Raw genomic sequence first — 113,172 nt, 5'->3', positions numbered from 1 at the left:
AGCTGTAAATAACTGATGGTCAGTAAACGCTGAAGCAAAACTTGAAAAAGAGGAAGCAGTTGCTAGATGTGGGAAAATACCACTGGTCATGTTACACCACTCTTAAAATTACAGAATTTTGAGCCAAAATTTCTCTTTAGTCTTTCATTCCAGAGGCCAGAGTGCAAGGAATTAAGGCAACAATACACAGCTGTGTGGAGTTAATGATATCTCAGAGCCTCAAATGTCTTTAATGTGCTGAAAGGGATTCTCAAAGTGTAAAGGGACACCAGAACATGACACTAGGCAGCAATTCAGCTTTAGGGAATCAAAGCACTGCCCTGAAACCTGAAGTGAAAAACCATCCCAACAGAGATGCTCAGACACCACTCACTGACCAAGGCTGGCTCTTGGGATGGACTTTTCCAAATCCACCAGGGTGAAGGTGATAAATCCCCACTACAGCCATGACAATTTACATTGGCTGCTCAAAAATAAGCATTCAAGTGGCAGGTTGTTCTTCCCACAGCACAGAGACTTCCCTGTGGTTGCTCAACATTTTGTAAGAGGCCTGAACTCTGCAGCACGAGGAGCTCTTATCCCTGGTAATTGGTGGAGATAAGACTGCTAAGCAGCTGAGCCTGTCCTATTTATAAAAGGGCTGCAGTTAAAACAGCAGCTCTGAGCTGGGCAAGTTCAGCAGCGACCTTGGGAGCTCAGCTTGGGTGTTGGGATGAGTGTCCCAGGCTGTGACAGCTCTCTCCTCCACAGTCAGCAGTGACAGGAGAAACAGAAGAGTTTTAGGTGCCTTTTAAACATCTCCTCCCTGACACCACGAGCAGAACCCTGTAGCTCAGAACTCTAAGCCAGGTTGTGCTTCCTTTTTCACAGGGAAGAAAACAAAGAAATGTAGGCAGGAACTTGAGAAATGAGCATAAAAACATCCTGCTTTTTTTTCTTCTAATGGGGCTCTCAGTTCCTAGAAATAACAAAAAAAGGTAATTTCACAAAAATGCTGTTGTTTAACAACCTGCACAGATGTGCCTGGTACAGAAGCTCTGTTCAGCCTCCACCTACACCCCAAACTTACCTCCAGCAGGAGGCATTTCCACTGAGCAGGAAGCAATTAGCAAACTGTCTCTATTAACATCTAGCAGGGTTGAAGAACATAGTTCTTACCTCTCAACCTTAATTTCAAACAGCCTCTGATGACTCAGAATTCCTGAGGGATCATGAGAAATAAAAAGGTACCACAAAGCCTAAATTCTGATGGAGATGGTGGCACGTGAAGGTGACAAGTAAATTATTTCTCAATAGTCACACACTGACACAAAGACAGGGAAATGCTTTTCATTATTCAGGCTGATTACCAACACCTCCAATCATTACATAAAAGTCATTGTCCCAATTTTGAGGCTGAATTACATTAATTGATTTGCATAAGGGTTAATAAATCTGAGATGAGCGATTGGGAATGTTGGCCTGATATTCAAACTCCATCCCCAGATCATCTCTGACAGTGCCAGGGTAGGACTGAGAGCTGCTGGCAGCCAGGAAAGGAAAGTTAGGAGAGAAGTGGAGAGATTGAGGAGAAGTCTAACATGAAGAGGAAGATCAAAATATGCAGCCAGGACTTACCTCCTGTCTCGAAGCAGGATGTGGAAGAAGGAGAGATTTGAGATTCAGCTTGGGGTGTTTGAGAGGTGCTCTGTGTCTCTCTGAGTGACTGATGGGAGTGTGCTTTTCTGCCTTTAAATAAGATAAAACCAATTCCTTTCCTCTTTATCAATCTTGTCAAGACTGTAATCTCTGTGACACAGGAAATGTGTCGTTGCACATGCCCCAGAAGCATTCAGAAGTGGATGGGTTTCCACTTGTAAATAAAAGTAATTTTAAAAACTGGTTTACTTATCACACCATTTCACTGTTCCCAGGAAAACTGGTGATCCTTTTGAGGAAAGACCTTGGTTCACAGCAAACCTTGATTCTTTTTAGGAAAGCAGCTTGATGAACAGGAAAATTTAAAAGCTTCTGGTTGCTTCAGTTTCCCAGACGCTTCTGCAAGCACAGTCCTGCAGCACTGGAATTTAAACCAAGTTACCAGCCAGATGTGCAGCCCACAGGAATTAATTCTGTTTTCTGTAGGACCCCTCTAAAGCCAAACACCCCTTAAACCTTTACTAGGCTAAACTTTCACACTGGCAAAGCCAATGCTGTCTGCAATTCTGAGTGGAGAGGCTGAAGGGAGCTGTGGGGAAAAGCTCTTGCTTTTCTATGAAATACCTTTGCTTTGGGCAGGTCTGGGAGCTGCAGTTGCTTCCTGCCCACAAGCCACCAGCATTTATGGCAGGAATACAGGAGAGGTGCCAGAATTCCTCACAGAGCTCCAGCTCTCAGTATTTCAATGGAAAGGACTTGTTTCCATCACCTGGACTATCATCAGGACACAGCCCAGCACCATCACAAACTGCTCAAAGATACTGAAACTGCCACTCCAGCTACCAGTTGGCCTTTGATAGTGGGGGGACTGCTTGTTCTGGGCCTTTCCTTGCCAGAAGCCACCCAAGTCAAGTGAGCAAGATAAACACCCTGCTGTAAGGAGGAAGTTGGGTCACCAGCTTTCATAACTGCCCAGGTTTGAAAATAGCCTGAGGGTGACAGCAAGAGTGAGATGGTTCCTCTGCACTGGATTCCTCTTTTTTATCATGTGTGAGCAGGCACTGGCAGCTGTGGGATGGGATGAAACAGCAACAGGCACAAGCTCAACAGGTGACAGGAAAAGCAAAATGGCCAAATCCTGTTTTGTTACTGGCAAATGAAAGAATTATCACTGCAGGCTCTGTACAGGTGTAAAATACCATGTTCTTGTTCCAAAGGGAATAAAGATAGTGGGGGGCTCATTCTTTTTTTCTAGGCTGCCACAGGAAAACCTTATCCCAAAGCAGCTGGCTCAGTAGGTACCAGAGTCCTTGGAGCACTGCAAACACATCCATCAGCAGGGAGGCTGATCCTTGTTAGCTCACCAGGAGTTAACTCCAATTTCTGCTCTCAGAGACACCAGGGAGCCAATTTGCAGCTTGGTCACTACCAAAATTTTCCTTGCAGCCCTAAGACTCTGCAGTTTTTAGTTCAAGAGCTTTGTTGTCCCCAGTCAGCAGAGTCAGTGACATCACCTCACTGTGTGGCTCTGCTCTATTGCAGTCGTTGGCTTATCAACCACTCCACCCTTGTATTAAACACTGGTTAAACCCCCCACAAAACAGCCCAGGGATTAAAAAGCTGCTCATCCTCTTGTAACTGAGGCTCTTTATTCCTTTGACCTTCAGGTTTGTGCTGCCCTTGGAGTTATTTGATAGCACAAGAGAGAATACTGACCAATGACTTGGTATTATCAGGACACTTTCTTTTTTTTTAATTTTAGTTTTCTTGTTGAGAAACCTGAAGTCTTGAGGGAAGATCTTTAAAAGTAAGTGCCTGAATCCAATTTGCTGATGAGGATCAGATGGAGCTTTTCACCAAGAGGAGAGTCAAACTAAGGCCAGTGCCAACACAACGTGGATTTGAGACAGAATTAATGCTTGGAAAAAGTCTCTGCAAAGGGAAAAATTAAATCTAATTCTGAAAACAGAAGCATCAAAACAGTTGATATAATCAGAATGACACAAATGCAGACGAAATCAGTCTGGAATCCAGAAGCTTCAGCACAAGGTAGGATTCATTCTGAATATGAGCCTTACATCACACTCTTGTGACTGTCAAAAACAGAAATGAAAAGAGGCTGGTCTCTGCCAACTTCTGGTTCATTTGCATCAGAATTCTCTATAGCCCAGCATTATTAACTTCTTCTTTTCATGTATTCAACTCCCTTGTATTTTGCAGATGCTCAGATCACAGATGCATTTGAAAACCTTCCCATTCACCCCCTTTGTTCTAATTCTCAGAAAGGTGATGCAGATATCCTTTGCCTCTGCACAAAAGGAAATATACTTCCCCAATATCCCATATTAAAAGAACATCCTGCACTGTAGTTAAATGATCCTTTTTCTTCATAGAAAAGAGCAGGGTAATTTTTCAGATGAAAGAATGACACACTCAGGAGCTCTGCACCTGCATTTACAATAGCCTGGGTAAAATTACTGGTCCTGCTGCCTCAGACAGAAGGCTGAGAGTAACTGTGGCCCCCAGTGAAGCTTCTCCTTTCCCCAAAACATTTTATTAGAAGTACCAGAAAGAAAAGCACCAGTCTGTTCTGGTAGGACTGGTTTGTTCTCATGGTTATTAACTAGCTACACTCAGACACTCATTTACCTCCCCTCTTCATTCACAGATGAATGTTCCTAATTCTGTGGCCAGGCAAGTATTTTTTAAAAATGAAAAAACCACCCAAGTATCATCCAAAATAACATCTATGCACATTGACCTCTTCCAGCAGACCTGCCTCCACCTCATTGCCCTTCCTTAACCACCTCTTCCTTAAAAGCTGTGCTTTTTCTGAACCCAGCAGATGCCTTCTAGTTACCTGCAATTTCCAATTTCCCCTTGTACTGCTGGAGAACAAACTTTCCATCACTCCCAGTGCTGGCAGTGCTCCCCACTCACCATCAGAGATTCCCAGGCATTGAGGCTGATCCTGAATCCTGCTTGCCCTTCCTGTTTTGTCCCTGAGCATCCACTGTTGGGAAAGAAAACACTCAGCAACCAGGTCACGTTACAAATCCATGACTGACCAACTCCAGGCACAGGAAAACAGGGCTGGGGATCCCTGAGGTCACACATTCCTCAGGCTGGGCTTTATCCTGTCATGTCCAGCTGCAGTCACCCTCAGGGCAGGGCAGGGATGCTCAAGCCATGGCACACACAGGGTCATGGGGACTCTGTCATTCCTCTATCCCCAGGGCAGGGACACCCTGAGCCTGGGACAGAAGGGGCAGCTGCTACTGAGAAACCAGCTGTGGATCTGCTGGTGGATCAAACCAGCACTAGGAAATAAAAGAAACAATGGGATGGATTCCACTGATTGATGAATGGAAAAAATTTGTAAATTTGCCTTTTCAAACAAACTGCAGGTTTGCTGATAAATAAAATTGGATATTGGAAGATGAAAGAAGCAATGGGGAAAAACTATGAATTCTATAAGAATTAAAAATGAAAAGGGAGGGTTGTGCATTAGAGAGGAATCTCAGATATGAGGTATTTGGGAAGTCTGTGCCTCTCAAGTACCTCAGCCAATGGGGACAGAGAAAGGGAAATTGGGATAAAAAGGGAGGTGAGTCCTCCAAAAATTCGAGAGACCCCAGGGGAATGTCCCATGGCCTCTCCCTTTATTCAAATAAAGCAAAAAAGGACTCTTCTGTCTCTTTTTTGGACATAAACCTCTGGTGTTTGTGGATTAATTTTCCTGACACTGCTCATCACACCCCTAAATCCTGCTGCAAACCCCACCCAGAGCTGGGCACTTCTTGGGGTGTCCTGTGCAGGGCCAGGGGTTGGACTCCATGGCCCCCTTCCCACTGAGCCTGTTCTGTTTCCCTGAAACCCTGGAAACCAGGGGAGAGCTGCAGTAAGAACAGCAGCAGTGCCCTCTGCTGCCTCTGCCATCAGGCAAAGCTCTTCCCTGAGAGTTTTAATTATCTCAGAAGGTTTTAATCAAGCTCAGAAGGTTTTAAACACCAAATATGAACTTTTCCCCTGAGCTCAGTAACGCTGCTCCCACCACCTCTGGGAGAGCACAGCCAGGTCAGCCCAGTTTTGTCCCTGCAGGTGATTTTTAGATCTGTTTGGAACACACCAAAAATTTGGTTTGTGACTCCTTTACACATTGGCTGTAAAGACTGATTAGTACAGAAGAAATATTTCCTCCTCATTGGACTTCATGTCTATAAATAATGCAGAAAATTCACATTTCACCCTGTGAAACCTAAGAGGGCCAGAAGGATGTGGCAGGAGGTGCATTGTAGGTTTTACAGAAATATTATCTGTAACTATTCCCTGACAAGAGCAGCTGTCCAATCCCCAAACCACTGAAACACAACGTGCTCTGGGGGGCATCTTTGCTGCTAGAAATAATTTATTGGGGAAATTATGGTGTTTGCTCACTATTCCTAATACTCCTATATTCTATATATTTATAGATTCATAATTTCTCCTATATTTTTCCAGACCATATTTTGGTGTATCATTTGCCCTTGGGTCAAGACTGGACATCAAGAAAAACCCCTGTGGATCACTGGGACCAGTTCCTCAACCAAACTGGGTGCCAGCACCAGGTGGCAGCAGAAGCCACATCCCAGTTCTTTCATGGACATGTTTTCCAGAAAAAAAGGAGAATTTTGTCCCATTCTCAGTACCACAGAGGATTTGGTGCAGTTTTCCCACTCCTCATGGGAAGATACCTCGTCAAAGGAGTCAAATACAGCAGTTATTGATCAGTTATTGATGAGCAGCATCTGTTCTGTGTGAATAAAAATGTCCCAGCATGGGGCAAAACCCAAAGCTAAAAAGCTTCTGATGAACTTCAGGGTCTTGTTCCCTACACCTCATATTTTTTTCCTTCTATAAGATGAGGAAATTCAAGCACATTGTGTTGAACGTCCCATTGAACCCAAAATTGCAACATAAGCAACCAAAAATCAAATTATTTTGATATAATTAAGCTGATTGTTAATTACATAGTTATGACTAGAGGCTGGAAGCCAGCACCCAAATGTCACAAAAGCCCAGGAAAAGCAGCATTTGGTGCTCACAGCACCTGACCACTCATGCAAGGAAAGTTCCTAAATAATTGCTGTGAGTTAGTGCTAAATGCACAGGCTCTGCTCAGGATTCCCCAGGCTGATTTGAGCCCAGGGTGGGATACAAATTAAATTCACCACCAGTTTCACCACTGACCCTAACCAGCTCTGGATTAGTGATGGGAGTTGCTGGCTTTGTGACACGGAAAAGGAGGAGAAGGGGATGAGATCCAAGGCACTTTCCCATGTCATGCAGTTCCCCAGTTATGTAATTTTTCAAAGAGCCCAGACAATTATTTTATGGTCTGGCCTCCCTCCACACAGCACGGGATTAAATCCACTCAACCACCCCCAAAAACCCAGCACTGAGGAGGAGGAACTGGCTTAGAAATCTCTGTGCTAAAACTGCAGAGGATGTCCCACAAAAACTCAGCCAGACACAGCCCCTGAGATGATCTAAATAGAATAAACTGTAAAATTCAGATTATTTGTGCTGTCCCTGGCTCACACCCAAATGTGTTACAGTTACAGGAATGTGATGAAATCCTTGTTTTGCCTTTTCAGATGGACAGACATGGAGATAATGCTTTATCAAAGGGGTTCAAATGGGCACACACAGATTTTACAATTATTGGATTTCTTTAAAAAAATAAGAAAACGGTTGAGGTGAAGAGGCTTCTTTGCAAACCACCTCACCCTGCAAAAGCAAATATTGCCAATGCTGCTGCTTCCCATTCAAAATATAAACAGTGAGGCACTAGAAATAGTATATAAATAAGTTCAGCTATTCAGAGCCAACAGGAGGACAGCAGAGCTTTGGAGTTCTTGGCAGAGGTAGCACTAACCTTAACTGCCTGCTTCCCATCCAGAATGCACCAGATTTTAAGTGATGGGGCTGGTTCAAGTGCTAAGACCTGACAGGATAATTTGGACTATTCACTATAAAGGTGAATACCATAAAACAGATCCAAGAGTTTGGATTTTTTGGTTTTTTTTTTTTAAAGTGGAGAAAGATAAATTAGCCCTGTTAATTCAAGCTCTACAACTCGATGAGGAACTTTCACTTTCCAATCAGAGCTGAGGTCAGAGGCTGCCTGGCTCCCATCTGGTATTTCTGGTTAAGTTACTCTTGGTGGATAGAACAGTGACAGGCTTCAAAGAACAGGAATGATCCTTTTGCTTATGAAAGTTTAACCTTCAGTTCTGATAAGCTGTTCCTTGAGGTCTATCTGTAATTGCTCCATTTCCTGCCACCAGGGCTGATGCTATCACTTGATTGAAATAAGCCTTGGGAGGAGGGAGGGAGACAGAACAGCTCCAAATGATCATTTTTTAAATCCCAACCTCACTTTTTAGAGCTGCCATTGACAGGCACCAGCCTGGCCAATGAATCTCATTCATTTTTCTCCATGCTGAATGTTCTTGGCTCTCTGGATTTCCTTAAGAGTTCATTCACTCAGAGCTCCTTCCTTGGGCAACTCTGTCACCTGGGCCAAGACTTGCCAAGATTTCAGAATGCAGTGGGTTAAACACACGTCTGATGCAGGAGGCAGATGAAATATAGAATTGTTCAATTAAGTGATGCAGTCATCCTTGGCAAAGCTCCCAGATCTCTCATTAGTGCAAACTGGTGTCCATCACTCCCAGAGCTGTCACTCCCTGAATACTTATTGTTCATTCAAGGCTCAGATCCCCACCAGGCAGAGAGCAGCAGCTATTTCAGCACATAACAGCTCCTGGGCTCTGGAAAAACCTGCAGGGGCCAGAGGGAAAGTGGAACTGGTGCTCTTAAGAGCTCAGTGTCTCACAACTCCTCTCCTCACCTGCTTTTTGTTGCTTTCAGAGGGGAAGGAATTGTTAAATTCTTGAACATAAGAAAACACCCATCAGCGTGAGGCTGAATTTTCAGGGATTCCAGGTGGGGGATGCCTTCAACTCCAGCTAATACCATCCACTGTCATTTTTATTTTATTGGCAGAAGGGGGGATGAACTTTGGCTTCCCAATGTGAAAGTGACAGACCTCAGATATTAACAGGGAATTCTGAGCACCCTCTGTGTGAAAGAGAATACAGAACAAAATAACTCACTTACAAATCTACAAATTTTAAATGTCAGATGTCTCCCATTCACTCTAAATCCTGCCTGCTTCTTTCCACTGGATTAAGCAGCAGCTTCAGGGAGCCAAGGATCAGACACGATTATTCCCATTGGACCTTCTTTCAGTTTTGCTTATAATACCCCAGAAAGTAAATCAATAAAGCAAAGATAAGGAACTCTGGTGAAAAATCAATGGAAGTTGAGATAAATATATGCAGTTACGTGTTTTCCAGGATGACTCACCCTGCCAAGCACCAGCCAGGGTAGGAAAGGAGCTGCTGCTGCTGCTGCCTACTGCTCCTCACTCAACAGCAACCCTGATTGTGCAAAAGAGAAAAAAACCCTAAATATTAGAATTCTATACATCTTAAAGTATGTTTGCTTTTATAAACGAGAGTTTGGAATGTATGTGATGGCACTCTCAGGTGCAACAGGAGTGTGTGTGAGAGGAAAATCCAAATTTCCACTGCAGAGGGACTTCCCTGTCACAGCACAGGGCACCAGGCTGGGATCAGCACGAGCACCCTGCCAATCAAAGTATCTTCATTAGCAACTCCAGATCCTCATTCCAGCCTCAAGGAGAGGAGGGAGGCTGAAAAGAGCAGGGATTCTCATTAGGGCTGTGACAGAGTGTGGCAAAAAATATGAGAAGGAGTTCAGGAATACTGGGGGAGAGGGGCTGGAGAGAAATGCAGGGAATCCTTTCTAAATAAGACTTGGATTTAAAGTTGTTCAAGAGCCCCTGCTCCAGTTTACTCTGGCTCATTTTTAACCTCTCCATCTTCACCAGCTGAGGTTTTTACATAAAACACTGGGAAAGAAAATCCCTCTAAAAGTAAACATTGGGAAAAGCTTGTTTTGTTTGTAAGGCCTTATGGAAAAATCTGAAGGCATTCAGTGGGCCCTGGAGACACAGGAAGGAGGGGTTCCATGCGCAGAACACGAACTGCAGCCAAACCCAGCACAGGCTGCTCTGTCACACACGTTCCTCCCTGCACTGACCACCCATTTCAAGGCTTTGTACCACCAGATGGAGCTGCACTGTTTGTGCCTTCAAACATTCCTGGGAACTCAGCATTTTCCCATCTTCAGTGCCTTTTTAACGTTTTTTTTCCCCCACCCTTTTAAACAGACTTTTCCCTCCCTCGTCTATTTGCCATTTAAAAATCTGTTACATCAAATAAACTTTTCATTTTGCACTTCCAGCTCCCCAGACGATTCCCTCTCAGGGTCAATCACATCTCGCTGCACTCAGCCAGCAAATGGCTTATGAATAATTAAAGCAGGAAGATTCTCTTTGTTCTATTTTATGACAAGATTGTCTTGGGTTAAGCCAGGAATTACTTGAATGAGTATTGAGCAGGGTCTGTATTCCTAAAGGGTGAGTTTGGAGCAGCCAGATCTCTAAACAATGAGAAGTTCACTCCATTTTTATTCACATTTCTATGGCTTCTGTTTTTCCCAGCTAAGTGAAATACTGGATAATTTTACCAATGCAGTTACTATCCCTTACTTAAAAATACTCATTGGAGACTCTTTGGTATTGATAAGAAAAAGCTGAGCAGTCTCAGAATGATTCAGCTTGGCTTTCCTTTACTGAACTTACTTTGAATAAACCCAGATTACCAAAAGAAAACAGAAACTCCTGATCTGGGACCTCAAAATTGATCAGTATTTGAGGCTTTCCTGCTTCCACTGAATTGATTTAACCCACAGAGTGAGGGCTACAGGAAGAAATTCTTCCCTTGTCTGCACCACGAGGTTACAGCTCCAACTGTGGCCAGGAATGTGCCAGTCATGTTCCATCTCCTGCCAGGAAATGGGAACTGAAGATTGTCCCAGCACATTTCCTGCAGAGAGGGTTTAACCCAGGCACTTTAGGCTGGATCAGCAGCCAGGCAGGTCGGGATCAAAGCTTCAGGGAGGGATGAGGAATTCCCACAGAGCAGCAGCTCAGGCTCAGAGGGGCACTGAGGACAGGACAGCACCCAGGAGTGGTCAGGAAAAGAACAGGAGACAGAGCAGGAATGTTGTAACCCAGGAAAAGAGCAGCAGACAGAGCAGGAATGCTTTAACCCAGGAAAAGAGCAGCAGACAGAGCAGGAATGTTTTAACTCACCAGTAAAATGGACCAAAGCAGTGATGATTAAATCAGCACATGAGGGATGTAGGTCAGGCTGCTGCCCTTTCTGGGAACTGCCAGGGATGTGCCAGGGCCATTCCCAGCAGGAAGGACAGGGAATGCACCAGGCCTTGTTCTCCAAGAGGGAAACTGAAAGCTGGGCTTTCATTTTTCCAAACTTCCTCACACAACCCTGAAATAGAACAAATTCAACTTTCCACGTACTTGAGAGCTCTTACACGTTGGACTGCAATGTAAAAAGACCAACTCATAATTGAGGAGCCTGATGGTTCAAGCAGAGGCACTCTCAGAAATTACATGAAGAGAAGAAAAAGAGAACAGCACCATGCAAAAATAGCCAGCTGCTGTTAGAACCTGTTCATCAGCCACTTCTTTTATTCTTTCCCCTCCAATGTGAATTCATGGTTACACCTACACTAAAAAGTGTTAATCACAAAACTACACAGGATCCTGCCTTGCTGCAGACCAAGGCACAGAGCTCAGCACGGGTGACAGGTTTTATTATTCTTTATTTACTCTGCCACTTCCCAGAAACCAGATTATTCTATTTTTATCTCCTACAGGGCATGATTCAATCAGTCATTTTAAGTGTGTTTCACAGCTGATTTAAAACACTCCAGGGGACTTCATGGTCAAAAGGTAGAATGCCCAACTCAATTTTTTTTCTGCTGGTAGTAGAACCTCAGACCTTTTATTTAATTCATGAAGAAATTAAAGGCCTTGAGGGGGCACAGGAAATGCTAAAGGTCTTAACTCAAGGTCCTGGGATTGAGAAATCTGTTCTCTCTTCCTTCACCCCTTCCCTGGAATTCCATGACAGGATTCCAACCCCATTCTCACAGATTTGTGTTCTCAGGTCGTGGAATCTGAACCAGAAATATGAAATTAGCAGCAGAAATTCACCAGCAGCTGGGGGAAGCTCCTCTTTGGAACCACATCCTACAACTATCTCCAACTCAGAATCTTTTCAAAGCCCACAAGAGGAGCTTGAGATTATAAATAATTTTGATTTGGGTATATCCTAAAATAAAAGAAAGTTTTGGCCCAGACTCAAGAGCTGCTCCCTTTGCACACCCATTTTTCTCCAGTAGCAGCTCTCTAAATAACCAAACACACAATGAAAGATATTTAGATCAAATAAAATTTCATATTTAACATGAAAATAAGAGTAGTAAGAGACAACTGCAACTGTTTGCATTTCAAAAATATCCCAAAGGGCTGCACATCAGCCTCCTGACACAAGCCACTGTCTTGGCAGGTGTTTTATTGCCAGCACAGGCACGACACGGAAATTTCACACATGGATTGAAATTAATGAAGGTAAGACAGATCATTGATTTTATTACAGACCAGAGAGAGTCACATATGAAACATCTTTGGAATAAAAATATTCCATGTAAGTGGAAACCCCACAGCTACAGCATTTGGAATTGGAAACCACCAAATCTGAATTCCCAAATTTAAGCATTTCCAGCCATGAGCTACTTACCAGTCTTGTGCAGCCCAAAAGCCCAGTGCACAGTCAGGTAATGGTGCTGGTTAGGTACTGTCACCAGCAGATTTTTCAAACTCTCAGCTTTTAAAAACCTCTCCATTGAGGCTGAGAATTTCCATGTTTGGTATGAGATCAAGCCATGGATTTGGAATTTCTCTTGGTTGATGTGAAATGAGGGAAAATCCACTTTTGCTTAGATCAGAACAAGAGATGGGACTTGACCCACTAAAACCACAAAACCCTCAAAGTCAACCAATACCAAACTGTTGAACCAACTGCTTTTGAACACCTCACTTCAGCAATCTGCTTCTCTGGGTATAAAATAATTCTTTTAAAAAAACCTTTTAGATAAAATTCTGCCTCATGGAGACTTTGTTCTTACCGAGAATGAAAATGACTTCTTAGCCTGTCAATCTAACAGTGCCAACAGGGCTGCTGTGGCCAGATCCTCACGTGGCAGGAACACAAAGATGTTCCACTCAATTCTTTTCCTATTAAAGGACACAAAAGTTTTAAAAGAAGTTACTCAGCATTTTGCTTTGATTTCCTACTTCAGGTGCTCAAAGGATTTTTGTGATGTGCACCTCTTGAACCATACTGGCTCTCTGAATTTGGAGTTAAGTGCATACTACTCTGCCCAATAACTGAATTTAAAAATCACCAAACCATTTCTCTGGGGACAGCATTTCCTCCTCCTGTGTGCTTATTTCACAACTCAGAAGATGTTCTGCATGTTGAACAATAAGCTGCAAAACAGATCAGTCCAAACTCATGTCAAACTGCTTTATTACATCTTAAATAACATTACATTTTAATATAGTATCTATCTTGCATCCAGCTTTCTTGAAGTACACTGACTTTAAAATTAAATACAAAAGGTGAAGAGGGATACAGGGCGTGGAGAAAGCTCTACAGAGTAGTTTCATGAAAGAGAGTAAGAGGGAACTCATCTTTTATGCCAAATCCAGGCCTAACGCACAATTACAGCACATTTTTGTACAGAATGTTGCAGAAAAAACAAAATGGAGAAAAGCTACTACTGCTGCTAGGAAGGAGCATTTCTGGATACAGTGAGAAGATAGGAAAGAACAATCTGCTGTCCAAACACTGCTGCTTTTAACATTTTATTTGAAAAGAAAGCCAGGAAAACCTGCTCATTACAAAAATGACTCTGATCAGATGCAAAGGACTCATCCTGCAAGAGGAACTGGCTGTGAGGAACTGATTTATAAAGAAGATGGTCTAGGTTCCCTCCTCCCACACCCCAGAATCTTTGACAGCGATTGTTTGAACAGGCTGTTTCTTTTTTCTTTTTTAAAAAAAAAGTGACTTATCACGCTACTCCAAAACGTGCATAGCTTTGTACTGGAGTTCTTCATAGATTTATGCACAGAGTAGCAACAATAAATGAATACAGCGACAATGGTTACAGTTTTTAAACAGGTTATTTCTTCAAAGAAAAAACATCTAAGGACTTAGTCCAATATGCACTTTTTAGCATTTCTACAGCATGCGATTCTAAGAGTAAACCCACCCAATATGGCAAACAATCAAAAAAGGTTTTTTTTTCTGTTTAACTTAGAAAGTTCAAGATCATTATTTTCAAAACATTGATTTGTACATCATTTCATACACAAAGAATTGACTCAATACCCAAGTGTAGGATAGGTCTCTTTTGAAAACAGAGATTCCTGGTTGTTGAGACTTATAGGATAGTGTTAGGATATATAAACTGCCCTTCCAAGTGGACAAACCAAAACAGATTAAAAAAATCAGTGTGGTGAAAAAGGGGGGGCAGGAGGGACCAAGGATTGCATTTGTAATCCATAAAAGGTGAAAGGATTCTTTAAACAAGCATTCATTACCTTTTACAGCATGTGCTTGGTTACCTTACTGCTTAACATTATCCTATATATGCCAAGTTTTGTGCAACAATTATCTGTGATACTAGAAAATAAAAATAAAAAAAATTAGGGACTAAATTTACAGCGTTAACAACCCCCAGGTGCTCTGGGCTAGGACTCCCTTGTTTTGCTCAATTAAATACATAAGGAAATGTATTTAAAAAGGAAACTTGAAAAAAATCCTGCTACAAACATGACTTTAAAATTTGCAAGTGTGTGAGATAAAGTCCTTAACTTCAACTTGGAAACTACAGTGAAAGCTAACTGTTTCACAATTATGCTCAAGTTTATTTTCTGGTCATGCTTTTTATGATAGTGTTTCATTTGTTTTTAAATTCTCAAGACAAAAAAAATGGTCCCAAAAGGAATGCACAATTTCATTTTGCTTACAACACAGAAATTCTTCTTGGAAAGGTAATTGTGCTCTTCATTTCAGCAACAGGAGACGGAGAAGATCTTGCCCTTTGAAGTTGGGGAGGATGGGGGTCCAAGTTAGTATGGTTGGATTGGATATGCTATCGTTTTTTAATTTTCAACCGTTGGAAACTTCTTCCAGTCGTGGAGTCCGCTGCTCTTCTGGCACACAGAAACATCTGGTGAGAGGGGCACTCTGAGAAACTGCAAACAAGTGGCAACTCTGCTGTCCCCACCACTGACTCATCCAGCCATTATCCCCCCTTCCCCAAGGACAATTATTTAGTTACTCAAAAACCCACACAGGGAAGTACAGCAGTCAAAAACTGGCCACCAGAAAAATGTCAGTGCATAATTAAAATAATGATCATTCAAACCCCCCAAGGTGCTCAGGTCTGCTCCTCACTGATTTCCTAACTTGAATGATCAGCACCCAGTAAACAAAAGGCAAAAAGCATCCTGGAGCCCAAAGCAGCCTGAGTGAGCTGGGTACTCACCTAGCTCAGTTCCAGATCTTGAGGAAGCTGTCCCATGACCCTGTTGCCACTGCCATGCCATCATCAGTCACACCTAAGCAGCTGACACGGTTATCATGACCAGCAAGGACACCTGAGGATGAGGAATGGAACAAAGCAATTGCATTGTTTTGGTGATCCCCAGGCTGTTCAAGTTACACCACAGCACCTCTGGATTAGCCAAGCTCTAGAGTCAAAAATCCTCACAAACACACAGCTGGAATTTTTAAATGCCTTTGGTTCTACAAGCACAGACTCAGGACAGAGCTGATTCTCAAGGGGGCAATTCAGTAAATGCATTACTCCAGCATTTTCCTTCCTATTATACTGGTCTCCCATGACAGCCCAGAAGATTCTGACAATGTCACTACAAACATGCACAGCTTTTGTTCCTCACCAGGTGATCAAGATTAATTAAATTTTACAAAATTTTTACATTCGTAAAAAATTTTCTTTTAAAACCGGAAGTGAAACTGAATTATGTTACAAACTCTAAAGCATTTTTCATCCAATTTTCTCTTACTACATTCACAAGACAGACTCCTCCATACAATCTATTTGTCAATATGGAGATCTAATACAATTCAATTATAGCACCATTAAAAGAAAGAATTGAGACACTAAGCAGAAAAATTAAGGGAGACAACATTTTCCTCCATCCCCTTTAATTTAACAGCTTCAAGGAGGTAAAAAGAAAATCTAATTATGTTTAAGCTTTCCAGTCCACAGCACTGAGCCAAGATATTCTTGATGGACTTGAAATTAATCTTTCTACATGAATTAGAGTGCTCAGGGCTCTCCTCAATCTCCCACCAGCAAGAGGAAGTGCTGCAATTTGGTAAAACAAAATCAGCACCAAGAAGTCTTAAATACTTGTACTGAACACACAACCACAAAGGTGTTTAACACAAAGTGCCAATATCAGGAGATACAGAAGTGTTTAATATCAGAAGTGCCAAATCTGCCTGGCAATCTGAAGCCTTGGAACATTTCAATATGCAGAATATTTTTCTCATCTCCTATTCTGATGAGAGTAATGAAACATTTGTGGCCTAATTTGTACCTTTTTGCCAACAAAAGTTTTCATTTTAAAGAACTGAGGTTAAATTCTCTTGATCTTTGGACCATGAATTTCATGTTTGTTTCCTCAAAAGATAAACTCCACAGTCTCTGTTGTTTTGCTCGTTGTCTGTACAACTACTGCTACTAATACCAGGAAAAAAATTCTTGTGTATAAATAGCAACATTAATGTTGAATTGCTTTGAATAGTTAATGCATAAACAAAGCCATAAAGTCTAAAAAAGAATATCCCTCCACCCCAACCCTTGTTTTTAATGGCAATCTTCCTGTTCTCAAGCATCCATCCTTGAGCAGGATTCCAATGGATTTGTGCATCACTGGGCAGCCTGAAGAAGTCTTCAGAGTTCTGAAGTTGAGACAGTGAGTGCTGACAGATCTGTGCATGAGACTCAGTTCACACATTCAGTATCACAGGTTGCAAAAGGCCACCAAGGCCATCGAGTTCAACCTGTGGCTGGTCCCCACCGAGTCTGCAATATCCCAACCCATTTCTTTACCTGCTCTATCAGCTTTCAGCGTGTCCCACACGTTGCAGTTGAAGTCATCATACCCAGCTAGGAGCAGGCGGCCACTCTTGGAAAATGCTACAGAGGTGATGCCACAGATGATGTTGTCATGGGAATAAACCATGAGCTCCTGGTCAGCCCGCAGGTCAAAGAGCCGGCACGTGGCGTCGTCCGAGCCCGTGGCAAAGGCGTTGCCATTGGGGAAGAACTGCAGGGGGGAGGAAAAGAAAACACAAATCATTTCAGATTTGATCCCTCTGCATCACAGCAAACAGGAGGCTGCACCTCTCCACACTGGGATATGGGCAAACCCAGTGAGGAAATTCATGAATGAACACCCTGTTTGCTTTCACCACAGGTAATTTCAGGTAATTATCTCAGCTCTACAAATTTATTTTAAAAAACCCTGAAAATACTTCATCATGCTGAAGAGCAGAGAAACAGAAAATGCTGAAGGGAGCAGCTACATACACAGATGGCGTTGATGTCTGACTCGTGGCCAGTGAAGGTTTGCCGGCACATTCCTTCTCTAACATCCCACAGTTTGGCAGAGGCATCGCAGGCACCAGAAACAAAACACCGGGCATCAGGGGCAAGGGACAAACTCATCACATCTCCAGTGTGCCCAGTAAATGTGGTTGTCTGCTGACCAGTTTCTATGTCCCAGAGAGCACTGGAAAGAATAATTAAAGAGGCAAAAATCAACGTGTTTGTGTTCCTTTGTAAAGTCTTTTTATCACTGCTGAAGTAAAACATTGTATTAACATTGATCTGACAATAAAAATCAACATTTTTGGTTGAACTATTTGTCTGTTGCAGATTAATTGTGCATATAAGATCTTAAAGCTATCCTTAATTTTAAAACATTGGGGGGGGGGTTTAAATTGAAAACCACTGGAAAAAAACTGGTGACTAGCACTGAGGGCTGTTCATCCCAAAGTTCTCTGCCATGGCTGATATCCAGTACTACCACAGCTTCATTTGAAGCAGCAGTGGTAAGGCTACAGCAAAAGCTGAGCCAGCATTTCTCATTTTTATAAGCTCACAGAGGATGAGTAACTTTGTGAATTATGTCTGATCTTAAAGTTGCAAGTCAGCCAAATCACTACTACAGTGATAATGAAAAATATGAAAGGATGAACCAACACTACCACCTCCTTAAGAGGTTTAAATACCTCAGGAAGTCAGGACTTTTAATTTCTGTAATTTCTCAGCAAACCAGAGCCATCAGCAGCAGGTTCAAACCAGGCAAACAAGAGATTCCTGTACTTTGATAAAGTCTTTTGAGGCTTGGCTGAACTGAGGTGATGTCAAGGACAGCTGCAGAAATACTACAGAATTCCTGAAGAAGCTGTATTCTCTTACAGAGAGCATCGTTTCTACAAACCCTCTCATTTCATTACAGTTTTTTGGGTTCTCTAAACACCAACACATACTGAGAAACATTTGTGGTTTCAATCCCATATATATTCCATAGCTACTCAGAATCAGTGGATGAATACACAGGTATTCAAATAGACTGGCACTGTGTAGGACAGGTATTTATTAGACAAGTTTTGCTGCAAGTGCTACTGCCTAGGAGAACTGCAGAGCTTTTAAGAAACAGATACAATAGAAAAAAATCCATGGAAAAAAAGATGGAGGCCTTTTTTAGTTCAGAAACCAGTGTTTATGAAGATACACACCTACATTCTCCTCAAAAAACCCAGCTATTGTCACTGAAGAATATTTTCTAGGAGCTCTTCTGAGTAACAACATTAACATTCTGTATTAGAAATATCCAAACACGACATTTTAAGTAGTAAATACCGAATACAAGAAGAGTTTTGAGGAAAATAATTAGCCTAGTACAGTTATTTCTGAAAGCCAAATAGTTACATCAAGAAAAATATTCCCAGAACATCTTAACACAGAATTAGGTCAGGCTCTTCAGAACATGGGCACAACAGTCAAAGCTCACAGACTTGAAATTACCAAAATTGTCACTCTGCAAACAGTGGCATATGAGCAGTATCACTACAGACTTGTGGGTGATGATGAAGTTTGTGAAGGACACAGAGAATGGATTAGAAGAGCCCTTCCTGTGTCCCAGCTTACCAAGTGGTGTCGCCAGAGCTGGTGACGATCTGATTATCATCCAGGAAACGACAGCAGGACAAGTAGCCTGGAAACAGAATAAAAGGTGCACAAATAAGGCCAGAGATTACCCTTCAAAGGCAAATTGGTTTGCTAATAAGCTGCTTCCTTCCTCTCCTGAAGCTGCAGCAAGAAACACTAAAAGCCTAAAATGCAACAGGTGATTTTTGTAAAAGAATCTGCAATGTTTTGGACAAAATGTGGTTAGAGACCACCCCAACTGAACCAGAGGAAGGGGGACAGAAGTGTGGAATGCACTGGCCAAGCTGGGCAGGAGCCCAAGTGAGCCTGCACTGCACACACTCAACTTTGTAAGAAGGTGGATCTCAGTGTCACTGCATCCAGCAGCAACAAATGCTGGACCTCAGCTGTATCAGACAAACACTGAGGAAAAATAAACTGCGTTCCTGGTCAGTACAAAGTCCTGAGCATGGACACTGTGTGTTTCCCAACAGCAGCATCAAAGAATTTCATGTGAATGCTCTGAACCATCTTTTTTGCTGAAATCCCATCTGCCAAACCATCAGTGGAACCACTCTGATTACAGAATGAGCCTGCCTGCCAACCACCTCCATTTCACAAAGCACAGAATTCAAACTACAGCAGAAAATATGAAAACCTGCAAAAAATCAACTTCCAGCTGTAAGTTTTTGTTCAATTTTACAGCAGAAAAACTGCTTAGAAACATTTAAAACCAAGCAGTCTGCAGCTAAGCTCCTGCCTGAGGAAAGAAGTAGATCATTACTAGGAAATATATTTAAAGGGGTTTTTTTTTTTTTAATCTTCACTGTGCTGAGGTAACTCTGAGCAGCACCCACCTGTGTGCCCAGCGAGCTCACGGCTGACACGGACATTCCCTTCACGAGTTTTCAAGTTATAAATGGAGCAGATGTTGTCCAGCCCCCCACAAGCCACGTAGTTGCCAGAGGGAGCATATGCACAAGTCATGACCCAGGAGGAGCGCAGGGGAATCGCATGCACCTGGAACAGACACAGGGATATACTGCAGCTGCAAAACTTGCATTCAGTGATGCACCAAAAGGAGGTTTTTCACCTGTGTCTCAAGGCAGGCATCATGTTTTTGGCAGAGAAGCAAGAATAAAACAGCTGTTTGAGTATCAAACTATTTTGAGGGCAACTTGCATATGAAGCTCGTCAGAACAAGTAGTGACGTAATAAAACCTCAGATTTGCTTTTCCTGAATCCAGTTTCATCAGCAGTTTTGGTCCAAAGTGAATGATTTCAGTGCTCTGATTACTATTGGTTTATTATAGGTTCAGGAAAATATTGACTTGCAAGCACAGTCAGCAAAACTGCCAATTCCAGGCTTAAATGCTGTGAATGAACAAGTAAGGAAATCGCTGCTTCCACTGCCATTTAAATCCTTCTTTGGAAACCCACTGCAAGCAATCAAGCTTCACATTTAAATAACTACCCCATGTTTCCTTGTCATCCTGTGCTCAAAGAACTTTTTTTAGATAATTATGGAAGCTAAACCTGTTCTGTCTTGTTAACTCGTTATGTTCATCCTTTAAATTTGCTCATCAAGTCTTTAGGAAAGCACTGGTGCCCTTAGACATATGGTGATATTTCATGCAATATTAACAATGTGCCTGAATTTCTAAAGGAAAAGTCTCATTAGAAGCAGAGCAACAGTCAGGAATCAGTGATTCTGCAGCAAAGAGCAGTTAAAAAAAATCCCAACCCCTGTCCTAAAACCATAACCACTTCATTTTTGGAAGAATTCTACCAAGGAACTATTTGGAATATTCATTTGGAGCCACTTTACTTTATCATTAGGCAAAGATCAAATTGATGACAACACTGTGTTACTTCCAGTGTGTGCTGGAACTGTCAAAAGAATATTGCATGGATTAATTAGCATTGATGTAAGAATTGAAGATACCAATACAGAAATCATGGGATGATTTCACCATCTTACAGTAGTCACAGTAATTTAGATGACATTTACCTGCAGGCTGAGGTCAAAGGATGAGGAGGAAGGTAAAAAGGAGAAGATTTATTTTAAATTTACAAACCATATATTAGCTTTTTAGTAAAGTGATGCCATTTGCTCCAGAGCACTGGTAACATGGATTCTAATGCTGTGAGGAGCTAAGTTAGGAAAATTTATTCAGAATAAAGCCAGTTCCATGCACAAGACTCAAGCAGCTCTGTCAGCTTAACCACAAGGGGCTACCTGGGAATTGCTGCCAGTCCTGTAACAGTGGCCATGATCAGTAAATACCAACCACTGTCAAATGAAAGTAAAAGTAGTGCTGAAGTGCCTCATGTGATTGCAGCCACGAAGTGATGACTCATTAGAACATGTCAGGTCTTTCAGGACTTTACTGCAGGCAACAAATTAATCTGGCTATGCTGAAATCTCTGCCCCTTCTGGTGCAAGATGCTCATCACTGCCTGCTCTCTGGTAATCACTTTTCTGCAGTATCAAAACGTTCTTTAGAAGGAAGTCTTTCTTTGTTCTCCATTTGTAGTGCACATTTTCACACTGCTGCACCCTTTATACACAACTTGATTGTTTTGGAGAATTCACTATTTGGATTTAGGACTAGGAAAGCAATAGCCAAAATTATGATGGGCAACACTTCCTCCTGATGCATTCACAACTGAATCACACAGCAATGGAGCAGCTGGCCTTACCTTGTTTGTAGTATAGCTGTCCCAAATTATAAGTTTGCCATCCTGGGAGGCACTAACTAGAAGCCTAGGGAGGAAACAGGAGGAAAACACAATCATTGTAGGCAGCCAAGGAACACCTTTGTGATGAACATTGTAAAGAAAAGAGAATGAAAGCAGCTGATACTGGCATTTAGTTTCTCTTTAAATGAATCAGTGGTTAACAGGAAAGGAACTAAAGGAAAAAAAGACAACTGATAATGGCATCTGCTCTAATTTCACAGTTCCTGAGAATTCATATGGTACCACTACTGTATTTTTCAGGCATGTAGACAAGGACTGGGATTTTGGCATCAAATGTAGACTTGGATTACAGAAACATGGAGGAAAACTCTGGCATTCAGTGTTTCTGACTTCTCTGGGTTGGCCAAATTCTCCCAGAATTATTAATCCCACGCGGCCACAAGGCCTGTGCACTCAACTTTCCAGAGAGCAGTGAAGCAGTGACCCAGCTCTGCACCCACCTGGAATCAGTCCCCCAGTGCATTGCATAAATTTTGGCCAGGTGTCCCCGCAGTGTTCTCCTAGTGCGCATCTGGATTCTCCCCACTGGGTCGATATTGGCTGTGATCTGAAACAGGAGAATGGCACACACTGAGTTTTTCCCTTCACTCTTCACAGTAGTATCTCATACACAGCTCCCACAATCCCACGTTCTCAATACTGACTGATTTTCAAACTGCCCACTCACAAGTTATGTCATGTTAAGTAGCAGGTCTTTATCACACAACCCAAGCAGCCCATTGCATTTATAAACACTCCCAGAAATTGTTTTGTTTAGGTCATGTCTTCTTAGACTTGTAGGATTTCAGACCTTTGATCTGGGTTTTCTCCTCCTGCACAGATAAATGTGGCAGACACTGAAGCAGTTTGACCTCAGCAGGCCTTATGGTTCTGATTATCAGGGTAACAACAGTATTGCTCCCAGCTCCAGGGCTGAGCATTATTTTCCATTAAGCAGCAGAAATGTGCCCTGAGTCACCCAAAGAAATCACTGCTCAAGGCCACTGCTCTCAGAACTGGACAAACATGTACTTATTTCGGGAAGAAAACACCCAAAGGCAAACTAAAAAAAAAAATTGCTACAAGATACAAAACCAGATTCACTTGCATTCACCTTCTTACACAGCATTTTCTCTTTGTAAAGGAGACAAATTTTCTTAATTCCTGTTCAACTCTGAAATTCTTACCTGAGCCAGGGTGGCATCTGCACATGCTTTCCTAGCATCCTGCAAGAGAAGGAAATTAGAGAAATTGGATGGAGTTGTGTACATTTCTTTCTCTGTTTTATCAAGTTGATTAAGCCCCCTGAGCCCAGGTTCAGAAAACATTTCTGCCTGTCACCCAGAGAGGACCCATCCTAACAGGAGCATTACCATAATACACTGCCTGCTGTCAACATACATTGTGCACTTAACTTTGAAATTTCTTCTTCTTTTGGGAGGAAGGCAACATGACTTTCACCACAAAGACACTCAAGCAGTGCTTGTCCAGAGGCTGAGCCTCCAACCTCAGAGGTTTTTAAGAACTTACTGGACTAAACTCTGACAAACTTTACCACTGACCTTATTTTTAGCAGTTTTTTAAACTTTAATAATGCTCTAGCTCAGACAAACTTCGGTAAACATTCATTTTGATCAGCAACATTATGCATTGCTTCTGTAACTATTATTTTCTAAGCAATATAAAGGGCCAAAAAGTAATTTTCTAAAGCAGTCATATGTGCTTGCCCTTCCTCCATTAACTCTGACATTGGGGAAACATTTAAAGCATCATTTCTGTCCTCCTAAAGACACTTTCATTTGTGCTGAGGCACAATACATACTCTGATTTGGTTTTTCAGTTGCTCGGCCTCCTGGCGTAACTGGTCAAGCTCGCTCATTTTCCTGTGCTAAAGGTGTGCTCCACTGCCACCTCTGAAACAACCAGAAATCTGAAAGACAGGTCACAAGCAGCAGAATTAAAAGTCAGTTTGAAATTACAAGTCCTTTCAACCACTTCAAACTTGGAAAAAAAAAAGGCAGATTGATTTATAAACAGAAATACAGGTGAAAATGTGTCTGAAATCTCCTCAGCATAAGGTGTTGTCACAAATGGATGTGATTTGCTTCCAGCCACAGGAAATTAAATATAATTTGGACTTTTTTCTCTCCTCCAGGCCTCCTACTTTTTTTCCTTTTTTCCTTTTGAGTGTTTCTGATTCCTTTTTGTATATATTCAAGTTGCTCAAGAGTGAATAAGCAGGTAACACCAATTTCAGACATGAAGTCAGAACTTCCCTGCAGCCCTTCAGACCAGAGTAAGGAATTGTCCCAGCAAAGAAAAAGGATTTACACTGACACAAGCACCTGCAAAATGCTGTAACGATTGCCTGCAACATCATGGTTATGAAAAATATTGTTCTGCTAGCTGGAGAAAAGGAGATCACTCACAAATGTTCAGGGCTTTATTTGATAACTCCTAAAATGTCTGAGAGCCAGAGCTGATTGTTACATGAACATGTTGTCAGAGTAAAACCAGGGATTTTTTGCTGGCTTGAGGGCAGGAGTTTGAGAAACCACAGCCATCAAACATTTCTCCCCTCTAAGCCTCTGTTTTCCCAGCATCCATAGGCACCAAATTATATATATTTTATAGTCAGCAAGACAGAGGCTCTATGAAACCACAACCACTGAAACAACCTCAGCTTCTGCCTATAGAGTTGCTCAACTATTGGGTGATATTTCCCAATATCACAATCACAGGGATATTTCTTATTAAATGTACAATTTATCTTTAAAAGTCTCTGCTCCAGAAAGATACTGTTGGCATTTTCTCCAGCATTCCACATCTCCAATTCAGCTGTTCCTAAACTTTTTGTTTTAAAATCTCTGCAGCTTGATAGCAATGGAAGATGCTGAAGAAACATGCTGATGAATTTTCTCTTTTATTGCAGAACAAGATAATTGGTTGCAATTTCAAATGCTACACAGAACACCTGGAGTTTATAAATTAACACTGATAGTGTGATTTTAGAACATTTTTATTAGCCAGAATTGACCCTTTACTATTAAATAAAGGAAATGCTTTGCTAGCAGCTTTACATATTATTCTGTTAAGATTTAATCAGCTTATTTATCTTTCCAAGCATGTGGGGTTTGTTTTCCTCTTAAAGCCCTTCCCAAGGAGAAAGATGAGTAAAACTTCCAAATTTTTATGCAGTCACAATAACAGAGAACATACTGTCAAGGTAAATTAAAGCAGTAGAACAAATACCACTGTTAAAAGAAGCTGCAAAATAGTTTAGACTTCAATATTCCCTAAATATTTCTATCCCACATAACCAGACTTAGGCTGCAGCTCTCTCCATAGTAGTCATTCCAAACTGAAAACCTCTAGGAACAGATGCCAGATCTTGTCATAGCATCATTTACCATTTTTTCTTTTTCCCTGAAACCCACAGTATCTTAGAAAAGGAATTTCAGTTGGCTTCTCTCCCAAAACTTCCACTCACACAACTTCAAGGCCCTTTCACTTCACTTCACTGTGAAACTGGGTCTCCTTCCTTCTCCCTTCTGCTTCCAGGGTCATCTCTAAGCCCCTTTAAGATTGCTTGTTCAGCTCAGCCCAAAATCCAGCTAAGACAAAACCCATCCTGAGTGTTTCATTATCCTGCTTTTCTTTTGAATGCTCTTTTGTTTCTCAAGATGTTTTTTGCTCATTCTACACTGCAGACAAACACTTTGGGCTGGATGTCTGTCAGAATTCTGAGCATGTCTACAGCTCCTGGGCAGCTCACACACCTGGTGAAACACTAGTGCACTGCTCCTGTCAGAAAGGAGTTAATTTAAGAATAAGCTACAATTTTTCAGATCTTTCTGCTCCTTCATATCCAGTTCTGCCATTCTCTGAGTTAATATAAGACCATTTCCTACTAAGCAAATACTGACCACTCCAGACAAAGAATTTAGAGATGGTATCATTCCCATTTCAGAGCAAGAAATTCCAAAACTTTTGTGTTCTGCCCAAGGTCACAGCAACTCTCTGATGAGACTGCATTAAAGGCTCAGGACACCAAGAATTCCAGCTGCAGGTACAAGGAACTACTGAAGATTTTACATGCAGCTTTATTTAAAAATACAATAGGAGGAATAATCTCACGTCAGTCAGAGCAGATATGTTCTCCTTAAAATAGCAGCCATTTATTTCTGCAGAATTTGTGCACTGTGAGAGAGAATTCTCTTGCATTTAAATGAAACAAAGCTTCTTTGCATGGAACAGAGAGAGGCCTAAGGAGATGAACTCTTATCCTAGGAAAAAAGTCACATTAAGAAAGTTAATTTTCCCATCTTGCATCCATCTAAGTTCCCATTGTGAATATAGATCCACTTTGAGAATTCCAACTGGGCCCCTACGCATTCCAAGCAACTCCAAACTCTGAACTGCTTTTCTGTCAGCATCCATAGGAATTGTTTAAAGCACATTTCCACATTCTCTGTGTAGTCTTTGTTGTTTCGACATCAACAGGAAGTGCTAATTCCTGCCAACACGACTGAACTCACTCACTCAGGAAATGACAACCCTACAGCAGCCAAGGGCATTAAAATATAGGAGTTCTCTGAAGCAAACTGTAAAATTTATGGGACAAACAGCAAATCAGCTTGGCTGTTCCACTATTTCTTTTATACTACATTTTAGACAATTGAATTTATGGTAGAAATATGAGAACTGTGGGAGGAAAAAAGGGTTCCAGCCTCCCATGTCCTCTTCAGCTATACTGTAAATCAAAGCTTACTAGCCTTGCATTTAAAAAACTATCTTTACAAGACTAAGGACATCAGGTAAGGTCATAAGAATGTATGGGGAAAAAATGCTTTTATCTGTTCTCACTCTGATACATGGGAAATTCTATACAGATTTATTTCTATTACAGATATGGATCATATATTGAACAATCTCTGCTCATCACAAACAAGCACAAGTGAATATCATAAAACAGATTTTTATTTCCTGGCACGTTCTAAAGGCATTTAACCCTGTTTTACAAGAAGGTTTCTAGAAGAATCTGTAAGCTTGCTGTGGATGATGATCCTATTTCTGGACTTTTGAAAGAAGTTACTGCACTTCCAAACCAAGCAAACCTCAAGGAAAAAAAGTCACTCCTCAAGCTCCACACTCCTTCTCCCCTAATTATCCCCAGAGTTGTGCAGAAATACGAAGGAGCCAAACTCCTGCTTACCTCACTTTCTCTGGAATATGTGAGTGTGTCCCTGCAGGCTGCTCCTCAGGAATAACAAATTCACTTTCCCCAGCTCCCTCCCGACCTTTCCAGGGGCTGAAGTGCTTAAGTGTCTTGGTCTAAGCTTATTTTCCCTAATCCTGTTGACCAGTACACCTTGAGGGTAATTCTCCCCTTGCTGGCTAACAATCTGTGCACTTCAGTATTCCCCACTCCTCCAGGTGACCCAAATCTCTCCTCTCTTCTCACAAGGCACCCATGGAAGAGTCACTTTGTTCCTGTTTCCCACACAGGAAAATCAACTGACTCTGCCTGATTTGTTACTTTCCACATAGGACAAAACTTCACAATTCAGTTGTGTCAGAAGGATTTATCACTTCATTTATGTCCAAGGAACAGCTCAGGGTTTGCTGTTCTCTAACATGAGCTATATTCCTGTGTAACACGAGAGTTATGTGTGTCCAACAGCTCTGCACTATATTTTTTAAGCTGCAGGAAGCCTCACAGAACTTCCATGTGCTTCCTGCAAATGGAGATATACTCAGGATCCCAGTGGACTAATTCTTATTTAAAGAATAAGAATTATTCACTCACTGCTCAGAAAACAGTGAAAAATTCAAAGCTTGAGGAAGAACTCAAATTGACTCATTTCATTGTAACAACTCCAGTGTCCTTTCTACTGCTCAAACTGTTTATGCAATTAAATCCAGTTCCTGAAACCAAGGTATCATTAACACCCTCACATTTCTTTGTAGCCTGATGCTTGAGAGCTGAACACAACTCATTCAAACATATATTCCCCCTGGTAAATACCATTCCTCTCTGAAATTCCTCTGCTGGTAGCAGCAATGAAGAATTGTATTCTACATACCAAGAATTTAGTAAGAAATGAAGCTTACTAAAGAATTCTTTATTTAATTTTCTTACACCATTTCTATTAAAAAAAAAATAAAAAAAATGGAGTTTTCCACCCTCTCTCTGTCCTGAGAATATTCTTTACAGATTAAAAGAAAAAATCCCACATATGAAATCACAGTTATCATTAACTCAAATATTCAGAATTTCTGTCCCTTGCTGGTCAAACTTTGCTTGCCACAAGGTATTTTTAGCAGACATTACTACTACCAAAACCTAGCATAATCTCACCAGGCCATTGTGGATGCAGAGTCTCGTAACACAGAGGGTTTAAAGCTAAATTGTTCATATTTTACTCAAGCACAGTAACTTTCTAAGGAGGTTTAGCAAATCCTTTTTCTCCACGAACAGGCTGCCTGACATTTGTTCCTTCAACCTCCTTCCTGCCAATACCCATCACTCCAACATGGATGAAAAGCAAAACATTTGCAAAAACAGAGCCCAAACTTTCCAGCCTTAACAAGGAGCTCCCAGCAGACAGTCCCAGAGCAGGTCATCTGATTAAATGAAGCTGTGCTAATCTAGCAGATACCACAAATCCTATTAGCAACATGCACACAGCTTGGACATTTTCACAATGACAAAGGAATTATCCTCAACTCACTGTTAGTTACAGTGAGCTGACGTCACACTGCCTTTGAAAAGCTGAGGGTTCTTTTTGTTTTCAGGAGCAGAGATGCATTTCTTGTTTTTCTTTTATTCAGTGGGAAATGCAGTGAGATCAGACTTGCTTGTGAACAAATTTGAGGTGTCCTCTCTGTCATTTATATAAACTAACACTGAAGAAAAAATTCAGGGTCCCCTTGGATCCAGAGGGAGATAAGGGCAGAGGAATAAAGCCTGCTGCCTGCCTTTGGAAAAACAGGTAAATATCCAGTAATTGGAAGTATCAGATTTAATTCAGCAAATACTTGGCCAATTAGCAATGTTCCTCACAGACATTCAAGTTAAAGTCTGGAAGGTAATGAAGATTTTACTGCTTCAAGAACAATAGTAATAATTACAATTACACAGAATATAAACTCTGAAACTTTTAGGTTATGTTTAAATAATACTGACACATTGAAAAGAACATCCTGACAAGAGCCACTTTGCTCAAAAGAAATTTGGCCTTCTTTTGTCAAACATGGTGGAGAAGTAATTTTTCATTCATGAGAGAATGACTATTCTCATCATTTTATTTATTACAGTTCCCTGCCCCACTGAGATGAAACAGTTTCATCTGTGGTCTCCCTCTGCTTTGCCAGTTCCCTCTCTGACAGAAGGCAGGCACTAACATCTATTATTTAGCAGGTTTCCTGGCCATTTTAAAATCCTTCCTGTTGACACAAGAATACACATGCTAAAGGAGAAAACAGGTATTTTAGGCTTGCACAGATTAACAGCCAAAAATCTGAATTAACCCCTTTTTAAAAATAGGATGTTTCTCAAGAACTAGAAAAAAAATCACCTTTTTTCTCTACTTACATTTTCTCTCACTACAGTAGAAAGCCAACTTCTGCTGTCAAACATGTAAATTCTGGAAAAAAAAGACACCAAAACCACAATTAATGTAATTATCACAAAAGAACACCAATTTCTCAACAGATTTAACAGAAATTAAACTACTATCAAAGTGCAGATTATTTCTGTTAGCTAACTTGACCAGCTGCCTGCCTTCATGAAGGAAATGGGCACAGTTCTATTAACTGTAACACAACCAAAGAGGCTCGTATCAAGAAGCTCATTTTGACCTTTTCCCAAAAAACTCTTGCAATCTTGAGATCATTCTCCTGCCCCAGTGATAGAGAAGTCCATGATATTAGAGAATTTAGGATAAGAAGAAAATACAGTCTCACTCACACAATTTTCACTGTACTACAAAGTAGCCACCCCTCCAACAGCATTTTCAACACACTGGAATTATTTCTGCTCAATGCTGTCCCTGAGCTACATTTGCCTTCTAAGCACAGTTAAATATCATGACATCTATTTTATCAGAAGAAGTTACATAAACCTCCTACTAACGAGCTCAAGTGAGAGCACACTGCTCTTCTAGAAGAGTTACAACTTCAGATCACTAATGATACCAGAAAGTACAGAAAGAATTGACACATTCAGTAACTCACACACTCACTCTGGACTGCTCTGCTTTAACAAACTGCCTTTGCAGCAAGGGGAAAAGTGTAAGAAATTTTGGATCAGTTTTTTCTCCTGGCAGCTCAAAGTAATATTTTAGTTCACCCCAAGATGTGAAACACTGACAACCACTTCTACATCCCAAACATGTGGATGTGGCTCTGCCACACAGCAAGACAAGGGCTGGGGGTGATGTCTGGGGACCCCTCAGTGTTCAAAGCCACTGAGGCAGGACAGGGGAGATGATTCTGAGCACAAAGCAAGAAGGTACTGAAGCAAAATGACCTTAAAGCAGAAAGCCAGCCTAAAACTCCACATACTTACAACTGAAATCTCACACAAATGCATGTTTCTGATTTTCCAGTTCACCACTAGCTGGAGAATTTACAAACCACTTCAATGTCTGGTATGGAGGTTAAGCTACTTAGGACATGGATCATCCTCACCCAAGCTCATTTATAGATAAACATTTTAATACTGTGATTATGAAACTATCACAGTGTAAGCAGTTTTGTTTGTTACTGCCAGAACAACACATTTGGGACATAAAACTCACATGTAGAGGCCGAACTCCACCCCCTAGACACAAAAACATGACATGACCATTTCAAGTTCTGAAAACAGATCAACTCCAGTCACCTTTCAGAAGTCTTGACAGGAAAAAAAAAACTGCCCCCACTACAGAGATAATGAAATCTAATGAAATTCTGAAAGAATTACCTGAAATGTAAACAAGTAAATTTATGCTGGCACACTAACAGCACACAGAATACACAATAGCAAAGGCCAAAACACACACCATTATTGTCCTGTGCTGCACCCTCATTAATGCAGGAGAGGTGTTGCAGATTTCATATGCCTTCTGCAAAAAAGAAAAACAAAAACAAAACAAAAAAAAGCCACTTTAACCAGCCTGAAAGAAGAGGAAGGAAGCATAACAGCAAACTTTTCCACAAAAGTTGAGTTTATTTTTCAAAGGGTTAAGTTTCTACTTGAAGATGCCGAAAGCATCGCAGAACGCAGTCCTGGCAACGGAGATATTTTCAATTCTACCTTAAAGATGGAGCTCATTTAAGGACAAAAGCAGACAAGTTACTCATGAAAAAAAGATCTGCATTGCCACAAGCTTCCATTTTTAGCTAAAATGTAGCCTGGTAAAAGCAACATGAAAATTAGAGGCCAGTTCATTCGGTGCACCGCAGCACTGGCTCAGCAAAGAGTTCTTGTAAGGAGCTCCACACACTGCCCTGACAGCCCTGCTGAGCCCAGAGCTGCAGCTCCTTGACACCAAAAACTGGGGTTTCAAAAACAGCAGAGAACAAAAAGTTCCACAGAACACTCAAAGTATGGTTCAAGTGGTTAAACCATCACACCAAAGCACCTGGAGGTGAGCCAGCCCCACACAGGGCTGGTGTTCCCAGTGTCCCCACCTGCCCACAGCCTCCTGCTCCAAGAGAAGAACAGCAAAGCCATTTGGGCTAAAAAAGAGTAAAGGAGCTCCAAATGTCAAAAGTGTCATCATTTCTGGGCAAAGCTTTCCCTCACTAACTGCTGCCAGCCCAATATCCTTTTTTCTTTACAGATACTGAAGCAGTTACCCTGAGCTGACAACCCAGCCTAAAAATTTATCTCAACTCCAGCATATTCCAGGTACAAGTCTGCATATGAAGAAGATTTCAGCAGAAGACACCACAACTTTCTTCATGAGGCTGGAAAAAGCAGGGAAGAAAAGGAAGAAAAAGGACTTGGAAGAGTATGGAAAGCATTTTGAAATATTTTAACATCATAGGAAATCTGAAGAACCCTCCAAAATGAAGCAACTTCCTAAGCAGATTAATCACACTCACTGTACCCCCTCCAAAGCCATTAATCACAAAAACACGTTTTTCTCTCGACCTATGGATTCAGTGAGAGACTTAAAACTGAAATATTCTGGGTGTTAATTCCAACCTGCTCAAGACTGCTTTACACACACATTGACTAGGTGCCAAGGCAAGTATCTGAATTGCTGCAAAGGCATTCTAGGATTTAAAACACACCAGCAATTCATGCACAACTGGGGCCAGGCATCCAAGGATCTGGCTCAAACCCTGGATGAGATTTGCCCAGGACTCCCAGCAGTTGTCCCTGCTGTAAGAACATGGAGAAGCTGGAGATGTGTTCAGTGAGGGATGTCATCAATGTATACACAGGTATTTGAGTGGCTTTATCAACACAGTTTAACATGGATCTCAACCAATACTAGAAAAACTGATTTTCATGACCATTACACCACGTGAATCTTAAAAGTGTCTCACATGCACATCCTCCTGTAAGAGTGGCACATAGGGCTGTTTCATTCAAGGCACTCAAACTAAAATAACTTCACTGGAGGGGAAAGAAAAAAACAAACAAAAAAAACCCCTTAAACATCCAAAAACCTAGTAGCAAACCTCAGTATTCTGTTAAGATAAACCAGTAATTCCAAGTGAAGTTACTCTGCTGCTCTGCACCCCTGAGCCAGCAGGGATGGCTGGATGGAGCCAGGCAGTTCCTAATTTAGCCTGCAGATGCTCTTGCTCAGGTACCCAACATCATCAGCACGGTAATATATCACCTATGAGGCAGAGATAATGGCTGTGGAACCAGCAATTGCAAGTTATTAAAATCATTTCTTACAGTCTGCATAGTTGATTATTATCACACAACAGTAGCTAGATGCCCAAGAGATTAAACCACCTTGCCAAATCACTGCCAGCATCATGAAATTCCAATGTGCCACCAGGCAACAGTAATTAAGTCTCAAATTTAAACTTGTAGGATTGTTCTGTATACAAAAAAACTCCCAAACAAAGCCCATCCTCAGTTCAATGACTTGGTCCTAGCTATCAAATTTAAGTGCTCCAGCACTGGAAGCTCAAAGGATGTTTCAGGATCTGCATGTGCCCCTCCAAGAGTTAATTCCAGCTCAGACTTTCCTTGGGGAGTGCAGAGCTGGAGTCCAGAAAGCCAAGTCTTTGCTGTCTCCTCCTCCAAAGGCAGCTTTGAATTACAACCTGGAGAAGTATCAAATAATAATTACAAATCCACAAATCTAAATATGCTGGAGCAAAAGGATACAACTCCTCCTTTATTCCAAGTCTCCTTTCTGGGAAGCATCTCCCATGTCTGTAATTTCCAAGCACACAAACTTTGAAAAGCAAGCAGTACCTTCCTAACAGGTTTGCCAAAGAGCTCACCCTGCTAGGGACAACAGGAGATTGTACAACTGCTGCAAAAACTTCCTGAAAGCACTTGTGTCGTGCAAGGCCAGCACAGCTGAATGTTTCTGTGGGAGGTATTGGCTGCTTCTTGTGCTGAAGAATTGCCAAGTTCCCAGCTGAAGCTGAGCTGTGCTCAGTAGACATTTTTCCATATATTAGTGGGAAGTACACACAAAACAAGCAACAGGTCCATCAGTGTTAATGCTCATCTTGCAGCAGTCACATTGGCTGGCTGGAGAGCTCACAAATTTCCATTTTCAATGCAGTGTGTGAGTAAAATGATAATTACACAAGCTAAAAATAGCTGCAACTCAACAACCTGATTTCATCAGTGCTTCACTGTTACCTATAGCTCAACAAGGAATGGCAGGTTGCATTTCTAGAGTCACTCATGAGAGCTGTAGAGCATTTGTGTGTTTTGTTTCAAGTAGAACTTTAGAAATGCTTTCCTCCTGAAGAAACTTTGCACTTTTTCTACCCAGTTCGATGGATCTACAAGACCACACTAGGAATAAAAAATACTCTCCTTGCTGCACAGAACACAGGAGAATTTTTGGCTAAAGAATAAAGGTCAGTTCTAGGGTCCTTGCAAAGTTCTGGCCACCTTCCTCCATCCTGTAACCTCATTCACACAGAACAGCACATCCAACAGGAAAATCCAGGCAGAACACACCTACATGGAACAGCCTCCAACTAGCCAATGTGGCCTTCACCAAACTGCAACTCACAAGTGCCTCACTGCTTCCATCTGGCACTTGAGACTCCAAACCCCCACAAAAATAACAAAAAACCCAGAACAAACCCATCCACCAAATAGCTGCTACTATTAAGAAAAAATAAAATTAAATTTTTATTTCAGAAAATTAAATGAAGAAACAAAGTATTAACAAATCTGGAAACCCTGAAAGACCTTGCAAAACCCAAATTCAGCAAGGCACTCTCACATTCAAAGTCCCAAATTGGAACCACTGTCTCAGAGGAAAAGTGCATTTTTGTCTCCTCCAAAACTGCTCCAGAATATGAATAATTCACCACATAAGTTAAACTTCAATATTCAAATTCCTCAATATGCCAGAGGTTGTTACCACACAGTAACACAACACAACACCTACTGAAAGTCACCAAAATGCTCATCATGCATGATCCATCAGCTCTTGCTTTCATGCCTCCATTTTCCAAAGAGTCATCCCTCCCTCTGTTTAACAAGTACTTGAAAATCAACCTTTTGGACAGTTTACCACTTTCTCAAAATAGCAGCCTAAACAAGCAGACAACAACGCTAGGATCATGGCAGGACACATGACTGCAATAAACAGCTCTGATGTGAAGGGGGCTGTGTCTCCTGCCACCACCACTGCACAAACTCCAGCTGCCTTCATGGCAGACACAATCCCGTGTTGCCAAAATACTCACATTTCCTGATGCTAATCCCATGACCTACATTTAAAAAAAGAATCATACTGATGTAATATTTAAGCATAAAAATCTGGACTGTAACAGGTCATTTCATTAATCCTTTCTAAATGCATCTGGAAGCCATGTGCATTCTTAAAAAAAAAACAAACAAAACCACAATACTCTAGGTACAGCAAAGAATTTCTGTAAGAAACTAAAAGAACTGATACTACAAGTTTAACAGATGCCTAAAGCCAAATGCTTAAAATAACACTTTTAAAAAAGAAGGGTCTTAAGAAATCTTTGAAGTAGTTCACGACTATTAATAACTCTTGGTACTTTAGTGAGCCAAGCCCAAACATTTCCTAACTACATCTCTTCTTTTCTATCTTCCTCTCGAAGAAATTCCCATTTAAGTGCATTTTTATACTTCTTGATAAGAAGCAGGCATGGAAAGTTAACTTATTTTAAGAACAAATATTACTGGTATTTAGTGTAAGTTTTCAACAAACTTGTATTTATTAAATCACAATAAGCCAATATTCTAGGTTTTATTCAAATTTATCTCTATGCAGTTAGCACTCCTGAAGAGCAGAGCAGCACATTTATAGATAACCTCAGCAATTTTATCTAACTAGTCGGTGATATTTTTGACTATCTTCTTTCCTGATCTTACCATTTAAAAAGAATGGAAAAAAACCCCCAGAACCAGAGTAACAAAAAACTTAGAATCTGCTTATGCATAATTTTCTAGCTACATTTATCAAAAAAGTCACTGAAAATTGTCACTTCCTTAAGTATCCCCTTATCCAAACCCAAGCTATTTTGCTGTCACATAATACCTGACATCTCTCTTCAGACTGACAAACAAAACACAGGCAGCACTGAAAGAGAATTTATTACTATTAATTAACCAGCAGAGAAATGACTAAGCATTTATTACTAGATGCTTCTACCTGCAGAGCCTTGAAGTAACTGAGCAGCTGTTTCTGACTTCAACTGTCACCTCTCAGTGCTTCCTTCAACTCTTTCATCATGAACCTCCATTTTTTACTGATTTTTTCACTTCATATGCAAAGCCACCAGAATCTGTGTTTACCTAAGCAGGGCACCACAGGAATGTTGCAGTCTTGCTTTAATAATTAATAATTAAAGCAAGACTGCAATATTCCTGTGGTATTACCAAGCAATGGCACGGTATCAGGATATTATCTTTTGATAAAATGTGTGATCTCTCATGTCTATCAGCTGAATCTATAGGTTTGGGGTATCTCACAATCCAAGCTAGACAAAGAACATTTTCTCCTGGAAGCCAGAAATGGAAGTACACAGCTGTAGGAGAAGTTCACAGTGTCCCAATGTGACAGAACCATTACACAGCAAATGAAAACACTTTACATGCCTACATTCATATACTTGCTTCTTTTTAATGGAAGTCAATTAAAACCATGTTTATTCAGGTACCAAAACAAGTTTTTAATCCATGATTTAAGAACATGCTTATAGTAAATTGCAATCCTATTAAGAAATTTAATTATTGAATATTCCCATTAAGTATCCAAATAATGTCTTTTAAAAGTCACTTCTGGGTAAGCCAATTTTCAAGTAGTCTTCAGTTCATTTTCCATGATTTAAAAATGCTCAGAAGCCCTCACAAAGATTGATGGATTACTCTATCAGGATGATGTTCTGCTCAAGCTCTCCCCAAATATTTCCCAGCAGGTGCTGAGGAGAGCCCAGCATGGGACTGGATCACACTGCACTGAATTCCCAGGCAAATAAATGAATGGGGAGATGCAAAACCTGGCAGAGGCACCTCCTGTTACCAAAATCCTGAAGATTACAATGAAATCCATCAAGTGGATCAGCTGCCCTGTCAGGGATTAAAGTGTAAGAGAACAAGTAGGTTCCAAAAGCCTGGATGGGATTTTTCTCAGCTCTGCTTGCCAAAACATCTGTCTTGGAATGATCTTCACCTGGTTAAAAATCGTGTGCTGGTTCAGATATTACCATCACAGTGACATCAGCAGGTACATAAAGATCTTCACTACAATATTTATTACATTAGAGGAGGAAATGGGCTATATGATCACTTATTTACAACACAAAAAAAAACCCAGAAACAAAAATAGCAGAATAGACATGAAAAATACTAACACGAAAAAATAAATCAGTAAGACTCTGTGCCTGCATAAGCAAAGAAAATCAGCAGAAATACCCATTATTGTATTTTGTATTTCCATAAATTTTAGCTCTGCTATTTTATCAACAGGAGCTGAATCATCCATTTCATTCTACATATGCCAGCTAATAAAGAGTCAACTGAGTCAAAGGAGAATCAACTGCTTCCTGTCTACACCCTTTTAAAAAATACAACCAACTTCCAGAAAGCTACACTTAGCAACACTACTTTTGACATCCTTAAAAGTAAAACCATTAAAAAACAAGGAGGAAGAGCCAATCAAATTGGGGCATCTCTACTCTTGATGCAAGGGAGATTTACAGATCTGAAGTGATCTTTAATGGCCAACTTTGCTTCTGAAAAGCATTTCCCTGATGTGAGGCTGAGAAGCTCACATGCTGCCATGTCTCACTGCACCAAGGCCCTCAGAACACTAATGAGAAACACTAATGAGAAACACATTGTGTTTCCAGTCCATATTCTATCAAACCTCAATTGTGCTTCTCCATACGGATCAAGAGTTCCACCCAGAATACCTTTCACTGTCAGGATCAAATCCTGAGAGAGCACTTCAGAAACCTGGGATTCTTCCTCCTGCTCTGCCTTAGAACCACTCAGAGAAAGCAAGCAAGCTTTTACTGTATTAAGCTTTTATAAAGTGAAAATAAGAAGAAAAATCCAACAGAAATAACAAAAGTAACCCCCTCTTGAAGACAGGCTGGACTGGAGTTGATAACTACCTTGTCTCCACAGCTGCTGTCACATCTGCCCCAACAAAAATAAGGGAGTTAAGACATTGGAACAAACCATCTGCTCCTTTGTGCCTCTGCTACACAGACTGCACAAAGCCTCAGAGATCAGCTAAAAGCAAAATATTCATTCCTTACAACCGTGTAAAAGATCTTTATCCAAGCCCCAGCTAAAAAACAGAATACATTTAATTCACTGAAATAAGAATTCAGTGTTCAAACAGCACAGTGATCTTCAGTAAGAGATTAACAGAGCACTGTTAGAGTAAGTTTAGCTATGCCATGAAAAACAGCTGCTTTCCAGCACCAGGCTGAAGATAAGAATCATTTCAGCAAGCCTTAAAAATCAAAAGAATATATTACATACATATAGCAGATATAAGATACTCAGCAGAGATTAAAATATGGAATTTCTCTTTCACCTAAAATAGACTATACCTCATTCTCTAGCCCCAAAATCAAGATGCCCCATCTTTAATCAATGTGCAAGCAGCTCCATTAGTTTTGATAGCAATGATTTATGCCCTGAGTAGCTCATTGATTTCTCCCAATTGCTGTGTTTTGATATGTACTGTTTGTACAAAAGAAGGTACAGAAGAAAAGAAAAGCAAGGCTGAAAAGTCGAGTAACACAGGAGACCTTGAATCCATTAGACAGAGAAGTGTTTGGGAACACACAAGGCAACAATGCTCAGTGCTGATAGGAGAGCACAGCCCAGGGCCAGTATCACAGCACAAAGCACAAAGGTACAGCAGGAAATACTCAGCTTTCACCCTTGGACATTCCTCTTCCCAAAGGATCTGCATTAACTCCCTGAAAATTTCTGGCATTAATCTTTAAATACCAGTTGCATTCCTGGATATGGTATCTATCTTGTTAGGTGATCAAAATATAGATGAAAACACGATAAAAACAGTAATAGTGAATTTACTGAGAATGACAAAACTGAAAACATCAGAAGACAATCCCACCTACTCCATGGAAAAAGAATGCCAAACCAGCAGACAGGGAGGTTGGTTGAGCCCTGGAGCTCCTGAGGGTCTGTCCTGCCCCTGGAGCCCCAGCACAGCCCCTCTGGATGAGCCCTGGGTGCTTGTTTGGAGCTGCTGAGTGCTCCCAGCTGGAACTGCTGTGCCCAGAGCTCCCAGCCCCAGAGCCAGTTCTGCACAGGCTCCCCCAGCCCAGAGCAGCAGTGAGCAGCTCCAGGATAAACCACAGCACTTCCTGAAATGCTGAACTTCAAAACTTCCTGAAACACTGACACCTCATCTACTGTCCATGCTCAGAAGAAAGGAAAAATTTAAGTCAAACCAATCAATTTGATCTCACTGTCCAAAGTGTCCATAATTTGAGTTTCTAGACACAGAAACTCACCCCCCAACACCTCAGGCACCTACTGAAGACCCCACTACTTTGTCAAGATTTCAATTTGTTACATGGTTCCTGCCCAGTCCCATTTTCTGGGAGTACTACATGGCATTTTCAGCAAGGAACTTGCACAGTGAGTTCTCAGGCAGTGGCCAGATAATATCTGACAGCTGCAGTGACATGCAGTTCTTGGTAACCTGCAGCACAATCAAACTGCCACGAGCATCAAGCAGCCCGCTGCTGATCTTTGTACAGACACCACCTTTGTTACACAGACAGCAGCCTATCTTCAGAGCCCTGCCACTTCCCAGAGAACCTGCAGCAGCAAGAGCAAACGTATGTTCCAACAAAGACAGCTCCTTAATTAGTACAGTATCAGCTTATTTCAAGCACCAAAGGTTTCAGCAGACTATCACATCTACTTTGTTTTTCTAGACAAATGGAGAAAATTACCACACCAACCTCCCAACACGTTTGTTAGGCTATCTGAAAAACAACAAAACTCCCCAGAGTTCTGGGAGCCAAAATGATAAAATGCAAGAGGATCATAAACAGATTTCTTCTCAGCATCTTGAGGCAGGCCTAGGCCTGCTCTGTTTAGCTCTGTTACATCATTTACTGGAAACAAAATGTAGCAAGTTTTGTACTATACAGTTATAACTTTTTTTAAAATGTTTTAGATACTGAAACATAAGTTTACTTTTTTATTTTGAGATTCAAGCATTGTAACATTCAACACATACCTTGACCCACTTGGTGTTAACCAAGATGTATCAGCTCAAATGTAATTTAGGTAAAGGTTAACAGGACAGAACTTCACACCTATGACTAAACCAGATTTTCTGCACTGGGTTTCACCACAAAGATCTTACTAGAAAATATCAGTATTACACACATTTCAAACTAAGAAATAAGTTCAGGGATTTCTGATCAGTGCTGTCGACAGAGTGAACATTTCTGCCTGGCCTTACAAATTTTGCTTCTGAAGATAACCAAACATGGATTTTTAAGATCTCAGCATCAACAAAAAAAAATCATCTTCTGTAAGGTTTTTACCTTGGAGCTTTGAGCCACCTCCTCTCTCTCATCTGATTTGGTCAATCCCTCAAATACCTAAAAAACTCCAAACAGTTGGACTGAATACAAAGTGTTTTCTGTGATTTAAGAGATTTAATTTCTCCAGTTCCAGAAGAAAGCCACGTTTCCCACAGATTACAGAAGGGCAGCAACACCCCCAAGCTTGCAAGGCACATCTGGACAGGACATGTGATCAACAACATCTGTAAGCTCAACATCCTGCCCAGTCAGCCCCAGGAAAAGAAATCTGGGAAAATATCCCATGTTAGCACAGATGTGCCAGTCAGAAAGTCCTTACAGTGAGGAACACCCCATTAATACTGGCTATGTGTATTTCTGTTCCCATGGAATTAAACTCCAATTTTGAGGCACACAATTAAGGATTCTTCTGTCAGATCAGTGCTGGAAATTTCAACGTTTCACAAAAATAAAACAAAACCCACTCAGCTTGTCAAATAACTTCATGGTTTTGCAAGTAATTTTAGATAACCTCTATTTATTGACAGATTTTAGAAAATCCTGAAATGGCAGGATAAACACAAAGCACATGTGCCTGAGAAGACTTTTAAGATGGTTCCCTGCATCTAACCCAAGCCAGGCAAAAAAAAAAGCAGAAATGCAGTAAGAAAATCGAGATGTACAGAATGAACAGTTCAGCAGAAACTCTTTTTCTTTAAGAAAGAAAATAACTGGCATCAGCTGCTGTAATTAAGGTTACTGTAACAGAAGACAAAACAAGGAACAGAAGACAAGGCATCCCTTTCCTGTCAGTGAAGGCCAACACCCACAGCTGCCTGTCTCAAAGTCATACAGAAAGCCTTGACATTTCTTCTTTATTCCCTCATCCCCAGCACAGTTTGATTGTGTAAAGAGGATGAACCAAATCAGCACTGATATCTGAGCTGATAAAATATTCCCTAAACCTACTTTCATACACAGCATGCAGGAGTTTGGATGGAGTTCTGAGTTTCCAGAGAGAAGTATTTTGGTTTTACTTTTTTTTTTTCTCTTTCCCTTTGCTGGGGGAAAAAAAGAACAAGCTTAAAATAGTGACAAAAATCTATACATAGCTTTGAATATAGGACCACGTTACATAAAGCTACAAAAAATTATCTAATCTATCTAATTACAGATAATTAATATTTTCTTTTTTTGGGGAGTGCTGGCAGGCATTACTGCAGTTTTCAAGAAGACATCAAAAATATTCTCATCTTAAAAAAAAAATTATAAACATAACTGGCATGAAATTGTAGGCAAACCTTCAGATCAAGGTAGGAACACACAGAAAAAATATTTAACTATACACAATTCAATTAATCCTTATAACATCTAGAATTTATCTCTTCTAAACAGAGAACCTTTAGAAATCGCAGTGATTTGACAAGCTGATATTCTACGTCCTCAAATTAATATACTCATTTTTAATGAAGCAGTTTTAGGCAAACTACTTAGAGAAATGAATTATATTTCCCATTAAAATGGCAACTAGATTTTTAATCAGCCTCTTTCCCTTCAATGTATTATATGCTACTAATTTTTCCCTCGTTAAGTTCTAAATACAATCTATGAAAATAACTCCAAGATTTAGCCTCTCTTTACCACCTTCAATTACAGAGCTCCCTTACAGCTTGTCTCCTTTAAGCTCCCTCAGATCACCTTCCTCAGGTCTTCAGCCTCATTTTCACTTATCCATTATTAAGATTCCAAAAGAGACACAGCACAGGAAGATCAAATTTTAACCCTCCAGGCCCATCAAATGCAGAAATAACTGTAGGTCTTCCCTTCATGATAAAAACCTTGTTTTCAACAATTCTTAGTTACCATGGAATATGTGACAGAGGGAATATATTCATTAGTTCAAAGCCAAGTCTTCAAAATGTCTGCAACACCTTCCAAAGGATTCCAATTTTAAACCTGCTGGAGTTACTTTATCAGATTTTAACAAGATTTAAATCCAGCAATATCTCAACATTTGCTTTTGAACTGCTTTCTCAAGCCCTTTTCCTGTGTCCACCCCCAAATATCAATAACCAGGTCAATGTGTAACACCTGGATGTACCCTTATTTTCTGCCACTTTAGGCCAGCACTGAAAATCCTGGAGAGAATTTAGAAGTTATTATTTCCATGGCTCCTTACAAATTACACTTCCATAACATCCCCAGAAAAGTATTTTTTTTTTTGCTAACACATAAAAAAAATTCCCATGTAGGCATCTAATTCCAGCACCCCCACTAAAAGGGAGAGTAAGATATACATAGCAAGCAACACATCTTGGCTTCTTCCAGATGGCACCAAGAATATTGTCATTACTCCCTAGCTGGGTTCAAGACAGAAAATTCCTGCATTTCTAAGAATACACTGGGCAAGGCAAACATCACCCCCTGTAACCAGTACACTCAAACCCTCCAGACAGGCAGAAATATTCCATTGTATTTTAACACACTAACAAATCCTAACATATTCTACACCACTCCAATAAATGCAGTGGACAAGTATTAATGCATTCATACATTAATTCATTTATATTTAATATAAATTAATACTCTTACAAGATATTAATTGCAAATAACTCATTTTAGAATGCCAGCTGTTAAAAAAAGGGGCCAAGAAGATCTGACTTTTATGTTCACAAAATTATTTTTAAGTGTGTATTTCTATTCCAAGGCTAACCATCTCCTTTCTCTCTACTCAGAAATCCTCTACTATTTTAATAAAAATGCAGTATTCTGCCTCAAAACTTATATTGAAGTGTCCATATCTTTGTACTAGGAAGCCTTTCACAGTAATTTATGTTGATTATTTTGGCATCTCAAGTAAAGGTACTGCTCATAGCCAGCTCAAAGCTTTTAAAAACCTCTTAATGTTCTGCTCAACTACCAGTTGGCTCAAGTATCTATGGATTCTGCATATATTTCTGTTTGGTGAAAAACAAATCCACACTCACAAAATCCCCAGCACACTGGACACCCTGTGAAGAAATAATAAATTGAGACACTATGTTAAATAGAAACATAGGGGCTTGGGGGTATTTTTGTTTTTTATCATGACCTTGGCTAATACTAGCTCCAACTTTATCAGTAGGGAGAAAAAAAACATTTTGAATGGAGTATGTATTCTTTTCATTTTCAGTCTGCACTTGAAGCAACTAAGAGACTCCCTTCAAAAAATGCCCACTTTATCTTCAGTCACATGCTTAAGAAACATTTCATTAATGCAAGCAAGCTGCTTTCAAGGTTATTTTTTTTTTGCCACATAACCAGTAAAATCCTGTAAAAAAAAAAAAAAAAAAAAAAAAAAAAGACTCCATCTAAAATTCTGCCATGACCACAGGCATTAGAGACTCCAAGGACAACTCACCTAAGGGTAATTCAACAACTGGAATGCCAAATTTCCCATTTCAACTGGCTCCTAACAAAGCAGCGCTGAATGCAATTGCTGAGACAATACGGTGTACCATATGGCTAAAACTGGATATTAAAATTGAGAATATCAATTACCAATCCACTAATGCTGAGAGCCAAAATCCATGGACAGTAAGAATTTAATCCAATTCAGTGCCTAGAACATGAGCTGAGCCCTGCGTGGAGGAGACAAATCTACCGCTGGTTTCACAGAGTGCAAACAACTCCAATCTTTTATTGCAGTAACTACAAAACCAGCTGAACCCAACACTTGCTTAACATCCCCAACCACAGCTCCAGGCCTGGTAGGAATCTACAAAAACAACAAAAGTTTCAGATGAATTGGCATCTGGTTTCACAGGGATTGAGAAATCATAACTAAGTTACTATTTAAGAAGAAGCAGTTTAGTTGTTTTCCACATGACCAAATCGAAGCCTCCAAGGCACCAGGAAGTTACACAGAGCAGCCAACATCTTGCTTCATTTCAGGAAAAGGCATCCTACAAACACAATATATATTTCTACTATAATTAAAGGGCCTTGAAATTGCGTTAGTTGAAGGATTTTCTTATTCTAAGTAAACTAGTTTAATGGTTCAAGTATTAAAATTTTTAACAGCTGTGGAGAGTTTCTGCTGGGATGATATTAAGAATAATGCTACACAAAATTCTATCCACTCCCTGATTATACAGAACTTCATTGATTACTTACACAAGAATTCCCATTAAGTCCAAATACAGCATCTCCACATTTCCATGAGGCACGGAGGTGATTTAAAAAATTGTTCTGCTAAGATTTCCTGTGGAATTTTAATTTACCATGTTGTCAAAGATTTCATGCTAGGATGCCTGCTACGTACTGACTTAGCAGCTGCAAGGACTCAACAAGGATAAATGTAATTTATCTTACCCAAAAGAGAATCTCACTTCTTACTCCAAAAGAGAATCTCACTGCTCCTTTCTGATCCTGTACTAAAAGGCCAAAGTAGTAGTAACAAAAAAATTGCACAAGTAATTTCAGGTTTAACAGGACATGAACATCAACTGGAACTAACAGCTTATTGGACAGTATTCTTAAGTTTAAAAAAAATGTTCTTGAAACAAAAGAGAAGTAAAATGCATTCAGCTAATTTCAGCTTTTTTTTTTAATTAAAAAAAAAAAAAAAAATAATCAGTGCTGCAAGCCTCAACTGAAAATCAGCTCTGCTGCTTCCCAGCTTCCTTCTGCATGAGCTACAGCTGGGTTACTACAATAAACTAACAAACAACTGATTATACATTAAGTAATAGATAAACAGTACTAAAATGTTTGATATTATCAAAGGTTTGGAGGTCACTTGAATACAGGAGACATAACAAGCATTTCTTATTTTTCTTGCTGGATAGTATATTGTTTTAAGCCTGAGTCCAGTATATCAAATATTTACCAGGCTATTTTATTTAGGCTACAAAAGTTAAGGAGTTTAGCACGATAGTGAAATATCACAGGAGTTACAAACCAAAAGTCCATTTTTCTTAAAAGGTACTAAAAACCACACATAAAAGGCTTTAGAAATTTGTAATGTCGTTCTGAAGCAGACTACTCAGACACAGGGCTGTTTCACATCCCCCAAGCCTTTCTTATTCCTGCCCATTAAAAGAACAGTTATCCAGAGGATGGCAGTAATTCTGGGTCAGCAGCAGCCTTAAACCCTTCACAAATTGGGAGTGTTCTGAAGCAGACAGGAGACTCCTTTGTGTCACAGACAGACACCTGTCTGCACAGGCTCTGATCTGAGATTACCTGGCCAGCAGAGACCCACGGCCCAGCAGCCTTTATATACCTGTGCTCTCTCTTTAAAAACTGTTTTTTATCAACAGGCTTAATAAAAGCCAGGAACATTCTGGTGGTATTAAGCAGACACGGCAAGGTAAAAATTAAAATTGTGTCACTCCTTTATTCATTTAAGAGCCTATGTGAATATTTCAATAAAACTATTTACTCCTCCCACCTAGTTCCTATCTGGTGGAGCTCACAAAAATTAAAAAAAAAAAAACCAACAGATTTCTCGCAACAATCTTCCAAATGCTCCTCCTACCCCCACCCCAGAAGAGAAGAAAGCAAAGAGAACGAGAAAGTAAATCTAAAGCACAATTACGAAATAAGATCTAGTTTGGCAAAGCTGGGGTGAGGAGGAGTTGAAAAATGAGAGCTGCCTTGCTGCAAACGCCATCTTGTTGCAGCTACTGGGCCCAGGCACAGAGAGATCCATTCATTCACAGCAAAAAGAAAATCAAACAGACACCCTGGCTAATCTGCAGCCACCAAAACAACCACACTATTATCACCCCTTCTCCTTCTCCTCTCCTCAAGCACACAAGGGAGAGAAATAAACTCGGATCTATCGCATTTAGGGACGGATTGAGGTATTAACATATCATCTTCGTTTCCTCACACGTATTTCACATACACATCGACAGCATTTTGCCTTGATTCACATCCTCGTGTCCAGATCAGCTTAAAATATGGGATAAATCTCCCACGATTAGGTGCAGCTATCCTACAGCAGCAAAATGTTTAATTTTTTAGTCTTAAATCACCTCTCCAAGTTGAGCCAACTATTCTCAAAAGCTGTTTCAATAATCACTTAAGCCTTACATTTACAGTGCTTTCCTCCTATTTCCTCCTCTGGAGACAATACATAATAACGTGGCAGTCGGCACATCCTAGAAAGGATGCCTGGTTTAAAACGAGTCCCAGCCATGACTTTGTTAGAGAATAATGAAATATCACATTCGTTAAAATTTCAGTTCATCTTCAGGAATGATAAATTGACATCTTACAACAACCTCTACATCATCCTGATTTTCTTCTGGACAAGATTTTTTTGTTAATAAAACGCCTCACCTCTTTCATATTTACATGCAAGGCTTTACACATCTTCGTTCCCTACAAAGCTGTAGGATTAAAAATCCTACACGTTCAATATCCTTTGCATAGATTAAAAAATGATAATAATAATAATGCTGAAATCCTTTCGATAAAAAGCCGGGAATTGAAACAATATTTTAAACAACATTTCCAAGGAGAAAAAACTCCATCTTTCTATTGTAGCAAACACCCTCCATGATCTTCGTTATCGCTGCTACGGGCACACAAAAATATGCAGCACCGTAATACATGAGGGAACAAAAATGCGGTTTGAATCCATCCTCGGTTCCGGTTCTAACGAGAACAAAACCTTCCCTACCCCTCCCTCGCCCAGCACACCCAGCATGAGCCCCATCTGCGAGCCCTCGGCTGGCTGGCGGTGCTGGAAGCAGCCTTACCCTGTTTGTCTCACCCCCGGCTCCTCTTAATCAGTTTTCCACCATTACAGCAGCCACACCATTGCTTTTTTTTTTTTTTTTTTTCCCCTCCCTTGAATCTCTCTCCAAATATTCCCTCTGCCGGCTGGATCGCTGGGGAAACTCGCCTTTTGTGGCTTAAGACAAGACCCCAAAACCGTCTAGCAGAGACCACTACAGCGTAATTATAATTAAAAATGGAACCCCGCAAGATCCGAGGTCTCCTCCCTTTTCGCCTGGAAGCCTTCGAGAGGGAATCAGTCCCACCCCCACCTTTTTCCCCTCCTCCTCCAGCTACAAACACACTTCTTTTTTAGGGGAAGCTGGAGCCCCGAGGAGGTGGGAAGCGCGGGGGAGGGGGACTATTTCCAACCCCGCCATACCGAGGGTCGCCGAGAACGGGGGCGATGAGGAGGCGGCGGCCCGGGGGGGGGCCCCCGGTGCGGCGGCGGAAGGGGAGGACAGCGGAGGAAAGGAGAGGGAAAGGAGAAGTGCGGCAGGAGGAGGAAGCGCGGGGGAGGGGAAGGAGCGGGGCTGAGGGGGAGCCGAGGGAAGATGGCCCCGGGGTGGGGCCGGCCGGGGCTCGGCGGGCGGGAAACGCGTCCTGAGGGACCCCCGCCCTCCCCGCACCCCCTCACACGGTTACCTGCCCTCCCGGCCGCTGCTCATGAACCGGGCCGGTCCGTCCGCCGCCCGCGGTCCTGCCCGCGTCCCGCCGGCCTGGGGAGGGAAGGGGGGCGGAGGAGGAGGAGGAGGCGGCGGAGGAGGAGCGGGGGAGCCGCCCGCGCTGCGCCCGGCGGGTCCCGGGGAAGGCGGCAGAGCCGAGCGGGAAGGAGGGATCCGCGGGGGAGGGGGTGTCGCTGGGTCTCGACTCCTCCTCAGCCCGCTCAGCTCCCCGCAGCCATCGGGCAGCGGCAGCCTGGGCGCGGCGAACCTCCCTCCCCTCCTCCCTCCGCCCCGCCCGTGCTGCCCGCCCGGGAAACCCCGGCTCGGCTCCCACCCCGCCCCGGCCCGGCCCGCGCAGCCCCGCCGCTCCCCGCCGCCCCTCACCGGAGGCTCCGCCGCCCCGCCCTGGCCCCGCACAGCCCCGGCCGCCGCGAGCCTCACCGGAGGCTCCGCCGCCTCCACCGGGCACCCGCCCAGCGCGGCCGGGAGGGAGGGCGGGCGGTGCGCGCTCCCGTGAGCCTCGCTGCGCGCGCTCCCGCGCGGGCAACGCCCTTCGGCCCCTTACGCTGGCGGCGGGCGCGCGCTTCCCGCCTCCCGCCCGCGCTCCCGCGCGCTCCCTCCCCTCAGCGAACAAAGGGCGAGGGCGGGCGGCGTGCGGGGGGATAGCGGCCGCCTTGCAGGCCTAAAACAAGTCTGAAAGAGCCGGATGGGAACAAAAAGGCACGAAATAGAGCCCACGAATGGTGTTTAAGCTCAGGGCTGGGAGAGGCAGAGCCTGCACACCACGTTAAATGGGAGCGCTCCGGGCCGCCGAGCGGGAAAGGGCGGGAGAGGCCACAGGCCTTAAAATGCGGCTCACGAGAGGCTGGCAAGCGATAAATGCCTTCAAATCATCAGTGAGGAGAGACTGCGGGAGCTGGGCCTGGTTAGTCTGGGAAGGGAACACTGAAGAGGGATCTCATTAATGAATAAAAATATCTCCGGGGGGTGTCAGAGGATGGTGCCAGACGCCTCAGCGGTGCCCAGCGACAGGACGAGGAGCAATGACTGGAAACTAAACCAGAAGTTCCGCCTCAACATGAGGAAGAGCTTCTCTCCATGAGGGCGGCAGGGAGGGCGTGGAGTCTCCTTTTCTGGAGCCATCCAAACCCACTTCGACACTGTTCTATTCCATCTGTTCCAGGGGACTCTGCCTTGGCCAGGGTGATCTCCAGAAGGCCCTTCCAGCCCTAACAAATCTATGATTCTGTGATCTTTCCCTCAGGATCCTAACAAGTAGCAATTCTGTGGCTTAGAACTTATTTTTTCCCAGCTTTGCTTATAAAGGTAGTCACAAAGCCAAAGTTTCTAGAGCATTCTTTTCATATTTTCCTCACAGCATCCATTGCTGCTCTGGAAGGGTTGGCATGAAAGAGAAAGTAGAAAAGAAAAATTAATAAGGAAGCATAAAAATTGCAATTTCTGTCTTGCAGACAGGACCTCATGTAAACCAGGCAGGAGAAATGTTCCCAAAATGGAATAATTTCCCACCAAAATTCATATACTGAAACCTAATTAATGTTGAAAAGTAAGTAGAGATGCAGTATTGCATCACTTTTCTTCCTATCACAGGTCTAAATCTGGGGTTTTTTTCCAATATTTGTTTATACCTTGCTAAAAGGTGAGATTGCTTGGCAACCAAAATAGGTTTATAGTAAAACAACCCACAGCATTATAGCCAATTTGCAATTAAAACCTGTCCAGCACAAATACATTGTAATAAAATAAACAAAACACAATGAACAACAACAAAAAATATAAAAGAGGCCAATATTTTTTTTCTGCAAACTCTTCCCCCAGTAGATTCTTGCTTCCCTAGAATTTAAAACAAAGTGTTCCTTCTGTCATGTTTTCTGAAGGGAGGTGTGGTTGCCTTTAATTAGTAAAAGAAAGAGCAGGTTTGCCAATTAAACTAGGAAAGTGGATTGGCTATTATTCAGGTTGTTATGAAAAACTATTAGATCCTGGTGTGGTTAAGCCTTTGATTTATAATAATCAAATGTTTGTTTTGAAATAACCTTTATGATGTACTAAAGCTTTAATTCATCACCTTGAAATTTACAAATAACAAAATAAGAAATTTACTGAAATTAGAATAAATTATTCTTGAATTACTGTCTCAAGTTGCTAATATTCTTTTCAGTAACCATGGGGAAATTTCTGTTCCACCCCTGAAATGTGGACAGGAATTATCCTATTAAAATCTGTGGAACCACATTGTATGCAGATGAGGATGTCTGTTCTTGAGGCTAAAGATTCATCCAGCATCCCCATCTGGAAAATACTGATTAAATCTAAGTGCTTAAGAAACACCACAAGTTTATTAGATATTTGCAAAGTTGCCTACAAATTTCAAAAGCAGTTACACACAATATTTTAGTCATTAAATCTAAGTGAGATTTATAGTAGGCAAATTTGTGTTTTTTTTTAATCTTAATTTTTTTTAGTTAGAGATTGCTTTTAGGCTTAGCAGAGATTAAAATATCCTTTTGGGAGTACACCATTTATGTGGAAAAGAATGACCACTTAGTACATTAGGCAAAAAAAGGATACTATACATTAAGGATTAAAAAAAAAAAAGAAGAAAAGTCCATGTTTTGCAAAGGAAAATTTCTCAATCTTATGAGATTTTGTAGAAAATTTTCAGCTAGCACTGGATCATAGAGAAAAAAATCTTTGTGATGAACAAAAATAACTGATATTGATAGCAAACAGTAAATCACATTTTGCTTCTTTGAGAAAATAGCTGCATTGAGATTTTGTTATTGGACTAGTTGCAGTGTGAATTAATTATATCAAAAATTACATAATTATGAATGAGATCTTTAACTAGTGCATGCTTTTATCCCATTGCACATTCTTATCATACAGATACTGCTTTTCCTCCTTAGATTTCTCTTACATGCTTTTACCAGTGGCGCAATTCTAATAACTAAACATGGTTTGGGGTTTTTTTAATAAAATACACATTGAGATCTCATCCTCTCCTAGGAATCTGTATTTTTTCCCTTGCATTCTAATTTTTATCCCATCTCTGTTTCATGAGAGCTAAAGGGGATTTCTGTCCACAGGTCTGTGCTCTGCCATGTCTTCAAATCCATGGAATTTGGGTAAGGAAAGTGGATCAGTCAGAAGTGTTTATAGCACATTTCCACACAGCCAGTGCTTTCACCACACCTATTCTTTTGTAAAAATCCAGCTGTTGCAATAGTTCCTGTTTCTGATCCAGTGACAGTGATATCTCTTTCTTCAGTGAGAAGTTTGATTGAGCAGTTACACTGCCCTTATGGGGGCAGGGATCCTGAGCACTGGAGGTGGTTGGAGAGGTTGGAGAGGCTATTCCAGGTGGGGTGGGTGGGTGGGCTTTGGTTTGTAAATCTCACTGAACAAATCAGTTTTGCTGCATTTTAAAACCTGGCAGAAGATTTCCACATTGCTATGAGCAACAGGGTGGTTTATTCTGCTGTCCTCATATAATCCTGTGCTGGAAGCTGCTCTACAGGCATTATCTTTATTTTATTTTTAAATATATTTTTCATTTTTAAACTTAATTTTTTACACAGATCCATGAACTGCTGTAGTTTGTACTGTTGAGTGGATGAATGTTCAAATCAGAATTAAGTGGACTTACCAGATATGTTTAACTGTCTCTATACACTGCAAAAATATTGTTTATAACTAAAAGCTTAGCTGTAAATACCCGTGAATACTTGAAGATCTGGTATAGATAATTAATCAAAGCAATTTTAATGTTTTTTTTGTCAGTCCACTTTGGAGTTCCAGCTGGGTTAGAGCTACAGAAAACCTCTCTGTAGAAAGGTTGCTCCATAGTTCTCCATTGCAAAATTTCTTGCACCTTTTTCTCAATCAGCTGGCATTAACCCCTTTGTAGGGAGCATCCTGAGTTAGGTGAAGCTTTGGACAATTTCACTTCTTAAAGTAATTAATTTTTGCATACAAATACCATTGTTCTAATCAAAATTTATATGCTGTTACCTGAGTTAAAATACTGCATGATTCTTATGGTAAATCACGATGCTCCTGGTCTCTAAAAGAGTAAGTGTCACCAAACAGGTATAAATTATCCTTTCTACTAAAGGGTGAAAAATCAGCACCTCTCAAAACTGCAAAGCTCCTCAGATGGTGTAAGAATACTGCTGAAGTAATAAATGATTATGGTTTTCCTCTTTTCTTTGCAGCCTCAGATAAGCATTTTTAATAGACTGACTCAAAACCCCACCTGATATTCCAGAATCACAGCATTTCCCATTCCATTACATTGTGTCTGCCTTTGAATCCTTTCATGCCTTCAGAGTGCATTCTGTGAACCCTGGAGAGAGCCAAGGAGACACTCACGTGATTTTGAATTAGTTTGAAGTTCTCTGTTTGGTCCCTAAAGCAAAGCAGAACTCTCATTTCTCCTGACATTGCACCAAAATTAAAGGAAGCTTATACAATGTCTAAACTTCAGCTGTGCTTCAATGCTGAGTCTATTCAGAACTCTTTTTTTTTTACTATTGTTTTATTTTTTAAAATCTTATTCAGAGCTGTTCCAACCTGCTGTTATTTGCCACTTCTTTAACAATTGGATGACAATCATCACTGCTACCTTCTGAAGAAGGACCCAGGTAGCAGAATATAAAGATCATTCATTAGAGAAAATAAATAAGTAAAAGCAAAAGGAGCAGAAATCCTCAGTGGGGCCAGGCAGAGCAAAAAGTAGGAGTAGCTCAGTCTCCTTAGTTACATTCTGCATTCTCACAGTTTCTTTCAGTTTCCCTATTATTATGGAACAAAAGAGTTATTTTAAACACTTCTGAGAACATGGCATAAAATTAGCAAAACTGTGTTAGTCTGCAGAGAATATAATTGACAATGTTTTAAGGTGAGGGGAGCTGGTTCTGAGTCTTTGTGTCAGTTAGGAAAGTCCATCCAGCTGAGTTCCTAACTGATGCAGTCATGGGAGATGTTCCTGAATTCCTTTCTTCTGGTGAGGATCAGGATGGGTTATGTGTGAAATGGGTTCAAGGACAGTTCATTCAGAATTGTTGAGAGACTTTGGAAGTCACTTCAAAATCCTTTGGAAAAATCCATTGCTGTGTGAGTGAAGCAGCAGAGTTGTGAAGGCCCAGAGCTGTCCTGGATGTGCTCCTGAGAATGTAATAATCATGTCTGTTGTATGATTGTCTTTGAATATTTCATCCTCAACAGAGGCAGAATTGGAACAGGACACACTGGGCTCCATGTCCTTAAAAAAGCATTATCTCTAGTCCTGTTTTCTCAGAAATTCTAGTCTTGTTTTCTCACAAATTATGGCTGGAGGTGCTTTCATTTCCAGGGAAAAACCTTTCTCCTATTCCCTTATGACCCATTTAAAAAAATCAATGCCACAGGTCTCTCTGACTCCAACAATAATACAAATTTATTCCTAGTCTCTATGTTTGGCAGAACTTGAAGCATTTTCCAAAGCCAAAAAAATACAACTACTGTTGTCTTAGACATAGGAAGCTGATGCAGAATGATGTGAAATTATTTAGCCACCAACATCCAGCACTTTATGGAAAGAAGGGAGATGAAATGTTGGAGTTGCTTGAACCTGGATCTACTGTTCCTCACAGTCAACACCTGATTTTATATAGTGGTTCAATCCTACAGTGTAACACAAATACAGAACTTTGTAATCTGTGTGGATACTTGTCCAGCAAAGCACAAAACTTCTGTGCTGGGAGAACTCTGTTCTAAACTTCCCTGCTTTTCCATCTTCCATCCTTGAAACATAAACAGATGTCTTGAGGTTGGTTTAGTGTGCTTATGCACTTAACAAACACCAATTCTCCTTTTTAAAAATTCTGTTTATACAAATACATCTTGAGAGAGCCAGAAGAATAGCTCTGAGTCCTTTTTTCCTAAAGTCAGAATTGTGTCAGAGCTCTTTTCCATGTGCTGGGGATTATTCTGGTTTTCCTTTGTACTCAGGTATTTGTTGTGAATTTACATTTTTGCTGTACCTTTAAACTTGAAAACTGTAGCTTGGCTTTTAAAAGTCCTTTATTGCTCTTGGAAAATAATATAATAGCAACAAAGGGAATTCTTATAATCATCTTAGGAATCAGATTCTGCTCTCTGTGTTTACACATCTATAAACACACCCAACCAACTGCACACATGCAGGTTCTGCTTTAAGCAGGTAACATTTGGTTGCATGAATGCTGATCAAGCAGTTCGAGTAAAAGCTTAAAGCCTCATATTTCCCCATTTAAAGCCTCATATTTCCCTGTTTAAAGGGACTTTCCTCAAGGGGTTTGTTGAGCAACAAACAGAAAAACAACTGGGACCCAGGAGATGCTGGGAGTTTAGAATGCACATTGAGAATTAGCCTAGCTACTAAACTTTCCATGATGTCAGACACACCAGACCTGTGGTGAAGTTTGAAATACCTTCAAAAACAAGCAAATGCTCACCTTGCTGTGTGTCAGATTGCCATGGAGCTTCCATCTCATCCCTCCATCCTAGACAGAGCAGTCTGGGAATGTGGGGCTCAGGTGTGTGTCCTAGGGAAACTGCTGCCAGCCATTTCTGTTCTCTCAAAGAGCCTGACCTGCAGCTGAAGGAGAGCTTCAGTGCTGCTGCAAGATTCCAGAATCCAGAAAACAAAAATGCAGTTATAAAACAAAAATGTTCATGGTCAGGGGACTTGTACCACTTGGAGAAAGCCTGTGAAGTCAAACAAAGCTGAATTGCCATAGAGGAGAGGGCTGAGGTGTGCTTGGGAAGTTCAGTAGGCATTAATTTAATTGCAGTAGATAATAAAGTGAGTAGGTGCAGTGGTGGTTACATCCCAAACTCCAAAAATAAATATTTATTTGGGAAGATGTATTGGGACCAAGCAAAACACAGTTCAGTTGCTGCTCAGAATGAAAGAACTTGCAGCCAAGCTCTGCTCTTCCATCTCTGAGAGTTCATGTCCTTCAAGCAAGGGGCTGGCTGGATTCTAAATTTACAGAAAAGAGAACATTCTTGTAACCTTTGGGATCTGTTACAGTAAATATCTCAAATCTCAAACCATTTGTCAGTAATTCTGTGAAGCCCTTGAGAAGACCTGTTACAAAGAACATGCTTATAAAATTCATTTTTCCAAGCAGCCAGGCAAAACTTTTATCAGATGTAACATCTCTCAAGCCACTGCTCAAGAGAACTGACAAAGTACAAACAACCAACACAGTTGGATTTTCAGAGGCTGAATGAACATTTCAGTAAATAAACAGCATGTGAAATTTAGTTTTTATACAATTACATATAGTGGAAAAAAATAAGCCCCTCTACATGTATATTTTTGCTTAGTCAAGCCAAAATATTTATTGAAGAAATAATTTTGATGGGAAATATTTTTATAAACCTTAAAACACAAACAAGTTTGGACTAAGGAGTTCCAAAGAGTCAAGGAATACATTAAAAAATAGATACTCAAATAACAAAAACCATCACATATCCCCAGTGATAACATTATCATGAACAAACACAAAACTAGGAAGAAAACCCATGAAAACACAGAGTTCTCTAAAAATCTCTAACTTTCACTCACTGAACAATCCACTTTCAGACCTGAGAATAAAATCTACTTGTAGGTGATTATTGTGTGTTGAGATGCAATGCTTGATTAAAGAGATTTTTACTCAAGAGCTGTCACAGCTGGAAATCAGCTTTTACATTACACTAGGAGCAACATGAAATGCACATTTGTCACCTCCAAAAGCTCAGCTCCAGAGCCCCAGTGTTATTTTGTGTTGGGGTGGAATTGTGCTCTTCCATTCCTGCTGTTGTGCCAATCCCATAAAACACAAAGGCAATTGGACTTTTGTGATTTCTGCCGCAGTGGTGCCCGTAGGGATTTGCATCAGAAATAATTTTTTTTTTTTAATTTTGCAAATTTTGTATTTGCAGTAGAAAAATCCAGATTTCAGGTTAGGGGTCCTAGACTGTAAGTATCTTAAATTCCCCACTAGCTTCAGCTTGGGGACATCCTAGAAAAGATCCAGCATTATCAATGTACTATTCAGCACTTAACTAAAATAGCCAAAAAGGCAATTTTGAGTAAATGGACTTACAGAAGGATTTTGAACCTCTTAGATTACTGGGTAGTACTTCAAAGAATAGTTTTGTTTCCTTTGAATTTAGTATTTAAGAATAATAATGGAATAGTTTCAATTCTCCACATTTCCACCTTTTATTTACCTTTCCTCTATGGATTATGGGCTACCATCATAGCATGCCTACAAAAAATTTAGTTTGTAAGGGGTTCGAAAAGAACACCTTGGAGAAAAAACAAACCTTGATAAACAGTTCACATCAGTACCACCTTCCAGTATTAGAAATATAATACCCAAATGTACTTCTTACTATTTAAAACATGTTTAGAGTTTCATTTATTTTTATGATCAGATGAGTCCATTTCAATTTTTTCATCTCCCCATAGTTCCATATTGGGGTTTAAATCCTTGTAACAAATGTAATACGAATAAAGATGAATGACATTTTCAGTACTTTTAATAAAACCTCTTTCTGCTGCCAAAATTAATGTTGGAGTCAAAGCTAAAAGCACTCTGTGGTTTCCTAATATGCAGCAGTCAGCAGAAATGCATCCAGAGACATCATCCCCCTTTGGCATTTGTAATTGATGCTACTCCTATTTATTATTTATTAATCTCTCACTTTGAGCATCTGGATGTGACTGAAACTCAATGACTCTCTTCTGTTTTCTCGTATGAGGTAGCAGGTGACTGGTGGATTTTAACCCTTCCTGCTGCCCAGACCAGCCACTGATGGCTCTGAGGTCACTCCCCTGGCTGTGCTTTCTGGTGGTGGCATTTTCCCAGCCCAGCAGAGGCTGGACATTGGCAGCACTGCTGGGAAAGCTGGCACAGAGGAGCCAAGGGCAGAATTCTGCTCTGTCTGCATGGGCTGCCTCAGGTTATTTCTGCACTTGCTGAGCCTGGGCTACAGCTAAAGCCAGGCCTGTGCATTTCTGTGTGGCACTGAGAGCTGAGGGGGCCTTGGGAGCAGAGACTCCATGCAGGGGGTAGCAGAGCTCCCTGCCTGTCTGCTCCCAGCCCCACTCCCTTTATTTCAGTTCCATTTCTCTGAACATTGTTTCAGACTCAAAGGAGCCAGTCTGGGTGCAGGATTAACCACAGGTCCATGGGTAAGTGACTGCACAGAGTTACAAAGGGAAGAGGTACCACGGAACCTGGTCACAAAAATGGGAGGGGACAGGAAGGAGGGCTGTGTGTTGACAGCCATCTGTTGATTAGACACATGTACACACTTGCACTTTTATGATTTGTAATTATAAATGGATGAAGAAGTCACCAAATGAATTCCATTGATGCACAAATCCTTATCCTGGTTTTGTTGTGCTGTCTAATGACATTAATGTGTGTTACCCAGCATCTTGCACATTGATTAAAGCTTAGAGATTTTGGGGTGTAGTTTTTGTACCTAAAACAGTGGGATATGTTAGGAAATCAAGAGGTAGGAATCAATGAGAAACTTTGAATTTTCGTTACTATTATAGCACTGAGCAGTGGTTTGCAGTATCTCTAGCTACAGTTCACTTAAGATTTTTCATCAATGACCATTTTGGTTGAAACCTGGAGGAGCAAGGCCAAGCTCTGATAGAATATGGTTTTCATGTTGGTGACAACATGATAAACTAAAGGAAGGGAAATCTCTCTTCCTCCTCTGGCCTGGAAAAGCATTGGTCTTTGTGTTCTTTATTTAATGCAGGCAATTTCCTGTGCTTCTAAAGCATGGTCTCCCAAAGGAGGGGTATTTCTGTAGCACCTTCCACCCCAAAGCTCCGTGCAAAGCAGGAGGAAGGCTGCATTTCTTTTCTTCTTTGCAACAGCTTTTCCATTTGTGATTAAACAGTTGGTGTAGAGCAGAGGAGAGAGGGGAGATTCATCTTGCTCTGGTTTCACCTTGGCACTCCCCTTGCCGAGGTGGCTGCTGGCACAGCCCCTGGTGACATCCCTGGCTGTGCAGGTGATGCAATGGCAGTGCCAGCCCTGCAATCCCCCTGTGCCCAGCTGGCACAGGCATCCACGGGGGACTTCACGCTCTGCTTTCTGCAGCTCTTCATCCCACAGGCAGCAGAAATCCATTAAACAGCACACTGGAATTCAGGGGAAATTCCTGGATGATTTAGACAAGTTGGAGAAAAGATGGAGTTAAATATTTGGATGATTAAGGCACCGAAGCATCTGACGTATGAGGGAAGGATGAGCAAGCTGGGAGTCTTTGGCCTCAGGATGAGGTGGTACAGGAGGGATCTATAAATGTGGATAAATACCTGGGGGGAAGGTATAAAAAAGACAGAGGCAGACTTTTCTCACTGGGCACCAGCTTGCACTGCAAGAAGCAGTAGGAACAATCCCAAATACAGGAAATTCCACTCCACCATTCCAAAAACCTGTTTTCACTGTAAGGGGAGTCTGTAGGACAGGTTGCCCAGAGGGGCAGTGAGATCTGCATCCTTGGAGAATTCAGAGCCACAGTGGGCAGGGCAAGCTGCCCTGCATTAGGGGATGTCCAAAGGTTCCTTCCAAACCCCTGGATCCTAGAATCATTTTCTGATGGAAAATAGAGGCAGAGACATTGAAACCTATCTAGTATCTGTGGGTATCTGTGGTAGAGCTGGAGTCTGTCACACTCCAGGATGTTTCTTGATTGAGAGATAACCCTACTCATTATCACCAATTTTTTCCTCATTATTACAGTGGAAAATAACCGAACATAGGCTTTTTTATTTCCCAGATGGCCCAAGTAATTTGAATTTCAGTATTTTACAGCAGGTACTGTGGGCCTTTTATCAAGAGGGAAAGGTCTATATACGAAATAAGTAAGGAATAAAAGCATAGCACGTTTTTCTCCTCCAAATAATCGCCCTGACTGTAATTGCTGCTGTGTGTGCTGGCCTTGCAGTCTGCCCAGCCGACCTTCACCGGGGCCACTCCGGCTCGCTGCCCCCATCTGCTGGGAGCAGGCAGCTCCGCCAGGGGCGGGAGAAACTTCCCCAAACCTCACGGGGTGTTTGTTTTTATGGCTGTCTGCTTCGCCGGCTCATCGCAGCGCGATTGCCTTCAGAGCCAGCTGGAGTGACCTCAGAGCAGAGCAGCTTCTCCCGCCTTCGGCACGGCAGCCTGGCAGGGTTTGTGGGGAAAGGAGCATCTCCAGCCCGTGCACTGAGCAAACCTTGCCTCTCTCCCCTCAGCGTCTTCCCTGCTCAGGATTGATGGAGGCACCTGAGGTCCAGGGGCAGTTTCTGAATCTCACACTTTGCACAAGTTTCTTCTCCAGATTCGCCCCTTCAGAGGGGGAGGCTTCAGTGGGGAGGATTTTGCTGCACTTCGTGTCCCACACAAAGTTCATCATGCTCTGACTGTGCCTGTATTTCAATGTGACAGCGCAGCCCACGCTCGGTGCGTTCATCCTCCCAATCCTGCAGGAAAAGGCAGCGCTGCAGTCCCTGCTCTGCAGCCCAGCTCATGTGGGGAGCCAAAGTCACCAAACTGGGATCCCAGGTCAGCACTGGGACCTCGGGACTGCATTTCCTCACTTGTGGAAGGAAGTGGTTTATGCCATAAACTCTGAGCTCAGAAAGAGAAAAAATGAGCAAATAAGAGCTCAATATCAGGCTCTTCTCTTGTGTTTCCTTTTTGAGCTACCTGGGAAAGCAGGGTAAAAAAATGAGTAAAAATTAAGCACTTTAATGCAGATTCAGGTCTACAGATTCATTTCTAGGTTTGAAATAGAAATTGATTTTCTTCTTTCTCTGAGTGCCCAAGGTGAGCTTTGTTATTAAAAAAAATAATAAAAAGAAATATCTTTGAAAGTCTGCATTCTTTTCTACAGGCCCCTTTTTCCTTCCAGTAAGATAAAACAAGAGCAGCTCTGGCATTTTACATTCTAAATTTTGACTGACCAGAACAAAATGTTTTCCCAGCAATCTGGGTTTGCACCTAAGCCTTTTTTGTGCATTGAGTTTGACCTTAGGATGTAGAATTTCATAAAACATTTATTGTCTTCTCCAGTTTTTAGAGCACAATTCCCCTGTGATACTTTGTTTTCATCGTCTGCTCTGAAAAGGATTCCAAGGCTTCTCTCGCAGTTTGAATTTTAATTGTGGGTGAAGGAAAGAACCTCTGCTACTTGCAGCAACATTAGTCAGTGCCTCCCTAAGCAAAAAAAGAGTTCTAACAGGTAAAGAGGATTAGGATCAGAACCAGGAGACAGCCAAGAGTGTCAAGAGTGGTTGTGGCAGAGATACTTTGTTCCACAAACGAGCAAATTTTGCACATGTCCAAGTGTCCCACTCATCTGTGCTGGCAGCAGCAGTGATCCTTGTGCCTCAAAAACTGCAGCTGATAAAGACAAAATGAACTTAGAAAACAAAGCAACCAAACCTGAGCTAGTTGAGGCCAGTGAGGCAGACAAAGGCAACTGCAAGGCAAACAAAGAAATGATTTTTTTCTCTGACTTTTCCTGTATCCAGACCCCAGTGATGCCTCAGTCTGGATGCTGCAGGTTTACCACTAAATACTCTCCAAAGATTATAATGCATCAATTATCAAAGCCATTCTAGAGGTAGCACTTTACTTATATTGTTAACGAGCTTGGCTATAAAGGGATTTGCAGCCTGAATTTCATGACAGAGCCAAGGTATAATTTGCTCTGGGCTATAAAGCCCATGAATTATTGAGGAAATTTACTTCCATGGCTGCATTTTCTTTCTGAGCACAAGTGCTCGTGCTGAGTGCATGTGTGTGAGAGGAGAGGCAGTGATGGAGGCTCCAGCCTCAGCAGTCCATCTCCCCAGCAAAGGCTCTTTCTCACAGCCAGCAAAGAACAGCAGAAAATAACTGACAAAATGATCCTTTTGAACAAATGGGAGAAGAAAAATTGCTTGCTGAACAGTGCCAAACTGAGGACCAAATATAAATCACAATTAAAAATGCACTTTGGGTAATTACAGACAGGGGCTTTTCCCTGAGAGATATCACAAAGCTTGTGTGGATATAATCAGACTTGAATAGATCTAGTGGTGGTGAAAACCACCAGCCTGACAAATCTGAATTCTTAGATCCTGCATCAGGCCAAGCCCATAACCTGCTGTGGGACCAACCTCCCCTCAGTGTTCATTTTAAATTTGGTTTATTCTGGAAGTGAGGCTTTCGAATCACAAATTCCCAATCCGTGTCCTGCTTCCCTTCCTTCCACTCTGCACACCCCACTAAAAAATTCTGAATCCACTCACCAATTTCATGCAAAGTGATGAAGAACTGTAGGTTTCTAAAATGTGAAGTTCTAACTGTTCCTTGAAGCAGGAGCTGTGTAGAGATGAGGGATCTCTTCCACCCTCCATTGCAAGGACTCCAGCATGGGGTCACCCTGAGCAGGCTATGGAGAAGGTTGGTCACAAGAAAAATCTTAATAATTTCCCAACTGTGAAGGTTACCCAGCAAAGTGAGCTGCTTTTGGTGTGCAGAGGGGAGTCTGTGTTCCTGAGGCCTCCTTGGGGCACTAATTGCTGTTAACAATTTCTGAATAAATGAACTAATTACAAAGTAAGAGCAAAACACAAGAATTTTCCTGGACAGGAACACCAGATTATGCCCTTATTCCTAGGAAGCCACAGGCATTTGGGGTTTTTGGGGTTTTGCATCTGCTGTGACCAAACAGAACAGAGCGGGCAGGTTGGCAGGTCCCGGGCAGGGGAGGGCAGGGACCCGGAGCAGCAGCGCCGTCTCTGCCCAGCCCGTGCCGCGATCCCCGCGCACCGGGAAGGGAGGCACTGCCCTCTGGTGTCAGGCACCATCCCTTCATTCCCCTGCCTCGCAATTCCCGTCTCTAGTCGGGAGTGAGCGCTCAGCCATTTCCCTCCAACACAAATTCCTTCTCCCGAAGGGCAGAGGCTTCGTTCTGAGCGCTATGGAAGAGTTCAGGAAATGAAAATACATCTGCTGTATTTATGACCTGGAGACATCCAGGACTGGGCATATGTTGCCCTTCCAGCCAGAGATTCCAAAGTTACCCTGGCTTATGCCCAGCCTCCATCTTGACACAGATAACAAAAAGCAAAGGAAAGAATAAAACAGGAGAAATATAATGAAGGATGACAGAGAGGAGACAAAAGAGAAGCAGATTTGTTACACCACTCAACCCTCACAGTAAGTTCCATGCAAGTTAAATATAGAAGCGACCCTTCCCTGGGGAGCCAGACTCAGGGACAGCTCACACACGGCTGCAGCAGCATCTCGGGCCTGTGGCTGGCAGAGATCTTCATTTTTAAATCATTAGTGCTCATTTCCAGGGCAGTCCTTGCACTAATGGTTGTCAGAGAATAACAGTCTTCTAAAAGCTGTGCAGGCTTTTGTGCCCAGCACTTCCACTGCCTGTTAATGACAGACACCTGAATTTATGCTACATTCACTAATAGCACCGAGTGCTCAGGCTTTGGTTGCTGCTCTTACCCAGAGCAATGAGCCACCCTGGCAATTGCTCATGTTCCTAAAGCAGACAGATTAGCACCTTGCTAAAGTGGATTCAAAGAAAATCGCTGCTCAGGAGTGGACAAAATTTGGACCATTTGGAATATGGAGGGTCAAGGGAAAGAGCTGGCATTAAAAACCCAGCCTCTGGAGCCCGAATTTTTGTGTGGGCTGTGACTGCTGTAATCAGCTCCAAGCTCCCAGTTCTAAAATGATGCTCAGCACTTATCCCTCTATCAGTACTTCACGAAGAACCATCCCTAAAAGTAATTTCTTTGAACTTCTGCCCAGCCTGTACTGTGGTATTTGTATCTCTAACTTATTCTGGATGGCTCAGCACAACCATGTTTTGTGTCACCCTGCTCATTCCTTGAGTAAGTTCTGAACTGGTAAAAGCTGCCAGAAACCTGTGATTTTTCCTTCCTGTGCTGCCTGAGCAGATAAAAAAAAATAAAAGCATCTTTGAAATATTTGATGAATATTTGAAACATATCAGTAACAGCAAACCATGTATGTGACTGTCTCTTTGGAATTAATGTGAACTTTATCTGGAAAAAAAGAAATAGCAAAGGGAACCCACCCACAAGACAAGGCATCTCAAAAATAGAAAAAAAAAACCAAAACAGAACCTCAAAAACAATCCCTTGGGGTCTCATGACCACCACCACCACAGAAGTGTCATGTCTCATCTGTTTCATTCCCTGTGTGCAGCTGTGAAACAACACAGAGCATTTCCCTCCATGCTCTCCTGTCCTGGCATCTTCCTGCTCCTTGAGGAACATGAGTCCCAGTCCTCAGCAGTTTTCTGGGCAGTTGATGTTCCCAAAAGAGGAGAAACTACAGAGGCTGTTCAGTGACACTTGCTGGGATTCCCCCTTCAACTTCAGCTTGGGAAACTTCTGTTCTAGAACAACTTCCTGTTTGTACTGTTCTGAGTGTGTATTCCCAAGGTGGCAAAATTCTCCTGACCTTTTTTATTGCTGGACATAAGGAACAATTTTTTTATCAGAAGATGAACACGCATTCACGTCCCACTTTTACAGGCATTTTTAAACTGCTGCCCTTTTACCTCATTTCATATCCTTGAAGAAGCTTTACCAGGGGATTACAGCAGTCTCAGAAAACATTTCTTCTGACAGATCATTACAGGGGCATGAGAAGAAACATCTTTCCATCATAACCTACTAATAAACCCAAACTCTTCATGTCTTCTTTAACTCTTACAGTCCTTCCCTTTACTCCCCATCTGAGCTGAGTCAGACCTGTGGCTGTTCTTTTGTGGCATCTTCTGAATCTTCTGAATTTGCCTGTGTTGCTGGATCTCTGTTGATTGTGTCAGGTGGGGACTGGCTGGGATTCAGCCCTCCTGGTGTCACCTGTTCAGGGATGTCATTAAGTTTCTGGTTTGTCCGTGCCACTTGCTTTCCCATTTGAACAGCTTCATCATAGGAAGGAGGCAGGTCCATGGCATAGAGGCTGTAAGCTGGAGGGGACACAGTGTTCTTATCCATATCCACAAATACCAAAGGAATCTGGACACTTGGAGGGTACTGCCATGAGCTGTATGCTGTGAAGAAAAAGGATTAAAAATAAAAATTAAACACCTGCATGGAACTCTGATATATAAAGGGCTAATCCTGCTTTTTTCCAGGAAACTACAGTTTCTTGTTTTCAGAACAATGGCACTGTATCCTAAAGCTGCCCATATAGAATCACTCCTGGTTTTCAGTGTCACTCACTGTCACTCTGATCCCTCCCTTCACCTCTCGTGCCCACCCTGTGGGGCTGGAAGTTGTTCTGGGAGCTCCCTGGGAATTCCCATTCCTGCAGGGGCTGGACACAGAATTCCAGGCAGGGGTTGAGGAGCAATGCTCCATGGAGCAGGTGACTGCCAGGACACTCACAGGTCACTGTGCTGTGGGCAGTGCTGTCACTGTCAATGCCAATCACTGCCAGGTCACAGGGGTGCCGAGGGAAGCTCTCCACCGGGAGCCTCTTCTTGCGGCAGCAGAATTTGATGCAGCTCGCTGAGACCCCACAGAGCAGCAGCAGGAACACCAGCAGCAAGATCAACCTGAAAGGGGGAAAACTCCATCATTCCACTGCTTATGTGTTACTTCTTCTAAACCAGAGTATAATCCCACTCTAAATGGTTAGAAGACAGGCCAAGCCTCCTTGCTTTAGTTCTGAATGGATCCTGGATTAGAAAATTGGATCACAAACACTCAATCTCGAGCTGAAGAACTGCTGCCCATAAGTACAACCCATTCTGGCTCACAGGTGCTGTAACATTTCACTATTGTGAGTTATTTTCAACTTCAGTGCATGGACAATGAGCAAGAGAGTGTTTGTACTTGGAGGGAAATACAAGCACGAACTTCCACAAGTCTCTATAAATGAGCATGGAAATGATATCAAATTATATTTATGCCTTGAAAGCACAATTCTGTCTCTAGCTGTTGCTAGGAAGTTTATAATTCAACAATTTAAAATGTACCTAGACTGATATACCTGTGTTTCAGGTTTTCCTCTCCACTGAAACTCCACCTTCCCACCCCTCAATTTCTCAATCCAGCTCCCTCTTGTCGTGGAGGCTTTTAGAAGCCTTCTCTATCTATTTTTGGTAACTGTCTTTTGAAACAACTCTGTGTATCAACTAAAATTGCTCCAAACTGAAAGAAATAAAGTAATCAACTCTTTCTGTGTGCTGCCACCAAAGACAATGCATGGACAGAATGCAAACTGTGAAAACAATGTCAGGGCACCTATAGCACGTGTGTGAGGTAGGAGATGAATCCTGCTGTGAATCCTCTCTCTCAGCCCAGTTTCCCCTCTCCGGCAGGCCGTGCTCAGCTCGGTGCTGGCTCTGCAGAGGGGACAGTCCCTGGCCCTAGAAGGGAGCGATCCGAGGATGGGGCAGGGCCAGGTCCCAGCGAATCCCTGCTGGAACCCGCCCTGCGCAAAGAGCCAATGGCCAGCAGCGCCCTGGCTATTTAGGAACAGCAAACAAGCCCTTGAGTTCAACTCCAGTGCTCTCAGAAGGGAAAGATGACATAGCCCTGGGTGAATGCTGGTCCCCACCTGACACCCGATGTCCCCTGACCTCGTCCAGTCCATTCCACTGGCAGCTCTCAGAACAGAGAAACCCTTCCCTGATCCTGCCCCAGAGAAGCGTTTCCACTGCCTTGCTCTAAGAACTGCTCGTAAAAACTTCCAAATGGTTCTGGGTTAGGAAGATTAAAAACCAACTTACCAGACATACCACAGACTTGTCCAATCAGACATGTTCTGAGGGCATCTGTGAAGGAAGGCAGATGATTCACTGATTTAAATAGTGCTTGTATGGCAGGGAATGCACTTCCCTGGGGTGGAAGAGGGAAAGCACTGTAAGAATATGGAGTAAATCCACTTCAGATTGTTCTTCACAGTTGTACCATTACTCCAGATGAGAACATGCAAATAATCCCACTGTAAAAGTTGCTTCTGAATCAGTAAATGTTTTTATGGAATGGTGCATTACTCTTGCTTGGGAGGGAAAATGACTCGTGCAGGATTCCCAAAAAACCAAATAATTGTTATTTAAAGGTAACTGAGATGAGGTGCCTCATACCAGAGGCCTGTCTGAAAATGCCAGTCTAGACAACTGCTTGTGTCAGATATTTTAAAGCTATTTTTCCATTGCTCCAATGCAGCCAGAAATGGCTTTTTCCAGCTCTAGTGCAGTACAAAAGGAGGAGAACAGCTCCTGTGACATTTCAGGAGCACGGCTGCCACAGCAGGGTTGTGTGTACTGAACCTCCTGCAATGATTTCCTGCACCACAACAATGGTTCTGACCACAGGAGAGCATCTGCAAACTGCTCAGGAGTGACACTTGGGAATTGTCTTGGGAGAGATCCATTCACCTCAGTCCACAGAGCAAGGGCAGCCAAGGGAAATTTAAAAGTTGCTGATTGTCTTAGCGATCAAAACAGAGGTTGCAAGGGATGGCCATCAGCAAGGCACCGTCTGGTGTGGGAATGTCACTTGGTCACGGTGGGAAAGGTTTGCCAACAGGCAGTGGTTACTCACCGGGCAGAGTTGTTCTCTCACAGGTGTTCCCAGAACAGAGCGATGTTTAGGAAAGGGGGACCCCGGGATGGATCAGCGGGTGGCCAAAGCAGAAGCGCCTCGAGTCCCTGCTGCATGTGCTGGGGAGGCTCCAGGCTGCGGGCCGGTGCCGGGGAGCCCACGGGCGGCACCGCCGCTTCAAGGACACGCGAACGGCGCTGAAAGGGGACACCGAGCCCTGGGGACAGCCCGTGCTGGGCAGCGCAATAAATAACCAGCATCATCCCGGGGGGCAGAGCCTCGGCGGGGCAGGAGCCGGCAGCACCCGCAGGAGCCGGCAGCACCGCCCCGCCCGCGCCCCGCGGCCCCGGATCCTCCGCCCGCAGGGAGGGGCAGAGCTGAGTGTCTTAGACTCTGCTCCTGTCCCTGTCCCTGTCCCTGTCCCTGTCCCTGTCCCTGTCCCTGTCCCTGCTGTGCCCGGGATCTCAGGGCAGAGCTGGGTTTGCAGAGGTTTCTCCGGAGCGATTCGGGACTGCGCGCGATGCTCTCACCACAGCAGAGCCCATCAGGTGTGCAGCAGCTGGACACACCCTCTGAGCCTCTGCTGTGTCAGAGGGACTTGAAGGAGAAATAAAGAAATGAGAAAGCTACTATGAAATATATGAGTCAGAAACAAATGTTTAGAAGAGCAGATAAATTTCCCTTTCTAAAAAGAGTCTTCTTAAAGCACATGAAAAGGTATTGACGGCTCTTTAGGATCGCTGTGCTCCAGGCTATTTAACTGTCGAACATTTCAGATGTACAAATTCCTTATCTCCATCCATGAGCTTTTTGCTGTGTTCTCCTCCCTGTCCAGCTGAGGACGGCAGTGATGGAGTGGCTTTGGTGGCACCTGTCAGGGCCAGCCCAGCACAATCCTGGGACAGCCACTCCATGGGAGCACCAATGGACACAATGCCTGGGAAGCACCAAGTGATATTCCCTATTTTGATTCCTAGAACTGAAATCCAGTGTTTCCAGGCTCAGCAGTGGCATGTGACAAAGTGACTGCAGTGTTTTCCTCCAGCACTGCTCAGGGTCATGGGGCCATTGCTCATCTGGGGAAACCTGTGCTCATATGTGTGAAGCAATCACTGAAGTCACTTCTGGAGAAGCAGAACATGAATTAATAAATGTGTGTGACACTAGTGCTTACTGTCTCACTTTCTGCTTTACTAATGAGCTGGGTTTACTTTAAGGATTATGAGGATCATACATGGGTGTGAATTGCTCATTAAACCAGAACTGCATCAGTGCCATGAAGTTCATGTTTGCTTTTAGATCCAAATCTGAAAGCCTGAATTTTTATCCAGGGACCCAAGAGTGGCCACAGTTGCAAAACTCAGTTTGAAAGCAAGATGGTCACAAGTGCAGTTAGAGGTGCAGAAAACTTCAACTTGTCGGAAATGAAATATTTCTGAGGCCACATTTTCCATATTGTCCTAACAATAACAGCTCCATCCCTATTGGAGTCCTGTAATATGGAAACAGAAGCTCTAGGTTCTATTTGTAGAGTCACCTGGTAGTTTTAATGCCCAGTGCTACAACTGTGGATAACCCACTCTGGAAGCACAGGATTGATCAGGGTTTGTGCCTTTCCAAGAGATGAACTTGCAGGAGCTGTGCTGAGCTTCTGCTGGGCACTGGGACTTGGCTTTGATCCATGCCAGGAGAACACAGCAGCTGTCTCAGCTCTCTGTGCTCAAGGAACTGCCTGCAAACCCTCTCCTTCTGGATCAGCTCTGTGTGTCTGAGCTACCAGGGAATTGTTTCCATCTTCAGTTGTCCCAGTCAATTTTCTGTTCATTGGAGAAATATCAAGAAGCTGTTGCACATAAGACACATTGTACTTGAGAATTGTGTGGAATCACAGAATTCCTGCATTTTCAGTAAACTGATGGTTTGCATCTCTGATCTTGGCAGGTTTGCATCATGAGGATTCTAATTGTGGTAACTGTCAGTGGAATGGCAGTGGAACATCCCGGATTACATTTTACAGACACAATAACTGTGCTTTTTACTTTTGAAACTGTAGTAGTGTCCCAGGTGAAGCAGCACAGTCTGCACACTTTGCAGTGAGTGTGTTTTTCCACATCAGCGTGTTTTCCCTTCCACATCAGCCTGTGTCTCTCATTGCCTGAGTGCTGCCCCATGTGAGAGCTGGCACTTCACACTCTGTGTCCCCAAAGAACAAAGCAATCCAAGAGAGAGAAACCAGTTCTGTCTGAGCAGCCATTGTGCCCCCAAGAAGTCAAATATGATCACCTTTGAGCCCCCAGCTAAAATACCAGGCTTTTCTCTTATGGAAGGGACTAAAATCTGTTCAGATTTCCACAAGTGCTTTACAGAATGTCAGCTGGAGTTTTATAGGGAGAGTTTACTTTATTTTCAACCTTCCAGAAATAACCACCTGTTCTGTTATCCTGGTCCAACCCTCCCCTGAGAGAACAAACACATACTGAGTTTTAAACATGGAGACTTTGACCAGAGAAACCCAGAACCTTATGTTCACTTCAGACCTGTGAAAATATTGATCCAAGTCCTCCAGTGCCAGGAAAGCAAGCACAGTGGGTGACACATCTGCTCACCTGGAGCTGCTGGGTACCAGTGGTCCTTCAGCTGGTTGGTGGCAGCTGCTCCTTACCCAGCCTAACCCTGTGAGGGCACCAATGTCACTGTCCTTGCATCATTCTTTAATTTTTTACTTCTCTTTACTTTTCATCACCTGACTTCTGTGAAGTGGAAGATTCCTAAGACAGGGGTGTTGTTTCCTGGTAGATAATGTTACACTTCTTTTCAGCACTCTGTATGGTTATCATAACCAGAGTCTGGAAACTGATTTGTTGTCAGCCATCATTTTTTGGTTTCCAGCAGTGAAATCTGAAGGATCCTCACACAATGGATGCCCACAAACTCAATGCCTGAAATAGCTCCTCCACTCCCCCTTCCTTGCTTACTGACAACTCCCCTGCCATGAGGTCACTGTTGAGTGAGCAGTGCTGTGTGCAGTGGCTTTAGTTGATGTAGTGGGATTTACTCACCCTTTTGGGGCTGCAGGGGAGCCAGCACACAAAGTCCATTGTGTGCCTGCCCAGCTGTGCCAGCAGCAGCACCCAGGGCCTCCAAGGAAGGCAGAGCTGTCCCTGGCTGGCACTGCTACCCCCAGCTCCTCCCCACCCCAGGGACTGGCATTGCCTCAGCATCTGCAGTCTTTAGACTGAAGAGTTAAGTGACTCCACAGGCACTCGATCCATTATTAAATGAGAACTCATCTCAGTGGATCAAACACTGGCTGGACAAACAAGGAACCCCCTCTTCACTCCTACAAACCTCCTCTGTCACAGGGAGAGCCTGCTTCAAATGTTCCTTGTGACAATTGCTTCCCTGCTTGTTCCTGCAGTTCCCTCGTTACCACAGGACTATTTACAAACAACGTTTCTATTTTCTGATTGCATCACCTGAATCAGGGATTTAACAGCTACAGGGGCCAAAGGGCAACACACCCTCGGAGTGCTGGGGAGGGAACTTTGCCACAGACTGGCTGTGACTCAGGAAAGAGTGTGATAATGTACAGGATTATCCTGTGTCTAATGGCTGTTGCCTTCCTGCTCCCTGCATTCTCCAGCTCTGCACTTGCCCTGAACCAGCAGCTGCTGCTTCCTGCCAGAAGTTCCACCTGCAGAGCATTCTTGGCTTCCTCAGAACAGCAGGATTCTGCTCTCAGACAGATTTCAGCAGAAGGAAAATATAGAAATACAAAGTTCCTGGACAGCCAGGATCTCTGGCAAGTGTTGGACCATATCCAGGGAACAGCAGAGGAATATTCCCCCCTGGCCATGTGTTATCAGGCAGATTTGACTGCACATTGTAAAAGTGACTGCCCAAATTATCTGGAGAAGGCTTGAATCAGAAACTTTATTCTGATCTTTAAAAAGTCAAGGCTTTTCCAAATCCTACAAAAAGCATCTGAAATTGGAAAAAAATAGAAACTCACCTATGTGGATGTAAACCAGATACTCTTCCTGATGGAATGCCCACCTTTAGGAGACATGGAATTAACAGCAGGTGTAGCTGCTTGGGGCCCTCAGTAATTCTTTCTTCTAACACAAGATTACTGTCACAGAGTCAGCTGGAAAATGAAGCTACTGGCACCAGAGTTCACAGAGAACTTTGGGCAAAACAGAGCAGAAATGTTACATGGCCCTTCCTTCCCACAGCCCTCCTGCCCTCACTTATTTGCAACAATCTCAAAATCTTCCCATGTTTCACCAGAGATCCAGGGTTACATCCCAGTGATGTAACCTCCATCTTCCTTTCCATTTGGCCTGGACCCCTCAGGCAGTGGGAGCAGCTGCAGACACAACTCTTGCCATGAGCAGGACTCGGTAGGATTCTGTAATGTCACCTTTGACAGTCAGGAGGGCTGACACGAGCGGGGGCTCACTGGTCTGCAGAAAGAACCAACAGAAAACCAGCCTGGGGTTTTGGGCATAGGAGACGAGTGGACCACCTTCTAAACTCTGTGTTTCACGTCTTGGTGTTCAAGGTACCAGTTATAGCTACAGGTGACAGGTCACAGCCACTGTGCTGGCTCCTCTCTGTCCCCAAGTGATGCTCATGCTGCAGCCAGTGAGGTATGACAGTGATTCAGCATTCTGTCCCCAGAGTGCCACAGACACTGTCCCCACGTCACAGCCATGGCAGCTGAACACAGCAGCAACCTCAGAGCTCCCAGGGAGGGCTGGAAGGAAACAGATCCTGTCAGCCCCCAGTGAGTGCTCAGTGTTGTGCAAGACCCAGGGGTTACCAAGAGGCACGACGTGGACTGGATACATCCTGCCAGCAACTCTGCTGCCTCTTTCTGCTTGTGATGGCAGAAATCTTTTAATTTTGGAACCAGCAACTCATTCTGCCATCCCACACATGGGGAGTCAATGCCTCCAGTCCCATGAATGCCCAAGGAGGTGAATCAGGAAGGGCAATCACAGCCCCATGGAGTTGTTGGGACATCATATCCAACCTCTACCACACAAGGCAGAAGCAGCCAGGGAAATGGGGTACCTAAAGTGGAAACCCAAAGGCCCCACTGACCTCCAGGAATGTGCCACAGCAAAGGCAGCCCATGGCAGAGAAATGTGCTGCAGAGTGAGCTGTGTAAAGCCAGGCCTGTGCTGGCAGGGCTGCAGCAGCTCTGTCCCAGGGCCCCCCAGAGCTCACTCAGGGCACCAGAGCCTGTTAGGAGCAGCACTTTGGCCTTTGGGCTCTGTCACAGGGGCCTGCAGGAGGGGATTCCTTTGGGATACAAGTGGCTCACCCCTGTCCTTGTCACCACACAGCCAAGCACAGCCCTGGGGAGGCAGGAAGGCTCCAAATCATCCCATTGTTCCCAGCTTCTGCTCTCAAAGGAGAGTTTGCACCACTGCTCTTTCAGGGACCCCACAGGAGCTGTCACCTGGCTGTGTCTGAGCCAGCAGTAGCTGTGGATGACAGCCCAACAGGATCTGTGGGTGACAGCCCAAGGGAACCTTTATGTCACACCTCCAGCAGGACCTTTGGGCCACACCCTGCCAGGAGCCCTGTGCGATTCCAACAGGACTTTGGTGTCACGCTGTGACAGGAGCTTTGGATGACACCCCAACAGGAGCTGTGGGTCACATCCATCAGGACCTTCGTGTGACACCCGCTGGGAGCTTTGTGTGATGCCCCAACAGGAGCTGTGGGTGAGAGCCTGACAGGAGCTTGGTGTGACACCCATCAGGATCCATGTGTGCCCCCCGCCAGGACCCCTGTGTCACACAGGACCAGGACCATCGTGTGCCCCCCGCCAGGGGCACACCCCACCCAGGACCATCGTGTGACATCCATCAGGATCCCTGTGTCACACCCCCTCCAGGACCCCTGTGCCCCCCGCCGGTGCCGGTGCCGGTGCCGGTGCCGGTGCCGGTGCCGGTGCCGCGCTCACCTGCAGCTCGGCAGGTGGCACCCACGAGACGCCGATGCGCTGCTGCTGCCCGCGCTCCAGGGCTCCCCTCGGGCCGTCCAGCGCGAACCCCGCCCGCTGCAGCTCCGCGCCGCTCTCCAGGCTGAACTCCACGGCCTGGCACGGACACACGGACACACACGGACACACGGACACACGGCACGGTCACACCGGGGCTGCAGGGGCTGCGCTGCCCTGCCCGAACTGCCCCTTCAAACTCCACCTGTCTTTTGTGACACCATTGTGCTACTAAATACTCCATTAAAAGAACAGGATCAGGACTGTAATTCAGTTCTGGGCTTAAAATTCTGTATTCTAGAATTGAGGAAGCAAACTGCTAAATTAAGTTTGTTGCTGACTTAGTATGATAATGCTAATTCCCTATAATAGCCCCTGAAAAATAATATTTTCAAACACTGATGCTTTTATAATGCAAAATTTATCAGAAACTCTGAAAGTTCCTTTTTACAATTTATGAATTTGTGACTTTTGGACTGAAGGAATGAACAGCCCTTTGCATACATACAGCACCTAGCACAAACCTGCAGGTTTTATTTCCCTCACCTTCTTAGCTGCCAGCAGAGGACTCTCCATGGCCCCGACAGTGATCTCTGCCCTGGCTGGCTCTGCTGAGCCCTCCACGTACTCCAGGAGTAGCAGAAGGGACCTCACTGCTTCTCCTGGCCCTAAACAAACAGCAACCAGGTCAACTTTGAGACAGTCAAAACCGAACCTTTGGCAGTTTGGAGCCAACACAAATTGTACCACGATGGTTCAAAAAAAGTGATGTGGCAAACTCAGGAGCTGGCAGAGATAAAGAGATCCTTTCACAGAGTTAGTGAGGAATTAAGGAAAAGGAGGGTTTGGATACTTTGCAATTGCAAACTCCAATTGTTACTTGTTTATCAAGTTCCAGACTCGCTTTCTAGCCCATGGCACACACCTCTGTGTGCTTGGACTTATTTACAGCTCAGGAGTCAGGAGCTGTTTGCATCCTGTCTCTGAACACAGATCCTGTCCCATGAAATTAAGGAAGAGTAACTTCAAATCCCTGGAAGTTTCATAACAGGACAAACAGGAGAATCTAGGATATGTGATAATATATGAAAATTTCTTAAACATTTAATACACCTCAGAGAAGCGGCAGAAAGCAAATGCATCTTAATTCTTCATTGTAGTATTACATTTTAATCATTTTTGCAGGGAAGCTGCAGAGATGGAAGATGATCATTAAGATAGAACTGCATTAAAAGGAAGAGAAAAACTTTTTTAAAGAGAAAGTTTCTTGTGTTTTTTGTCTATTATGAATATATGCTGTAACATAATGCTTACTTTTTTCTGATTCTGAAAAGATTGTTTTTAATTTTATTTTTTCTTAAAGGAAGAGGAACATTCCCATGTCTGATCCCTCCCTGTTCCATAATAAACAGTGTGGCACGTTACCTTCTTCCAGAGCTTCCTGTGGTGCCACAGGTGAGGTGACAGCCAAGGACTCCACGGGCACATCCAGGGGCACTCCCCCCTCCACAAACATGGGGTGATTCCGGGCTGCACCCTTCAGGTAGATCTCGTGGGCTGTTTGCTGGGTGAGACAGAAAGTCCTGGCTGCAGGTGACAGCTCAGGTCACCTGGATGATGCTGCCACCTGAGCCAGCAGCACCAGGAAATCATGGCATCACCTTCCATGTGAACGATCCCAGTGATCCTGGGCTCTAATGCAGGAGCTCTGCACCTGCCCCTGGGCTTGTCCACTCTGGCACTTCTGTTTTAAACAACTTGGGAAATGTGCCTCAGGAGGGCATGGGACAAACTATTTATAAAAAAGCCACTAAAAGAGGCAAAACGTTTCTGTTGCCAAACTTGGGTGATTCCTAGCCACAATCCCAAATTTGCAAGGACAGCAGCAGCTCTTGCTCAGCCCCAGTCTGTTTGTAGTGCTGCTGCTGGGCATTAGTGGTCACCCTGCACCAACTTTTGGTGTCCTGGCAGAGCCCAGGGCTGCCCGTGGTGCAGCCACCTGCGCATCCGGCCGGAGCATCCCAGGGCAGCTGCACAGATGGGAGCTGGCACTGAGCACTGCAGGAGCAGCTCCCTGGAGCTCCTGCTCCTGCTGGGCCCTGCTGGGCAGCTGGAGCTCCCCTCTCCCCTCTGCTCTGCCATTAAATGCTCCCTGCAGGAGCCCCTTGGAGCTGTGCTCAGCTCCCGGCCCCTCCTGACTGGGGGAGAGGACAGGGATGGACCCCATGTTATTGCTTTTACCAATTAATAACTGAATATCTAAACATTAAATATGTCAGAGGGCCCCAAATGTGCCCTTTCCTCCCCACGTCAGATAATCCAACATTTAGGCTGTTTTCATAATCCTGATTGTCTCACCTTGCCAAAGAGCAGAACCTTGAGATGGTCAGAATAGTAGAGACTTTCATGATCAGGGCTGAAAGTAACAACAAAATCCTGGCTCTTCCCAGCCTCAATTTTTCCTTCTGTTGGAGAGACACTGAACACACTGAAGCCATTATAGTTCTGTGTTCCTGATAAATAAAAATGAGAATACAGGTAAGAAAGGAGGACAGCTCCATTTTACTTCTTCATAAATTTTAAACTCATTTAATTTTTGTTGGAACAGCAAATTAATAAGAACTGATACATGGCTTTGCAGCAAAACAGGGTGCTAGGAACACCACATAAATCCATCTATCCATCCATCAGTCTGATGCATTCATCTCCAGAGGACCTGAAGCAGCATCACCAACCCTTCCTTATATTCTGACGTGTTTTTACAGAGATGGATATCTTTAAGTGTAATCTTTAATATGCAACTACTGTGTGGGTTTATTTAGATTTAAACACTAATATCTCCTTACTTGTGGGGATTTGCTCAGGCTGCATAAATTTACAGCTCCCCATATTGAAAGAATTACTACAGCTCCTACTGGGGAGCAAAATGAGGTCTTTAATTTCAGGGCTGTGATGCCCCAGGTCTGACAGCTGTGTGGATCTAAGAGGACACAGAGATGCTGCTTTACACCTCCTGTGTCTTTAGCAGAGGAAAGAATAAAAGGAGGTTTACCAACAATCTCTGTTCTCTGCAGAGAGGATGTAAGAAAGGATGGAATTTTCTGCCGGTCTCTGTCCCGTGTTGGTGAGAGCGACTCCAGTTGTACGGAGAACAGCAGGGTCAGGCTGGAAGTGTTCTTTATCTGGGGACATTCATTCACACAACAGCATTTGCATTAAGGAAATGGATTCTCAGGCCTGTAAGATCCACAGTTTGCAAAGTAGCTGAATTAATTTTGCTGCATTAGTGCAGCTCTGTGTCCCCAGACGCCACCAGAGGCCCAGTCAGTGCTGCCCATACGTGTCACACCAACCCCCACTCCCCACCAAATACTGCACTTTGGTTATTGACACACTTGGACAAAATCTGGGAGGAGACAGTTAATGTTGTCTTCCTCCTCACAGGAACTCCTGCTGTGCTTTGCAGCTCAGCACAGAGGCCTTACCTGGACTGTGGCAGTCCCTGTGTCCCCAGCCACGATGTATCCCATGTCCAGCAGCTCTCCCACGGAGCACTCAGTGCTTGGCACCACCCCGTGCCCAGAGAGGAGGAGGCTGAGGTTGGTCTTTGCCACCTGGATGTCCAGAGCTTCCAAGAACTGCCCAGAGGGTGCCTGGGTTAGTCCATCTGCTGAGGGAACCCCCACCCCTCCAGCTGACCCCTCCAAAAGAGCCAGCCCAGAACTGAGACAAGATCCAAATATTGGGACAGAGAACAAAGGATTTTCCTGTTCATACCACGTGTTACACACTACTTACATCTCTCCTCCTTCCCCCACTGCTGTTGTACCTTTACTCACCCATTTATCCTCACTTGGACAAAAGGAGATGATGAGGGGTTTATTTTCACCTGGCTCAAGTGCTCCAACTGCTCTAACCAACAGGAAGGGGCCATTGGGATTCAGAACTGAGAATCCCAGCTAAAACAGTGCAACTCAAGGAAAAAAGTTATAAAGATTGAGAAAAAATATGTGAGAACAGATTTTACATACTGTTTACATGTATTTGGACTGAACTAAGTCTACAAGCTTTTGAGAGATTAATAATTCAAGAGAGAAGATGAGCTGCTGCTTTAGTGTCCAGCAGCTCCTCCTGCAGAGACAGAGTCTGATTAAGCAGAGGCTGAAGGCTGAGCTCACGTGCTCCAGACAAGGATACTTCCAGCTTCCCTGGAGAGATGTTTTCTATTGTAATTCTCTTCATAATTCTGAGGCCTGCAAGGAATGAAAACACATCCCAAAATGAGGATTCTCATCTCTGGCCTCCCATTCCTTCCCCTTACTCATGTTCCTGCCTGGGCCAGATACTCATCCCAGGCCTATGGCTAAGGCACTACTCAAAGCTCACCAAAATGCTTTCAGATTGGGCCAGTCACTTCTGCAGCTTCCAGGTCCATGTTTGGGGATCAGGTCTGCTCTTTCATGGGCCTCAGCTGGCCAGAGGCTCCCTATTTTCCACCTAAATACCCACTAAGGGCTAATTTCTATCCTGACTTTTGAGAATGCAGAACTCTGCTGGGAAGAACTCACTGTCAGAGAGAAGCCACTCCAAACCAGAATTCAAATTCCATACCTACAGAAACGTCCCCAAAATTGGCTGTATTGATCCCAGAGTCAGAAGTGATCAGAACAGGAGGGGCCACAGCAGGGCAGTGCAGCTCCAGGTACAAGGTGTTGTGAGGGCTGCAGAGAGAGCAAAGGGAGCTGGGGAATAAAAGGGCAGAGCTCTGGGATCACACAGAGGCAACAGCAACTGCCAGGGACCTGCTCCTGTCACAGGGTGTCACTGCACTGGTGGGACAGCACAGCACAGGGCTCAGTGACTGACTGTTCCCCAGCAGAGATGAGCTACAGCTGCCTCAATGTTTTCACACAATTATTCCTTCAGCTGCTCTGATATTCATGTGTTTGATTCTTATCCAACTGGTGGGCTGGGAGCATGAGTTTCTACCACTGAGCTATGAAGTAATTAAGATCAGAAAACAAATTTCTCCCCCAAATGAATAAATTAGCAAGCCCACCATTTCCCCCTCACATCTCTGGGTTATCCAACTGCACCCACCTGCAGGTTAAGTTCCCAGAGCCCTCCTCTCCAGTGGTGTGGCCACTTGCAACAGAGCATGGGATGATGTATTTGTTAAAACTCCCTCTGAAACTCCTCGTCAGGGAAGCCTGGGCTGCTCTATAAGCATCAGAACTAGAGAATCCAGGAATAAGAATTATCTCAGTGAGTGAGAGAGCAAAAAACATCAAATAAATATCTGCTGAGCTATTTGTGATTATTGTTTCTTAGTCACACATTCAAATTTGAATGTAACAGTGAAACCAAATGACTGCCAGTAATGGACCCACCCTACAAAGTGGTTGGATTTGTAGCCAAAAAAGAAGAATAAAAATGAAGAACCCAGACAACAGATGTTACACTAAGGATTGCAAAAATCTCAACACAATTTGCTTTGGTTAAATACATCAAATATTTCAGTGTCTTCCAGTACTTCTACATCAATTCAATGACATGTAAACACACAGGATCACATTCCTTTAATGCAGTATGTAGACAATACTACTAGATTTTTATAATCTCTGCTGCATATATTTAAAAATTGTCATTAATGGATGCAATGAACATGAGATTTAGTAAAAAATATCAAAATACCCAGTACAGCCAAATGAATTTACTTCCAGATAATTCCAAATTCCTGAGACTGGGTAGAAGTGTGGGTCTGAGAAGTTGGATTACCTGCTGTACAAGGGCCCTCAGGTATCAGATTTTGCATGTGAGTCTCCCAGCCTCCAGGCAGCAATGCTGCTGATGCTGACTCTCCCTGAGGTGCTCACACTGCACAGGGACTGCTTCAAATGCACATTTCCCAGCAACATTTCTCTGCCAGCACCGATGCTGACCATGACCAATGTGCTGGACTGTGTAAGCCCTCAAATTAAAAATAGAAATTACTCCCTGCCATGGATTAGGGCCATCAGCTGGTTCTGGTAGTTCTGCTCTAAGAGCTTTATTTGAGTAGTTTCTGTTGGTCCCCAAGTTGAGCTTTGCAGTTGCCCTTTCCATAAACCCCGTGTTGGCTCAGCCCCATCCCCCGCACAGCCCCAGCTCCTGCTCCCTGACAGATTCTTTGAAGTCTTCAATCCTTCTGATGCATAAAGGGATTCTTTGCCTCACATGAGAGGGTACAGCTGTGTGGCTCACAAGCAGCACTAATTTTGGAAACAGCCTCTGCAACACAGCTGAAGCTGTTCCCTCTCCAGTTTGCTTTCTTGTCTACCTACAGCTTTAGTAGATTTATTAAACTACTTCTAAAGAGAATGTTGTCTGTGTAGTACAAGATGCTTCTGTTGACTTACTCAGGCTTTAACTCTTCGGGTTTTGGCTCTTTAGAGCTGTTTACAGAATCCAGGCTTTTCCTGCTTCCAGCCCTTCTTCTGGAAATGGAAATGGTCGATTTCTTTCGCTCTCTCTTTGAATCTGTCCTCTTTTTCCCCACTGGAGACTGAGTGGGGCCACTGGAAATCTGACCAAGACAGGAGTGAGCAAAGACACAGCCCTGGCCCAAGGACACAGAGCAAGGAGGTGACACAGAGCAGGGGACAAGGGACAGCAGGATGATGGTGACAGCCCACAGACAGAGAAGCTACTACAGACAAATTTCCAACAGTGTAAAATTTGAAAATTAGTTTGAAATGGCTATATTTTACCTCCTCTTAGAAGAAGAGGTCTCCTCTTGTAGCAGATGAGTAAAAGTCTCTATCTCATAGGAATTTTACCTGTTTATCTCATAATCAAAGACAACCACAGGTGCTCACATAAATTAACTGACTTAAAGACTGCATATAAAGTCCATGGATGCTATAAATCTTCAGGAAGTGTAGAAGCTTTTTCTTTTCCTTTTTAGAGTATAGCATTTGCAATAAAACCCTCTAGGAATAGTTTGGAAATTGTGAGCATGAAAATAAATTATTGCTCAGTGAACAGGCCACACACTGAGTGCACAGTCACACTCTTGTCCTTTATAGGCAGGTCCTGCATGAACCACGAGCTTGGGCTTCATTAATATACAAATAATTTTATGATAAAAATACCATACAGAGAAACATATCTGGAAGTGAGAGACCAGCAGCATGTGCTGTTCTTAGCATTCCTTACTTGTTCTCCTGCCTCTGGCACAGCTGCTGTGCTGAGCCTCCTTGCTGCCTCCTCCCTGATTTGCTGATCCGACAGCGCCGGGCTGAAGGACACTCGGATGGAGCTTTTCTGGGAATGTGAGAGCACACACAGGAGTGAGGGCAGAGCTCAGCCCCCAGCCACGTGTGACAGAGCTCAGCAGGAGCACACACAGAGCAGCACACGAGTCACACATCCAGGGCACTTCAGCATTCTCAGGATAAAGGCACTTGCAGCTTTTTGGAAGTCCAGGATGTTACAGTGGGCTGGGTTTACATGGCCAATACTTTTGATATTTAAATATTCTTCACATAAATCACAGTGACAAAACTGGGAACTGAAGAGTCTCATAAGACGTGAACCAGATTTGGTGCTTAACTCTCCTGTCTGATTTAAAACATTCTTTCAAACAATACAAAATATTCCAGCTATTCTAACAACAATTGATGTTTTGAGCTTTGTTTACAAGTGACAGCCTTTGTAAGGATGCAGATGATCAAAGATTTGGCAGAACACTCAGACATTTAAAGTGAATTTACCTGCCCAGGCAGCACAGTTCCCACAGAAGGTGTAATGGTCACAGGACAGTCTTGGGGCACGTGGAATTCAAAGGAAGTGGGGCCAACTGGGACAGGGTCCCCAGTGCCAATCCGTGGGACAGGGTGAGTGAGAGGGTTCCCATCCACGTGGGAATTGAGAATATCCAGAGTGGCTGAAGACACGGAGTTCAGGGCTGTAGCAGCAAACTGAACCAAGGAATGAGACAATTCAAGAGGTGGGTGGACTCCAACTGCTTTGCATGACAGCTTGAATTGTCTAAAAATAAACACATGATAAATTGTCTCAGCATAAAATAGTGTCTTAATCAGCCCGGAAAATAGGGAGCTAATCCTGTAGTCCCTATTTAAGCAGAATTTCAAGCTTGCAATGGGAATTTTGCCTAAAGATGAACAATAATACTATCTATTTTTAATGCACAATTGGCCAGAGTCCCTGCTTGAATTCTTCCTCTGTGAACTTCTGGAAATACATCCAGTCAAATCAAAGTTTATGCCATCATTACTGCAGCAGCATCGGCTTCATGCAAAGAGCATTTTTACAAAAAAAGAATTCCTTCAGTAATTGTGCTGAAAAAGCAGCAGAGCTCTGCAGGTTGAGGGGCTGGAGCTTAGGTGTGGGACAAGGATAAACTTGAGGAGGGGTGGGAAAAGCCATCTCAGTAAAGACAATTGTGAAAATCAAGGATGAAACCAACAGGCACTGAGCAACTCTTGCAGCTGGAGAATTCCCACCTGCCTCAGGTGCTTATCCCAGCCTCACCTCCCCAAGGCAGGCAGGGATTCAATTTCTGAGCTGGGTTATCAGTGGGAGCCCAGTGACACTCAGATTTTAGTTTCCCTGCTGTCCATCCATTAACACACCTGTTGATCTCTGTCCTGCAGGTGAGCTCAAAGCTGTACTCTTTTGCCTTGGTGGCTTTAAAGATTATGTCCAGTGTCAAGCTTTCCAGAGGAAGAATAATTCCAAATCCATCGTTGGGTTGAACTTCAACAAACTTCAAAATGGCAGGATAAGAAATTGTTAGTTAAATTATCAGTTTTTAATAAATTAAAATAAGACATTACTAGCAAGATTAAAAAAAAATAAATTGTTATTAAATGTAGAACTGTCAGGAAAAAAGAAACCTTCCAGGGAGAAGTTCTTGTCTGAGTCAGTGCCCAGAGTTCTCATCTCAAAGTAACTCAAAAGGCATTAAATCCATTAACACTGTGGAATTCACCTTGCTCTAATGTTTACTTATTCTTCATAGAAAACTGAATGAAATATGGTAAAAATTCAGCAGTTGCCCCATGTCTTTGAGAGCTGATTCATGTCTGAGGCAGGGACACCACAGGGACAGGAGCAATTCTACATCCACAGCTGTGCAGGGGTTTGTGCTTGAGTTGATCCAAGAAAGTCTCCCCATCAAAATTCAAGCTCCTCATGCTGGGAAGTAAAGCTTTCATGAAGCTGAAGTTAATAATTTCTTTTAGCTACTCCTTGATTTTAATCCCTAAGCCAGCAGAGAACAGGACAATGCCTAATTAACTGCCAGGTTCCTCCAGCTCTGATGCCAACATGCCCAACCATTTCACACTGTGATCACTCTGCTATCATACTTGAAGAAAAAACTTTGTCCAAAAAATTATTCAGGAGACCCAGTCCACATGAACCCAGAAGCTCCTGTGATTAAATCTGTGCTTCCACATCAACTTCCAGTCACTCAGAAAGTGCCCAGGCATGGCTGGGGTGGTTCCCAAGGAGCACTGTAAAGCAAAGCCTTGGGGCATTTGGTACAAAATGGGCACATTCCTCAGCCTGAGGCCACAGCTACACCCCAAGCCTGTTTTATTTAATGGTGAAAGTGTCCCAGGTGCTCTGTCAGGAGATCTCTTGGTGTAAAAACCGAGGAATTCTGACAGGAAAAGGTGAGGAACAGGAAAATCTCCCCACAGGGGTTTGCACTGCTTGGCAAATGCAGAGAGTGTCACCCAGGGAGATTCACACACTCCAGGACAGAACTCCACAGGGAGCAGAATTCCCATAGGGCTGCAAGAACCAGTCATGATTTATTTACACTCACACTGAACACGTTCCCATGACACTGAAATCTATTTTGACAGCAGAGGAGGTGTGTGTGTGGGGTAAGTCTGTACCTTTGGCAGTCCCACAAATCCAAACTCCTGTGGCAAGATGGATTTGTTTGTTAGGATGACATTTGCCTGCACAGCTTCATAGATCGTGCAGTATCCAAAGTTGATCTGTGCTGGGCTGATTTCCAAATCAGAAGTAGTAACAATGGCATGGACAGTAAAATTAACTTTTTTAGCCTGAAACAAATGCAAGAGCACAGGATAAAAACCTCCATCTGTGGGTTGTAAGGACAGGATTTAAATGAAATGTCATCCAAAAGGAAAAGTGCAAGAAAAAGTTATTCTGTTCCTTGACAGTAAAATGAGATCAGCACTGAGGAGAAAGGATTTAACTTCCTGCACTGCAAACATGAGACAATAAAAAACGATCAAACCTGTATTAGCACTTTAAGCATCTTTTACTATTATCACAGAGCCCCAATTAGTAAAGAACTAAACTAAAATTAGGTACCATTAAGTGAACATTCACCAAAATAAATTACATAAACGGTCAGTCTGATAATCAGCATCACAAAAATCCCTGACCTTGTCCACGATCAGGATTGTCACTGGGGCCTCCAGGACTCCTGTCTCTGCATTGAAATAGCTCCCTGCATCTTCAGGAAGGGACAGCCTGAAAACCCAAAAGTACAAATCCAAAGTACAATCAGTGCCATCAAAACATTCTGACTACTTTCTCACTAAGGGGAATAATGAACTTTTGATGGATTATTTCCAAACAGAAAGAAAAATAAACAGAATCCTGTTACTTAAGGTCTGAAAGTTTTATTATTTACATCTTCATTTAATTGCTCTCAAATTGGAGGATTCACCTTATTAAGCATCAACTCCAGTTCTTCACTGAAGGGAATGCTCATTAAAATTCTGCTTGCTAGATAAATTCAAATATTAGAGAGAATGGAAAAAGAATGGTGGAAGAAAATGCCAATCAAAAATTAGTGACCTGTGAAGTCCCACCTCCTGACCTAGGGAAAAAAGATGCAGTCAGGTCAAGAATATTCTGGACTTGTCCCAGATTTCCTTCAGCCTGGCACCCCCAGGCAATGCTCTGAGCAGGAGGGCATGGGCTGCAAGGCAGTGATGTCAGAATGATTGCCCTTGCACAGTTATATCGGATTTTTTTTTTTGTTGTTTTTAAAGACAGAATTTTGGACACACACAGGATTTTAAGGGCAGTCACAGAGGTCAGCATTCATTTATCCTTGTTTTTTTTAATGCCACCCAGTCATTTAAAATTCTGAAAAATTAAAAGCTTACTCTCTAATCAGAATATAAACCCTGTGCAACCTTGCTGCAGCCCCAGCACGTCACCAACCCAGCCAAGGCAGTGGCTCCCTCTGGCCACTGAGGTTAATGATCAGCCTGAGGCAGAACCACTTTGTGTCCCAGAGCAGAGACAGAAAGTGAAAAAAATGAAAAAACCTGGAGCCCAGCAATGCCTGATTACCAACCAGCATAAGAATTTATAAGGAATATGCAGATTTTCTGTAGGTGAAGCATCTTGCTGTCACGAGCTCCATTCCAGAGCTTCAAGCCAAGACAATACAAACCTGGAGCATTTTTAGCTCTTCTGCTCTATTTATATCTCAGAGAACCAGAGTGAGTTGCTTCCTGTTCTTGGGTCTCCACAGTTCCCATGTTCTACTACTACTCATGGAATTGCATGCAACCCTTTAATGTATTGTTAAAGAACAAAAATAACACCCACTCAGTCACCATGGTGATTCAAAATCTTGCTGTTATTTTGCAATAAGGGTGATGTTCAAAGGTGTTGGGAAGTTCTTTACACATAGAATTGAGGTTAAGTGCAAGGGAGGAGTAGAGCACCAGCTTTCACTTTGTCACAGGACATATGAAGAGCAGAAGAAATTAATCTATTTCATAATAATCCAAAGGGGGACATAAATACTTCTAACTGTATGGACACAGGGATGGACTCTAAATTAGCTGTTGTACCTTGGGGAAAAGGTCCTGGAATACTTCAAAAAGTTCTCTGAAAATGGCATAATTAAAGAGAAGCACAAAAGACAAATCAGATTTAGGCTGCCAGTACCTGCAGGACTAGTTCCAAATGCAGGGAACTACAGGACGTGGTGTTTGGGAATTCTGAAAGGCAGCAGAGTAGAGAACTTGCCTTCAACTAAACAGGAAATGTTGGCTTCAAACTCCCAGCTGGGTTTGGAACACCTGCCTGAGCACGTCCACGTGCACAGAACACTCAGGAGAACTTCCCAAGCTTCAGGCAGCTCCCTGCTCCCTCAGCACTGCTGGCTGGGGGGTTCTTTTCCCTTTGGTGTCACTTTTAACACAGCTGCTCTATTAATAGAGCTCCTAATGCCAGCTCACTGAGAGGCCCTCACAGAAATGTGTCACTGGCTCAGTGCTTCCCCTCAGCTCCCAGCACTCCCCCCATCTCAGCTCTTTAAAACTGATCCATACCCTCAAACAGCCAGATACTTATTTTGTGTGTCAGAAATGCCTTAATCTCATCAAATCTCCTTTCCGAAGCTTCCCTGTTTTTTAAAGGAAGATTAAGGTTCTAAATCCTAGCTCTGCTTCCATCCCCTCAGAGAGGGTAACAGTGCTTCACAGCAGCTGAAGTTCAGCAACTGGAATATGTCATCATGTTACTCTTGTAATCTGATGGGATTTGAGATGCTGCAAGAATTGTAAATACTTTTAGCTCTTTGAATACCAATCTGGTGAAAATTTTGCAATCAGGGTAGAATCCAGAGGTGCTGAGCACATCTGTGAGAACCCAAACATGCATCCGTGGGACTAAGAACCCACATCAAAGAAGCAGCAGGTTTGAAGCAGCAGTCAAAGCCAGAGACATTGAAGTATTTGGCTGCACACCAAAACTAATTCCATATGTCATTCATTATTTTTTGAAATGTCCTGCTAAATTCTTTAGGACGGCAAGGATGAGGTAAATAAAATTAACAGAGTCCAATGGGAGCTCTGGTATTTAAATTTTTAGGAACTGGAATTGTTTCTTATGACTGAGCTGTGTTTGTATTTGTAGATGTTTCGTAAAACAGAGAAGTGAAACTTGTGGGATAAAGCTTTTAGCATCAGGAGATGTTACATAAAACACCATGTGAAATTATCAATACCTTCATCGTTTGGAGAAAAAAGAACCTGGGGAGGAGAGATATGGACAGGAAGCCCAACCACTCTCACCTTAATTAGCAAGCACAGGAGTTCTTGTCCAGGAATTATTCAATCAGTGATCCATGAAGCAGCCACCTGCCTCAATAACCTCCCTCCTGGACAAGAATAGCTTCCCACAGAACGGGAGCAGCCTGGCAGGAATGGAGAGCTCGGCTTGTCACAGCGCTGCTGTCACCGCGGGGAGGGCATTGCCTCACAGCCCTGGCAGCCAAGTTCATTTCCTCCTGGAGCATCTGGCAGCTTCCAGGGGGATGGGGGGAGACCAGACCTGCACTGCAGCAGCACTGTGAGGTCCAGCCTCACAGCAGGAGGGAACAACAACTCTGCTCAGCTTTCCCATTGACACTGTCTGAAATCCTGAAAGATTTGAGTTGGATTAATGTTGGTTACCTGGGCAGGAACTTGAGCTGTGCACTGAAGGATGACTGAGCCTGGATGTAGCCTGTTTTTGGAAGCAGCTCCATGTGCTTGCTCAATTCTCTGCACACCTCAAACTTCAAACGCAGCCTGGTTGTTGCTCTGCAAACACATCAGACGTGTTCAGATGGCTTTGAGGCCATTGCAGCAGAGTCAGAGCCCTCCTGCCCCCACCCCTGCATTGTAATCACAACAATCCCAAGCCTCCTTTGAAAATGATGGGCATGGAAAACTGCTCCAGCAAGTTCACACAGTTGTGTTCTCTTTTAAGTACAGAAAACAAGACTTGGAAGTTCTGTAACAAACTCAGCTGCAGCAAAGAGTGCACAAACTGATCCAAAGAGACCTGTCAGAGCTCAGCACGGTGCTAAGTCAGGTCAGGGCTGTCAAAGCCAAGCTACTGTGAAATATCAGCTGATTATTTGCTCCTAACATACACTGGCTCTATCTGGATCAATTGGATGACTGAACCCTGGTGATTTCTTTAAAAAGATGTAATCTGTCCTCCACCAGCAGAGATTCTGCAGGGCTGGAAGTCACAGCGTGGCTGAGCTGGTCCTGCCAGCTCCCCTGCTAAACCTTGGGATCAGTTTGCCCTGGGAATGGCACACTGGAAGCCAGGAATTCTCTGTCTGTCTACTGAATTCTGGCCCTATCATAGCACAGCTATAGCCACAGATCATCCCCTGCTTTGGAATTTTATGCCTAAGTGCAAAATTGCCGAGCAATTTACAAATATTTCAGCTTGTCATTCTCCTTCCCCTGGACTGGTTTCCAAGCTGTCAGGCCAGATGGTCTCCTCTAAATCAACAGCTACAGCAAGTGGGGCTGGGAGCCTGCAATGATTTCTGACTGTTGACAATCTAAGAGAATTATATACTACTTCATTAAATCAGTGCAGATTATAACCTGCCAAAGAAATTACTTTTCAAAATGATTTATATTGAACATGATTCTGATAAGACATTTTCACCCTTTATGCTGCTTATTTATGCTGCCTGATTACCAGGATCTTCACGACCATAAAAACCCCCAGCTAAAACCCAGAACAAAATCAGTATTAGCAATATTTTACAATTAATCAGAGCTTGCTGGGACATTCCAGTTCCAGAGGTATCTGACTCTAGTGGAAACTTTATTTTCCCATTGTGCTACAGCCTACAAGTCACAACCAGTGGGGTACAGGCAGGCTCCAGGAGGAATCCTCCTCCTGACACACCAGGGGAAGTTGTCAGGAGTTTCTGGAGGGAGAAACTGCTCAGGCCACAACAGAATGATGAAATCAATCCACTTTTGCAGGATAAAAAGTTGACACACTATTCCTGCACATGAAATACACTGAATTTCAGCCCACCTGACTGTATTACAGGCAATTTTTCCTAATTAGAGAAATGAGGTGATAAATCAAAGCCTTGACTTGCCAAGGTGCTAAGGACAGGCTACTACATATTAAGTGCTCTTAATTTGGTGAAACTTGGCAAAGGATCAGCAGGATTTTTCCCTCATTTGAGACGTTTTGCCCTAAGCAATTTGACAGCTTCTATCTTTGGGATCCCCTTGAACTCTTAAGTTTCGTTAGGAGAGTTATTCTGCTTCTATACTTATAAGTTTTATCCCTGGGTTATCTAGACCAAGTAAAATCACTTACATAACAACTTGTGCTTGTCATATCTGTAAGCTGAATTTCTGAGATAACAGCTTTACTCATTTCTTTCCAACTGTGAAGAATCTCTGCAGTCTGTAATTCTGGTAAGAGGTTTAGAATGGATGCCTTCCACAGAACCAATCTCTCCCCCACCCTCCCACAAACCCACCCCAATCCTATTGAAATAGACTCTAAGAAATGCAAATTGTTAAAATAAGAATTCCACAGTGACTGCATTAGGTGGAGGGAAGACACCCAGCACCTGAAGACAATTAAATGTTCCCATAACTACTTTTAATAGGAGGAAATCTCCAGAAGCCAAGGAGCTGGAATATTCCCTTTATATCACAGTGCAAATAGAACCAGTCCTCAGACGTGACTGATTTGAACTCTGGAATACACAGATATTTTCCCCCTGTCACTCACTGTCTGGTCACTCTCTGTTAACAGAGGGATCTGTCCTTCCAGTGGAGACCCTAATGCCTCCATGGGTCAGGAAAGGCTGCACCTTTCCTATTTTAGACTGAATGCAAAAGGACTGACATGGTTTATCTGGCATCTAATCCCAAGCGTGGAAAGACTCCCATGAAACCAACTTCCATGTCAGAGACACCCCCAGCACACTCACCTGCAGTGCCAGGGACACAGGTACCCCCAGCACACCCACCTGCAGTGCCAGGGGCAGGGTACCCCCAGCACACTCACCTGCAGTGCCAGGGGCACAGGTACCCCCAGCACACTCACCTGCAGTACCAGGGGCAGATACCCTCAGCACACTCACCTACAGTGCCAGGGGCACAGGTACCCTAGCACACTCACCTGCAGTGCCAGGGGCACAGGTACCCCCGGCACACTCACCTGCAGTGCCAGGGGCAGGGTACCCCCAGCACACTCACCTGCAGTGTCAGGGGCAGGTACCCAGAGCACACTCACCTGCAGTGCCAGGGGCACAGGTACCCCCAGCACACTCACCTGCAGTGCCAGAGGCAGGTACCCAGAGCACACTCACCTGCAGTGCCAGGGGCAGGTACCCAGAGCACACTCACCTGCAGTGCCAGGGGCACAGGTACCCAGAGCACACTCACCTGCAGTGCCAGGGGCACAGGTACCCCCAGCACACTCACCTGCAGTGCCAGGGGCAGGTACCCAGAGCACACTCACCTGCTGCACACCTCGACGCTGTCCTGGTACAGCCGCTCGTACAGGCAGATCCTGAGGTCCACGCTGGGCTGGGGCACCCAGATGGGCACATCCACAGAAACTCCAATGGCACTGAAGCTCAGCTAGCAGGGGATTAGATTCTCACTGACTTATAGCAAGAATTTCTGCTATAAATTCAGCTGAGTAAAATATTTTATTAGTCATAGTGGAACAGGTTCTTTAATGAGGCAGACCTTGGAAAATAACTTGCAAAGTAAATCCAAGATGTTACAGTGCCCCAGCAGAAATACACAATTATACTTTGGGTTGGATTTTTTGACAGGGAACATGAAACAAGAGCATCTGCCCATGATATTGAAAAGAAGTATGTAAAGTGCCTTTAGCTGAAGTGAATGGGCCCCAGTCCAGGCTCCCCTGAGGCTGCAGCTCATCCAGGCAGCACAGAAATGCAGGGAAGGCAGCACAGGGCTCTGCTCCCTGCAGTGACCCTGGTCTGGCACCAGGGCACAGAGAGCTCAGCCCTGCAAAGCTGATCCTGGAGGAGAAGGTGCCCACAGAGGCCTCAGCAGGTGTCTGCAGCTCCTTCTGCAGCCCTAGGGACAGCCAAGACCGGCTGCTGAGCTTCTGGGAAGTTTGTCTTTATTTTTTGGCAAGCTTCTGTGAACTGTTCCAAGCAGAATTTGGCTCCCAATAAAATTTAGAATCACAATATGCTGAAGTGGTAACTAAAGTTGCCATCTCTTCCAGCTTTCACACATCAGCTTCACTACTGCCTGCTAAATAATTCCAATTCTGATAGATCAGAAAGAAAATAAACTATGTGGGGTGGGAATAAGGGAGAGAACTTCCACATTTGTTTCCAGGACATGAAAAGTTTTCCAATATGTTGTCTGATAAAATGAGAATACCTGGATTATTTGGATAGAAATTAAGATAATTAGCAGGTTTAATAAGCATTCTGCACCAGAAATAAGAGCTATGATTTGCAAAGCTATCTCCCATAAAACTACCTAATATGTAATTCTTGAGAAAAGCACAAATGAGAAGATTTTAAACTATTTTATATATGTTTTGAAACATGTCACTCACTGGTTTGCAGTCTGGGTTGTCAAACACGATCACAAACACTGCCCTCACGTCCCCAGGGACAGCTGGGACAAACAGGACTGGGATTTTCACTGAGCTGAAGGGTCCAATCTCACCCTCAGTCACCTGAGCAACAACAGTGAAACTCTAGAAATTGCACTGAAATAAAAAGTCTGTACATACTTACTGTACACACACCCTACTACACCTGGTTTGTAATTCAATTGAACTCATTATGCACAGGAAAAATCCCAACCAGAACATTGATATGGCTCAAATCTGACATTTCCCAGACATTCTTCCTGCCCCTCCTTGTGTGCTGTCACCAGACTTTGTTTAACCACAGAACCACATGGCAGAAAAAAAGTTAATTGTGGGAAATGTGAATGTACACAGAATCTTTTGTCTCTATAGATCAAAAGAAAGAGGAAAAGTGTGCTGTGATTTCATTTTGAGAATTAACTGTGATACAGTGATGTCCAGTGGGCTTGGAATGATCATGTACTTGAGCATTTCTCACCAGAACAATTTATTTGATGCAGGCTCAGCCTAGGGAAATCTTGTCTGGATCTCAGGACATTCATTACCTTTCCAAGCATAATTTCAACTGGTATTTCTTCAGGAGAAAGTTCCAATAAATTATCTTCATTGTCAGTGCCCAGATCTGATCTGGTATTTAATTCTCCATCACTAAGTTGTTCTGGAGAAAGAAACAAACACAAAACAAAGCAAAATGCTGGATGCATCCATAAAAAACTATCCAACAAAGAACAAGTACATTAATTTGAGTCAATATTGCAAATCCAGGCATGGGATTTTACAGCATGTGATGGGAAAATTGGAATGTCTGGAAGGAAATATTTGTTTGGCCATCCAGCTTTATTCTAGTTTGGAATTCTACCTGAGTCACCTGAGCCTTCCACTGCTGAGAAACAACATGAATGGTTCAAAAATACAGACTCAGCTGGAAGTGGGGATGGCCTTCAAGAGCTATTTCAGTGGGATAAAGGAATGCAGCCAGAAGGACCTGCAAAAACCACCCACAGCCTTCCCATGGAACTTTCAGCTTCTTGAAATTGGAATGATCAATACTGGGAAGAAATGTTAAAGAATATAGATAAGAACCCAATTAAGAAAGTCTTTCTTCTGCAAGACTGGATTTTATTAAGCACATAGTAAACATTAGGAATGAGATGGAAAATGTCTGAGGAGGTTCATCTTTCTGCTTCCTTGTTCCTAGAATTACAGACTATAAAAATAAACCTGTCATGTGGATTGCTATTCTGAGAAGTGGGGATTCAGTTGCTGAGACAAGGATGATGTTAACAATTTTGCAATTTCTGAAGCTGGTTGGGATCTGTGTTCTTCTGAGACTGAATTGTTGATCACTAATGAGCAGTGAGGTTCTCTGCTGCTTTTGATATAATGGTGTCAAGGCATTATTTTTAGTCATTTTCTGTGAGGCAGCATACAAAGAAATATAAAATTACTCCTGGAGTGATGAGCTACTTAATTTACTGAGTAACTTTGCAAACTGAATTGCTCAGTTCTTTACAGGAGACTACAGCTGGATAAAGCTTGGCCTGGGGAAGTGCAGGGCCACATTCCAAAGCATCGCCTCACCCATGGAACTGCTGCTCTCGTGCTCATGGGCTGCACAGGGGGTCACCCCCTCACTGGGCTCAGCACAAATCTGCTCCTTGTTGGGATTCCCAGCTGCCACAGGACTCATGCTGCCTTCCCCTTCAGGGGAATGTTCAGTGACCTATCAGAAAACACAGAGAGGGATTTTCTCCCATGGCTGTTCCTCTGCCTTGTACCAGCTCCAGTTCTATCCAGCAGAAGCTTGATGCAAATCAGACGTTGTTTTCTTGCAACAGTTCCACATGATAAATGGAGGAAAGTGTTGCACTTTCCAAGAACTGCATATTCTACGAGACCTTTATTAATGAGCAGACTGAATTTTTGCTGCTCCAAACAGGTAAATAATATAACAGGAGCAATGCAGTGTAGTGCCAGCTACTTTACAATTAACACAACCAACATTTTTCTAGTGGAAACCCAGGCAGTTCTATGTCAAAACTCAGCCTGGTGAAACCAGCCCTCTCTTTATCACACCCCTCACTTGATTGCAAGTTCTGTACCAGTTCATATGTTTCTACCTTCCACGTGGTGAGATTTTTAATGACTCTGTCATTAAATGAATCTCCTCTTTTAACTGAAGTATTTTCTCCTAATTGTCATGAATGTGGAGAATATAGGAGTCATGACATAAATTACTAAAATACTTAAAAATTTAGCATTGTTGGTTTCCCCACTCCTCACAGAGGAATTGCTTTTATCTTCCAATGTTTGAGTCTAACATTATATTTATACCGACCCACATGTACTAAAGGTTGATGATCTTCCCAAGTCCTTTCTGACCTGAGCTGCTTTTTGACTCTGCACAACTCCACCACACTTCCCAAAGCAGAGCATTTCTGTTCCTTTAGGGCAGTGTTTTTGGACCCACCACTCTTGCAGGAGCAGCTTCTACTGTTGCTCTGAGGGTACTTGTGGCACCTGCTGACGTCTGAACTTTGAATCTGGTTCCCAAAGCCCCGCTGTTTGTCAGGCTGATGGTCCGTGAAATTGTCTCTCCCACCACAAGGCTGCCAAAGTCAATAAGCTCTTTATCCAGAGCCAGCTGTGAGAAGATAAACCATTAATTACCCCTGCCCTACATAGCACTAATGTCAATTAAATGAGCATCCGCTTTTTATAATAATAATTATATTATCCACATGCTTAAAAGAAGTCCCTTACAATGCAGGTCTTGACTGTACATTTCAGTGGAACAGAAAAAGAACCTGTCTGGGCCATAAACATGACTGCTCCTTCCAGCTCTTTATTTATCTAGAAAAAAAACCAGAAAAAAAACCCAAAGTAATTTCAGAAGACTTAGCCTATGCAGTCTGATGAAAAATATTTTCACTCATTCTTTGAGTACCATATTAAAATGTATCTTTACTGATTCCATGTTTCCACTTTTAAAAGAGTCTTTGTGACAGCTTGGTTAACTTCAGCTGGGCAAGACTATAAATATCTGGAAGCTTGCTCTCATCTGGAGGCATTTTTCCAAATGTGCCCTCAGAATTTGCCTTACAACAATTTATCAGACTTGAACATGCACACAGCTGTCCATGTACAACAGTAGCTCTTCTAAAAATGTAGTTTTTTCCTTGTTAACAGTTAAGAAATTCAATTAATGATGGTTTTAATCAGACTAGTGGCCTATACTAGGATTCTTCTCAGTGTGCACTTACCATTGGCTTAAATGTTACCAGGAATTCACAGGACATCCCAGAAGACATTTTGCCAGGTGGGTCAAAACTATGGAGATAATGAACAGAAAACTCCAAATTAAAGCTGGATAGAACACCCAGCTCCTGCTCTGATAACAATGGCAGATTTATTTCCCCCCCTCTCTTGGACTAATTATCAGAAAAGTCAGAATGAGTGACAGATTAATGAAAGGCTACAAAACCCTGCTGCAACTGGGAAAACAACAAAGGCTGATTCTTTATTAAGGTTTTATTCAGAAAGACTTGAAGTGGTTTTAAAAGTCAAGACAGGGACTGTAGCCAAAGAGGTGAAGCTGAGGCTCAAAATCAGCAAGAACAGGTGGAAGTGCCCTATCAGACAATTAGAAAGCAACTTCTCCCATTATCCATTTTAATGTTGCTCTGTAACATCTTCCCTGTCCAAACACAAAATGATGAGGAAAACCCAAGGAGGGAGCTGCAAATGATTAGAGAATGTGCTGCTAGTTGCCAGCTGTATCAAACTATCTTGAATAGAATCTGCCACTCATTTCATGGTCTGTGTGAGGCAGGGAAAATGCCCATCAGAAGACAAGACATCTCACAGCTGCACTGCAAATGGAATTATTGAAGCACTCCTGGAGCCCTGCTCTGCCTGGCAGAGGAGCCAGAGGAGATAAGAAAGTGTTGTCCAAGTGAGACATGGAACACACTCACCCTTCACAGCTTTATCAAAACAAAATTAAACTCAAACCAAAGCAAAATGAAACATTTTCAGAAAGGGAAACACTTCAGAGTTCAGGAGCTTAAAATGTGGGCAGGAAATAAGCACCTGCATCCTGACCTTCTGAACAGATCCCTGGCAGCTTCTCCTGAGAAGGACTTTAAGGAATGGCTCTTTATTTCAGATGTTACCTTGATAAAGTAATTCTGATTTAGACCACAAACTGCCAAACACACAAACCCACACAGAACCACTCTGCTAGGGAGAGGCTCCATTGCATGGGGTGAAATAATGCACATTTTAACCACTAGAATAAAGCTTTTTATCAGCAAATACAGTGTCTGTCACTGATAACAGCTCTCAAGTGTTATGTCTGTAAATATCTGGGCACTGATTTCGAGGACAGTGACACCATGACAGTGTAGATGTGCAGGATATTTTCAAAATACTTGGCAAAACTACTTTGTAACAAACAATTTATGTCTGGTTCTACCTGAGAGAAGCTTTATACAGTATAGGATCAGGGTCCACAGGTCTGGGTTCTGCTGGTGAAATTATGGCAATGGGGAATAAAAACTTAGATTATTTTTGCTAGCTATCCAGCTGGCAAATGTATGGGTAACCAATTTAATTTTAAAAAGTTAATTAATTTATCAGACATTGAAAAATCATTCACAACTCTTGATGTATTTGGAGAGTACTTTGAAAGGCAATTACAGCAAGGAAAGACTTAGGCCTTTCAAAAAGCACTGTTTTAATTTCTGGTCACAAACCAGAGGTGCTGATTTACCACACACAGTTGTCTAACACACTAAATGATGGGGAAAAATCAGTTTCTGAGGGCAGGAAACTCTCATTTTGTCAGATTAGTAGCTTCAGGCTTTGTCACAGAAATTAAACACATGTAAGTGGGTCAAAATTAAATCCACACATGAGGTTTTGAACCAACCATGAGCTACACATGGAGTCAAGCACCAGAGCAGGTTTAGGAGCTGAAGGGCTCAGCTGTGTCCTGCTCAATTATCCACCTCCATCAGGCTGGGAATGAATGCTGCACACCTTTCCCAGTCCACCCACAGCAGCTGCATCCAGACTTCATAGCTCTCCAGGGAGAGAAGAGTCAAGAGCTCTCTGTTCACATTCCTGGGGACTCTTGTGGGGACAAAGTGGGCAAGGAGTGGCTTCACCTTGGGCCATCCTGTCCTTACCAGATGATCCAAAAATTCCATGTGTGGTTTATCCCCACAAGGACAGTGGGCAGTGAGCTGAGAAAGGAGCTCTGGAATATGAAATTACTTAGAGTGGTGAAACAACTTGTTTGTCACTGGGGTGTCATTCAACTGTCCCACAGGTGGCCTCCCCAGGTCAGCATGGGGTGGAAACCTGAACTTTCACTGTAAACCAAAGGAATTCACCTCCATATCTCATATTTGTCCATAAACTTCACTGACATACAGGAACTTCAGCATTTGTCCATTTTTAGGCTAGACTACAATAATTTTTTGTTTGTTTCACAGCATTCCAGGTAAATAAATTACTTTCATAACTTCATTTTTAAAAGAAATATTACTTTTCACAATTTGCCTTATATATATTTAAAGGCTCAGTCCAGCTCCAGAGAGAGTTGGTGTCTGAATTCTTAAAAAGAAATATTTTGTGGATACCTCCTTTTGTTTATTTATAAACAGTAAGATAAAATTCAATATCAATAGAGTTAAACTGAGATTAATTTGCAATCTCCCAACTAGACACAGTAGTTCATTACATAACCTGGCAGCAGAATTATAGGAATAAATTGATGGGAAGACCAGAGGATTGCAATTCAAGAGCTCTTTGCTCTGAGATTGATTTCCTTTATTTCATCAGTTTTTTGCCCTTCCTTTTCTGTCCAATTAAACTGTGTTTATCTCAAGCCAAAAGTTTGATTTTTTTTTTCTCCAGTTCTCTCCCCCATCCCACTGAGGAGGGAGTGAGAAGCTGCTCTGTGGAGTTTCTCTGCCTGCAGGGTTAACCCACAACAAGCAGAAATTTCAGTTGCTGCAGAATTGGGTTCCAGCTCTTGTTCTGGTACAAAGGTAAAACAAGTCTACAATTAATTTACTTACTGCACACTGATGAAGTCCTTGAGCCATTCACTGATTCCCACCAGCCTGCAGTAATTAACACTGTAGGATGCATTTGTCAAAACTATCTTCTTTTTGTAGATTTGACCAACATCAAAATCCTTGGAACGCCAAAGACACCAGGTGAATGTCAGAGACATGATGTCACATTCATGGTCTAAGTGAGTTATTAACAGTTTTGCTAACTAACTGAAATTTATCTGCATGGGAGTCACTACTTCTTTAAGGACATTATTTTACACTAATAATCTATTTACAAACAATATACAAGTACCAGTCATTCTGCCCTCCAAAAAACATATGACACAATCCAACAGGAGGTTTTATCATCTGCTCACCCTTATGACAGCATTTAAACTCCCCTAAGAAAAAGAAGTATTTTATAATTTAGATAATAAAACTAACTAGTTTTTTTAATCTATCACTTAGCTAAGAGATTATTAGAGAAAAAGGCAAGAGCTGTTTCAAATTTCACTACAGACTTACTAAAGGCTGCAACAGAATTTTGATCAAGACATTGGGATATATCTCCAGCACATACCTCTCTACAATTCCATTCAGAATGGCCACTGACCTTGAAATGAATGCAGCTGGGTTTGCTGTGGAAAGCACAGCCCTTATGTTCCTGAACAGGCACAGCTTGCTTGTGAAGAATTCCAGTCTGGAGTTCCTCCATTTTTTTCTCAGCCATTTGTTTCCTCATTGCCCTAATAGCCAACAGTGTTGGATCTTCTGCTTTGGGCACCTAAAAAGGAATGTGCAGAAAAACCACCAGATCTGTGTGTGACCACAGAATCTCCAGCTCCAGTAGAAAAACCTACAAAGGGAATCTTCCAGCACCTGGCCAGCCTTTGTCTGGCTCTCTCCAGTCAAACTCAGCATCCCAACTTGAACATGAAGAATTTAATGGACTCTCAGCTGTCTGTTCTGCAGTTTATCATCACCCAGCACTACAACATCATATTTCCCAGGGCAGAATTAGCTTTTCTTCTCTTTAAGGGTTTGGTTTTTTCCCCCCGCAACTTATTAAACATTGAGAAAAAAACCAGCTAACTTCACTGGAATGCTTCAGTCATGGTCCAGTGCTCCTCCATAAAATTCTGGGAATATGTACTGACAAGATTTCTTTGAATCGATCCTGAAGTTTTCTTAAACTCAAACAATTAAACATAATGTGATTTATGTCTTCACAGATTTCTGCACTAAACCTGAAGTACTGTTTTCTCTTTGAGAGAACAAACTCCTACAGAACAGTGTCAAACAGCAATGACTGATGATATTCTCATATCTGAATTTCTGCCTCTATGTAATAACATAATGTCTGCATTTTAACTTCAAAATACACAATTATTGGTTTCAAGTAAGGTCCTTTTCTGTTTCTAACAAGAGATATCACAACATTTACCTTGTGCAAGTCATATTCCCTATTCCAAAGTCCTGGGAATTCTGGTACCAGGAGGCTCTTGTCCCTGTCTGTGTCCTCATCATCACTTTCCCAAAGCACATCCTGGGGTCTGTTCTCAGAACTCTCTCCTTGGGGAGCAGCTCCTTCCCCAGCCAAGGAACAAACTGATGGAGAGCGCCATGGCTTTGGTGAAAGAACACAAGATTTGAAGATACAGATAAAAACTACTAGAGAGCAGTTACTTTCAACACTTACCAGTTTCTGAGATTTTTTTAACACAAAAATGACAGATCTTTGGGTTTTTGGCCTCCTGGCCTTTGGCTCAGAGGCCAAAGATCCCAACTTAGGCTAATCCCTGCTTAAAACACTGGATACAGACAAAATCTTATATTAAAAGTCATTGTATTTCTTTCAAGGAAAAGGAAACTAACAGATATTAAGAGATCTGATGGGGAAATTACTCTCCACTTGTTCTCTACTGTCTCACATTTGGCTGTAGCCTGTGCTGTTTTTAAACAGAATTCAATGACCTGCATATTCAACAAAACAACAATCTAAAGAGAGTTAATTCCTAGGCCTTTGATTACCTGTGATATTTCTCCATCTGCATGTTTGTGGGTCTCCTCACTTTGCCAGGCTTCCTCACTCTGCAGTAAAGGATCCTTAAGTTTACCACGAGCCTTAGTTGCCTTGGTAGGGGACTGACTTTTTCTCTGTTTGTGAATAGAAGCTCGTTCTTGCAAAATTCGAGACACAATCTCCATTTTTCTTGACTTCTGCTGTTCTCTAAAAGCTCTGCAATCCAAAGTTGCAAGAAATATGAACCCAACCATGGTTATTTACCAATAATATTAACTACAACCCAGCTCCCTTGGAGCCTTTCAGCTAAATAGCAAGTCTTTAAGTTGGGTTCAGTGGTAATTTATGCCAAGACACCAAGTGATTCAGAAGCTGTTTATACATTTTTTTGCAGATAAATATATGCAGTTACAATGTTTTAGAAGGCTGATAAAGACTTTCACAGTGTTCAGGGGAGGAAGAAGGGCAGTTACTTCAGCTTTCCAGTTGAGGGTCACTAAACTCCCCTCCTGGAGGAGTTGATCACAGAACACCCACAGAGCTCTGGTGCTCTGAGCACCCCTAAGGCAGGAGTTCAGGGCACCAAGAACAGACTGTGCAAGTCTCACATACAGAGTGGGAGAGGGATTCACTCCCTCCAGGCACCACCAGAGATGTTCTGCCTTCAGGATCTGACTGAGCTCCAGGGAGCAGGCAGAGTTTGACACAGATATGATACTCACTCTTTCTTTTTTTCGTGTTCTTGCTGTTTTTTATGGAGAAAAATTTCCCTGATAACATTGCCTCCTTTTGCTAGGATGGCCTCCCTCATTTTCATCTCCTCCTTCTTTGTCTCCAAGGCCTTTGTTCTGTTCAAAATCTGGAGAGTTTGGAGCTTTTCCTATGAAAGTCACACAAACCTGTTACATATTTGATTCACATATTAAAGAATAAGAAAGAGAGAATCTAGTGCTGGTCTCCTCATCCAGGTACACATTTATGGTGGATGTCTCTGAAGCAGAAGGTATTGTCTGTAATATTTTCTGTAGTCATGGGGTGCTGAGATGCAGAAAGCTCTGACTGGGTCCAGGCTACTTCTCTATCCTTCCAGCCTGCCTCTAGAATGCTGCTCAGTGAAGGAATATGAAAAGATAACAGTTCTAAACAAATCAGGATTAAATTAAGATCATTCCCTCAGATTCCACAGAACGTAAATAGAAAAGCAAAGTAGCATAGCTCAGAAATTCCTAATTTATTCTATTTAAATTCTCAAATAACTGTTTTTCTTCCATATGTTTTCTCCATGTGGAATATTTCTGCATTGGAATCCAAATAACTGGAAATCCTTTTGGCTGAACTTCCAGAGAACTTTTTTTAGTATGCATTATTTCCCAGAGAGTTCCCCTCCCAGAACAACTAGACTGTTGACAGAATAAATTGCATCAGCAGAAGTGTCAAAACCTGCCCACACAAATCTCATGCCATCCTTCCCATGATTAAACTCTCCAGTTGCAAGGGGTTTGGTCAGTGATGTGATCAAAAATCACCACACAGCTCTGCAAGGAAAACTGAACTGACTTGCACTAGAACCCAGCAGTCTCCCAAGTCAGTGACTTCATTCCCATCCCAGCCCAGCAGCAGTACCCTGTTGGAAGTGATGCTGGTTTTCAGGGAAAGCACAGCTTGTATCCTTCTCTCCATATGCTCCTGAGCTTTCACTTCTTCCTTTGCATTTTTTTCATGAATTCTGTAAGCAAATTAAAATCTTTCAGGCTCTCATCCTGGAAATCTCATCCTGGTATTAGAATGTCTGAGCTGACAGGAGTAATTGCCAATGTCCCCAGGCACTGCTGCTGCAAACCCCTGGGTGGTGGGCACTGCCTGTGGGCACAGGGAGCAGTCGGAGACTCCTCCAAACACGGCACTGCTCGAGCTCCAAGTGCCAACAGGTTTTCAAATATTTTGCTCAACAACTTTAATTTTTTTGAAATTTTGGATATAAAGAATGTGTTTCATGTTATGACATATGACTGGCTGCTAAAATAAAGAATTCAGGTGTTGCTCATATAAGCAATATCTAAACCTTATGTAGCAAACTTTTCAAGCCAAGCACATGTACTCACACTAAAAATAAATCCTAAAACCTCTGTAAGTTGGAAATATATGGGTAGGAATCAAACCAGGGAATATTCCAGCTAATATAATGGGAAACCAGGAAAAAAATTAAGATTGATATGTTTGAGACATTTGTCAAGGAAAAAAACCTATTTGATTTTGCTTTTCTTAATTATGATCAGTTTGTATGCACTATCTAATAAAAATAAACCAGCACAGAAACAGTACAATTATTTCAATCATTTTACAATTAAGTCCTAATATTTATATATTAGTATATATTTGCATGTATGTAAGAATAAGTAACAAATGTTCAGTTTCTTCAGCAGCAAAATAATTCAACACCAGAGTAAATAATATAAACATAAATCTATGAAAAAACATTTAATTTAAAACCAACCAGAGCAGGAGCACAAAGAAATTGCCCATCAAGCCATTGATGCTTTTTAACCACATTTCTGAGGTGACATGGAATGGAACAGGGCAGGTTTCAAACCTGGATTTTAGTTGCACTACTTCTTTTAATGGCACTCACATATAAAATGCTTCAAATAATTCTCAATGCCTCCAAGTGGTCAGAGCACTCACAACAAAGGCTCCAGGGAATCTGGAGGCCATGGTAGGACACTGAGTGGATTTTCTTCTTTCCACATCCTTTTGTGCTCTGTAAGATCTCAATGCTTCACCAAATTGTACCTGGCACTGGATTTCCAAGTTCAACGGAAGACACACCTTGCAGAAAAATCATTACTTTTCAAAGACTGAAGAATAAACTCTTGCCCAGCAGAGAATGTACAAGAGGAAAGGAGTAAAGCCCCACCTTGCCATGCTCTGCTTCAGGAAGCAGACTGCTTTCTCATGGTTCCTTTTGGCATCCTCAAGAAGTTTCTTATTTCTTTCTTCACATTCTCTCTGGGCTTTCTCCTCTCTTCTGCAAAACACAGAAAAATCAACAGTTGCAGCAGGACTAAGGAAAATTTGATTTCAACACAATGAAACCTCAGGGTGGGGTTGGGGAGTTTATTAATATGTGCTGAAATTAGGACATTTGTCTGCTCCCCACAACCTCCATATTAAAGACAAAATTATAAACTTCACAAAAGCCACAGACTGACACACTTTGGCTTGGCTTTTAGAGAGCACTTTTGTGCTTTTTGGTGTTTGCTTCTGCTCCAGGAAATCTCAATGGACTACACCAGAAGTCCAGAAGGTCCTGGAGGCCAGCACTGCAGACACATGCTGACCCAATAAACCTCATTTCCTATGATAAATATGATATGATAGTTTTTTCATAACTAGTTTATTCCCATAGATCAGAAATCTTTACCTGCATAATTGTAAGGCTGTGGCCAATTCTTATTTTAATTGCATTTCCTCATCAAATATTCCTGAAGCACACCCAGCTAAGACCCACAGTAGCACCAGCATTTGAGCTAGCTAATCTCAGCACCTGCAGCAGAGAATTGGCTGAAAATAAAACAAGAAAGGCAGCAGGCTCTGACTTTGAGGCTCTTACTTCTTTCGAGTCCGACGTGTTCCTTCTGCTTGCAGGGCTGTTATTTTTTCCTTCCAAATCCTCACTTCTTTCTCCTCCTGGTATTGCATCTGTAGCTCCTCCTCATCTTTTTGAAGTTGTTCACGGAGGATGTCGTATTTTCCCTGCTCAGTTTCTATCTGCCACAGCTCAACCCTTTAAAAAAAAGTGTGAATTGTTTTCACTGGAATACTGATATTCTTTCACTTTAAGGTGATAGATTGATTAGGGAAGGCCCTATGGAGAAAATAAACATGTAACCATGTTTTATTTTATTATTTTAAATCATAATTTGAATCAAACCCTTTTACTTACAGACTAAGTGCTCCAGACTAAGGCTCATATCTAACAACATAACCCCTTCAAAGACATCAAAAATATTGGTAAAGAAAAGGTAGAAAAACCAAAACTCAAGTTTGTGTTTCTCCCATTTACCTAGAAGAAAATATGAAAATCAAGAAAAATTCTAAAAATAGCTTTTTCTTCTACAATAAATAATTTCAGGGACAGGCCACAGCTTTATTCTTCTGTATTTGAGGAAGGAACCAGATATGATAGAGCTGAGTACATTAATCTGTTCTGTGTATTGCTGATCACACAATAAACAAGTCAAGCATTTTTAAGCTATTACACAACACTGCAGCAGAACACACTGTATCCTGGTTAACGACTTGGCTAATCACAGCTAGAAGCTCATGCCTGTGTTCCTCTTTTGATGTACCTGTGGTACCAAAATACAAACACACTCACCTGTTGCCTCCTGCAAAAGACAGTTTTATTCTGTCTGATATAAAGAAGTAATTTATTATGTGTGAACAATCAATTACAAGCAGCAATGCAATTAGCTTGGCATAAAAATACACAGTACTGCTACAATGCTCATTTTCTATCCTTTCCTTTATGCCCTACAAAAACAGTAAGAGGCATAAATTACAAGTATTTATGCTCATGCACAGACTGATTTACTTTAGTCCAGCTTATTTTACGTTTCAAATGAGACCTGTTTAGGTCACAATTTATGCACCTCTCAAAATCAAAACTTTATTTACATGTACAAAACTAACTTGGGGACTGAGCCACAGCACCCAATTTTGTAAGGAATGAACCATGCAGGCTAAAAGTTGCTCTAGAATGTAGTTCCATATTGACATGCAATTTCTCTATTGATTAACTTTTGAATCCATCCAACAGCATATGAAGAATGTAATAAAGATTGATTCCCTTCACACTTTCTTCATTCCCTCACTTACAAGTTTTGTTTTAGTGTCAGACCAAGTCTCAGCTCCAGCTCCTTCTCTCTCTCCAGCTCAGTGCACAAGCGGCTGCTCACGGCCTGCAGGCGGGACACGGCTGCACTGCCAACATCAGAGAACCCACAATCAGAGAGGAATGTGAACACAGCCCCTCTTGCAAGATCAGCAAGAATAAAGCACAGCTCTAAGGCTCAGATTTATTCATCAGAATCCCAGAAATTTATGCACTTCCAAGTGTCCATTCTCAAGGCAGAGCTTTCTTTAAACTCTTATACACCAGTTGAAAGGAACAGATGAGAATTTCAAAAGCAATGACCAGTAGCTTAATGCAGCTATCCACTTCTCAAACTGATAAAAGTAGTATTATTCATGAAGATAAGCGTAGGTGAACCTAGAGAACCTAGACTGATTTTGCTTTTAAAATGGTACTACAATATTCCATACACTTAGCCTACAACTGAAGCATTCCCACACAGATATTTTCCTTCTCTCCCCAGGAAAACTAGCAGACAGTGTACTACAGGATCCACAGACAGTGGCCTGACTATACTCAACATGAACTCCCAGCCTCTAAATGAAAATTGGATCTTCTACCTGCAGCTTCCTCTAAATTCAACATTTCTGCATTGGCATTGCCAGTGCTAATGGCAGCCAGGATTTGCATTATTGCTAAAACACAAAGACTTTGAACTTCATAAGCCAGGAATCTATCAAGCCTTTTCACTCCACTAGTCACTTGCTAAATGTAAGAGATTGGGAGAATTGCTATTTTTTCCATATCTAGACCTCTCCATGTGACCCATCATAAGGATAAACACTACACTGCTTTTCTGTCTTTGCTGGGATTTGTTACTGTCTCTGAGATCCCACTTGCAGCACCTTAGGAGGCTCATTTGCATCAGCTCATCAGTTTTGTTTAAGCAGCTCTCCCATTCTGGCAGTTAACCTGCCTTCCCTTCTCTCATTCATCGCTGCTTTAACCTGGAGATTATCACAGGTTAGAAATGCAGCTGCAAAGTTTGTTCACAAGCCTCTGGCTCCTGGTACACAAGCCACCCACTGCTTTCTATTTAAACCAAATGTGAAGAGTACAGTAAATTGCCTCCCACTTGATAGCACAAGTGTTTCAGAGCAGCTCCTGTATGCAGAGCTACTCCTGAAAGGCATTCCTGCATTCCAGAACAACACAAGAAAGGAATGGCACATGTATGTGTGCAATTATAAAAATATACACACACACATATATATAAATCCTGACTGAGTAATCACCAGAAGCAAAGCCATGATCTCCAGAAGTGCCACAGCACCTTGATTCATCAGACTGAATAGAAGATTGAGACCCTGACAGACATAATTGACAGCAGTGGGCTAGGCTGATTTAATAGCTGTTGTTACATTTTAAGATATATCTCTTTCCTACCCATTCCCAAATTTCCACCTCTTTCTGCCCTTATCTCATTAATTACACACAGATGAATATAGTGGATGCCTGTAATCCTTGGTGTCCAGAAATACTCTCTACCTACACATTGCCAGCCTCCTCCTCTCTCTCTATTTCCATGTCTACATGATCCAGCTGCTTTGCCAGCACCTTGCTCCTCAGCCGACAGGCACTCAGTGTATCACTGCAAGAAACAAACACATCATTTATGTTTTGTAGGTTCTTTTCCCAGTGAAACTCTTCTTTTTGGGGGCAAGATTCACAGCCAGGATTCCTGTCAGATACACGGTTCTAAGAACACTAGTATCTATGGTGGATACAGTAGCTCAGTATTTGCTGGTGATTTGTGCTGATGGATTTTGCTTGCTTAAACACTAACCTGGTTTTTTGGACTGCCAGTTCCTTTCCCCTGACCATGTTATCGAGCAATTGGAAGTTTCTCTGGGAGGCTGATATGCGAATTCTGTCTGCAGACTTCAGAGGCCAGATGTTACCAATGTTGCCCAAAGAGTGTCCTGAACTTTGCCTTTGAATTGGAACACACAACCAACAAAGAAACACAATGCAAAACTGTAGTTATGTGAAGTTTGTCTAACATCCTTACATCCCTGCTTTGTGTTTTATTCTAGCAGAACTGTTATAAATAAGGAAGAACATGAACACGAAGGCACAGGAAGTTTGCATGCATGGACTTAAACCAGGATTTTCAGTATTAGATATCTAATGCTGAACATTTATACCCTCATTTAAAGCACTAATGATGTGTCTTTGTCTTAAAATGCCTGTGGCTCCTCTTGATCCCACCTTGGCTTTGCAATTTTAATGATCCTGAACAATAGTTTTCAGTTTTAACAGGAACATTTTAAACTAGTTTCAGGCATGTCATACACAGCTGGTCACTCAGCACCACAGAGGAAATTCTGTTTCAACTGGAACAAGGTATTTACGTGCTAGAATCAGACTGGTCTCCAGCATCTTCAGAAGTGTCCTTGTTTTCCATCTTGTCACTACCATCCAGCTCTTCTTCCAGATCATATTCTAGCAGATATTGAAACAACAGCTTAATAATGAGACTTTGAATTTTAAAATGCAAATCTTTCTACACTTGCTGTCAGGGCACAGTGTGGAGAATCAGAGATGACATTTTATAGCATTACTGCAGTGTACATTAAAAAATTCATATGGCAAAACACACAGGTCTATTATACACCTGCAAATGAACAGGAGAATGTTCTCTGCCTTCATGTGGAAGTGTCACCAAGAAATCCATTTATGTGGGAAAATCCCAGACATGAACAGGGTGGGGGACAAGGGAGGATAATGTATTGTCAGGTTCTGGCCAATGATCTAACATGTTTATCTTACATAAAGTTTACATTAATATCAGTTTTTTGTGAGTTATCAAAACAATTCATTTTCACCTTCCCAGTGCTCTTCCACGTAAGGGAACTGACCAACTGCATCTTCTTTGCCTTCCTCTTCTTGTTCTTCTTTCTCTTCTCTTTCTTCTTCTTCTTCCTCTTCTCTTTTTTCTTCTTCTTTTTCTCTTTCTTCTTCTTCCTCTTCTTCTCTTTCTTCTTCTTCTTTTTCTCCTTCTTCCTCCTCTTCTCTTTCTTCTTTTTCCTCTTCTTTTTCTTCTTCCTCTTCTTGTCTTTCTTCTTCCTCCTCTAGAAACATTGGAGGAGATATTTGCTGTTCTCCCTCACTATGACTGCTCTCACAATCTTCCATGCTGACAGTTCTTTCCAAATGACCAGGCTGAATAAAAAGAACAACGTTTTACACATCAAATGTCCAACAACTTGCAACAGTGGTGACTATTTCTGGAGGCGAATTCACAGCATTCAGTACATACTTAATGCATGTGAAATAACTGGATACAACCACATACCCCTGTGTCAGTTACATATTTTAAGTATTAACTATAATAAATCTATTGGTGAAAAGCAAGGACTGTGCCTTTCTCCTTTTTTTTTTTCTTTTTTTTTTTTTTTTTTTAAACAATCAGCTCAGTAATACAACAAACCTTCTGAATGTATTTTATCCATTTACACCATGACTTTACCCAAAATGATTTGGGCACAACTCCAACAAACACTATCAGCGCTTGAGCCCTGAGGAGTTCTCCAATGCAAAGCAAACTGTTCCCAAATCTTGTTACAATTTGTTAGAATTCAGTAAATTCTGCATGTCATCTAGAATGAGTTATTACCACATGGTTGAGCATTTCACATCTTACTCACAGAGAGATTTGGACATATGATTAATTTTAACGAAGGTGGCTCAGCTTTGAGTGCATTTATGTAAATCCTTCTGCAGAACTCAAGAAGAATCAATAAGAAGAGAGCATCTATTTTCTCCAGTTAAGGAGCAGAGAAAACACACCCCAGGATTTGAAGTACGGAGGAATGAGTAAATGATAGGAACCACCTTAAAGCCAAGTAGGATTCCTATGCTGGGCTACTGATTTAGGGATGTTGGTGGCACTAAGAAGCGGCACAAACATCAAACGAGGTGCCAATGCAGCAGTTCCCCCAACGCCTTCAGCCAAACCACTGCGTTGAGAAGTTGTGTGGCTCCAAGTCCCAAATAACAAAGTTTGGGGTAAATTAGGCCGAGCTGCTCAGCAGGGCAGAAGGCCCGAGCCCTCCCACAGACACCCCGCGGCAGACGGCGCTGCCGGCGCTGTCCCCTCACGGCTCACCGCGCTCAGCCCCGGCCCCGCTCCTCCGGCCCCGGGCCCGCCGCGCCGCGCGGGCCGCGCTGCCACGGCAACGGCGCCAACCACCGCGCGCGGGGGCGCACGGCCGCCAACCGCCCCCCACCAGCGCGGGCGCGGGGCGGCGCTGCCGGCGCGGATCGCTGGGTCCCCCCCGCCCGCGGGGTGGTGCGGGCCGGGCTGGCCCGGGGGCCAGGGACTGATGTGCGGCGTCCGAGGGCCGGGGTCCCTGGGCTGATGGCCGGGGTCTCTGGGTTTGGGTCCGGTGTCCGAGGGCCGGGGTCCCTTGGTCTGGGTCCGGTGTCCGAGGGCCGGGGTCCCTGGGCTGATGTCCGGTGTCCGAGGGCCGGGGTCCCTTGGTCTGGGTCCGGTGTCCCTGGGCTGATGTCCGGGGTCCGAGGGCCGGGATCCCTTGGTCTGGGTCCGGTGTCCGAGGGCCGGGGTCCCTGGGCTGATGTCCGGTGTCCGAGGGCCGGGGTCCCTTGGTCTGGGTCTGGTGTCCGAGGGCCGGTGTCCCTGGGCTGATGTCCGGTGTCCGAGGGCCGGGGTCCCTGGGCTGGGGTCCGGTGTCCCTGGGCCGTGGATCTGGGTCCGGTGTCCCTGGGCTGGGGTCCGCACGGTTGATTGTGTTCTTGAGTTTTGAGCCATACTGAGCTGCTTACTTGATGATTGTTTACATTATTTATTCTCAGAGGTAGATTAAAATATGAACCACTGGCACAGCTCCTGTCCGGGTGTGGCAGCGGGTGAGCTTTTGTCACCTTCTTTAAAAAGAATGATTTACACGTTGGAAATACAGCAGCATTAACAATCCCATGGTATTAGTGTCAGAAATTACCCTGGTGGGAGCACCTCTACCTGTGCTGCCTGTCTGGGACATCTGGTTCAGGTGGTTTCAGGTGGTAACCTAAGCCAGAGACGTTCTCATTGAACTTTCAGCTTGGTGTTTATTCACATACACTTATAAACTTTAAGCAAGTTGGTGGCATTATGATTGAAACCCTTTTTGTGAATTCAGATTACTTGCTTGCAATGTTAAATTCTGTGGATTTGGGACTGCAGCACACATGTTAGAATACTGAAGGTTTCCAAGTTTCAATCCAAAAGGACACTGTCTTAAATGTCTTTTCAGAAGTCAGCCTGTACCATCCTGACAAAAGAATTTCATAGTTAGTTACTAATTAAAGCTTATTGCAGCAGAAATCATGTATTGCTCATGCTGCCCCTTTTTTATGTCACATTCCTCTGGCTTCAGCAGCAACTGCAGCTCTAGAGGTTCTGTATGAACTTCTGTAATTGTTATAAATATGCACAAAATCATTACATGAGAAGTCTTTTGATGATATTTCAGTGATTTACATAGTGAATGTCTGTGTTCATAAAGTCAATCAGTTTGAATATTCTGTTCTGCAGCGGAATCTCCTGAACCTGTGTGTTTGATATCAAGAGTTCAGGTACCAGATTTAGGGTGCCCAGAGCAGCTGTGGCTGCCCCATCCCCAGATCTGTCCAAGGCCAGGTTGGACATGGCTTGGAACAACCTGGGATAGTGGGAGGTGTCCCTGCCCATGGCAGGGGCTGGAACTGGGTGAGTTTTGAGTTCTCTTCCAACCCAGGCCATTCTATGATTCTGTGATTTTAGCTCTAAATTGGCAATTAACTGGGTTTCCTTTCTGTTCTATTCCTTGTGTTACCTTGACAAAGTCAAGGACCAGTGCAGCTGGATCCACAGCAAAGCAGATCCCTGTTCCCTCACTCTTGGCACTAGGCCTTGATGACGTGCTAGAGAAACCCAGCTATTCAAAGATTCACAGGGATTCGGTTATTAAAATACTGAGACATCATCTGCACCAAAATACACCCTGATCTGTACACAGAGACAGATGCATTCTCAGATTTATTTAGTTGAAAACGTTCCTTAATTGTAAGCAATATTTCTGTAATTGTTATCGTTGCTATGAGAGTAAGGTCTAGGTTTTGATCCCAGGCACACAAGCACATGCTGCTAATCTGAGCATTTATTTCCACTGGCATACACAGTATGGAGTATAAATTACTCACAGTGACCAGTTCATTGTCCCACATTTATCTTATAGGTCCTCAATCTTGAGAAATACACAGACATTCTTACGTCTATAAATGGTGGAATCTTGATTTTATGGCATCTATTCATATTATGTAAAACAAATTACATACAGACATTTGCAGGATTAAAGCTACAAGATGTAGGCTAAAAATATGCAGTGATTAACTGTATAGCTCTCTCTGCAGATCTGGAATAGTTATAACTGTGTTAACTCTGAACCTGCCAGTTCCCACACTCCTTGAGTTGGGATGAAAAAGATCCAAGCAGGGATTTTCCCCTCAAGAAAATAGTCAGAGCAACACCTGGAAGTATCAATGATTGCCAGTTTCTTGGGATATTTTTTCAGGATATTTTTTCAGTCCCAGTTTACAACTGTTTGAGTTATTTTCATAAGAACATCAACAAAGGTCATGTTTTGTGTCAGAGAATAATGTGTTTTTAGGGAAAGACAATGTAGATTTTTGTCTCATATAGATAGGAGAAGGGAGAAGATATCTGCAGTTCCTCTAAAGGAAATTATGACTCCCCAGCCAAGTTCTTATCTCCCAATCTACATTTTACGTCTATCAACTTAAAGCCAGTGAATCTTTAAGCTTCAGGAAATGTACAAAAAAAGGCTTTGGTTGATGCAGCTCTTCCAGATTTTGTGGGCTCTGAACCCCAATGATGCATCTTGGAGAAACTGGGAAATGGAGTGAGCAGATCCAAATGATCCCTGCTGTTTTGCTCCCACGAGGTTAAATTGAGAGGCATTTCTGTGAAGTTCCTGCAGTTCCACCCCAGGATCAGCTGGAAATGAAGCAGAGCTGGCCAGTTCACTCTGCTGTATGGCTGCATACTGTGCTTCCACAGGCACTTGGCATTTCCCTCCAAACGTTTCCAAGGTGACAGGAGCTCATATATGGAGCTTTCTGGCGTTTAGGCAGGAAGACATGCCAATAATGGAATCTGCATTTTGGCAGGGTGGTTCATATCAATTACATAACACGACTTGTCTGCCCCTGTTGTTTGATAGGGATCGATGTTGGCCTGTAAACAATGGCAAACATTGATTTGTCGGACTGTAAATAATGGCAAACATTGATGAGCATCTTCCCAATGACTCATCCTTACAGATGTATGGACAAAAAATGAGAGGGGCATTTGCTTTCAGAACACTTCATGAAGGAATGGCCTGGGATGGCACCAGCTGGGAGTGCACCTCTGAGAGCAACTCATCTGGGGTAAAACTATCATCCTGGTCCTGGAATTAGCCCTGGCTTGGGGGCCAAGTGGGGAATTTCATCTCAAATCTGTTGCATAAAGAAAATAAAAGGAGGGCAAAGTGTCTGGCTGCAGTGTGCTTCATGATTATAAAAAAATTTATGCAGACTGAGGGAGGAACTAGATGTTCTACAGAACATTTAGAAACAGATAAAAACTATATTCCTAGCACTTCAGGTGAAAGGGAAATTAATATCGTGGTTATCCAGATACTGATTAAATACAGAAACATTTGTGTTGGGGCTGGGGGACATTCATACAATGCAAGTACAGTACAACCTCTGAAATGAGCTAAATATTCCCACCATGCAATTGCTACTGATATTCCCAAATCTCATTTACAAAAATAGGCATATGTGTGTAATTTATATATCTAGAGACATTTGGCGATGTTGCCACAACAGTCTTTCACGAGCTGCTTAGGTGGAATCATGGGAGGGTAAGACTAATTATCCCTGTGGTACACTTTTTGCCTCTAAAAATTATATGTGACAATATGACATCTTTATTTTGCTAGCAATAAAACCACCTGTTCTATTTAGAAAATGATCTATTAAGAATACCAGGTAATGCAGTGCAACTGTAAAATAAATTGAAATAAAGTCCTTTTGATACAGTCTCAAAATCCTGAGTAATAAATGACTGAAAACTTGTTTTTTTGGCCCAAATCACTGAGCATGCTTCTCCTCAATCCCATCAAAATACACCATCCAATAAATGATTGTATGGTAGCAGTTACAGAAGTATGGATGACTGTGATCAGGGAAAATTCATACCTGTTACATGTTCCAGAAGAAAAATTCTTGACAGGTACTGAAACGTGGGTTTCTGACTTCAATGTAGTAAAATATACTTCAAAATTGTGACCTTTATTACTGCTTCAGTAAGGTAGATACTTCAATAACTAGCAATTCTTGATATATTAGTAATAACAACTAATGATTTAATAAATAGTAGTGATTAAATATCATTATAAAATTGTCCAGATGTAGATGGAGCCCATTAGCATTTGACCTGGCATGGACAAATACTATAGAAACACACATTTAAGGACCACTGTGCTGCTTTCACAGATCTACTACAGCTTTACTGCATCAAAGATCAAAGTTTGCCCCAAGCTGTGTAACTCTGACCTGACATCCTGGTCCTGCTGGAGCTGCAGTGATCCCACACAGCCCCCGAGGATCCTGCTGAGCCCCACGTGCCTGATCAGAGCATGGGATGGACATTTCCATGAACCTGATGCCTGATCAGAGCATGGGATGGGCATTTCCATGAACCTGATGCCTGATCACAGCATGGGATGGGCATTTCCACGAATCTGGTGCCTGGTCACAGCATGGGATGGGCATTTCCATGAATCTGGTGCCTGATCACAGCATGGGATGGGCATTTCCATGAATCTGGTGCCTGATCACAGCATGGGATGGGCATTTCCACGAATCTGGTGCCTGGTCACAGCATGGGATGGGCATTTCCATGAACCTGATGCCTGATCACAGCATGGGATGGGCATTTCCACGAATCTGGTGCCTGGTCACAGCATGGGATGGGCATTTCCATGAATCTGGTGCCTGCAGCCATAGGGGTTGAGGAGAAGCAGCAGTTTGTTAGAGTGAAAAAGTCTTAAGAAACACTGAGTATCATGGGCCATCTTATTAAGACTATTTGACAGTTCCCAGCCCATAGCTAAAGCTAAAGGAAAGCTTTAATTATTTTCAAAAGGATTAGATGAGAATGATTTGGAGAGCTTATTTATTTTGTTTTGTTTTTATGTTTTAATGGCAATTTTAATAGTTTCTTAATCTATGTCTTAGCAATTTTAATCTGTCATTGACTGTAATGAGTTTGGGATATTTAGCTAGAACTGCAGGAAATTAAATGTATTGTTGATCTTTATTATTTTATCTTCTCTCATCAATTTTATCTCGTTCCCTTTCCTTTGGCAATAGGAGTTATTTGAGTGGATTGTGCATATATGTGTTTGTGTATATATATATATATGTAACAATCTATTTTAAATGTGTATTATATGTAAAACCAACTAAATCCAAGGTTGAATGACCAAACATTTGCTCTTCTTCTTTAAAATATGAGGCTATAATCAAGGCTTTTGTAGATAAAATGTAATTTATTAATCTGAAAGAACTTTTACATGTCTTTTAGGATTGCCATTGTATTTTTACTTGTGTCAATGGTCACTTTTGTAGCAAGGTGTGTCCTTTCATAGCATGTGTTAACATGGTGTGCTTATATCAACACATAAATACACACATCACACACTTACATGAGTCATCCACACATAAAATCCACTCAAACACAATATGAATATACAAAGTGCCTCTGTGGATTATTTGGCTATTTTTACAGATATGTGCTGAAGATATAGAAAACTGTTTTTTTTGTTTTTTGTTTTTTTTTTTTTTTTACTAGTAAATTAGGTGACAACTGTCCAGCCAGAGGAGAATAATACTGAGGAATTTTGGCATAGGTATATAGCCCACTGGACCATCAACCTTAAGAGTAGGCAAAATAGGAAAAAATCTCAACTGAAAATATCCCAAGAGGTGTGAATGTGTTCTGTTATATGGAGAGACAAAATCACTCTGTTCTGTGTGTCACTAGATAAATTCCATTAAAAATCTTTTAGTTTCCCTCCTAAACAAAACAAAACAAAACAAAAAAATGCAATAATCCAACTCCTTGAGTTAAAAGTTGTCTTTTACTCCTTTTTGGATGGTAACTGCAGGATTGGCATTGAAATAGGCAGAGGGAGGAAAGGATCAGAAAGAAAATAACCCCTTACATCATTGTCACAGGTTTATGACATGCTTGTATTTGTTGTATTACATTTATGTGTGTATTGTGTACATCTGTTCTCCTGGATCTCAATGGGCTGTTATTCCCCTCACCCACCACCCCTCAGTAGCCATTTGAAATGTTGGTACTAAATAACAATACAGAGCTAAGGAGACAAAAAGATGAATCCAACACTTTATCCCAGATGCCTCCGTTCATTAGCTTAATGTACCTGCACAATCATTTTTGTTTTATGATATGATTTCTTGAAAATGTCTCCTTCACACTGTTTCCTTTGTGGGTTGGTTTTAAAATTGTCATTCGAGATTGAACAGCACCAAAAAGCCGAGGAGGCGGAGGAGGAGAGAAGGAAAGAGCGAATATGGAGGAGAAAACCGAGTTTGACCTGCAAGTCAAGAGGAAGCCGAG

At 42.6% G+C, this 113,172-nt stretch overlaps 3 protein-coding genes and 1 long non-coding RNA gene across 11 annotated transcripts; 1 reads left to right on the top strand and 3 right to left on the bottom strand.

The window, feature by feature from the left end:
• Window positions 1-13,215: 13,215 nt before the first annotated feature.
• On the bottom strand, window positions 13,216-47,900 carry GNB1 (G protein subunit beta 1). Of its 7 annotated transcripts, none has more exons than XM_056507878.1 (13): window positions 47,802-47,900; window positions 30,753-30,815; window positions 29,303-29,354; window positions 23,528-23,635; window positions 22,893-22,931; window positions 22,167-22,273; window positions 21,667-21,730; window positions 19,821-19,983; window positions 18,964-19,030; window positions 17,338-17,539; window positions 16,858-17,074; window positions 15,262-15,373; window positions 13,216-14,926 (listed from the first exon to the last, which is right to left on the bottom strand). In XM_056507878.1, exons 4-12 carry the CDS (start codon window positions 23,582-23,584, stop codon window positions 15,267-15,269), a joined length of 1,023 nt encoding a protein of 340 aa, XP_056363853.1. In that variant the 5' UTR covers window positions 23,585-23,635; window positions 29,303-29,354; window positions 30,753-30,815; window positions 47,802-47,900; the 3' UTR covers window positions 13,216-14,926; window positions 15,262-15,266. The 7 variants fall into 7 exon arrangements, with proteins under 7 accessions (XP_056363853.1, XP_056363852.1, XP_056363851.1 ...); XM_056507877.1 differs by lacking the exon at window positions 47,802-47,900 and adding an exon at window positions 47,745-47,787; XM_056507876.1 differs by lacking the exon at window positions 47,802-47,900 and adding an exon at window positions 47,341-47,652.
• Window positions 47,901-47,981: 81 nt separating this feature from the next.
• LOC130261552 (uncharacterized) lies at window positions 47,982-52,418 on the top strand. 2 transcript variants are annotated; one of them, XR_008842003.1, is made up of 5 exons: window positions 47,982-48,285; window positions 48,833-48,927; window positions 50,471-50,509; window positions 50,653-50,744; window positions 51,599-52,418. It is a non-coding gene; the product is annotated as an uncharacterized LOC130261552 (long non-coding RNA). The 2 variants fall into 2 exon arrangements; XR_008842002.1 differs by having other exon boundaries at window positions 47,982-48,927.
• A 10,486-nt stretch (window positions 52,419-62,904) lies between these two features.
• TMEM52 (transmembrane protein 52) lies at window positions 62,905-66,351 on the bottom strand. Its single transcript, XM_056508335.1, has 4 exons — window positions 66,016-66,351; window positions 65,199-65,243; window positions 63,850-64,019; window positions 62,905-63,512 (listed from the first exon to the last, which is right to left on the bottom strand). Exons 2-4 carry the CDS (start codon window positions 65,228-65,230, stop codon window positions 63,202-63,204), a joined length of 513 nt encoding a protein of 170 aa, XP_056364310.1. The 5' UTR covers window positions 65,231-65,243; window positions 66,016-66,351; the 3' UTR covers window positions 62,905-63,201.
• Window positions 66,352-68,752: 2,401 nt separating this feature from the next.
• Window positions 68,753-106,619, bottom strand: CFAP74 (cilia and flagella associated protein 74). Its single transcript, XM_056508327.1, has 39 exons — window positions 106,582-106,619; window positions 105,299-105,635; window positions 104,825-104,915; window positions 104,257-104,403; window positions 103,963-104,061; window positions 102,434-102,538; window positions 101,166-101,339; window positions 100,470-100,580; window positions 99,179-99,281; window positions 98,278-98,435; window positions 97,564-97,771; window positions 96,977-97,159; window positions 96,146-96,316; window positions 95,554-95,672; window positions 92,728-92,794; window positions 92,228-92,317; window positions 91,935-92,108; window positions 91,046-91,187; window positions 90,010-90,122; window positions 89,426-89,548; window positions 88,337-88,458; window positions 85,504-85,632; window positions 82,465-82,552; window positions 81,943-82,116; window positions 80,668-80,801; window positions 79,786-80,062; window positions 79,229-79,336; window positions 78,430-78,596; window positions 77,132-77,266; window positions 76,643-76,752; window positions 76,229-76,284; window positions 75,871-75,990; window positions 75,517-75,669; window positions 75,084-75,213; window positions 74,390-74,544; window positions 73,457-73,595; window positions 72,578-72,699; window positions 71,996-72,130; window positions 68,753-70,481 (listed from the first exon to the last, which is right to left on the bottom strand). The coding sequence occupies exons 2-39, from the start codon at window positions 105,606-105,608 to the stop codon at window positions 70,368-70,370; spliced, it is 5,256 nt and encodes a 1,751-aa protein (XP_056364302.1). The 5' UTR covers window positions 105,609-105,635; window positions 106,582-106,619; the 3' UTR covers window positions 68,753-70,367.
• Window positions 106,620-113,172: the final 6,553 nt, after the last annotated feature.

Source organism: Oenanthe melanoleuca, chromosome 21, assembly GCF_029582105.1.
Source record: "Oenanthe melanoleuca isolate GR-GAL-2019-014 chromosome 21, OMel1.0, whole genome shotgun sequence".
Classification (NCBI taxonomy): Eukaryota; Metazoa; Chordata; class Aves; order Passeriformes; family Muscicapidae; genus Oenanthe; species Oenanthe melanoleuca.
This window is presented reverse-complemented; position numbering and strand designations above follow the sequence as displayed.

Bases quoted from the DNA above. Each gene is read 5' to 3' on its own strand.
- TMEM52 (XM_056508335.1), bottom strand. From the start codon at position 65,230: ATGTCTGATTGGACAAGTCTGTGGTATGTCTG. The intron at 64,020-65,198 runs GTAAGTTGGTTT...TCCCCCTTTCAG, and splicing joins ACAAGTCTGTGGTATGTCTG to GTTGATCTTGCTGCTGGTGT. The intron at 63,513-63,849 runs GTGAGTGTCCTG...TTTTCTTCACAG, and splicing joins TGCCCACAGCACAGTGACCT to CATACAGCTCATGGCAGTAC.
- GNB1 (XM_056507878.1), bottom strand. From the start codon at position 23,584: ATGAGCGAGCTTGACCAGTTACGCCAGGAGGCCGAGCAACTGAAAAAC. The intron at 22,274-22,892 runs GTAAGAATTTCA...CTCCTGTTTCAG, and splicing joins CAGATGCCACCCTGGCTCAG to ATCACAGCCAATATCGACCC. The intron at 21,731-22,166 runs GTGGGTGCAGAG...TTTCCTCCCTAG, and splicing joins CACTGGGGGACTGATTCCAG to GCTTCTAGTTAGTGCCTCCC.
- CFAP74 (XM_056508327.1), bottom strand. From the start codon at position 105,608: ATGGAAGATTGTGAGAGCAGTCATAGTGAGGGAGAACAGCAAATATCT. The intron at 100,581-101,165 runs GTAAGAGCCTCA...TGTGTTTTGCAG, and splicing joins ACACGTCGGACTCGAAAGAA to AAGAGAGGAGAAAGCCCAGA. The intron at 74,545-75,083 runs GTAAACCTCCTT...TTTATTTATCAG, and splicing joins GCAGAGAACAGAGATTGTTG to GAACACAGAACTATAATGGC.